The 144,179-nt window shown below is 30.1% G+C and overlaps 1 protein-coding gene and 1 non-coding gene across 2 annotated transcripts; both read right to left on the reverse strand.

Moving 5' to 3' along the window:
* Window positions 1-4,797: 4,797 nt before the first annotated feature.
* LOC116770772 (connectin-like) lies at window positions 4,798-70,285 on the reverse strand. The gene is made up of 3 exons (XM_032662378.2): window positions 70,167-70,285; window positions 6,530-7,568; window positions 4,798-5,871 (listed from the first exon to the last, which is right to left on the reverse strand). Exons 2-3 carry the CDS (start codon window positions 7,557-7,559, stop codon window positions 5,402-5,404), a joined length of 1,500 nt encoding a protein of 499 aa, XP_032518269.1. The 5' UTR covers window positions 7,560-7,568; window positions 70,167-70,285; the 3' UTR covers window positions 4,798-5,401.
* Window positions 70,286-80,194: 9,909 nt separating this feature from the next.
* Trnar-ccu (transfer RNA arginine (anticodon CCU)) lies at window positions 80,195-80,267 on the reverse strand. The gene has a single exon. It is a non-coding gene; the product is annotated as a tRNA-Arg (tRNA).
* Between the last annotated feature and the right edge of the window lie 63,912 nt (window positions 80,268-144,179).

The raw sequence follows: 144,179 nt of genomic DNA on the forward strand, positions 1-144,179 counted from the left end.
CAAAACACATACAGATTTTTCAGATGAGAAGAGCATGAAGAAACAACGAGCAAAAGCAAAACCACACAAATATTTTAATGTATGTAATTGACATTAAGACTAATTAATCTTGATTTCTATTTAATTTCATAGAAACGTTTGATCTACAGAGTTTCACTTCGTGGCCAGTCCTTGATTGAAGAAGTTATTCCCTATTGTAAGTTAAGTTTTACTTCGGCTTTAGTCCCCATACACACAAAATATATTTGACAAAATAATTTAGGAGATAACAAGTTCAATTAATACAAAAAACTTTTAAAATACTTGAATTGAATTGTTTGTATAATATAATAGAGTAAATTTGTTGGTAACGTATATGCTAATTGATCCTTACTGGTCATGTTACATAACATAAATAATTATACCGATATAATTATACTAATAATTATAATATCGGTATAATTATAATTATACCGATATTATACTTATACCGATTAATGTAAAACTTACATAGGTTTTATATTAATCGGTGTTATATTTTTTTTTCATAAGCGGGGTTTAAAAAATCTATTTACATAAAATCTCTCTAATAAAGCTAGTTAAAATTATAATTTTCAATTACAATATCCCCGAAAAAAAAAATGACTTTAATCAAAGCTGAATAAAGAACAGACTACACGGATATGATACATCACGTTGTTTATCAAATGGTTATGCAAACATTATTACTTTTGTGCCCTCGTTTACTTTATTAATTGAAAATATCCTCAGTAACATCATAAAGCTCCCAGTTATATGTTTTATACAAATATAAGTTCATTTAATACTGTTGTATATGGGTCTTGTATTTTAATAACATGTTTAATTATAATTATCACATAAAATTGGTAAAGAGTAAATTCTTAATATTCTGACATTAATATACGCCTACGCCTACCTTTTTAATCTTTTACGTAATAATTTATACTGAGTGATGAACGATTCTTTCTATTTCTATGTTCAGGCTCATCCTTGAAATTAACTAAATATTGGTATTAAAAAAGTTTTCAAGAACCTTCGCAAAAATAGAAAAAATAACTACTATGCAATAATAATAATACCTCTATTAAAAATGATATTGAATATTAACAAAAATATTAAATATATGTGTAAAAAATAAAAAAAAATAATTATAAACAATTAAATGGACATATCACTGAGTAAATTGAAAACGAATGCATAACTCTTCAGTTCATTGAAGGAGTTCACACAAATTGTTTGAGAGAACGACTCAAGAGCCCTCTACATTTCCGCCATCTCTTAGACATGTTCTAAGTGCACTTACAAAACTAGAAATGTAAAGTCTCTTTAAATTCAAATTATTTTTAAACAAGACATCTTTGAAATATTTTTTCGTTTCTAAATATAATACTATATTAATAAACCAATTAATATAAAAATTATTTGTTATTTAATGTCCGTCACCAAAATTATCTTACAATGGTAGCACAATTATAATTTGAGGTTCATATCAAGACGTTTAGATAGTCTCCTTTAGAACTAAAATTAAAATAATTTTATGATAGTCTATCTGATTATATTCAAACACCTGTGTCTAAAGTAAAAAAGCTTCATTTCGAATGAAATAAACTCGTCAGTAAATTTTGCCAATTTTATTTATTGATCGAATATATAAATCTTTGTTACGAGCCAAATTGAGATGGGCTAGGGATAACATATCTAAAGTTCAATTCTATTAAACTTAACTATCTCCGACCTTTCTAGGGTCATTCGATTTGCAGTGCTAAAGGTAAATTCACCGTAACCAATCAAATAAGATCCCTTTGGATATACTAACATTAATCCTTCCTCATGAGAAATTTATAGATACAAAAGGATCAATGTGTCACTAGACACTATACTGTCCACCTGTCCCTACATTTAATTCAATTGTGACTACGGTATACAACACGATTCCGTTAGAATTTAAACTAAGTTTGAAAAAAATACAACATAGTGCTATTAATTAAGTAAATACAGAAATTGTATTCGCAATATTTCTTAATGTAATTTGTGAGGCAGAAAGTAATTTAGTAAGAGTTTTTGTGTCACCATCGCGCTCACGCTCCAGATACGTATACAATGTTGCTCTATGTTTCTGTGAACTACATTTAATATACGGACACATTCTACTTTTTCATTTATTTCTTACGTTCCTGTCTTAGCAATAAAAAAGTGTGAACAACTCGTAATTTCGGTATACACATTTATTTTATTTTTTCTTGACATGTTGGCAAGACCCATTCGCGAAAAATTCCCTTCATTGTTACAAAATTGTAGCTCATTTTGTTTTATCACATTTATTTTTTTATAAATATTTCTAAAACACTCAAAAATTACACATAAGCCTGCATAAGAATTAAGTGGTTGTATAATTTTCTAACGGTTTCAATGTTTAAAAGTTTAATGAAATTAAAGCTTTGACATTGTAAAACTGGTTACTTCTTTACTTACTTTATTTTCATAATACTTTTTATTCAGGTTAAATTTAATAATAGACTTAAATAAATTTTTTTAAGAGCATTCTTCTAACTTGTTTTCTTTTTAAAGTTATATCTCCGTAGTCATTTTTGAAAAAACAAATGTGGCCCTGATTTATTCCCAATGAGTACGATGGAATGACTTACTTCGCACACAGGAAAGTTTTCCCAACTTTTGTTCGGAACTGGTTTTTATTTAAAACAGAAAAAAAATATTAATAGCTATCCAAGTCGTTTTTTAAGTGTATCTTTAATGTTGTACGACCTAAAATATCTAGCTAAGAATATATAATAAATTAATTAATTTTTATTTACTGTGACTTATTAAGTATCAATTATTTTGATAAGGTGGAATTTAAGCCCAACATATCTATGTTGATGAAGATATTGGTTAATATTTCATCTTTATTAATGCCAAGTCGAACTTTAAAGTTTTCGTAAAAAAAATTGTGAACTGAAGCTATTCTTCATAATGTTTTACAATAAAAGGCTTGTTCTTCTTACTGTAATTTCATGACAAAAATAAAGGCACCTAATTACAGAGATGTTAAAGTTCGACCCTTGGGAGCTGTAAAAACTTTCCCAGCCCAGGAAGTGTTTCAAGTTAACTAAGATGCGAGTGACGAAGAATCGATTTAATATGTAAATTGAGCATTATAAACTTTATCAAGATTTTTAATAGTGGGATTACACAAGGAAATGTTTAAAGTTTTCTGCAAGAAATTGAATTTAGTTTAAACTTTAGTTGAAATAACTAAAGAGTAGCAATCTGGTCAGTTACAACGCTGATAAGATTGAAGAACTTTGGTTAAGTAATAAGTAGAGCTAGCTGAGAGATTAAGATAAGCCTTAATTTTACATCCCGTTAGATTCCTAAATTCATTTTTTTAAAGAAAGTGTAAGTTCTTTTATATCCATTGTGTTTTTTGGCTACATCTGTAATAAGCTTTAGGATGAACAAAGGTCCTATTTTCACAAAATAATACGTGACAAGCAGAAAGCCAAAAACTAGTTTTAGATAAAATCTTCACTTTACAACTTGGATGTTAAAATTGGAATTGTACCTCAGGTCGCGCCCTCCATTACCGTTTCAGAACTTTGTTTTACCCTTCATTTAGTCCCTTTATTTTCTGTATGTAGCAAAAGGTTTGAGAATATGAGTTAGCATTAATGTACTTTTGTTGAGATACTTTATATACCGAACACATTAATTTTATTTATAATTTACGACTTAGGACTACTTTTAAGCTTAAGAGGAGAATAATTAGTCGTGTAAACAATTTTATATTATTAAAACAAAGTATATGTATTTACTTTTTAGTTTTCAAATTTTAGATTCTATAGTTCGATATATAATTTTGTTTTGTATTTTTAAGTCAATGTTATTTTTGGCTTCATCTAATAGAAGTTATATATTACACTCAATATTCATAAGCCTACAAAAAGGTTTTTTATATTCTTTTAGCATAGTAAAAAAGATGTTAACACACTACTTAAAAACAAAAATTATTGCTTACACAACACATTATAGTGTTCAGTATGATCGAATTGTAACGATGACGCCTCGATGACTTTAAGGAATAGGATTATAGCTTTGAAAAGTGTAAACGCCGCCTTGGCTTGTAAAATTAGGTTTAATATCGGGTATTTAATTTAATGTTCATATAAATATTCTGTCTTTTATTATATAAAATATTTTAAAAGACAACAATAAGCACTTGTTTTCTAGAGTATTAATACGAAATCACAAAGAGTAAACTTTTCTTTATACTTATGTATATACGTCAGATAGAGAAATCTATAAGTGAACAAAATAAAACTTAAACTATAGAGATAAAAAAAAATATAAAAAAAATAATATTTGTACCATTACAAATACAATCACAATAAACAAAAAAAAAACTAATAAATGAATATTTGTATAGTAAGAGGGTTCGATAGATAAGAGTTAAAATAGAATATATGTGTATATAAAATCTTCTGGTGTCTTGTTTAACATATAGAGCAATTTTTTTCGTCCATGTTGGTGCAATTTTGTTGTTCAAATAACTAAAAAATTTTTCTGAAAATGACTTTATTTTTAGCAACCATTCCACAATTTTTAGTGAATTGAAAAATAAAAGAAGTTAATAATCCTATAATATTTTATTTTGACGTAAACAAACATGTTAAACTATTTATAAACATCTATTTTAAAATATCATAATATTATAATAATTTTTATTTACAAATTTTTTTTTTGTTTACTTAACCAAAAATAAATAAATAATATCTTCAATTAAAACATTCAGATTTCCATAAAAAACAATTAAAACAAAATTGTAAAACGTTCTAACTTATTATTATATCACATTTCTTTACAAATCTTATGTATATGTACAATACTTACAAATATTAATGTTTAAATTTTGTAATTGTGTGACATTTAAATGCACTATCTATTAAATTTTGCGATTATATTTCTACAAATGTTACCTATTGTACATATCAAAGGTGGCTGCGTGATATATTCGAAGTTATGAAATACATTTTAGAAAGTGTATGTAAAATTGTATGTAAAATTTATTAATTACGAATACATGCAAACAAGAAAAAAAATTTTTATTTTGACATATTGTATCACCCTTAAATAAGAAGAGTTTCGAATTATTTTGATTAAATTTCTTTTCATATGATATGAATTTATTTTAAGTATCGGAAAACATCGCATGTTTTCTCGACAATTGCAATAAAAAGGAAAATTAGTATTCAATTTAATTATATATTTGATTAACTATAGCAATGTAAAATAATCATATTAAAATTGTATATAATAATTTTGCAATAAGAATATACATATATGTTTTAATTGTATCTAAACACAGCTTTGATGCAAACAAACAAGCTTAGAACTTCAGATATATTTATTCAAACATCAACAACAACAAAAGTACAACGATTAATACTTTGTTATAAAAACATGTTATTGAAGACGAGAGAATTAAGTTTCTGTAATCTTTGGCTTCGTTTTGCGATGGGTATGTGTATGTCCTATCTGTGACAGTTTTAACTTGCGCAGGGCAAGGAAGTAATTCTACTGGAATCTGAAGTAAAGTCCTCTCGTTATCAGCTTTTACCCTTTTCGGTTCTTCCACATAAACATCATCGGTGTCTTCATTAAATTCGTCATTATTCAAATCGTTTCGTATTTTTTCTTCCTCTACATTACTCTCGATATTCATTCTTTCGTAATAAGTCAAATGTGAACTTATCACTGTATCAGTATTAAATTTACAGACAAAATTTTCTAAAGACGTTCGTACTTTAATACTCTTCGCTTCGTGTCGTAGCTTATGCATCCACGCCAGGTGACAATCGCAGTCAAAGTCGTTCTCTGTAACAGTTGAATTTTTAATTAACACTTATTGAACTATTGTGAAGTGTTCGATTTCTTTAAAAATTAAATAACACTATACAAAAATAAAAAAGTTTTAATATAATAATAACTTTAATTAGCTAATAGAATTGAAATATCTGTTTGTATTTCAAACTAATAGTTTTTTTGACAAAACTCATGTGAAAGTACATAATACCTATAACAAAAATGTCATTCTTTATAATTTTTACAATTCCTGACACAATTTTGTCAAGAATTCGAGTCACAGATAGGTAATGTCATAAAGATTAAATTAATTTACTGTTTAAATTATTTCAAAATTTGGAAACTTCTCAAACCGGCTACATACTTGTTGGACTATTGTTCCTTTGATTAAAGAACGTTATTCGTTTTTTTTATTTGTACAAAACTAGTGTCTTGCAGTATTTCCAACATTAAATTGTCAACAAGTCAAGATCTGTCTGGTAAAGGAGTCCTCGAGAAGTCTAATAATAATACCTCATAAAGTTGATGACGAAATAGCTTAAAGGGGATTTAATATTCGCGAAAATCCGCAGGCAATAGGTAGTAGTTTTAGTATATTATGATAGTAAGTAGGGATTAATATTTGGAACATTATAACTATGATTAACATAACATTACATTAAATTATTACCTTCTAGATAGATAAAACTTTTCTGAGATTTTAGATTATCATAAATTGGACGTAAGTTCTCTAACGTGAATCTCTTTAGTTTGTTATGCCTTAAATCTAAAGCCGATAATCCTCGAACACCTTCAAACAAGCCATCGGTCAGGGTTACCAACTTATTATGACTTAAGCTCAATTTTTTTAATTGCGACAATCCATCAAATGTGCGTTGCTCTAATATATAAATATCATTATAATCCAACATCAACTCTTGAAGATTCCAGAGCTCTATGAATGTAAATGAATTGAGTATGGATATTTTATTTCTTTTTAGATCTAGACGTTTAAGATTGGCAAGTCCATCAAAACATTCTTTCTTCAAATCACTTATATTATTCCTGTCCAGCTCAAGTTCCAGCAAATTGATGAGGTGTCTAAATGCTCCATCTTCTAGGACACTAATATTGTTACTAGTGAGAAACAATTTCTGTAAATTTGGCAATTCATAAAAAGTATCAGTTTCAATCTTTTTCAATCTGTTTTCATCCAAAGTAAGTGATGTTAAGTTAGGCAAGTTGTAAAAGGAATGTTTACTGAGCACAACGATTTGATTTTTGGTCAATGTCATTTCTTGAAGCGACGTCAAATTAACAAAGGTGTTGCTTTCTATTTTTAATATCGAGCTGTACTTTATGCTGAAATGCTTCAACTTTCTCAAATATCTCAGCACCTTTGTTGGCACGAAATTTAATCCTCCGTCAGCTCGAACGTTAAATGCCAACGTTTCTATATTTGATTGCGATGTGAAGCTTGGCCATAAAGGATCCGACTTGTCTATACCACCGTTGAATACCCAGCATTCTGTTTTAATTGCCTCATTTATTTCCTGACTGTTTTCACAGTAACAATGTACTTTGGAATCTCGGTCACTTATGTCACAAATATTTGTTGTCAGTTGAATGATTTTTTCTTTTTGTTTTCTTCGGTTGGCGTGTAACGAGTCTATTGCAAACAGCAACAGTAGCAAGGCAGCGGGTATCTTTTGAGCCCGCATACCTTCTACCTGTAACAAATAGAAATTCGTTAAATTAGTTTTCATTTAAAAGTAATATTTGGACAGACTGCTTATATTTCATAAGCCTAACAAAAATTAATCCTTCAATACTCCAGATAGATTAGAATTTAGAATTTTTTGATTTTCTACTGCTACACAAAATTTCGTTTACATTTTAACAATTTATATTATCTCAAACGTATTTTGTGATATAATTCTAAATTAGTATCTATGCATACAAGTTTATAATGTAAGCTTAGTTTTTAAAATCGTTTACAAAAAATACGATTCATTATTCAATTTGTATTAAATTATGGTCATAAAGATACTTGTATAATATTTCCCCGCAAATTATAAAAATAACTTTGTATTAAATAAAACTAACATGTTACTTATTTTGAATATTTTAAAAAATAAGCTTAATATTATTTTACACATACAAAATGAAAATAAAATGACTAACATTTTTACATTTTTATGTCAATAGATATATTAAAAATATATTTGAATTCACTCACATATATCAAAGGTAGTTAAATTGAGCAAAATTTTTTAATCAATGTTAATAAATCATTTTATAAACTGACACTACTAGAAATAATAAATTCATGGATTTGTCGAAATTCAGAAATTATTTTGCAAAATAAATTGAGGACTGTAAATATTTTTTTGTATTTGAACAAAATATTGTACATATTAATTTAATCAGTGTGAGATTTTTTCTAAGAAGAAGAGCATTCCAAAACACATAAGTTATTTACTTCAATATAATTCTTTACCATGGTCATTAGATTCGTTTGTGAAGCTAACTAGCTAAGTAATTGTGAAGAATTTTCATTGACATTTCATACAGTATTGTCGTTTTGCAGATGAAAAAAATAAAATATTTTTTTTATTTGAATATAGCCTCACGATGCCTTCTCTCTCTTTAACCATAGACAAATGCTTAAAGGAGCTTTTATCCCTCTGGTGCGTAAGGGGATCAAAATCGTGTATTATTTTATAAAGTGCCCTTTGATGAATCTTATTTACTGATTGCAGATACTTAAATTTTTGATGATTTAATTTTTGATTTTTAGATTTTTAATTCATGGTATGGACTTGTTATTTAAAAAAATGTTTTAATCGTAGCTATACATGAATTATATAAAAGTGTTTAACGAGGATTGAACATAAACAAAATATGTAAGTTAAAATTATATTTTACCAAAAAGAATCAAAACTTTCTAAGAAACCCTAAACTATTATTGACAGTCGGGTTATTCTAGCGCCTCCAATAAAATTCCTTTTCATTGTATCATTGTCCTATACAAGCCGTGGGTTTACTCACGTAAGTGAAAATCTCTCAGCCATAATAGATGTCCTTTTAGGTTTAGACCACCGTCTATTTAGTATGTGAATAATAAAATGATAAATTAACAAAGGTATATCAAAGAATATTTTTATATGAAAGAAGAAATAATAAATATAATATTTTGAGTATAGCTGGCATTAGTTTCTGATGAAAGTTAAAGTTCTTTTAATATTTTTTTTTACTAATGCCGGCATTATATATTAGTTATTTAAAGTATAGTTATGTATTGTAAAGTATAGCTTACCAAAATTCTTTTGATAATCAAAGTGCAAGCAGTTTTCAAGAAATGATATTCAATACACACGAAACGAAACATCTATTCAACTGAATTCATTACAAAATTGAGTCAATTTGCACATCAACCAACTATTTAACTTGGAAATAGCCCGTTAATTAACTTTGAAACTACCCCAGTTAAGCGAACAATCAAAGCGGTTATAAGGGAACTGGTTGCCAATCAGCAGTTTGCGGTTTAGGGACATTATTTAACCTCCAAATTTTTTACGGTCATCGCAGTGAGTGTTACTAAGATTTTTTTGCGGTAATTCTTTAAGTTGTAATTTTTTTATTTTTATAAAAATTTTATTATTCATATGATATGAGGTGTTTATTCATTTATATTATTACAGATGACACGATAAATGATTTTGAAAGGGTTAGCATGTATTAATGAGTTATATATGGTAATAGTATTACAATTCTTATCACTTGTTTAAATAGTGCATTTTCCCTGTTCCTACGATTTTCTTCCCATCTCCCTATTCCCTATCCTCCTCCTTCCTCAACAACCATGGCTGGCAACGCATCCGCAACATCTGTTATAATACGGCTGTCTATGAGCGACGATAACTACTGCCCAACAAGTAGGCCGTCTGCTCGTTTGCCACCATTCTCATAAGAAATAAGGTTTTATGATAACATAGATGAAATGAAAGACACATTCTCCTGATCTTCTAAAGAATCATTTAACTAATGAGAATATTGCTTAAAACTGGTTGTAGAATAATAATTACTAAAACCCAAAAAATAAAACATGAAATTTTAAATTTGAATTAAACAACTCTTTTTCTCCTAACCAAAATATTTATTTACTACCTCGAGTAGCTAAAGTTATTTATACAAATGTGGTAACAGTAACTGTAATTATCTATTTATAGTTTTATGGGGAATCTCATCATCATCAAAAACAGAAGTCTTTAGCCAATACCACTATCAGAGCAATTTAAATTGGGCACTACAAAATAAATCAAAAGTGTTTGTTTTTAAATGACATCAAAAATATATATGATATAGAACTTAAGGACGAGCTGAATAAAGTTCTCTATAAACTCCGGATTTATTATGTAAATTTAATATATTTATATCGACATTTCAAACTAACTAACTACATTTGAATTGGGATTAATTAGAGAAGATTCTATTGATATATGTATTGATATTATTGATATTGGTTTAGTTGAGCCTTTCCCTTCCTTCAGGCTATGGCGTTTCAAAGCATGACTCTTGAACTTAAATGTAATCTGATATACATATATAAAAATACCAATAACCCAGCTGTTCCAGTAATTATATTGTTAGCTCACCTCGTCCACCTGGTAGTCCTTTGTCTCTCAGAAAACCTAAACATTTTCACACGATAATATTTTTTAATCAACGAAAAGTTGTACCTAATAAAAATACTGTTTTTATAGAGTTTCATCATATAATAATTTTACATCTTATTGTTTTCATGATTAGTAAATATTATAACACTTTACACACAAATTCAGTGTTGTGTAGAAAACTAATCGTAATAAATGAAAAATATACAAACATTTCATTTAAACACATAGATTAATAGTTTACAACTTCAACCTATATTTTGCTTTAGATTACGATGTCATTTTATTCTTAAATTAGAATATAAAATTACAATGATAATATGAAATAATGTTATTAAGACATCATAATTGTGAATGATGCAAGACATTCATTTTAAATAAATAAGAGCGCACTAAAATCTTTGTTAAAACACTGATGAAAACCTAGAATATAATCGTGAAAGTTTTATAACAATCTACGGGTCAAAATATCATTTTTATGTATTACATCTTTATGTACTTTTGTGTTCTTTTTTATAGCCGTTATTCATTTTAATACAAGTTTGAAACAATAAAATCTGTCACGTTTGAAATGTTTACAGCCTGGATAGCTTTTAAAACAATTGTTTTCGCAGAATTCATTTGTTACAGCTGATGCTTGATGGGTATAAAAGTTGATGTGAAGAGAAATGAAAGAATGTAACAATTGTCATAGATATAATATATATTGTTATACATAATATAGACTTACTACCTACGATGATATTTCACAAAAATAAAAAAGCCCTAACAAACGTATTGATTTATTTTTTACTGTTTAAGTATTTCTTATTGTTAATGTATAACTGCTACTGTTAGCTAGCTCACACTATTATTACAAATAGGTGTACATCACGTTAGATCCGATTGACCCTTGTAACTGCATAAAGCACCAAAATGGCCATATTACCGCCAGGGCATCGTAAAATCGGATGGTTTTAAAGCTGACGAGCAGTTGCGTTCATACAAAATGTACCAATAGACGCATTGCGGCTGCATATCCCTGCTTGTCCGTATTAGGCTATGGAAGACTAGTTTCCTATTTGAACAGCACATTTTGTCTGGTTAAGCTTTGAATACTAGCAGGATTTGAGTTTTGTCTTCTGGTAAAATTATTGTAAGCTGAATTTCAGTCTATCTGTTAAACCGTAACGACGAGAGAACCCTGGGATATCATTTCAGTTTATTTGACACTAATATATAAATTCTTGTTTTTATTTTATTAATTAACAAAAAGGGTAAAAAGGTTTTATTAAAGTCTTTACTCGAACCACTGTCATAAAAGTAAAAACTCCTAAAATCTAAGTAAAACTATTGTGGAATAAAATCAGTCAAAGATATGATATCGTGTAAAATCTCAGGAACGTTGTACGAGTTCTTGCTATTTCTTAAGTATATGAACTTAAAGTAAGTTATCTTTATAATCCTCTTTTGGGATGAAGTTAGTGTAATTAACGGAGTGTGTCAAGAAAACGTGTAAGTACTTTTTGTTACAATAAACAATTTAAGACATTTTCCTAAGCTATTGTTATGTTTTGAAATATCAGTGGTTTTAACATTTGATTAGTTATTAATTACGAGAAATATTTTTAATCTTACGAATCAAAATTATTTTTTAAGGAAGCACGTAGCTTTAATGTAATAAAAAATTACAAAATTTACTAATCTTTTTATAGATTGTACATTTCAATATCCTTTGATTAGGATTTTTTTCAACTGAAATCCTTTGTAGGAAATCCTAATTAAGGGCATAAAAATGCCAAGCATTTATTAAAACTTTGTGGTAGTGATAGGTACAATTGAAGGACTTAATGCCTGTGCACTTTCTACTAGTCAAACGAAACAAGAAATAGGTCAGCGGAGGAAAAAATACTATTACAAAGAATAAAAATGTACATACATGTTAGAAATTTATACAAATATACTAAGTTTTTATGAGGTTTTATATAGTTTTTACTTATTTTATAATTTCAACTTAACTTTAAATTTATAGTAACTGATAAAAAAAACCATTTGTTCTCTTTTGTGATAAGTTCTGTTATTGTATTATATTAAAGAAATGTACAATTTTAATAACACAAAATAAATTGCAAATTGTATATTAAAAATATATTATATATATACATGCATTTATATGGATTTAAAACGAGTTCTTGTAAGATTAAGAAGCACAAGTCACTAAAGGAACATTAACTTTTTAAAGTCCAAATATAAGAATCAATTCAAAGAGAAATGAACGGTCGGTTTAAATTGATGAATGAAAGAACATTGTTACTTTTTCAATTTTCTCTCAGCACAGATGCATGGCGCAACTTAACTCTTGCCCGGTTTTATTGGTTATAAAACGGGATCTACTGAGACGGTAGGACAATAAAATTCAAGTAACGGTATCAAGAACGAAAAACTGCAAAAAATATATCTTACAATATATTGCTTATGTTAAATTCGATTCAAATTGTGAAAGTTTTGAAACTGGAGCAATATGCGATGACCAATAAATCGGTAACTTTTACCATACACTGTTTGAATTGGTTTGGTTGAGACTTTAAATTATTTTTATTTCAGTTTTATGCAAAATAAAACAGTTAAACAATAGTTTTTAAACATACAAGGACAGTCTTCATGACTTATTTCAAGTTTATGGTCTGTTTATATGATTTATGTATTTTATTTCCAATCGAATTTTATTCCTTTAACATAAAAAATATTAAATAAGCTATTATTTTTTGAATTAGAAGCCTAACAATGAAATGGGTGTGAAAGTTCATTATGAGAATCAAATTAGAATTCTGAAAGTTCTCCGTAATATTTACATTAAAAACGTCAATCAAATGTTATTACTTCCCTCATATTTTCTCAAACTGTACGTTTTTTCATAATACGACCCGACTACTAAACAAAATTGGACTGAATTCTCAAAAGTAATGTTAACATATAAATCATCTTTTACTGCTTCAGTCTTAAATGTAGCCTTAAGTTATATAAGTAAAAAAAATTTCTTAAATTTTATATCAAGAATCGTTATTATCTTTAATAGTAAAATTACTCTTTTAATTAATAAAATAAGAATAATCTAATAGTTTTGGTTTCTTATGGACTTTTAAGGAAAATGGTATTACACGTATATATGTATACTATTTTCTATAATATAATATATATTACAGATGTATTGGTTACTTTGATTGTTCTGTGTAATAGTTGTACGTTATCATATCATAGGTGTAAAGTGTTTATTGTACAGTCTTTTTGAATATGATATTACCTTCTGTTATAAAATTAGAAATCAAAAAGGTAACGTACATAAATGTTTATTAGAAAAATACCATCGCAATGAAAACAAATTAATCTATAGAAACGTGGGGAATGTCAACAACGTTTGGCATCCAGCAGGACCTTTGTGCGTCAGCTGTGGTCCCATTTTCCCAGAAATTTAATTTTATAAGGACGAATAAACGGAATATCTATATTGCGGGATTTTGTTTGAAATACATACAAACGAACGCATTTTATTTTAATGTTTCTTATGACTCTAATTTTATTTTGTGGCAAAAAAAAAAAACTACAATTAGTTTTTAGAAGAAAAAAAACTAACTTGCTCTTTTGTGAATATTTCTAAGACTGAATTATTTCATTGAGTTTGTTTATACAATGTAAATCCTTTTAAAAAACTAAATAACCAATGTAATAAAGGCTACAATATGTTCAACGCTTTCAATAAAACTCCGACATATATGAGTGAAAATTGTATGCAAACCGTGGCTTCAATGGAGTGAAGTAAGCAACTACTTTAAAATGTTTCGCAACCACAAATTTTTATTCTAAGCACGTACGCACCGTTGAGAGAGACATTAGTTAAATCGCTGGTAAAATTACAGAGTAAAAATATTCTTTGCATTTCCAGTTAAGTGGTAATAAAAGGCCCAGCTTGTAGCAAGTTCCATAATTATATTTAATCAATTTCAACATTAAGTGTGTAGTAATTTGTACTATACTATTTTTGTTGAATTAAATTTTTAAGTATTCAGTTGATATAAAAGGAAATTGTTAATATGGTTGGTGGAAATTAAATTTTAAGTAATGCAAAATTTGATGAAAGAATTTTGCTATCTTTAAAACAAATGCAATAATAATTTCATAACTCTGGTATATTATAAAAGTTTATATTATAAATATAATATATAACCGAATGTTAACAAGCTTAAATTATTGCTGAAATTTTCCTTATTTTAATAATACTGAACCCAACCCCGTAACATTGAAAATGTGAACTTAGTATTTTCTGTACGAAGCGTAGATCATGAAAGAATCTCTTATCAGCCATTATGATAACTATTTCGAATTTCTTCCTTCATTCGTGCCAGTTTTTGTGTATAAGTATCATATATTTTGAGTCTTAATATAATTTTATAAGGTCTAAGATACATTAAAGCGCTTTTATGTGGAACATGTTTAACATGTGGCGAATAGTGTACTCTCGAATGCTTTCAGAACTTTTACTAAGCCTTGTTGGAATATCAACCCAATGCTGTGATCTTAAAATTCATATTCATGTGTTTGCTAATGAACTTCTACCTTTATATTTGTGGAAAGTGAAATAATTCTTCCGAGAATGTTGCCAGAATTATAACTTCAAGGTACTCGCTATTTACCTTAATGACTCAGTGAAAAGTTTTTAATGACACGTCAGTTATAAATTTAAGTAAAGAGTTTAAATTAATGCCTTCTCACATAAGATTGTAACTAAAAATGTTTAAGGATTTTTCTCCCAATTGACTCATTGATTTTAAAATCATTCACATTATCAAGAGCAATTTCACTATAGAAAAAATTTCCTTAAAAATTATATTTCAATATGTAATATATAGGTATTATGGAAGGTTGCTTGTGTTGAATAATTAGAGTAACTATTGCAAATGAGCAAAATTTAATACAGACAGATTTAGTAAAGTAATTACTTGAAACTTAGAGGGAATGCATAACTTGCAACCAAATATAAACTTTGAAAATTATATTTTAAATATGCAGTCTCGTATTTTAAACAAGAAACATCCATAATAACATATTCAAAGAAAAGACTGAAATATTTTAAATTTAAAATTGTAGACACAATACCAGAGGACACAACATTAACGAGGAAAAAAATGGGAACAAGCCCGGACTAAAGCCTAAGACAGTAGCTGTAAATCGGATACAAGAAATAGTTAAATCTTTTTTCAAACAAAGGAACAGAGGATGAAATAAAAAATATATCCGTCACAAATCCGTTCGGATAAAAGGTCTTCAACATTTTTGTAAAGACGGCTTATTATATATTCCTTGCTCTAGAAGATTTTTCACAAATTAGGTCGAGAATTTTTTATGCATTTTTAATTAAATACTAATTGAAATGGATTTTTTTTGTAACATTTTGGATTATATATCAAATTATTTTAACGTTTACAATTTATTTTGCATTTAATTCATAAAATATTACTTACAATAATCAAGTTTGTTTTATTTCATTACATTATATTACAGTCTTATTACTGGATAATATATATCAACTTGCCGTATCATTTAGATTGGTTTATTTGTGATCAATTACTGATGTATTTTAATATTACTCACTATCTTGTAACTGAATATGCTCCAGTGAACTTTGATAATGTGTCTCCAACTTTACATAAAAATACATAAATAAAATGCTTTGAAAAGACATGAAACATGTTGAATACAAACCGGCAACATTATTCCCAAAATGGCAGCTACATTTACCGTTTCGAATGGACCTGTTACAAGTAGTAACAATACGAGAATGGAAAGAACCAGAGCGGAATGCGAGCTTAGCATTGGTCAAAATCGTATAACCTATTAGCTTATTTCTTCTCAAATAAAAAACGAAAAGCATGAAGATGTGGTAACATTTTGAAGTAAACCGTATCGTAATGACTAAGTATGAGAAGAATGTATTTCTGATATGTGATAGTTATTTAGATATACATTTAGATACATTTTATGTTACAGTAAAATGTAATTAAAGATTTCCCTTCATTCAATATAATGATTATTAAGAGAAGTATAGTTTTTGGATACTATTTTAATAAATTTTGAATAGTGATTTATGAAAACCCGTGCAGATTACATTTTGAGATTTGTATTAAATTATAGTTTTGAATACTCAGCATGAAGGAAATAAGGTCAAAAAGGTACATTACTCATATGTTCTAATTTTTCTTGTGAATAGCTGAAGCGACTGTATTACAAAGTATAATTCTTTAAAAACCTGCACAGCATGAGAACTACATTTGAAATTTAATTTGCGGACGACGTTTATTAAACTTGGCAAAAAAGCTTAGACTTCTGGAATATCTGTGATCTTTACCTTTAATTCTATTTGATGAAAAGGTTTCCTCAAGTAGAGTTCAGATTATTTTCATCGTTTTAAACGGAACATTTAGGTTACCACATGAATTCTCACATAAATTACATTCTTATTTAGACTGAACCAAACTTTTTTGTCTGAATAGTGTCTATTTGTAAATGTATACAAATAATGTAGGAGCAGTATCACGGAAACTAGTCGGTGATGCTCCATCATCGTAAATAAACGTCATTCGGTTTCCATCGCCATTATTCCAATAAAAACGCAAAATATTTGCATTAAAAATAATTATTGAGAAGTACTAGTGGATTCAAAAAAGGCAAGAATTTGGAGTTAGCCATCAAGGGCTCGTTGCGGTTCTCCACAGTTTATATTTTTTTTATGCTTATATATACAAGCCAGTATATGTTTAGAAAGTACTCATGCCCATAAAAAAAAATAACAAGTTTCCGGCCTAGTTACCTTTGGTTTAAGTAAAAATTATAAAATTTGTGATCAGGATACTGGGGACGAAGAAATTATATTTAGTTTTTATAACACTCATTCACATTGACCCATTAATTAATTTCTTTATTATCAAATATAATATATACCTATATGTAGATCTTTATATATTTTTTACTGTTCAGTAGCATTGACTGAAAATTTTCTCCACCTAACATTATGATTATAAATAATTAATATCATTACTAGAAGTTTCAAATCATGGTTTTCGTATTATTTTAATAGCCAATGTATCTTGAAGTCTAATAATCAATCAAAAGAAATAAGGCTCACCTTAGGCTGGGCACCAGTAGCTTGTATACAAAGGGTTGTATATAAAGCGAGCCCAGCGGCCTGTCGCTGCCCTATAGGTCTCAACTTTTCGCATATTGTTATATTTTATGTGCGAGTATTTATTTCCAAGTAAGGTTAACACGTTTTATAAGTTCATCCATACATATAAAAAATGGTAACGAAACGCTGTCTGTTCATGAAAGATATATGAAGCTTCATGTGGTTTTTCTCGTGTTAGCAATCCTTGCCGCCTGTATGTTTTTATTGCAAGTGCCAAATGTTCAATATTGGAGAGAGATCTATTATTTAGAGTATATTTTAATATCAAAACGACGATGTTTATGAAATAAATTTAATCAAAAGGTATATTAAAAATACTGCCTACAGTCACTATTTTACCCGGGCAAAGTTACTGAAAGCCTGCTAGATTACTGATATAATTCTTGTTTTCGTTATAAATTGTCTTAATTGCTAGCAATAAAACTGTTTACACTTCTTTTTTAGCATAATGCCAAATGATAGCAAATAAGTAGCATATCACTAACAAACATAACGTCTTTGGTTAATAATCTTATGCCGTTACGCATCATTTCAAATTCTCTTAAACACTATTACATTTCCAACAAATTAATTCGTCAGATTATTTTATTTTTAATTTATAGATCCTAAAAGCCAAGAAAATTATAACGTTTTTCGAAATGTTATAAAAACCTTTTAGATATTTAAAATAACAATATAAACATAATCTATTGAAGAAACATATAATGTTAACTTAATTTATTTTGATATCCTGCATAAATAACAAAAGTACTTTTACTCAATACCATTCGCAAATTCAAATGGAAAATAATCTTTTTCAAGATAACTTTTATCCAGTCTAAATTACGTTTTATCTTTATATTCATCGTAAATAAAAATAAAACGAATTTTCTGTATTCTTTTTTTTATCTTCTAAACTATAAACTTTGTATAACATTTCAATAAAAATAATTTACATTAAATCACATCCTAAAGCCAACACATAAAACACTCTTTATTAAAGTCATTATTCATATTCTTTTAAAATTATTACAACTTATGGGCGCAGGCACGTCTGGTTGCACGAGAATTCATGAAATCTTCCAAAATAGAATTAACGTTTATCTTTTCAATAAGCATGCAATATTAATTAGAAATGAAACTAGTGTTATTCGGATTAACTACGCGGATTTTATTATTTAAAAACTACATACGTTATCACGGTTGCTGCAAAGTAACCGAAACGTCGGGATTATGTAGTTTTTAAATAATAAAATCCGCGTAGTAAATCCGAATAACATTAGTTTCATTTAAATGAATACTCGCGAAAATCTTAGATCTCATTAATTAGAAATGATCCTAAGTATATTGATCCGATTAAGCACAAACGTTAAACATAGGCCTGACAGGACGTATGCTACGTCACACAGCTTTACAATATTCATTCAATCGCCACACTTGAAATGCTTTTTGGTGCGGATCGGTGATTTGTAAGGAAGGAAGGGATTCGATATGGTTACATAATCTCCAGATACCGTAGACGTTGTAGATGAGTCATATAATATATTATGTATGTGTATACTGAAAGGTTCTCGCTAATATAACATAAATTGATACGTTTTACTAGAATAGATAACTATTTTTAAATGTCTTATGCCAAAGGAATAGTAAATATATTTAATTCATTACTATTTTCATAGCCAATCAAAATGTTTTGATAGCCTAGCCAAAGATATTGTATAAGTGAAAATGTTCTGGTTTTAAAAATCAACCTTTTATTAGTGGAGTTAATTATTTATAACATTAAAGTTTTTGAACCAAAAACCATTGAATTTAAAAAAAATACTGACAAAGAATAAAGGAAAACAAATTACACTGCATGTACAGATTCTGAAACTATGATTATTGCTTTGTTATTTTAATTACTTATGATTATTGAAGCAAATAATAAAAAACCGTTTCGCCTTAGAATAATTTTAATTTCAAAATTGTTGCTTCAAGACTAATTGGTTACATTTAAAGACGCGATCCGTTCGTTGTATTTTAATACTCTAGAAATGAAAATATCAACGTGGGAAATTTATAAAGTGAAGTTTATACATGAAGCCTTTGAGAAGGCAAGGGGCTGTGAAGTGCTTTAGTGTGAGAGTAATGTTAACTTATTGCAGGAAAATTATTGTTGCAAGCAAATTTAGTTAATGGAAATTTATACGATATAAATTTGATCATATTATAATTTTTTGTATGGATTTTGATTTTTGGAAAAAACTCAGTTTTGAGGAGTTACATCCACCTTATACTCGTGTACGTGCGAATGCATAAAGACTTCCTACGTGTGAGAAATTATGTGTTCTGTACAGAGTGCTTTAGTCCTCGTCAGTTTTAAATGATGCCATGGTCGATTAATAAAAATATGAATAGTAAAGAATGACGAATTAACAAAATTTTTTTTATTTTAAATATTAAAAAAAACTACGCAAGTAGCGTGTAAAAATACTAATTGAAACAATCTACTTTAATCTACTACATATTAATTATAATAATGTCATATTGATATTAACACAAGTAGTATTTATATAATGTATTTTAGTTAAATACATATCCATGGGCCTGAAGCTTTATTCTAGCTTAGGGGTTGGAATCTCGTCCGATGAGATCCTTGCTGTGGAATGGCAAATGGTAAAGAAGAGGTTGCCTGGAGCATTTGATGCCGTGTCTCCTGATATCAACTAGCGCTAATAGCAGACCTATGAGCTGTGTTATAAGCTGGCGAACGTTTGGTCTTTTATGTCAAACCATGCTAAGAAGAGACCAGTAAGGATACAACGTAGAAATAGCTAGGGAGCTCAACGCATTTCTAAATTAGAAATATGACCCCTTATATGTTATATAACCGGAAAATAATATACCATGGTCATGATCATACCAACAGCCGAGGAAAACCAGACAAACCTAAACTGTAAATTTCTACATAAAAATCCTCGTTTTTTTTTGCCTTTTGTTCTGTTGAAAAGATATTAAAAATATTTTATATAAATTGTCAGGTTTGAAAACAGAAATAAAAAAAAATATCACTGAACTTATTAGATCAAGAGGTATATAATTCATTGTGACTTATATAATATGAATCAATTTCAAAAATGTAGTTCTAATTAGTTTCAAGAGAAAAAAAAATAATGACTTTGAAGTGAAACGTCTTAACATTGTAATTATTTTCCGTAAAGCTTCAGAAATGAATATTTTAAAATGATAATGGGCAACTGACTCCCACCGGGTCATTTTAAAGTTCAAGTCCTTATTTTACAATTAAGGTAAAGTCATTTTCATATTTGATATAAGGTAAGTCATATTGGTTACATCAAAAAGTATAAAGTAGACAATTATTCATAAACAAATCTTAAAGATATAATATTGGTTACTGTTTTTATATCATTAGTTGAACCATCCATGTATGAATTCCATCAAGTCCATTTCATGAAATGCCAGCTGCATTCCAAATCGTTAGTGATATTGGATCGTAGTTGGTCAACTAGAATTACGTGAGCAAATGTGGTTTTAGCAACAACTTTTCAACTATCTATAAATGTGGTGAACGTAATGAAGGCTTTTATTACATTTTTTTTATTAAATATCTATTTTTATTATTATTTTTTTTCATTAAATATGATATTCACATCTGTAAATGAAAATTTACCCACCGAATTTGAATACTGATTTGAATTGAGTTTTGATTTGAAATGTCTTTTAATTTTTTCATATTGATCGTATGTAATTTCTAAGACAGAATGATTCGGTCGTCTTTCCATGAGATTTTCACTAAAAAGTAATCGAAATAAACTATTTTCACAAAAAAATATTTTATTCACTGACCATCCCTTACACGTGAATCGTTCTTAGACAATTCTTAAACAAGGTTACATTTGTGGAGTGCTCTGCTTTTGTAATATAACAATTTGAATAGCTGATTTAAGTAACTTAATCGGCTTACTCCTGATAATACTGTTACTTGAGAGTCGAGATGGATCAAAGAAAGGAAATACGTCACATTGCTTGTTTATACTTTGTGTAACATAATATATATTAGCAACGCAGCATTATGAAATCATTATTTTTAATATTTTATTTCTTCTTCAGATTCACTAGAAACGTTTTTCTTATATTCATGTTATAAAAATTGTAGTTATGTATTCAATATTTTTCTTTCTCATCAAAATATCGTAGCCAACGCAACTCGGTAATGCAATTTCCTGGCGCTAAAAACAAAGAGAATATCAAAGGTAATTCTCATTATTACAATTTCATATTTCATGCTCCCAACGTGTTTTTGAATTGTTTGTGTAGGGTAGGGAGCAAATATTCACGAACACAGAGGTTCTAATTTTATTTATTCAAATAGTTTAAGATCACTTAACACTGAGTTATTATAATTGCAATGAAAATTAAAATGTTATTACTATTATGTCGGTTAATTTATTATACTGAAATATGAATATTTACATTAGTAGAGTCAGCAAAATAATAAACAAGGTCGTAATATATATTGATAACAACAAAAAATATAGATAGATAAAATTAATTTATATATGTAACACTAACTTGAATATTAAAACCTTGTATTCCCATCACAAAACAAGAAGCTGTTTTCGAGTTTTTCAATCATCATAAAACATGAGATACAATTCTTTTCAACGCGGATCTCTATAAAAACATTTTTTACCTTAACGCTTTCTTTGCTTACAAGTATTTTTTAAAACGCACTCTATCATTTTCCTCTTAATCTCGAATTTCCGACGTTCTCCTTGTCAACTTCAGTTTAAACGAAATATAATTTAGCCTTTAAAATATTACTTATTTCAACCTATAACGACTGCTTTTAGGTAAATTATTAAAATTGATTGTTACATTGAGTAACAATTGTTATAAAAAAAAATGTTTTTTAATATAACGATATTTTCATAGAAAGTGATAATGAAAACCTATTTGTCATTGAATATTGGGTATATTCGTGAAATGTATAAAATAACATTCATTTCTTGTATTTTTAAAATTATGTATTCCTTAACATGTTTCCACATTGTTATCGTATATACTTATTCAAATTAATAAGTGCAAATAAAACGGACATTTTCATATATACTACGCGTTTTTTATTATTTTAAAATACATACTCTCGACGTTTCCGTTCGTTTCAAGCAACTATGTTCACGGACAGACGAGATGAAAATTTTTATTTAATCAATATAAGACGAAACCTCTTATCATTCAATAGAGTCACCGTGCGGGTGCCGGGTTCATCGCGTTGCAGGCTTCAGCTTCAGCAGTGCCTGAGACTTGTGACCCAGGTGTAGGTTTGAGGGGCCCCTATCTAACGCGCGTTAAAACCTCACCTCCACTGTCCAAGCTCCTCTTTCTAACTAACCAAATTTGAAAAGAACTTACTAGAGCTAACTTCGAAGTACGTTCCAAGAGTGAATTGATATTTCAGTAGGTTATAGAGAGATCTAGCCCTTATACCTTTCGCTTCCACTTCTACCGCGTACAAATCCACGATGAACCTATTTATAGTGAGTTCGTTAATGAGCTTGTAATATTTATTGACCATGATGGTATGGTCTTTGGGGATGTTGGTTTCCCGAGGAACCGTAAGCTCTATCATCACAACGCGCTTTAAAATTCGCGAATACATAAATATGTCTGGTCTGGAGGCCGACGCACAAATATCCTCTAGGATTTTGTATTGTTTCTCATATCCATAACGTATCCATTATTATAGTGCAATCCGATGCCGCTTTAAGGATATATTAAGGCTTGACGTTTTATTATAGTCCTGGTGCCTACTCTCACAAAACCTACTGATCGCTCGTTTGTATTTATTTCCCTTTGCTCTCTGGCTATCGAAAGACTAACAGCTTCACGTATGATTTCCAGAACGCTATCGTGCTGACGCGAGTATTGACCGCTATCCCTGATTTCAACAGGATATATCCCTCGGAAACTGAATAAAGCTGATGAATTAGCCGTTAGCGCGAGCCCAAGCCATAACTTCAACATCAAACGTCTTCTTCTTCTTCTTTGATCATGTAATTCCACTAAATATTACAGATTTTTCGTCATCTGACGTCAAGTTTAACTTTGTGTTTTTTTAACACAGTAATATAGCTGAACCATTGTTAAGAAACCGACACTAAGTTAATAGTTAAAAGAAGTTTAGAATATAGGGCACGATATGCTACTCTATATGAGGCATCAGGATCGATCCATGAGAAAAAGTCCTATTTTTTTTATTAAGTTGCACTTATTAAATAATAATATCTAAAATATTCGCGAGTATTCATTTAAATAGAACTCAGATTTTCGGATATACTACGCGTTTTTTACTATTCTAAAAGTACATACTTTCGAAGTTTCGGTTTCTGTGACGAGTTGACAACATTTTCATAAAAACAGTTTTATACAAAACGCGTAGTAAATCCGAAAACCTAAGTAAAATTTTATTTTTAGTGTTTTACGAATGTTACACAAGTAAAGTATTAATATGAGCTAGAATTTTCAAATTGGATTCCAATGAAAAATATATTTGGTTAAAGTACACTTGATGGAACTATACTTCATCATAAGTTCATCGTAATATTGCTTCACTATCAAAAAGTCACAGAAATTTACAATAATTGATTGAATGTATTCTTAAATTTCGAATAAGTATGTCGAAAATTTTAATTGATTAATTGATTTTTTAAAAACATTCACACTATTTATCAATATACATGTATTCTACTATTTAGAGAGATAATTTCTCTAATGGCCGAATAACTGCCAAATACAAGTATATTATCTTGGTACAATAGACTTCGGTAAATAACTTTAATGAGTTATAATAGAAAGTTATAGAAACTCAATAGACTTCGGCGTCGTGTTATTTAATTGTTGCCAAGAAATTCTTATTGTGTGAATAAACATAACCAGGTTTTTTGTGTTTATATTAAATTAACTAAAATAATAAATATTTTTAATCAATATTTTCCTTTGCATTTATAAGTAGGCATTGGTACTCAAAATTTTATACTAGTAATAACTGCTGTATAATTTCTATAGGATCCGTTTTCAAGTTTAAAGAAAAACCTTAATTTGGCAGCAAAAAAAAAAAAAAATCTTGACAGAAAAATAATCACAGCTATGACATAAAGGTTACATGTAGGTTGTTTCAATAATTAAATTTGTTATTATACACTTATATAATTATTTATTTCTTAAATGTAGCTTTTTATTTCTGAACAACATGTTCGAACTCCATATTAAATATTAAAATAAGTAGTATTATTCTTTGAACAATCAGTAAAATTTATTGCTCCCACTATCTCCTGAAAGGCTTAACTTAACGATGTTGCAAAATAAATTTTCAGAATATATATATATATATATATATATATATTTAAGAGGAACGTAGATGACTTAAAATTTACGTTTCTGTGAATTTTCTGAAACGTTAGTGATCTTATAGCGATAGAACAAAGGAATTATAAACAGTAATATGCTTATAGAGTGTAGTCGTTTCTACCGGAACGGATCCAAAAGCCCTAACAATTTACTTTAACATTTTGTCCATTGTAAACTTTAAATAATTTATTTATTTTTATTTTACTTCTAATTATTTTTAGGATGCAAATTTTTTAAACATTTCAGATAAATTTTTCAATGAAACCAAAAACAGCTTTTAATGTATGGATTTTATAGGTATAAACATACGTTTGTTTCTTTCAAACACTGAAAACGTTAGATAAAGAAAAGAACTGGGAACAAGGAATGAGATTGTACTTGAAAATAATTTATGCCCTATAAACAATAACTCATATCGTTCATATCAGCACGTACTGTAGTTATGTCTACATATAATATGGGTTGAGGGTGCTAAGTCCCACGATATATAAAACTTGGCATAAAGTGGAAAGGTCAAACTGAAATCTATTTATGTATGAGACTATATATAGTCTCCATAAAATACTTACAAATTGTTAGGAAGTAATTGAAATAAGCCCATTGTTCGTATATTAAGCGTATAGTTCCACCAAAATATATCGTTATGAGTGATATGTTTATATTTATTTAATAAGTTTTAGTGTTTCATTTGTTAGTAAAATAGTGTTTTTAATATTAAATCAATGTTCTAATAATGCATTGTCGTTTTGATGAAAAAAACACAGTTTTTCAATTGATAAATTTTCTTTTGACCATGTTTAATATAATTTGAGTTATGTCGGTTTAAACCATATGAAAATCATTTAATCTTAGTTTTAGAAGCTGTGACACAAAACCCTGAATTTTTTTTACAGATATGTTGGAAGCAAGCTGGAAAGTTTTTCAACAAGTAGTACAGATCAGTCCAACTCATCCCTAAAGAATAAATTATTGTAGGCAAGTAGTTAAAAAAGATTATTTCGATATTCTAAAAATAATTTCAGAGTGTAAAATTATGCTTATTTATGTTTATCAAATTAAACATGATATCATAATGAAAGCTTGATAGACCAGGTTAAAGGATATGTTACCATTTATGTCTGAGCAATGTAAATAAAAACCAAAACATTTTTCATTTTTCAAGGGGACATAGATTTAAATCCATACCAAATGTACCCAAATCTGTCTAAATGTAAATGGCCAACATACGATGCTAATCCTGAATGATGGCGGGAGACGTATTCTAATAGTGATAGACTCACTCTCAGAGTGTGACTCATATATGGATGGGACACCAGATTTTGTCCGACAAAAAAAAAATCGGTATAAAGTAGAATTAACCTTATCTTTACCTTAATATTGATTTCATTTCTGATAAACTTTAAGCAAAATCTAAGCTGTTTGTTATTTATAAAATACAAAACATCACTGTGTGAATAAAAAATAAAATTAAAAACTAATTGCCCTAACAAATGTTATAAATTTTATATAAAGATGAAAATATTTTTCCGCAATGGAGAAAAATCGACAAACTTAATTACACGTCAGTTCAAGCTATGATTAAGCCTCAAAGGAAAAATATGGTAAATAGGTCAGTACAAGAAACCTTAATAACTACAAAGCGGTCGGTTTTACCGATATTCTTACTAAGACCGTCTAATAGGTAATATTTCAGATTCAAACATTTCATTTTTACCTGAAACAGAAAGAAAAATAAAAAAGGTACATTTTATGAATTATAGTTATATTGGTACGATGAAAGGAGATCATGTCATCTGTGTTTAAAAAACTGTTGATATATTGTTCTTTCCATAGTAATATATCTTGAAAAAAATTTCCATCTTAATAATGTACTGCACTTGAATACCGCTCGCTAGAACAATCATCCATCACAAATAAAATCATTTACGTTGAAAAATACATCTTACATACACCTTCATTCTTCCAACTATAATAACGACATCAAATTAAAATCTCTAGGCAGAAAGTCAATTTTTCAAACAATTTAACCTTTTATACTTTTGTCTTAAAACAAAAACAATGCGAAATAATTGAAAGATCTATAAAGCTCACATATGGTACGTTATTCTTGCCATTCTTTTATTATAGTCCCCTAATGATCACAATTGTTCTGCTTCAATGGAGAATTTGAAAAAAAACCTAATGATTATAATTCTGCTCTCGCATCTCAAACAAAGCTATAAGAGGAAATATTAAGGCTATTCAAGATTACGTTCTCTTTATGACTCTCATCAATATGAAATAAATAAGATTTCGGCGTGACCATCTTCATTAAATATATTCTTGAATAAATAATATACATAAATAAATAAATATAAATGAATAACTGTTAAAAGATAATAATTATTCACCATTTATTTATAAATATATAAGTGTCTTTTTATATCTGCCCGAGTATTAAGTATGGTGTATTAAGATATCGCTTAAAGCTTTATTTAATTCTCAGTTTTAAATAACGTTTTCACTTATATGAATTTTTCGAAAGCTATTAAATCTATAAATTAAAAATATGTCAAAAGCAAAAATTTATTTATATGAAATAATTTTATTAAAAGATGGAACGCGACGACAAAATATTCAGTGTATAATTTAATTCCTGAAAAATGTGATATAGTATGCGAATAAATAAACTAATGAAATTATAAATTCAATAAAATCGGCTTATTCGTCTGAAAAACCTTAGCACTCTACGGAATCGGAAAGAATAGGTGTATATATATAAAACCTCTTAATATTGATCGTTGGAAAACGATTATGCTTCATTTTAATACAAGTTTTGATACAATTTATATTAGATTCAACACACCCTAAAAATATAATGTACTCTTGTAAGTAGCGTATTTTCTTTATGTAAGTGTATACAAGGATTTCTTCTTTTTGTTTTACATTTCCTTCCTAATATTGGTAGTCGTTTCTTTTTTATTGGGCTCGTTGATATTTTGTGAGTTACAGAAATTAGGGTTACAAAGACAGCCAGGAACATTAAAAGCTAAAGCTTTTGTGAGACAATTTTGTTTTATGCATGCCATTTTTGCTGTGTTTATAATATTCATGCTTGTGTACATCGAACTACATCATATATCAATGAAGTTACCGTGTTATTATGATAACAAGATGAAAGCGCTTGTCATGAGATATGTCAAGTCATGAGTAATGTTATGTATCATCTACCGCGAACGACTCCACAATTTGACTGCATTGTTCTGGACGCATGCACTTAATTTAGACGGCCTATTGTGTCTAAAAAAGTGTTTATAGAATTAATAATTTTAATACAAATTGTCGTCTTTATTGAAAATCATATGTCTTAGTTTCAATAGGGTCTTCACGACATTTAAAAGGTCTGTGCATCAATATGCTCGTCTACTTAAATCCACTAAATTAAGTTGTCAAAGTCGTCCTCTTTAATGTAAAATAAACAAAAAATAAATTAAATGAAAAGACTTTTATATCAAATTTAAATAGTTTTAAACGTAATTTTGCGAAGCTATCAAAAAAACTAAATTATACATTAAACAGTTTTCTTTTATATTTTTCTTTTATTCTTTTTTATGTATAAATATCTGCTTGTATCGCTATGTGTTTAGCCTCTTTTTAACAATAATAAGAAATAGAGTATCTGACGTAATTCCCCAAAGAAAGCGACTTTATTCTCTTTTAAAATGATACTTTAAGCAAAATAGATATAATTTCCCTTGGGCATTCTTTTGTTTGTTTCTATCTAATCTTGAATGTTGTGCATGACGTTTTATGAAAGTTTATTGAATTATGAATGAAAATGTCACTTTGTCGTTGTTTTACTTAATTAATTTAAATAAATCTTATTTTAATTTTATCAAAGGAAATGAAAATGTACTCAAAGTTACGTACATGAAACATATTTTTTTTATCGTCTTACGATATTGCATTTCTCCGTTTCATTTATTGCAAACATAAATTGCAACGACAACATTCGGACGTCAATAGGTCGTTAGTGTACAGATACATTTAGATAGAAATTGCAATGTAAATTGTTGGGGGTAATAAATGTCGATTAAGAGTAGCTGCTATTAGAAGACCTAAGTGATTGAAAAGACTCGATTTTATAACTGTACGAAATACGAAGGTCCACACACATCATATAAGACGAAGTAAAAGTTATAAATACTTGATTAATTTTGTTAAAATAACTTTTTTGTCCTTTCATTACAAAGGAAGGTTTCATAATATAAAAACAACTGAACTCCATTTTCCATTTCGATAATTGCTATAGACAAAAAATAATTTCCGTTGACAGCGACAAATTTTTTGGATTCTTTCCTCTTAAATAAATTCAACTTGGATGTAATTTTTTTTAATTTTGTTTTAAAACTTCAATAAAATACTGTTTCGAAATTACCGGTACAACTTGTTGGCTATAGGGTATGTACATAATACGAGTTTGAGGATTAATTTAATTTAACACTTTTAAATCTTATAAGCAGTGTTCATTCTAAGGGAAAGTCAAAGAAAATATTTTAACTCCTTGATGAATTGCTTGTAAATAATTTCATTGAACCGTGAGTGAGTTTGTTTTAATAATAAATGTTAAAAGTATTATTATACTTTATATAATTTTAGAAATGTTTTATAAAATATTCAAGCTTTAATTGCTTTTCTATCCCTTTTAATATATTTTCACAAAACATTATATTTATAATATTGTAAGAACCAACCCCGTATTTTTATATTTTGTTTTCCAGAAACAGTTACTGACTCTTAATGTAGGAAGTTGTACTAAACAACTACTAATTTGGATTTATTTTCATCCAGACAACAAACATGAAATTAGTACAGAAAATTCATATAGAAAATTTAGTTTTTATCCTTTTTTTCTTCAGTAATATACACTGAACTAATTTCAATGACTATAAAAACTCATCTATTGTATAACAATTTGCAAGAATTATTCAACAATTTCGTCTCTGTTTCTATTTTATTATTTTCAAATTCCCTCAAGGCCTTTTAGTAATTGCTCGTATTTGAGACCCAAGGTTTATCAGGAATATTTAATGATTGAATTAAGTGCTTTGGAGAGAGTAGTCAAAATGTAAGTAAAGTAATAATACAATGGAAATAAAATATTTTGAGTAAAATTTATAACATAAATAAAAATCTCAAACATTCAAACCCTTGAAAGCCTTTAGGCTTATCTAAATAGATTCTGAAATTCAAACAAAAAGCTCGATTGTTCGCCTGAAGGAACTGCTTTGTGATGAATTAATCAAAGGAAATAAAACAGAAGCATTCATTTTAACAGCTCCAAGGAAGTAACAAGCTGATAGGCAATTTACAAACAAAATTTAATCGTAAAACAATAATTTATGCTCCTCTGATAACAGTCTAAATACAACATTGTGTTCCGTGTCAAAGTCTTATACGAAGAGAAATTAAATTCGGCAGTGACTCCTATACACTAACTGTTTACAAATTAATTATTTCCTACTTCATTCTCACATTAACATAGAATAACATAGAAATTTACGTGGTTTGTTTATTGACAGTAACAAACTATATGTAATCATGTTGTAATAATACTACAACGGTTCTGTATAGAATAATACGAAGATCGATAATGTAATATTGAGCTCAGTCATTTAACTCAAAGTAAATATAACAAATATATTTTTTATTTGATATCCTCTGTATCAAAATCCATTAAAGTATTATGTAAAATTTTATAGAATCTGATCACTGGATGTAGAATGCATTAAGGATAATAAATAAAAATGTATTTTATAAATATTGCATTGTTACACACCATGTTCATGATATATAGATAACATTACACCTCGCTTTTTGTATCTACTGTCTTTTTCTGTGATTTTTTATTTATTTTACTTTGAGTTGTGTACAAAAAAGCCTATTCTATTCCACACTATTTAATCTCATAGCATATTGAACTAACTTTAATATAAAACCACTTTCAGATCGAACTATATCCGTGTTTAGTTACGATTTACACACTATTAATTAATGATACTAAATTCTAATGTATCCTGATATATTTGTAATTGCTTCTCATTAGTTTAAATACATTAATACAGTACGACCTGTTTATGGATATAATTTACAAGAATTTGAACGTGAGACATCTAAATGAAAATTCGTCAGACAAACTTATTTTAATCATACTATAGAATGACAAAGTGTTAATTAATTACGAGACACTTGTGATTAATTTAACTGAAAATTTATCTGGTAATAACGTAAATAAATTATTACTAAACTTGGCATTAAAATTATATCGTACTTATTCCAATATAAATTCTTTTATCATTATTTCGTTATTATTGTTGGATAAATATCCGATACTATATTGTAATACGGAATATTCAGATAATAAGAAACGACCGAGAATTAAAATTGTAATTTTCAAACAAATTGTCATAGTTTGTTAAACATTATGAATAAAAAACAATTTGGAGTCTCAGAAGACTATATTCTAAAAAATTTATCACATCTGTATTAGTAATTTTTTCAAGGCTGCTTTGTGGCTGCTCGTGGATGCTGTTTGACTCTTTTACTCTTTTCAGTCACTCCAAATAAAACAATTTTTAGGTTTGCTATTGCCCAGATCTGTTACACTTTAACATTTGCTTGTTTGCATAACTGAAGAAGCCTGTGAAAGGAGGACGCTATCTCACACTTGAGAAGATTAAGTCGGCATCGAAGATGGAATTCATTCAGTGCTATCTTTATGGACATAGGCATGGATTAGCACCTATAAAAAATACTTCAGCCGAAGTTAGCTTCACCACTATGCTACTGTTTAGATTTGGACTGTGTCATCGTCTCAATTTGGTCTTCACACAAATTTATTTGCCCATCGTATACCTAGTCCATAAATATGCAATTCATGCATATTTATGCATTCAAACAGAATGTTTTAAAAATTACTTATTATTAAATTTGAAGGATATTGTCGGTTTGATTTAGAAACATAAATCATATGGAAAACATAGAAATAACTTTGCATTACTTATTGAAATTTTTATAACAAAGTATGGAAGTACTGTAATAAAAATAAGGAAAAAAGAAAAGTAAAGAAGTTTTTATCACCTATATGTTCAACTTTTATACTAAGATATTTTTCAGTGATAAATGGATCGATTTGTCCCGAGCTGAATAACGAAATACCATATTTCATAGCGAGAAGTAAACCAAAATATATCTGGTGTATATTAAATTTATACTCTTCACTTATGAATAAAATTTTTATTTTTTATTTAATTAATTTGAATTATTATTATATATACAAATAACACAATTTTTTTTTGCGAACTACAACAACTACAAAACTAAGACAGATAACTAACTAAGCAAAGTTAGAGTAACTTAATACATTAGACGGTATCAGACTCTCTAGAATTTTGAGCCAGCATCGTAACAAGTGACACTAGTTTTATCTTTCGCATTGAAAAGGAGAACACACACGTACCCGTAGTGCGCTAACTTAGATGTGCTGTGAATGCAAGTGTTGAGGAATGTCAAGTGATATTTTATGTTGAAAGGTGTCCATAAACTAAATCACGTTTTGTTTTTTCTTATAATCACATAGAAGTAAACAAAATTATGTTTGTTGCGTTTTTTTTTTATTTGGAAAAATTGTTATGTTTATCATAGTTTTTGAACAGTGGACTTTATATACAGGATCACAGAGAGGCCAATAACGTGAGATTGAAAAATAGACATGACTAATGACAGCGCCATCTATCACATGGGTCATGTGACTTGACACAAAATACAATTACTTATTGTTAAAGAAAAACATAGCATATGCTTTGTCTGACAGATAGACGATGGTTATATCACGGGTAGGAATTGTACAACCAAACTTGCTGTTACAAGTTTACGAGTATATAAAATTAATGTTTATTAGTTTACTATTTTCCTAGAACTCATTCATAGTTGTTACAAAATTGACAATAGTAGTTATAGTAACTTTAAAACTTCGTAACATATTTGGTATTATAATAACTATTTATAGTGATGTCTGATGAATGATAGGAAAACAAGAAAAATGTTTGTTGTTGATTTACGCAGTGTAAATGGTACGTATTAGCATACTATTCTATTGCACGCCTGGAAACAAAGGCTGATGAATCCCACAGCTGGAAACAGAGTGGTTGAAGCCATAAGACCAATCCTGGACGCATGGGTTCTCGGAATCAAAATTTGACGTTTCGAATGGTGCAGGTATTGACCGAACACGAAACCTTTTTCCCACGAAAAAAAAAAAGAATAGTGTTCTATATTTATACAATTTTGATTAAATATACTATTTGTATTTAAATATAATAAATTTATTTATTAAGTAGTTTTTACATATAACAGTTTTATAATAAAACTGATTTAAATATAATGTAGTGTCCTAAACATTCTTTTAACATATTATTGACGACACAACACTATTGCAAGTCTTACCCTCGCAATCCGATAATTTTCTCTTTAAATGTAACAAAATGATAATTTATATTTTTAAATACTAATAGTATATTCAATAAACATTGCATAAATATAGAACAGTATCCTAACAAACGCGCTGATCATAGTAGTCTAAAGATTTTTTAACATAGCATTTTAATTAACTAACTTACTTAACTACTTAAGTAAACCAAATGTGATTTTTTTTTATGTTAAAAAATATAAGTTGATCACGGAGAAGTAGACATAGTTCCTCCTATCATAGTTGGTAGATTGTGGTAGTAGCCAACGATTTCCCTTCAATTCTAGTAAACAATTCGCTAACTTTTCGCAGCTGGACGCCTCTGCTTTCGCAATTTAGTGTCTACCATAAGTTAGACTCTGTCTATCGCTTCCAATGGTTTTATATCTCATGGCATAAATCAAACAATTATTAAAATTTAATTAGAAGGTTCTATTCAAGATTTCTCTTGGCTAGACATAAAAATCTTTGATAATATAAAAATATATATATTTAAAATAATTAAGTAATTTTGTATGCCATAAGTACAATATCATTGAGTTTTTATCAAATAAACTTTAAAGGATTTACTAAAATCTCAAAAATTCTGCGTTTATACTATTACCAACTTTTACCGGCATTGTTCTGTCATAGAACACATCAAAGCAGTTTTTACAGGAAAAATTCCGTTTGATACGTTGCAGGGCCTGAGGCTCTAATGGTTGCTCAATTCCATCAAAATCCTTTTTTATTTATTAAATCATGTTTTTCTTGGTGTGGTTGCGGTACTGCACCTTCCTCTACATCTTACCTTAGGTAAGGTTAAGAACTTACAATAAAGGCTTCCGGTGAATCGAAATATTAAACAAAAAAAAAAACAATTTACATCAAACCCTTTAAAATAGGAGCAATTTAAATAAAAATAGCATTGAAAGCAAAAATAATATAAACTAGTCCTTTTACATGTACCTTTCATATACCTAGATTTTTTTTGGAATTTGGCTTAGCATTTCATAAGAAATTTATAATATAATCAATAAGTTATCTGTTTCAAATTTGTAGCTTATTTGATAAAAAATATATTTTATTTTAGGATTTCAAATGATGGGTAAAACTTACAAGGATATTTCTCTAACAAAGGCATGATAGCTAATTGAGACGGAATACACATAAAACTAGGATATGTAAACTACATAGCTTGTTTAGATAAAATTTGTGTAAACATTGACTTAAATATAAGGCGTATTAAAATAAAGTCTTTATTTCGAAAATCTTAATTAAGAGATAAATATGGGAAACTTTACAGGTAACGCTGATTGGATGTCATCATCAGATCATGTTCTATTTTATAATAGATCTTTGAGATATCCCCTATCTTAAAAAACCTAATGATCAAAACCTGTGTTTAAAAGGCGGAGGTATCCTTGAACACACAAAAAATATGCGGCCGAATTAAGTATCCTACTCCGTTTTTTACGTAAAAAATAATTACTTCTTTTTAAATGGAATCACATATTAGCCATAAAAGCGTGAAAATTAAAATATATTAGTTACCTGAAGGGTAAAGGCCTGCCTCTTATACGTGAGAGTGCGGCTTCGAAACCTGGCAAGTACCAATGTGATCTTTTCCGAGTCATATGTACTTTCTAAGAGTATTTAGACACCACTGACGGACGGTGTAGGAAAACATCGTGAGGAAACCTGGTCTTATAATTTCAAATTATAAGATTGAAATCGCCAACCCGCCTTGAGCAAGCGTGGTGATTAATGCTCTCACCTTCTCCATGTGAGAACATTAGAATTGGTAACACTTTCGAAAGTTGTTAAATTTTTTTATTGATTATTTTTGAAACGAAATTCAAGCTCAATGGATTATGAATTTCTACTGAATTAAAAAAATACATTAAAGAATATTTAAATAACATACAAAATAAAATATTACAAGGAACTATGTAGGTACTTCAAATACCCCTTAAATAATTGAACAGTGAAAACTTGTGTTTAAATGTATTACTGTTTATATTATTTTCATATCAATTAGATCTAGATGAACGACTGAACTTTATTTATTTACCAAAAAACGCCAAATAAACCCAAAATTAAATAGTTAAACTTACACATATTCATAGTACAAATCTCTTGGCCTCGAGAATTGTACACTTCATGAATTAAACAAGATGGCCGAACTGTAAATCTTTCCAGACCAAAGGAGACATTGTCAAACATTTGACCGCCTTAGTGTTAAACTTCATTTCTCACTGTTTCAACTTGCTTCATTTAAACCGGGTTTATGTTGACTTATAACTTGAGACAAAGCCCACACTGTAAAATATCTTATTCACAGTTAAGCAATGCTCATAATATGACGTCACAATGTTTCATATATGTCGATAATAAAATAATATATATAAAATAACAAAATAGACCCAGAAAGGTTTTTATTTTCCATGAATACATTTCTTTTATGTCGTCTATCTTTTGAAACATTCTCTATATCACCATCTTTTTTCTAGAACACGGAAAGTTTAGAGTTAGTATATTTTTCTTTTGAATCTGTATCCACAGTTAGAGAAGATAGTGCAATATTCATAAAATAAAAAATTTGTTTCTTCATTTTAATAATAATATTTATAAATTAATTATGAGATCATTCAATTGATTGTATCGTATTTTCAAAATTAAATAATATTACTTACTTGCTTTATATAAAACATACACAATACACAAATCAATATTTCTAAATTCTCAATTACTACATTTCATTACAAACTTTTATGAATGGAAAAAAAGGAAAAAGAGATAAGGGTTTTCATTTTAATATAATATTTCCAAATACTAAACGAAACTCTTAAAATCTGGGAACCAGGAAATAGAATATGACAAAATATAACATTTTATGGGGCCGTTTTACCGAATAGAAGTGGTCATTTAAAATTATGAAGTTATACAAGGTTTATATGAAACATATATCCGAATATTTACAACCTAATTTTTTCAGTCGGTAGAGATTGTTAAAGCAATTAAACTCCTCGGTTTTGGCAAATTAGTTGCTGAGAATTTTTTGTGTCAAGAGTTCTATGAAGGCAAATACAAAAATAAGTTTCAACCGTAATTGGGTGTAACTTTCTCCCATTTTATAAGAAGACTAGAAGTATGTATTCAATATATCACAATTAGAGATATAAAAAATATAACCCACAGTTAATGTTTTTTATAACGAAAAAACATATTGCCTATAATAAAAAAATTAAGACAAATATTTTACTGAAATGCCAAAGAGGTTTAAAGTAAAATATCAATAGTAGAAACGATCTAGATATTTTAATTAATTAAGTATTTTTGATGAGTACTCCTTGTTCCAATTTTGGAGATTGGGAGACGTAAAATGGTTATTAATATATTTTCTAATAAAATTTTATCAAACGATTTTTCAATTTTACCAATTTATTATAATGAACAAACATCCATATTTTGGTATTTATAATAATAAAAAGAATTTAAATTCAGGAATTTCATTTCAAACAATAGAATATACATTACCTAAAATAAATAGGAAGCAGTAAATGTACTGTGCACATTTCAGTGCGAGAAAGTTTTATTACGAGTACATGAACATTCTTAGGACTTACATTTTTCTGTTCCTTGGCGAGTAAGTTCACATGAGCAATAACTAGCCGTGAGTAAGCGCTTAGATTTATTGTAAGCTTAGTTTTTAGCTATAAGAGATATAAGTGTTATCTTGTAATATGTTATAATCTTAGCCAATCTCAAATAAATCGCTTTAAAATTTGAGGTCCGGTGAAAAAATTTGTAGCAGTGTTCCAAAAAAAATATTTTATCTTAAGTATATTTAATGTTGTTTAAACTTCTTGTATATATATACATATGCGACGTTCAAATTTTTACCAAATGATTTACTTTAAACGGGTTTTTTTACGGCCAAAAACCCATTTCCAATTGGGATTCCAATTCTATATGTGCATAAATTCCTCAAATCAAAACATTTTTTTGTATTTGAAAAGCACTTAATAGTTCTACCATTAAATACTACTACAAATATACATTTCTAAATGTAAATGTAAACTATCATAACATTCAGTAGCACCAATAACTAACCACTATGAATAGCCAGCCCGTTGTTCGTTATAGTTTTGTTTTCTCCTATTTGCTGTTTATTCGTGAACTCGATACATTTGTAAAAAGTTAATATACCTGCAGTAAAAGCTGGGCTAGCCAGTAGGAAATGTGTGGAGTGTCCGTAACTCAACTAGCATGACCTCGGCCTCTCTGATGTGTAATGCTACTTGAATTATTGGAATTCTAAGGCGCTTTAATGGGCTTGAAGCTTAAGTATGCTTTATTTGATAGAAATTGCTTTTAAAGTCTCGCTTTTATATTTAAATTACGTCATAAATGAATATATTTTTAAAATTAATAAAAAAGGTTATAGTTTTTTACATTAGATTCACTTTAGTAGAATCTTAGATAAATCTGTATGCAGAATTTTATAAAGTCTTAAGAGTGTTTGTCCAAAACTTTATATATCAAGAACTGTTAATCATATAACAAAAGACTACTTTTCTTTATGACTCTTTGTTGAATTGATGTAAATATATTTTTTACTTACTGTATTGAGTACTTATAATTTTATAAACCGACTCCTCAACAGGAAAAATTTTCCTATTCAACCATTTACATTTCATGCAATTGCTAACCAATTATGATATATTACAGATATATTATGTAACTTCTGGAAAAAGAAAATTCTAGTGTTGATGTCATTCAAGGGAATATGGAAGGAATTTTTAAATTTTAACTGCAAGGAATTAGGTTTCAGAACTTCGGGCGGTTTTAATCATCGCACAAACAAAGATGTTACAGCTCTTTTAAGACGATCCTCAATCACAAGGTATTAAACCCTTCCATTCTAGAGGGTAAACCCACATGTAAGTTGCAGCTTACCGACTACTAGTACTGGACTGTCCTACAAGAGTATTCTTGAGATTTTCCCACTTTACTTCAAAAGAAATACAGAAATTATATAACTTACTAGTCACTGCCTCTACAAAACAGTATAGTTTAAATAATATTAAATTTATTTTTGAGTAAGATTAAAAAACTGTTTCTTTGTAAATTGATTAATTTTCTTTGGACTAAACCTTAAAATTTGTAAACTATTTCCACTCCGAATTAAATTAAAATTATAAAAAAAATGAATTTAGTTGTTATAACCGCTTGTATTATATATAAGCAAAACCAAGCTTTCATACAACATTCAGAACTAAAGCAAGCTAAATCCGCACGCTCATTAGTACCACCTCATGATACACATTCAAATTCCAGCATCACTTAGCTAAGCTTTGTTGCACAAAACATTTACATTCGTTTACACTAGACTAGTAACTTCCTGTTTACTATTATAATTACTTCACAAAACGTAACGTAAAATAACTAAATAAATTAAAAAGAACGTGAAGCTCAAGTGTTCAAAATTTAATAATATGGGATAATAATATAAGCCAGGTAACTTTAATAATATTTTCAATTATTTTAAAATCATATAAGTGTATTTAAAGCAAAAAGTACAAGAAACATTGAATGAATCTTAAATTGTAATTTTAATTTTCAATAAATGTATGTGTGCAACTAAAATTAAAGAAAAAATATAAAATTGCTAAACTTGATCAGTGTGATGTTAATTTAAAATTTAAAGAAATAGCGAATTAATCAATAGTATTTGTTATCAGAAGCCCCTTACTAGGCGACATGCTCATGGCATGATCTAAAAGATAAAGTAAAAATGTGTTACATTAAGCTGAAAAATGTTAGCACTTTCCTCTTTAATATGGGTTTTACACATTAAGTTATAAAATTGTTATTGTATACAATAGAAAATGTTCGATAATTTTTTATAGGAATAGATTCGTATCGCTCAATTTTAAAAAAGGGCTCAAAAAATGCGAAGTATATGAAGTTGTCGTTTGTATGATAAATCATAACAGCACAATAGTTTACTGGGATTTTTAATCAAATCTCAGTCAATGCTGCACCATTTCGTATATACAAGATAGTTCTTAAATCGTTAGAGCCTATCAAATTAGGTATAATTATTCAAATTAAAATTTACTATAACTTAAAACGTAAAAATTCAGTTCCATTTTGTTCGACGCACTGCGGCTGAAACACATGTTGTAATTCACACTTTTTACAACCAACGGGTACTAGAAATAGGATCTGTAGGAAAAAGGTTTTTTGAATAGACCGTCTTAATACAACGTCGGTATATGCAGAAATATATATAAAACATTTTACAAAGAATATAAAAGATATAAGAATTTGAATAAATTTGCTTTAATGCTACCTTCCTGTATTATATTATTATTATCTACATGCAGAATATTTTGTTTGGTTTCTGAAATAATATTACCGCACTTAAATTTAATACATAGTTTTGAATAATGTTAGAGTATTCTTCTTAACAAACTAAATGTTCTTCGATAATGGCTTTGGTGAAACATTTATTTATATATTTTAAACAAAATATTTTGCAACCAAGATATGCATGAAAAAGCATTTCTGAAATCCGCACGCTTGCAAGCAGATAATATATCAACGCTTATTCAAACATTACTTTGACATATGTAAAAGTTGTTGTAAATAAAAATTTATTTATAATTTAATTATGAAATGTTTTTAAATATATCATTCCTGAACTATGAAGTTAATATAATATATATGTGTATGGAAAGTATTTACAACGAATCTAAAAAAAAACCTTTTTCTGTGATTGAATACTGTTATTTGTTTGTGTTTCGGAGAGGTTGTCATTGTAAATGTTTTTCGGACCCAGAACATAAAGGGAAATCTTCCGATAGGTTGTTGAGTGTGAAACATTTATTTATTCCTTTCATTATTGACCTATATTCGCACAAAAAGCTTTCGTTAAACGTATGTATTTTTATATTTGCATTTCATAATAAAGTTTGGAAATATTTGAAAAAATATCTTAAATAAATAGTTAGCATATTCAATTTCTTTTATTATAAGGCTTTGTCATACTATTCGCTCTTGATAAACAAACTAATAATAAGATGGCAAATCTTACATTTCCTGATACAATTTAAAATGTTATAAATTTTTATAATTTTATATTATTACTTATTTTACATACATTACAAATAACATGCAAACATTTTAAATTATTTTCTTGTTACTGAAGAATAAGTCTAGGTGAAATGTATTATTGTATATTTTATAAGTAAAAACCATCACTTGTTATACTTGAAGAGATACTATGTTACTATCTATTTTTCCTTTTAAACAACAGATAAATCATAATATTCGTCTATAAACATAAAGCATCATTAAGTTCCTTATAGTCAATTGGTACTTAAAATTATATTGATTTCATAAAACATTTACTCACTTTTATATTACAGTTATAAAACTAATCTTATATGAAATAATCACATAAAACTGAGCTTTATGACTATTTTTCCTACTATTTCTAATTTCTTCCAAACAACTTGAATGCCCGTCTAAAGGGACGATTCATTCTAATGGCCCATTATGTACTCATATACCGGCCTACGCAGGTTTTCTTTAGCATAAAAAGTAACAACTACTTCAACGTGTACGAAATTATATATTACAAGAGATATATAAAAAACGTATTAACCCGTTTACGACATATAAAATTTTCCATAATATATTTTTGTGGCGTTCTGTGAAGGATATGAAGGACTGATTTTGTCGGAGAGTTTAATCACCAGGCAACAGAAATGTTGAATGTATTCATTTTATTATTTTTATTTATATAATTATGTAGTATAAAGAGAAATGTTGGCTTGCAATGTATATAGATAATATAATGAAAAATAAATAACAAATACATATAAACATAGTGTAAGTTGACCGTGAAAAATACTCCTTGAAATACGCCCTGAGTCAAGATTTAAAGGAAAGTACACTCGGACAGTCTTGAGAAATGGAAACAGGAAGTGAGTTTCAGGATTGCACTCGTTGAGTTTAAAACAGTTTCGCGGAGAAGTTAGAATTAAAGGATTGTTTTTCGAGAATACTCTGTGTCACATTAGAGTATCTTGGAAAAATCCTAGGGGGGTAAAATTTATGACGTCCTAGTAGGTATTTCGGAGGAGAATGTTAATTTATACAGCATATATGTATTAGGTGAAACATGCATATTCAGTATTATAACAGTAATATATACAAAAGTAGAATATATGATAGGTAAATTCATTCAATATTATCGCAATATCGAGAATGAAATTTGGCTTCAATTGCAAGAAAGTTAAGCAATCTGTTAAGATAATGTATATTTCTAATTACTACATTAATTGATGCAATTAAAAAAATATATGAAAAAAATAATAATTTTTACTTTTGTATAGACAATTAATATAATAGATATTAGAATTTTTATTAGGAGACCGTAATTTTCAAACCATTTATATAAAAAAATTAGGTTCACATTCAATAGTTTGGCATCGATATCATGAACAAATGATATGGAAGATATCAAAGTTATGGGTAGAGTAGTGATTGAGAAAATTTAGTTTTGAATGTGACAATACACTAAGGAAATATATAATCGACTTAAGCTATTAGTTAGGTATAGGAGGTATATTTTTCTGGTCAATCCGAGGAGCTTTCATAGGCTTAAAATGTTTCGACTACAGAAAAGATAAGGTGATAATTAGGAAAGGTGGTAAGTGTTTATAGAACAGATAATAGATAAAGTGACATTTATTTTTTGTTACTAGCGATCAATGTTACTCAATTATTTTTACTAATTCAGTAGTTGTGCAACTAGAAAGTATAAAAAGTTGTTTATGAATATTTTTATCTATAAATTAAAAAAAAAAGGAAGGATCGATAGAGGTTATACTTAAAGAAATTGTAAGATGGGATTTAAGAATTAAAGAGATGGGATAGTATAATCAGTCTTTCAAACTTATGAAAATGTTTTACTTTCAGGTGGACAATAAAACAAATATTGTTTACACCTAAAAAATAATTATTATTAAAGAAATAAGAAAGTCTTATGTATATAATTAAGTCTCACAGTTTAGAATAAATTAATAGAAGATATTTCTTGACATTAAATTCTGCTATTTCGAGAAAAAGATTTAAAAGTGGATTGTGGTGGGTTTTTAATTTTAATATAATAGGTAAAGGTACGAGTATTTAAAATTTGAAGCAGCAACTATTCTGTTTAAGTGGTGTAATACGAATCATCGGATGAGTAGAAAAATGAATTTTCAAAGCATTTAGGTTGAACCCGGGAAAGGTATTTGTGGATCATCACCCAAACCTACGGAATTTTAACTCAAAGTTTTGTAGATACACAAGAACTTGCAACAGAACATGTGCATCGTGTTTAGTACTACAGATTAGTTAGCCAAAGCAGAAGAAATCTTGAAACATTCGTTGGTGAGTTTTTTTTTTGATAAAATTCTTTCAAAACAAATACGTGGAATATTCAAATTATGAGATCTATAAAATTCAATGTTTTAATAAACAAATTTATCCATCCATTTTGAATGTAACATACTTTTTGTTATGTCTTGAAACAAACGTCTTCATGGGGAAAGAGAATGTAGGTTGCCTGTCAGCGAGTCATATCATCTGTTGTCTTCATTGTAAGATTTCTTAGTTTCAGCATAACAATGCCAGTGGGGCACTGAACTAGGTACGTCATGTTATAAAGCATAAACAATAGGTACTTATAGTCATATTTGTAAAATATCTTTTTGTGAATCATAGTCTGTTATATTTCGTAACATATTCACAAATATCAAATTATAAAATAATATTTTTAAATTTTTTAATGTATACATACCTAGGAAATACACAAAAAAACAATTACATAAACAATTTATATAATTACCGAATTGTCTGACAGAATAATACTCTCACTGAATCTTCATTTGAAGTGTAATTGTGTCTAATTTCTGTCAAGTGTCATCGGGGTAATTAAAAAACCAGATTGTTTTTTGGTTGTCATACATTAAAAAAATTTTAAACTGGGACCGGACATTTATCGTTCGTACCACAAAAAAAAATGTGTAATATACTATTTTACGCATAATTAATTTTAATTAAGAACACGTCACATACATTGAATTCATGTAAATGGATATGTTAAATAAAGGCTCGGAAGCAAGAGCATAAAACCAAATAAAATTATTTTAGTTTAATTCTATTCAAATACATGCTGACTGACTTATGTTTTCACTTAAGTAAATTAAAACTCTATACCAAAAAACAACGCATTTATTACAAGCTTAGGAAGGATAAATTTCTTTTAATATCCAACATTTATCTAATATTTTATTCTGACACGCGGAGATTGATTTTTCTGCGTTTATGTTATTATAATTAAATAAAATTTAATTTCTATAATAATTCCTATTACATCATATACCTATTTCTATATTTTCTGTGTATGAATAGTTTAAATGTTATGAGTATAAAAAAAAACTAAACAAGCGCGAGTCGGACTCGCTCATGAAGGGTTCCGTAGCAGCAAGTAGATGACATAATATAAAAGTTATTGTAGTACGTTGCAACTTTGATCGATGTTTTATCAAAAAATAACTTGATTTTGCATAGTGATTGTATGGACGACAAAGTTTTATATGTGTTTTTTGAAAATGTATTATTTCTTAAAAACTAATAATGATATCTCGTTCAAACCAATTTTCGTTGAAAGTTTCCATTGAAATCTACGGCATATATATTTTTGTTTTCTCACTCTCTTATTTTAAAAGTTAGAGGGGAGGACACTCATTTTTCCATTTTGGAAGCGTCTATCTTTTTAAACAATTGATTTTGACGAAAAATAGTTTTGGCCCTATCCATAGACACCCATCACGTATAGCTTAGCTGAAAAAAATTTTTTTTTGAATCAGTTCCATTATGGAATTCCCTTAAATTGTTAAATTTATTAATTTTTATTCAAAATTCATCAACCCACAAAGTTTCAACTATGTAAACTCAACAGTTTCGGAAATAAATACCTGTGACATACGGACGGACGGACAGACAAACATGACTAATCTATAAGTGTTCCGTTTTTTGCCATTTGGCTACGGAACCCTAAAAAGAGACAAACGAAACAAAATTATAAAATTAATTACAGAACACACATATCTATAATGTAAATCTTAGACACTAGTGATTATAGTCTAGTATTTATTTACGAATTGTTTTCCTTCACGTGTAAACTTTAACATAAAAGCGGAAATCAAACAGTAAAACCTTCTTTCGAACGACCACCATACTCCATTAAAATTTGATGGTACCATACGTTATTTTACTGGCATAAATTTCGTGAATTACATTCTAAATGACCTTGGAAATTGGTTATTACAATAATAAAAGAGCGAGGCGTATATTCCTATGTAACGGTTCCATTTTATTTGAACGTCTAAACACGCCAGTTATTACTTGTTTCGGTTCGAAGGTAATGAATCATGTCCTTTACGTTAAGAAATTTAACAGTCGTATGTGGCGACAGTTGGCACTATTGTCCCTATATAACAAAACGGATGTAAAATTGCCATCAAATTAAAATAGGTTTACCGTAATAAAATATTATTAAAACCTTTTTTTTTTGTCTTGCCACACTTAGAGGGAACTGTATGACATAACTTATTTAGATAATTAATTATAACGAACCTGCAATTTTGAAGTCAGAGAAGTTAGTCGCATGTTTTACTAGAATGTTTTAAGTGGAAACAACATTCACAAAATCTGTAGAATCGTTTCATTTTTAGCTGATCTGCAAGTTACAAAAATAAAGATATTTTTGGCTCTGACTCTTGTAAGTTTTTCTAGAAATCTGCTCTTGAATAATGCTTTTTAGTCATGAATTAGTAATGGTAGCAAAAACATATTTTTCTTTAACTGTTCATACAATTTAAATGTATGATGAATAAAATTTGCAATTTAAAATTACAATTATTTGTAAAATTTTGCAATGTTACCTAAATTTAATAAATCGTTTTGGGTAACAAAGCGATTTTAAATTGTGATTTATTTGCACATAAATTGTTAACAATTATGTGATTTAAAGAAAAATTTAACCTACTTTTGAATTTTTTTTATTTACATTGAGTTGGCATGATAATTTGGGTACATATTATCAGTATTTTTGTTAATATTATGACTTTAACTATATATAATAATTGTAAAGAAAATAATATAACGTAATAGCTATATCTGTTGCCTATAATAAATTATTAAGATACATATTCTGTTATTCCCTCGTTACTTCTGAAATTAAATATAAAATGTTATTTAATATCCAACCGATATTATTTGAAATAAATTAAGGATGATGGCAAACCCAGCAAAAAGTTAATGAAAAGGACCTGTTTGGCAGTAGAAAGACAAATTTGCTCTCAAAATACGGGTTTTCTAAAACTTTGTCAATGATATAAGAGCGTCAAATTCAAGATATTTCAAGCATCGTTATAATATTTTGTGAAAAGAATTCGAAGAATTTTATTGTATTTGATTGCATTAATGTTTTCTATAATTTTATCAAGATCTCTCTGTTGAAAGAGTTTATTTTAAATTCTCTTAGTATAAAAAAACAATTTTGAGGTAAAATATGTATAAATGTTTTGAAAATTTATATGGAATGTCCGTTAAAAAGAAATTAAAAGGAGTATGTAATTTTTTTTTTCGCTGACATTGGGATTTTTTTGAAAATAAATATTTCTTGCTATCAATATGTGTGTGTCGTTTATAGATTTTTATGTAGTTAATAGACGTACAAGCTACGTTGAATATATGCAAATAATAATATGTAAAATGTTACGACTATATGTTTATACTAAATTACCGAAGATAATAGTATACTTAGTAACAGATTAAAAGAAACGTGTATTCTTGAACCTATGAGTTCTTATACAACCCTGGAATAGCATTCTTTACTAGAACGATCCACATGAATTATATTGTAACCTGGACTTAGATATGATTAACTCACAGCTGAACCACATATTCCTTTGAGACAAATATTATCCAAAAGAATAACCTTCGTTTGTTAGCCCTTTCATATTTAAAAAATTATCTGAGAAAAAAAAACGTTATAAGTTTTTACATAAACCAGGTTAGTACTGGACATCTTTTATTTATACCATTAAAATGTTGTTCTCGTTTTATTATGTATATTTCGAGATAATAGACGAGATTCTCTAATACATGAATAATATTGTAGGATATTACAGGATAGTAAATGCAGAGGAAAGTATTAGTATTGTTTCTATATCGGTTGATTTTTCTATGGATATCAAATAATGGTTCCTGGAAAAAAAAAAAAACTATCTTCGGACGATATAGTCAACGGACAGTTGCATAATTGTAAATGTATTTGACAGGTACTGACAAGTATTTCTTCTAGACAACTGTCTCTCGTACAATTATTTTTCACAGCGAATTTTCATAGAAATAAATTTCAAATCCGATTTTAAATAGCAATTATATAGGTAACAATATACGAAGCTATTAATTTTTTTCCGACAGACATATTGGATTTCCACATACATATACAAAAACAATGACGATAACCCAATTTATTTAATATGTATGTACAAAATCCTTGTCTAAATGTTATGTATTAAATTACACGGGTCACTTATTTAGCTCAATTCACATTCTCAATGACCAAAGTAATTCCTCCTTTGAAAAGTACCCTCAAACTTAGCTGGAAGTAGAAAACGCAAAGGATATACTCAGAACTAACTGGGATTACTAACCCTATTACATTGAATGTATCCAGTGTCTCTTGCTAACGAAATCCTTTAATGCATTTTGTTCCAAATGAAATGTTGAGACATTTTTATTTCTCCTTTTAGTCTATCTTTCGAGTAAGAATTTTATAATACTTACTACGGGTGCAGAAGATAGGTACAATGTATTTAAGTAAAGTTAATACTATTATTGAAAACAATGTCGCAATCTATTTACTCTAAATAGTCTAAAATACAATCGCATGGAATAATGACTTTTAAATATTGACAAAGATTATTTATTGCTTTTAAACATTATATTAATAGCAGTTTGCGGTTGCTAGATTGTTGTGTAGTGATAAAATCCCTAAACTGTTGATGTCAGAATTATTCATTGTGTTTAACAGACTGTTAAAACAACATAAAACAAGCATTTAATTTTGAAAATATATAACATAGAAACAAATATATTAAAACTTAAGTTCATTGCTATTTAAATGATAAAGTGAGAAAGTTGAAATTACATGATTCATAATATACTAGCAAATTCTACACTTGTAACCACAGAGTTAATTACTTAGTCACACATTAGACTTAGACAGTTTGAGAATCTAGTGAGTACAGTTACACATGGCTAGAATATTTGAGGGGTATACATTTATCCGACGAGATATTAGGTACACTTTTAGGACGTATGTAAATTGTAGGTGGATAAAAAAACCTGTAACATATGAAACACACACAGATGACCCTAGATCAACCATGTGGACACGCCAGCAACCGATAGACTCTGTTAGCCATATTTAAATTTATTCTATAATGTCTCTTTAGTATGGTAACATAATATGAAATAAAGTTTACTTGTCGGTTAATATACTGTATAATATTTTCTCACATATACGCTACCTAAATTTGTCTCAGTGCCTCTCAGATTTCAGTTTAATGAAGAACAAAGACGTGAGTTTTTTCATGTCTCTTTATTTTTCGGTCTGACAAAGCCTACCCTTTTTATTATGATCATAACTTTCATCATTCTTTAGGAATACGGCTGACTACTATATTCAGAAAGAAAAGAACAAAAGTGTTTCTATGTACTTAGCAAAACCATGCTAGGTTGGTCGCATAACTGTTTAATGAAATATTTTATAATAAATAAGCCATTTATTTCGTGTTTACTTTGCTGTTTTCTTTAATATAAGGAAGTATTATTCTAAACGCTGATTTTTTTTTTAAATTTTATAATGTTATACCTCATAAATAGAAATGAAATGTATAATGCACTTACCCGAATACCAAACGTAACTGGCTTCGACTAATATTTTCATACAAAAAGCGAAATGTTATCACATTTATAGCTGCTGCCGACATGTTTGCAAATGAGAAAATGTATCTTGCTGCCTCAATTTTAACTTGCTATTGTTAAGAATCTCTGATAAAATTATTATAAAACCAGTGTGGTTTTTATTTTTGTTTAAATTCTAATTATATTATGTGAAATTTTTTATATTAGCAATAAAAAGAATCCCTACAATTGAAGGTTAAAAAGTGACAAACATGTATATATATATATGTATATATGTATATATAAACATATTATGCTCAAACAAAAAAATTGTGAATCGAGTCCCTCCGCAAGGAAGAATTGAGGCTTCGTAATACGGAAATGAAAATAGGAAGGATTAGAAATCATTTTTTAGTGAACTCATATTGTTTCTTTAAGATAAACTTTATAAACATTGTTTACAATTCCCATTTGACCTCCTCATTTAATCTCGCTCCCTTTCTTTCTATCCGCCCTCCCTACGTGCGTTGAACTTTTTACGCAACATTGTTGAAGATCGCATTACAAGTTTCACTTCAAGAAGCACACACTCAAAATTAGGTAATATTTTATGACAATTTACAATGCCTTTAATAAATAAAATTGATTTTAATATCCCTATTGAGGAGGAGGAGGAGGAGTCTTTTGGGTCTATTGCAATTCTTTTTTGTACATTTAAAGCAACAAGTACCAATTAGACCAAATGACATAGTGAAAAGGTCCTGAATATGAGAGTAATATAAAAATGTGCAACTGAAATGACTGTGAGTATCCTCAGAGATAATTATGTATTCAAATCATGTTTTATATTACCGACCTTAAACTCCACAGAAAGCAACTTCGCATTCGGAATGCATTCGCTAAGTGCGCACAAAGTTTCCGTAACCTATGAGTTTCGAACCTTAAACAAGCATATTGTAAACTACTTAACGTTTAACTTATGTTCTGTTTGTTAAGAACTTTTTTGAAAATACGATATGGTTTCAGATTGTTGGTGTTTTTAAATGGATTTTACTATGTAGTGAGCGAAAATATTTTCAGTAAACTATATTTAATAGGTCTCAAATGAAAGGAAAATAAGAATAAAAAATAACATTAGGAAATACTAGTAATGAAATTATATAAAAACAACTAAAACAATTTCTATACAATCCTCTATATACAAAGATTGCTAGGAAATCACACATGGGATACTTTTTGTACAACCGATCCCTCGAGATTGGTGGGAAAGCCCGGGCAAAACTTTAGTGAATTATGTAATTACAGTTATTTAAAATATAAAATAATAAACCATAGTAAGATAAATATTTAGAAAATTATTCCAACTTTAACGGTTCATTACGAAAGCCATGTTGAAGATACTTCTATTAAATTTGTGATTATTTATACAGTTTCTTATGTAAAATCACAATCCTAAAAATCTGATTTCAATAACAAAAGTATGCAACAAAAAAAGTTTTATCCAATATAACGTTCTGTTCGGGTGAGGTACTGATCGTTCGTTTATACGCTTTCTGGTGGATAAAACTTAATCTAGTGATTCACTAAGTGATTGACTAAAACTTATACGTCGACCCAACAAGAGCTTCTCGGAAATATTGTCATGGAATTTGATTACATTCGACTTTTTCTTGTAGTCCTTTATAAGTCACAAATATTTTGGAATAAACCACAAACCACAGTGAAATGAAGGTCAACCATCGTCAAATCTAGCCTCGTTTTTTTATAATGGTCACCGTTGCGTGTGCGCTGAGTTTCAGAAGCCATGGTGAATACTTTGGAAGACGGTATCTTTTCAACATAATGGCGTTAATAGTCATTTCTTGTATACTTGTATAAAACTTGTATAATATCTTTCATAGACTAGGTTTTGTTTCTATCTGAATATCGGGAGCATTTTATATGAAACTAGTATTCACTTAAACTAACACTGCATCCACTGTTATAAAAATACACATTTAAAAATACAAACAAAGCCGCAGTAGATAAATGGTCACTCATTTACACGTTAGCGCGGTGTAACGAATTGTTTGTTATTAAGTCCACCGGGCAATCTAAAATACGTAATTGTTGAGTTTTTAAAATATGCGGAGTTTTATAATGCACACAAAAAATATAAATAGGTGTATTATTATATCTAATAATTACCTTTATGTTAGGTGCATATATTTTTTGTAAAGTTTGAGCTACATATCTATACTTATAATAAATCTGTAGAGAGGTACATGAAATATATTTTCAAAATACCTATCAGGGGGTGATTAGTGATCGATACTGATGCCAAAAATGTAATCAGTAATAATTTTGTCTGTGTATTTGTATATGAAGGAATATGGAAACAAAAACTAGTCGACGGATTTTAACGAAACTTAAAACAATTATTTTTCATACACCTGGGCAGGTTATATATGTCATAGTATACTTTTCATCATGCTACAATCAATAGGAACAGAGCAGTGAAGAGAAATGTTGGGAAAACGGAAAAAGTTACTTTATTTTTTGCCTCCGTCGCGTGCGCAGCCTTAATAGTAAAAGCTACATAGAAATTAAGTATGACAAAAATATTCTACATAAAATTATATAAAATATATCCCACAACAGCCTATGTCTATCTTTTATGGTTGACTCACAATAATACACGTAATACCCGATAGCTTAGTAATTCGGAGTTTTCTGATTATTTTCATTCCTAGTAAAAAAAAAACATTATTACCTATTCAATAAAAAAAGATTCATAGAAATCGGTGTAGAAACACCAAACTTTTTCATGAAATACGGTAAAAGGTAATAGGCATCTCGAATGAATACTGAATTTTGCTATAAGGATTATTCTCGCGTAACGATTGCCGCGCTCAGCGCAGCTCGCGGCGGAAGTGAATAAAAAGGCGGGAGCCGAGCGCACGCTTCGCTAATTTTGGCTTCACTAATCTCCAAAGGCAAGTGAGAGATGCACTCGCTTCCTTTCGAGAGGACGGCTGGGATAGGTAACTCTTGTCGCCCTCTCAAACGCACCAGGACTTCGGATCGTTGCAGAGAGCGATGAAGAGCGACACTATCTCGGTAATGCCTCCTTTGGTTAGGCCAAACCGACCACCCACTTTCACGACGACAGAGAAAAGGCCGAATGTCTAGCAGACAGTTTAGAGAGCCAATGCTCCCTTAGCCAACCACCGTGTGTCACGGGTCACGTAGATAAAGTCGATGAGTATGTAGCTCATAGACTTACGCAACCACGCCGCGTTAAAAGAAACGTCACTTCCGGAAGTGGCAGACTTTATCCGCGCATTTCACGCTAAAAAAAACATCGGGGCCTGATCGCATCACGAATAAGGCTCTGAAAATCCTTCCATCGCAATTAATTTACCTATTGGTCCTCATTTTAGTAGTAGTAGTGTAGAGTAGGTAAAAGCGTAAGTACTTTTATTAATTTTAGTATTTATAGGTATTTATTTTTAAGTGAAGGTGGTATAGGTAGATAGTATTTTGCACAGGCGTTTCAGCATTATTTTTATTTTTTTCTGTTTTAAGTTATACATCTTTCTACTAAAATATTCTATTAGAATATTTTAGTTTAAATAAGCACTTAGATTTTAAGTGTAAGGTAACTATAGTTAGGACCACTAACTTAGGTTATCCTGTTAGGTAACTGACAGTCTTTCAGTTACGGTCGATTAAAAATAAAATACACAATGCCACCTAAAACACGATATACTTTTTCTCGTACTTCGAGTCAAGCTAAGAGAATGAGAATTACACGTTCTCAAGAATTGATAGAGGATAGAGCACATCGGTTAAACTCTATGAAGGTTAGTGCCTCAACTTCTCGAGCCAATGAAAGCTCTCCAGAGAGAGAGAGAGAAAGAGAGAGAGATGCGATTAGCAGCTGACAAAGCGAGACGAGCATCATCATGGGCGTCTCAAAGCTCATCTCAACGAGAAGTAAGGCGTTCCATTGACCGAGAAGAATATGAATATAAATATATATCCTGAGAAGCTGAATTTGCTTCACATCGAGAATTGCGGCTTACGGCTGACCGCGAACAGCATACATTATCTCGCGAGTCCTAAACCTTAACTGAGAGGGAACTACGGTTGACAGCTGACCGCGAACAGCATACATTATCTCGCGAGTCCTAAACCTTAACTGAGAGGGAATTTATACTTACAGCTGATTGCGAACGTCATATTCTATCTCGAGAATCTGAAACTTTTACTCAATATGAACGTTTGACAAATGATAAGGTGCATAATAACAGTATTCGTTCTCTTGAATATGAACAAGAGCATGAACAACGACTAGAGTCGGGACGCAACTATTAAAATTCTTTGAGAAAAGAACGATTAATAACTTTGTCTAATGAAAGATTTAGAATTAAAAATATTCGGTAACAGACGAACAGCGAGAGGCCCCTCTCACTGCAGACAGGTATAAAAATAGTCTTAATGACTTAGATGTGCACATAGGAGATCAATCTTCAAATTCGGTGGCATGGTCAAACAAATATAAAAGTGGGTTTGCTTATAACCTCTCAATTATTTACAAATTATGTTCTGTAATAGGATATATAAACGTATTACGTTCTTTTTGTAGTGCTTGAAAGTGGAGTAAGGAGTCTGCTGGTTTCTGTTGTTCTGGAGGTAAAATAAATTTGCCTAAGTGCGAAAATCCACCGGAATCTTTGAATTTACTACTTTTAGGGGAACATATGCCATCTAACTGTTCTTAGACAATATTCGCACTTATGGTGCTCAACAAATCTCAGAAGGTCATTTCATGCCTACTTCTAAGATACAAGTTTACCATTTGATAGGGTATCTTTTGCCTATAGACCAACCTAGCTTCTTTCAAATATATTTTGTATCCGACTACAACGAACATTAGAATATAAGAAATTGATATTTTCCAAATTTAAATACCAAACTCATTTCACAACTTCAGAACATGTTGCATCAGGTTAATTCATATGTATGCAGTTTTAAATCGGCATTAGAAGTTTTTCATCAAGTTGCTGATAACAATTATAAAATTATTATAAATGCCGAGAGTCGTCCAACTCAGGAACACCCAGGGCTTTGTAACGTTCCATCCACGAATAAAGTTGCTGTAGGTCGACAACGAATGTGATAGGCGTGATATCGTTATCCGATCTAGGGACAATCGTCTGCTACGTATTTTCAAAACCCGCATGACTAACAACAGATTGCAATATCCCTTGATATACTGTCGAGGAAAAGTTGGATATAATTTCGTTATATACCAAACCGATCCGAGTACAGGCGCACCTAACTATAATAAAAAGGTGTCATGCCTCAATTTTATTGTTACCACTTGTAAGTGAGACGGAATAGATTTTTATACTTTCAACGTTTTCGTGGCTTATTTAATCAGTTTATTGTTGACATGTTCGTAAAAACGGAAGATTAGTTTATATGCGATCTAATCAAAGCCGCGGGCTGAAGAGTACGTGCACCTTCATGACGCCATGCAACAAGATAATGATATGGGCCGTTTAGTTATTTTACCCTCTTCTTTTACTAATGGTCCATGCTACATTCGCGAACATACTCGAGACGCTTTTTGTTACGTAAGAAAATATGGACGTCCCGATGTATTTATTACGGTAACCACCAATCCCAAGTGGGATGAAATCACTCGGGCGCTTCTTGATGGTCAAGCACCAAATGACCGCCATGATATTATTGCAATAAATTTTCATTTAAAATTAAAATCAGTGAACGATCTACTTATCAAAGATAACATTTTTGGAGAAGTATTGTGTTATATGTAAAGTATTGAGTGGCAAAAACGCGGCTTACCTCACGCACATATCTTACTTTGATTAAGAGATAAGGTACGACCTAATGATGTAGACAGTGCAATCAGTCCTGAAATTCCAAATCTGATTGCAGATCCCTTGTTATATGACATTGTTAAAACTCATATGATACATGGTCCATATGGTTCATTTAACGGGAATGCTCCTTGCATGCATGATGGTCGTTGCACTAAAAGATATCCAAAAGCATTAGTGGATAAAACTGTAACAGGACATGATGGATACCCATTATATCATCGCCGTTCAAGAGACAACGGTGGTTTTACTGTTGAAAAGCGAGTGTCTGGATAACAGGTTACTTTAGATAATAGATGGGTCGTACTGTATTCGCCTGTGTTGTTTAGATATGTGTAATAGTGTAGAGTCAAGCTCACATAAATTAAAAAATGTGTAATAGTGTAGAGTCAATAAAATATATTTGTAATTATATTAACAAGGGCAGTGACCAAGCTATATGGTAGAGTGTATACCGTTCATCCTAACAACACCGAGTGTTTCTATTTGAGATTATTATTACATACAGTGCGAGGACCAACATAATTTATAGATTTGAGAAAAGTAGACGATGTCGTTTATACAGGTCATCATGCAGCTTGCCAAGCACATCATTTGCTTGAAAATGATCAGCACTGGGGTGACGCTTTAGCAGAATCCTACGTTAGTGATAATCCATGACGGTTACCCTATTTATTTGTAACATTAGTCACATTTTGTAATTAGTCAGATCCTGTTCAATTATGGGAAAAATATAAAGAAAATGTTGTAACAATAAAATATCTATCAATGATGTAGGAGCAACTAAAGATAATTTCCGTGATCTTGCCAAAAATCAGTGCTTATTAGCTATTCAGGAAGACTTAATAGCTGTAGGCGGTAAATCACCCTGTGAATGTGGTTTGCCAACACCAATCTCAGTCGCAGAGGTTACCAACAGGGAATATTCCGCAGAGATTGGTTACAACTCAATGGAACTGCTGGCAACATTAAAAAACAGTTTCCCAATGATGACTGCAGAACAACGTTTATTCTATGATCGCGTGTGCGAGAGTGCTCAAAATAATTAAGGAACAATATGGTTTTTAGATGCACCAGCAAAACTGGGAAAATCTTTTTGACTAAATTAATATTAGCTTATGTTCGAAATCAGCGTAAAATTGCTCTTGCCGTGATTTCATCAGGTATACTTGCAACTTTGCTACCAAGAGGTAAAACTGCTCACACTATGTTTAAAATACCAATTGATTTAGATAGCTAAGATATTACGTGAGTGTAATTTAATAATATGGGATGAATGATGTAGCAAAGTTTATAGTTCAAGAAATAGATTGGTCGATGAACAAGAAGCCAGTAATTACCCGATAGAATTTTCAAATTTTCTACAAATGTCCGGACTTCCTTCGCATGCAATTTGTTCAAAAATTTTCATTCCGATTATTCTGCTCCGAAATTTAAGATCACCACAACTTTGCAGTAGAACTCGGCTAAAAGTAACCCAGTTTCAATAAAATGTAAGCGAGGCTCAAATTTTGACAAGTTAAGGGGTAGGAGAAGTCTTTATTCCCAGAATTCCCATAATACCAAATAATTTTCCATCCCAATTTAAAATTAGGCAATTTCCAGTATCGCTGTGTTATGCAATGACAATTAATAAGGCTCAAGGGTAGACTTTTCGTGTTGCTGGAGTAGATCTCTATGTTAGTTGTTTCTCACATGGTCAGTTATACGTCGCTCTTTCCCGGGTTAGCAGTTGTTCACATGCCGGACGGGTCAACTTTCAACATAGTTTACCCGGAAGCTTTGCGCTGAAGTATTTTTGTTCCATAGGTAATTAAGCCTCATGTGAAAGTGATCTAAACAATATTAGTAATACATTTACTTAATAAGAAACAAGGAAAAACACGTTGACGGAGTCGCGGGCACAGCTACAATAATATTCTTCGGTTCCTTACATTTTTCAACAGTATTGTGGATTGACATATTATATTGCCCAACTAAAATAAGAAACTTTGTCTATCTGTTACATCAAAACCACTGGACCGTGAGGAAGGACATATGCTACTTTTTTACGAAAAACGACAGAAACGCGGACGAAGTCGCAAAAGCTAATCTGTAAATAAAACTACGGTGAAATTGTTTTATCCTATAAAGCGTTCAGGTGTAAAAGTGAACTCATGCCCCAGTGATAATTAAGGGAAAGAAGCATTAAATAATTAACAGTTATAATTTTAAACTTGATAAAGCTAACACGAAGTGTGTTTTCCAATTTGTATTATACTTTATTAAGACAAGATAAAATAAGAACGTAACTTATTAGATAGACACATGAAGTCTTAGTTATTTATTAAATATTTATATTTCTAATATTGATAAAATCTTAAAGCTAAATGGATAAAATGAATTAATTAATTATGGAACGTCAAACAAGTAATAAAAATAAATTAGAAACGAGAAAATTCTTGCAGAAAACAGGAAGGTATTTGATATAAAGATAACTTGCTTTATCAGAGTCCTTTAAAATTAATTCATTCATTTTGGATATCCAAATATACGTGATGGACCCGGCACCCGCACGGTGAATCCATTGAATGCTAAGACGTTTCATCTCATTTAAAACAACTGCCAGGAGAGTCGGGTGACGCTGGAAAGACAGACCACTGCTGGAAAGACAGCGAAGGGCAACGGCTTTGCAAGCTCAGTTCGATATTTATCAAGCTAAAAGTCCTATAAAAAAAATAAGCCTGGGACAGTCCGCGAGCGGAAAAGAATTATTTGGTCCACCGGTCCATCTAAACGGCGAAAACGGTGCGAATATGGTAGTTATTAGTAGCTAGGGCGTTAAGGTCAATTTTAAAATTAAATCAAGGAATATCGGGATTTCTAGATGTCTAGAACACAACACTTTGCTGTCGGAGAGTTTAAAAGATACCAGGAAAAGCGAGAAGCTAATTACAGATCGTTGGATAGACTTAGAGAACGTGTTCGGGTCAATACTACATGAATTAATGCTATTCGCGCTAAGATGGTACAACTTTCCACTCCTAGTTAATGATATGATTGCGTCATATTACTCCAAATTAAAGTTTTCTATAACAAATAATAAAGCCCTTTAAAAACTTTGAGTTACAATGTAAGACTATTTCAAGGTTGTTTATATCCAGTAATTAATATAATGTAATTAATATCTTAGTAGATAAACTAATCAGCAACGATAAAATGGGAGTATCGTTCCAAGTTTAATAATAAATACACCGATTACAATTTAGCCTTCGCTGACGATCTCGCAATACTGACACGTAGCCCCCAAATACTGTCAAGTACTCTTGGATAAAGTGGATAAATTCTACCAGTTTGACGAATGGATTGGGGACAAAACCAAATAAATGTCACTGTCTGTGTCTCGATGGGCAAAATACGAAATATACTCCCACGATCATACTCATACGATCCGTGATTATCGTTAGGTGGTCAATGCGCTTCTACGGTTACAGAAAACGCACCAGTAAGATTGATAATATAGGTCGTACTCCATCTTTAGAAGGCATAGTAGATAGATTTTAAAACGATCTTAACAAGGTAGACAGCCAACAGATAAGTAACGTCAAAAAGCTTGGATCTACGATAATTACCTAATATCACGTTTAAATTAGCCTTTCTTCGTCTATGATTTTAATAAAACCCTTTTGTCAAAATTAGATGCAGGCGTCATCGGCTGATTTATCAGCTTTATTTAAGGATTACAATAGTTTTGGGATGAGTCTAAAAGGGCCATCGGAGCTCTAAAAACAGTTAAGAGTTTTCAAAAGATATATCCTGAGGAAATCCCATGATGACGTCATTACATTGCTCCCAAAAGACAAAGATGCCCCAGAGCTAGAGTTAAGACTTCAATTCCATAAGCAGTTTATGATAGGAGCACATGGTAACAGAGCAGGGTTAGGATCAAGTATGAAAGCCCAAAATACGTATATATCGAAGTCCTTTGTTCGGCAAGACAAGAATGTTAAATATAAGATCCATGCAATGAGTTTAGAGATGCAGAACGAGTACTTCCACATATGAGATTTTTGCATCTCATTGGCACTAAAAAAACGCACCTTAATGCATGATTGGTCGCCAGCATTGTTAAAATTTTATCTCAATGCGTTCCAAATTACTCTCCCAAATCAGAGTAATTTAGTAAAATGGGGTAAAGGTACCGAAAAAACTTGCTATATCTGTGGGAAGGCAGTTGGATCTGCAATACATTTGCTGGTGGGATGTAAGATACTCCTGGATAGCGGTCATTACTCGCGTCGTTACAATAGGGTTCTGCAAGTCATACTTGAAGCGGTTAGTCTTTCGGTAGCCAGAGCGCAAAGGGAAATAGCCACAAACGAGCTATCAATAAGTTTTGTAAGAGAGGGCACTAGGGCACTAACAAACTCACTATAAATAGGTTCATCGTGGATTTGTACGCGTTAGAAGTGGGAGCAAGTGGTATAACAGGTAAATCTATTAAAAGACTTGGGCCTGTATAGAACTAATATCAATTCATGCTTAGAATGTACTTCAAAAGGCAGCCCTAGTAGATTCTTTTCAAAAATTTTGTAAAGTAGAGACTTGGACGGCGGAGGCGAGCATTTAACGCGCGGAAGATAGGGGCCCCTCAAACGTACACCTGAGTCATAAGTCCCAGGTACTGCTGAAGCTCCTCTCCCTGCAACGAAATGGACCTGGCACCCGCACGGTGAATCCATTGAATGCTAAGAGGTTTCGACTCTTTAGTATTAAGGAGAATCAGATTAATTTGTAATTTTATCACAATATCTTTATTAAAATCCTGATTTTTTTCCATATTATAAACTTATAGCATCATCCAATTAACCGTAAGAAAAGTTTTGAAATCCCCTCGACTCTTATTTATGTATGCATAAAGAATTTAAATGCGAATCCTGTGTTTTGTTCAAATTTGGATTGACTAACATAAGGTTTGTTCCTAATGAGTTTCGAGACATTAACCTAAGTTCCAATAGTAAGTTTATAAGTGTGAGAATTGTCTATGACCTAAAAGCTTCACCAACACCAGAAACCAGGTTGACGGTAAAAAATAATACTAATCACTTTTTGCTTACAGGAAATGTAAATATCATTTTAATCCCAGTTCCGTTATATTTAAATATCAGAAAACCAAAATTAATAAACTCATTTAAAAACAAATTACACAGTTATAAAATCGGTCAAGTAAAGCTCATCGGATTGTAATAAAACGTGATACATTTCGCAGATCCTGCTTTATTTACCCTTTGTTTTATTCTATTTCGCCTTCTGTAGTATTTTGTGATTATGAAATTATTCCTATCAATGTTTAAAGCAATTTTCAGAACTATTGGCATTTTGTTTATCTTTTTGTACATATCTATTAAATAATATTTATACTTTCAAAAATAATATGTTTATTTAACATTCAGCACTTGAGTTACAGATTTCAGACGTTAAGATGCACATGAACTAGGTGAAATACTAAGAGCACTTAACACTTTAACGTCACCATATTAAAATTAAAATAATACATGAGAGCACAAACGAGAATTAATTAAGTTTTTACAATAAAAAGAAATATATATCTCGTATTGTAATTTTGGAACTATGATAGTGTTTTATTTGAGCAATATATACAATGTTTTATGTATTCAAAACAAGTTGAAAGTGATCTCCTTTGTAAGTGCTATTCAAGGAGTTAACTTTAATTACTATTAAAGTGATCGTTTTCAATCTAGTTTAAATCGTAGATTTTATTACAGAAGTTAAAATTTATCTTATTTTTATATTAGTAAATTTGCAGTAAACAATTCCATGAATTTTATAACATTTTTATATGTTACAATTTTATTTATTACATTCGTATTCTTATCTCGTAGATAAATTATTAATTGCTAATTTACCCAGAATTAATTACTTCCTTGATATTTATTAACTGCGAAATCTTTCAAAAATTAAAAAAAACAGAAGAATTTTTGTTTACTATTAAATGGATGTATCATTAGCGGTAAGGTAATGGATGCATTACAGCTTTTATAGTACAGAATCTTCTAATGGGGGAGAATTTCGTTAAAATGGAGGTGATAAACTAAACGTCCCTAGAGACTGAATAGTGGCCACAATTTACCGGTTACCCCATAAAAGAGGTCAGCGTAATAATGCATGGAATCCAGCCAAAACGTGCGTGGCTGGTATATGGGTTATTTACTCCTCATTGGACCAAGTTTTATTAAGTAAGGCTTATCACTATCATAACTCCACACCCATATTATAGTGATCATCACATAATTATAACATTGGATGTAGCTGGAAGTGGAATATAAAACAACGTGAAAACTACCGCGCTTTTCAGGAAGAGGGCATAAAACCCTATGAGTTTTATGATTGGGGTGAAATAGACCACTTTAAACATTCTTTACGTTATTTTTATTTGACCCCATGGTAAGACTCTTATTTATTTTTCACATCGATGTCATAAGATTTTCTAATAACTTGAGGTTTTCCAGGAAAACATACTCGTTACACTCATTTCCTTCGACGGAAGTTTCAGAGCACAGTTATCAATCATTTTCATTATTTCTACGTTAAAGAATAAAATATTAATTACCGATTAAAATTATTATTTATACTTTAAGATAAAAGTTTTGACATAAAAAATAATACAAAAAGATATTATTTTTAAGTTTTCATATAATAAAACAAGTTTGAAAAATATGAAATAGAGGATATATGCCGATTTAGCATACTGAATGAAATATGTTACATAAATGTGTGTTTTTTAGTTTTGTTGAACAAAATAAAATAGAAAAACAATGCATAAAAATAGTTGTTTAAGTTATTTTTTGTGTGATATTTGTAAAGGAAAAAAAAACTTAAAAACATATAACATATAGGTATAATACTGAACAAATTTACCACAAATGCAAAAATTATATGTAGATTCGTTTCTATATTCAACATCTAGCATTTATCTTATTGACGGATCTTTTGTCTTCCGAGCAATGCCCGAATTTCACCTAAGCACTGACGTGTACTATCTCAATTTTCTTACTTAACAACACATACAATTCGATTTACTTTACATTTCCATTATTTCTAAAATGGATATTGATATCCAATCAATTTGCCAATTTGATACAGATGTGAAATTTGGAGACATACAAAACAAATTGAAAACGGAAAGGACCTTCTCAATTTATTCTATTTGGAAATAGAACAAAGGAACGAGAACCGTTAATGGAAGAAAAAATGTTACTGACATGTATAAAAGTAGCTTTAAAGCTGGTTTAAGAATCGTTAGCATTATATAAACTTAATGATGCAATAAAATTCCGATACGAGTTGAATGTATCACATCAAAATAATAAATCAATTATTATGCAAATACACTGATAAAGCAGTGTACGGAAAGAGAAACTATGAATTACTTTGCAAGAATACTGCTACGGTATATGTATTCTAAATTTACAAAACTCTTAGTATGAATTTTGGGATAGCATTTTTGTCTCGGCGGAAAACGAGTGCTTTAGGTTAAATATGTTTCCAATTCACGTGTTTTAAAATTCCTATTTCCTATCTCAGAAGATTTTGTACAGTTGTTTACATGAATATACACTGTACTTACTAGTTTAGCGTAATGAAACCGTGTAATTTTAATTAATTATACAAGATAGGTAAACAATATTAAATCAAATTATAGGGTGACGGGGAAATTTTATAGCTTGTTTGTGTCAAGAATTTTCTCAAGGTTAACATAATAAGATACAAAAGAGTTACTAATTGATACATAAAGGAAAAATCTTCTATTGACTGTGACAAAGGCTTTTATAATGATATTTTAATGGAATCGTGCTACAAAAGTGGTCGGAAGCTAAATTCTGGATTGAAATTTGAAGTTGTCATTCAAAAACGGTATAAAATGTGTTGCTCTTTTTATTTGCAATAATTCAGTAAATTACATTCAATTTCCACACATTAACATGGTCTGCGGTTAGTTTTCCAACAGCAAATAAATTGCAATCATATGACGTCAGAACAGTTATTCTGTGATTTTACTATAAAATTACTATTCTCACATTTCACTTTTACTTATATCATTGCTGTATGCTATATTTTGGTTTAGACTCCTTGTAGGTTTTGTTCAGTCGTGAACTTCAAAGTATAATAATTAACATAAATTATTTTCTTTCTAGTAAAGTAGGTTTTGAATATACGATATTACTTGAAATTGCAGGAAAATGAAAAAATGTAATCTTACTATTTTTATTAAATTACTATTAAAGAATTCTCGCTATGTTCATAGAAAGAAGAACTAGCTGATATAAAATTCTTCTAATAACCTTTTATGTATTCTCACTTTAAGCTTTACTGTTATTTTACTATATTTTTGTTAAAGTTTTAAAATACTATTAAAAAGTTTTCATAGATAGTATTCAACGGATCCATTACTCTTTTCTTGAGGTAAGAACTAATAAAAATTTGTTATAAATAATACATGTATGTATGTATAATATGCTGGCATAAAATCTGCTTTCACATTTATTAAGAATACGACATAACCTTAATTCATTATAACACTGAAAAAGACCTCAATGCAAAAATATGAAATAAAATACTCAGTTTCCATTTATTGTAGTTATAAAAGAGGAAGATTAGAAATATAGCAATACAAAGTTTCATTACTTGCTGCAAATATTTTTTTCCAAAGATTGACTATTCCATCGTCGCTTTCTTTGACTGCATAGAATTAAGGCAGTAACTATTGCAACAATAATTTTACTGCTGACCTATCATCGATATCACTGGATGGAGATTAAATGTTGCAATATATACAAAGTAAAATTCTACAAAACTTATTTCAGATGTTACAGATCGCAAATTGTAGAGTATAAAGGGATATATTGAAGCCATGAAGTAACTTGTATAATATTTGACATCTTAGTAGTTTATAAATTGATTGTCATTACTTACTTCGTATAACATTAATAACATCTATAAGGCCGCATTATACTAGTCTACTTTATGGAAGAAAGAATGAAATCCATTTTTATAAAGAAAATAGATATAAACATTTCAAATCCGTAAAAAGTAATAAATAAAGTGGTATCTATTTTTGTTTAACAAAGACTGACCATTGAGATTTTCGTAATATAAATTTATAACGTTATAAAATATTTTTGAGATAAAAATATTACAAACAATTGTAGATGTAATATCAACATAATATAATATTCAAAATACTTTAAAACTTTACTTCCATGTTTTTACTTCAATTTATATTGGTGGCCATATAAAATATTTGTGACCTCGAAATCGGTCGTATAGTCTAATTGATGTAAAAAGGGAGCGAAATTTTTGCTCCGTCATACGATAATTTGATTCCCGGGTCGTCCTATGATTTTGTAAATTTATTGAATAATTAGGATGGAAATTCGATATTTTTTTAAGAGAAATTTATCAATTTAAGGTTCAGAGTAAAAATGTTTTCAAGCTCAACGTGGGTTTTTCATAACCTTGGATTTAATTATATATTTTACATTGACTTTGTAGAAGGAGTTAGCTTCAAGAATACAAATATTGCACTGAAATATTATAAATTTATTTTCTACAGAGATTACGAGAATCGGAATTTATAAAACATCTTACAATCCTTCAGAGTAACTTAAAGGCTTTTTACCCTATTTTAAGACCCCTCTGAAAATTGCTGACAGGTGACAGCAACAACAATTATATATATTTATCTCACTATAACTATCATAATCTTTTAACAATGCTCATATATGTAACACAAAGTGGCGTTAAATCGTTTGTTTCATGATATTTGACTTGAGTTTTGGCTTAGCTTAAACATTGCGCAGAATAAAGTTGACCCGACACTTAATTTAAAACGTATTCATATAATTTACAATATTTCATGACATTTTCTGTAATAAAGTACTCTACGGAGTCCCAGTACGTGATCTTAAGTAAAGCTTTCACAACGAACTTCTTGTTTTTATCTTTTCAACTCTGTTACCTTTACGACATGAAAGGACTTATTCTTTTTACTTATGTAATTTTTTGCCGTATTTTTGATCTATACATTCATTATATTTTGGGATGTTGGTTTAAAACGTTAAGAGTTTATATGGTAGTATTAGCTTGTTTCACAACGATTCTTTCGACGTCATAGACATACATAAGTAATGAAGAACTAATACATATTATTTACTTTTTTCATTAAAATTAAATAGAGTTTATTTATAGTCTTTATACATGTGTGTATATGGTATATGTGCTAGTATATAGGAACCACGACTAGGAGTTGTAACATATTAATGTTACAATATTTATTATTATAAAATTTTATAATATAAAGTTTTTTTAGACATTTTTATTCCTTCAGTTATAATGTTAATTGAATTAAGTGAATGATGTTTTTCGTGATCGTTGAACAATTTCTGCATTTTTAGGTATTCCTGGAGTTTTTAGTTGATCACACGTTCCATCTTTTGGGGGAAAGTGGAAACTAACCTTATAGTCCTTCAATTGATTGGATCTTGTCTGTTATAGAGTATCCACACCATGGGACAATGGTGCGTATAGTGAAACAGCCGTTGTTCTAAGCCGAGTCAAGAGGCAAAGAGAGTAACTAGTGAATCGATTTCATATTAGCTCTGTGATCTAAGTTACCTTCGGCTTTCCGCAGTGGAAGTAGCAACGGCTCAATAAAACCCTTCTCAACTTACAAGTGAAATCCAAAGTACTGAATATAGAATTAAATAAGAAATAACTTGCAAGACATGAACGTCACGCAAAATCATTCTTAGCTTGGCGCTCTTTTACGGGACCTTGAGGGAGCGTTTAGATAAATTTTTATATTAGAAACTTTTTAACTCCGGTTACAGTCCAAGTCAAGTAACCAGCTTCCTCGACTTTTTAAATTAATTTCTAGATTTATTGAATCAGAACAATTTTTCTGCCCCCACTGTTACTACTCAGTGTAGAATAAAATATTCCATACCCGCAAGAATAGACTCAGTGACCGCAGCTGTACAGAGATCAGGGTTATCGGATTTGAAGAAAATCTGCTGATTTGCGCTGCTACTTGTAACGCATGTCTTCAATTATTAAGCTAGCCGTATGGTAATTGAATTCCTGTCTACTGGGATAGAACACTGTCCAAGCGTACAAGAAGAAGAAGATACAAAAATTCTCTTAAGGCCCTTATTGTTTGGTATCTAGCAGATAGCAGATAGCAGATTTACCCGCGTAGTCAGTGGGCTGAGTACCAAGCGACTCATAGTGGTAGTCTTAGAATTTCTATAAAATTTGTGATATTTATAGCGAGATAGATTCCCCTCTGTTCTAACTCATTCAATCTAAATCTTTTTTGTATCGAAATGGTCGGAAACTAGTTTGTATTATTGTCGCTTGAATAAACTCAAATTTATAGTCTTAAAATGCCTAAAAGTCATCACCACAAGACTCTAACTCTAATAACCTTGCTGTTCACTTATTTTTTACTCCTCTTCTTTCATTAAAAATCATTTTACTTCAGAAATCGCTTTGTTGTGCTGCTTATAAAATTAAGGCAGGCAGAAAATATTGGTGTGTAAAATATGATATTTATTTTTAAACGTTAAAGGTAATTTATGTAAAGGTTAAGAAGGATGGAAATTTTATAAAAGTATATGTAGCTATATACTTTCACAGATCATTATATAAAGTAATAAATAGATTTTGACTGTGGGAATATGACTTGAGATAATTATACTGGTACTGTTAAAAGTTATAATATATTACAGTTACTCCTTTAATGTTTGTGAATCTATTTTTACAATTTTGAATAAAATCGTTCTTCTCTTTTTATGGATAGTGATTTTGGTTTAAGGTATGTACAAATATTAAACTATTATAAATTGGTTAAATTATATTGCAAAGCATCACAGTTAGCCGTGAAAACACAGCCACGTAAGATGATATCATTGCGAGCTACTCTCGCTCTTCATAAAGCTCATTAAAGGAGAAAATTAATCTGATTCACTCTTTTATATGTAAGAATTCTCCTTTACCCTATCAGTTCTCTATAAAATTCTATTTTAGGTGTCGTTATTTTATATTATTTATAATATAACTTATAACTTTAAAAAAAATCATTTATTACCAATAAATCTAATAATGTCAGTTTTGTGGGTCTAAACAGGTTTTAACTTTAACATAGCTAGTACAAAATAAAGACCTCTTATAGAACAAAGTATAAAATTACCTATAATAAGATTGACCTTTCAAAGAAAATTGTTAGAATTATGATAAAATGGTGGAGAAATTTGGGCCAACAATAATTTGGAGTCAAGTAATAAGTAGTTTTCATTATCGCAAACTTGTTTTTTCGAATTATTTTCCTTCAACGACTTTTTCTTAGTCCTCCAAGTAACTTTCGATCAATTCTTTTTTTTGTACTACACTCCCGTGTTTCTTATTTTGTTTTTTTCTTTGCCTCTTGAAAACAATGTTCCGGGAAAGATAATAGCTGTCCTTTCATTTGCCACATTAAGTGCAAAGAAAAAATTAAACAATACCACATAAAGATTATCTTGCATATTATAGTTTTCAATATTTTCTATATAATGGATACTAAACCATTAAATTTATCAACATTTAATGTTAATTCCAAAGTGGAATGTTTGTAGATGTACATATAAATATATGTTTTTAAACTTACATAAGCCGTGTATCAGTAAAGTAGAAAACATAACTTTATAGTAAACGAATAAAAATATGCAAAGATTTTTTATTTCAATATTAAAAAAAGGTCATTAATGGTTTTATGGTTTTTGAAAGAGGTATGAGAATATTGAAACATAAATGTTTGTTCAACTACATAAATGTTTAATCTTTTGATATTTTTTCAGTGAATAAGAAGTGTATGGGTCTATTCAAAGTATATAGTCGATTGAGGAAGCATTGCATTAAATTTGGTGTTTAAAATCTATTTCTCGCTACAGAAATTCCATTTCCGGAAATATTATCGATATGACACACCTATATAATTTTAACGCTTTACTTATTACTTACTTTAAGAATGTTAATTGAATATTCCAAAGATCTAGATTTCTTAGTAATTATTATGTGTATCCTACTTGCTTCATGTGCGTTTGTGTGAACTCAGTTAACTCAAAATATTACAATATAAATATCAAGGAAAGAAAAACAAGAAGTTTAATCACATTACTCAAAAGAAGAATATGTTTATAGTTTTATTCGCTTTTATTCGGAAAAGGTTTTATGAAACTTGCCATGTGAGAGTTTTAAGTGTAGTTTAGATAATATTCTGTCATGATATTGTTATATTGCGTTTGAATATCTTTCATACTTAAGAGTTCTCAAGTTCCTTCTTAACTTTTCAAAATTTCCGTGTCTTAGTTCTCGAAAATTTAAATAAATTTTTTTATATCTCACGCTCACATCTGTGATATGATAACATCACAAAATCACAGAATTTCATATATGTTTTAAAATTATCTAATACACTTAACTTGTCAAACTTTCAGAGAATAAAACAAGTAATGACAAAATAAATAGTAGTAGATTTTTAAAATTACGTACTAAATTATTCGAATATTCCACTTATATGCCATTACGCCTCTTTAAGCGTCTCCAATGAAATGAAATAGTAATACTACTTTTAAAGGCCATTATAATAAGTTGTAGTGTTCTTAGTATTGATGCCAATTAGTGATTGTTTATGAATATACCTCCTACTGAATGTATAACATGTCAAAAGTATTTGTGCTATTCTATTGTATTTCATTTAAAGAAAATGTTATTTTTAACACGTAATACTGGGCCTAAAATGATATGCTCCTTTAACATTATTTCCAATTGAGTGTTAGTTTAGAGACCTCCTAAATTTCTATGAAGAATGTATGCAATAAGTGCTCGTTTTCTTCAAATAACAAAGCAAGGAGCAGGAGGTATAATTTTCTTATCAAATATAATACCTTCTTGTGTTCTATTGTGCAAGAACAAGAAAGGGCAATATTATGGCCATCGTGTTGTAAAGATAGCAACAATCTGTATACTTAGTAGACCAACGTCGTTTCTTCGTATTTTTTATTGCAAGTGCCCATTCTTTATACCTACGTTCTTTGTGCTTTTTATGTTGAGTCAGTAATTTCGACTTGGTATTCTTATGTTTCATTTTTCCTAGATCTCATATTTCGTATATATTTTTTTTAAATCTTACTGTGAAAACAACGGATACGGATACAATTGCTATAAAATTATTTTACCGGATCCTTGAACTACACAATTGCTATGCCACGTTACCCATGTCTGACCGTAGGCATGGACAACGTGTATGTGACCTACATGGGAAGTGATTTGAGCGAAATGAATTATAAAAGGCAGCTAAAACTGTAGGAAACAAAAATATTTCTCGAATAGTTACGGGCAATATTTTTATTACTGTTTTGAAAAAATATGTAGTGATAAAAAAATAACTATAGTTCTTAGTATTATTATTAAAAAGACAATTATTTGCGTACAAAGTAATAATAACATGTTAAATCTTATTAACGATTCTTTTATGAAACTGCTTTAAAATATCCCAAGGATCTACTATCGGTATTGTTTATTTAAATAATATATATTGGTATAATGAATGTAATTTTCATTTTTATTTATTTCAGGTAACCAGAATCACACTTATATCCATTAAAACATTGTTATAAAAAAATCCATAAAGGTATATTAAATTCAACAAAAAACAACCGGTGAAATAAAGACTATATTAATTTCAAAGGTTTTCAAATGAAACAAACAATATATAAAAATAAACTAAAAAGGATTACGAAGAATAAAAAATTATATGATCATGTGATATTTTTAGTGAAAAATGGTTCGAAATATGTTTTATTGAAACCCTATTTAACTTCAAAGAGAGGATTGATTCTGATCATATTCTGACTTAAATCTTTCATACATAATGACGTCTTAACATCAGAACTAGCATAAATGATATTAATACTTTCTTTACTTAGTCATTAAGCCAATTCTTATCACTAATTCAAAAAAGCGATACCGTTTCTTGCCATTTTTAACATTACATGATGTACCGAATAGTTTCATATTTCACTTGTTCGGATATGGGAAATTGCTTTCTTATTGCACTCATTTGATAAATGCTTATTATATAATTTAAATTCTTTCATCAATATATAAAACAAAGTATAATCAATGCAAAGTATTATTTTGTGATAAAGGAACAGAATCGACTGAACCCTGAATGTTTTATAATTCGTTTCTTCTTTCGAATATAATTTGAACATAGAAAGCAAAAGCCATAAACCACATTTATACCAAAAAAAACATGTCGTAAACTGATATTACAATAAAATAATAAGATTAGGACGTGAGGAACACTATAAACATCGTATCGGAGACAATAAATACATTTCGGTATAATAAAATCCTATTATCACTACCGAACTTCCAAACAAGCGCATAAATTTCACCGTCGGCGTTTTCCTTTTAGGATAACACAAACAATTCTCTCATGCGAAAAAATATTAAACTAATCGACCATGAACTTCACTTGTAACACTTAAGGTATAGAAAGAAAAATACACCACACTCACCGTTATTATTTAAATCACATTGGCTGCGCGTCTCCGGTCTTAAGGACGAAGATTTTGATTTAAAAGCACACTTTTTCCCGCGCGTAAACGGTGTCACGTCACGTGCGATCACCCTGAAGGCTAAAACGGAACTGAAATACTAAAACTCGCGCAGGCTCCGAATCATATCACGGTGAGAGTATCTAACCAGAGTAAATAGAAATGAGCCTTATGTAATTCAAAATAAGGTCTTTGGGTCATTGCACGTCACATGAGGAGCGCCAGCAAAAGCTAGGCTGGAGCGAAGCTATGAATCATGATTATTTTTAAAGAATATACATTTATTAATAAGGTTTCTTACCTTAAGTTGTTTTAAAAACTAAACGAGATTTAAAGAATCGCTTATATTTATGTCTATCTCATTTCATTCTAATAATTATTACGAAATGTATTATAACATTCTTTTGACTTATAATAATAGATATCACGACATTTTTAATAGATATTCAAACACTTTTTTTTTCAATTATAGCCAAAAAAAGATCCTACGATTTATGCGTTGCTAAGAGATTACTGTCGAAGAAAAAATATCATTGATGAAGTTTTTTTCCGAATATTCTTTATAGGAAAATATGGGTATCATTTCTTATATATGAAGCTGCTAGTAGATTAATATTGAGTTTTATTTCATTAATTCAAACATTCCATTAAAATAAACAACTTGACCCTGTCATGTTTTGGAATATCTGACATAAGTTCCCGTGATTGTGTTTACTTATTAATTTAATTTGATACGCTAAAGCATATATTAATTTTGCAACTGCTTCTCATTGGTAAATATCATAATAATATTCGATTAAAAGAGCGAGAGGAGGATATCTAGAATACCTCTCGGATATTTAATATATTATCTCCAGACTGTTTCGCTAATTTGTCCATAATACCCTCCTTGCATCTATTTTCCGATATTACCCCATGTATATTACCATATATTTCTTTGACTAAACAACAGAATTTTATTAATAAAATCTAAATCAAAACCGATTTCCCTTTTAAGGTCCAAAAATCCACATAAATACATGAACACAGATACACTTGCAAAATATTTAACAATATAAAACATATGTACCCAAATGTATAATATAAATCCTAATAAGTACTAATAAACTAATTTCCATCAATGTTATTATCAAAATTAGACGGAATTAAATTTTTCCAACTTGAAATAGTAAGTAAGAAGAATAGATTTCTTAGTAATTTAAAATGCACATGACTTTTGATCACATAACATTTATATGAAATTGACCTAATGTTGTTCCAGTTACATATCTCATGTTTCTGACGCTATTTCTATACCCAACCCGCATTTAACCGCTCCTTAAGGGTCCTAGAGGCTTTTAGTTGCTGAAAACGAACCCCGCTACGGTAGGTAAAAGTACCTTTTTACGCTATTGGTTTTTCTAAGATCTTTCACAAACCTATTGGTATTTTCAAATAATATTAAACAAAAATATTTAAACCGAAAAGTAATGAGCATCAAAAATATGGGTAAAATTACGGTACAATCATCTCTTTAAAAAGGCTTTCCCAAATCGAATCATATTTTATCATTTGGGTAAAATCCAACCCAATTATTTGTATCGGAAACGGTGACTTGGAATTAAAGTTTTTAACGACACTTGCATAAATGTATAAAAGATAAAATATGTTATATGAGTTTACATAATAATGTAATAGTATTGTTATTATTTCGAATACACTTAACAAATATATATCAGAGAAGCTAAAACGATTCCTCTCCAATGGCACATGTCCAGATGAAGGTACCATTAACAAGCAGGTGTGCCTTCAGCTTTTTCCGACGAAGAGATAAAAAATGTATCCATCTTTGTCTGTTATTATTCATATATGCAGAGTTATTTTAGTTTTTCTTGATTTCCATCTAATGTTCTTACTTTTTGTAATAGACATTTTTACATAGGAGATCTCTTTATTTGCAAAATATAGATGACATTTGTTTTTTATATTTTATAATAAACTTCTTGTAAGCTGACTTATAGTTTCTGTACATATTAATTTACCTAAAAGCTTAAACCTAAAGTGAAGCCGGGGGCAAAAGTTGAAAACTATGAACAAATATGATAATACTTTTGGTTTAGTATTTTTAGTACACTCACATTAACATAATCCAATTCTTGTAACCGGTAAAAGTCCAACGTATTGTTTGTTGCAAATTTAATATGTATTTAAGGTAACATATACACGACCGAACTCATTAAACCGGCTTTTGACCTCAACAGCTTGAGGGTTAATTCGTATGAGATAAGTTATGTATTAGTTATGCCAGGGTTACAACTTGAGTACGAAATCAAGATGTTCTTGCTCACAAATTTGGGAATAGTTTGGATATTATTGTATATTATTAACATCAGGGTGGATGAAGGTATACGATTTTATGTCTATTATTTACCACAGATTAAGGGCTGGTCTCTAGGATACCACTTTATATACTTATACATTTATTTCTCTCTCTAACATAAATTTTGTACTTACAATATAACAATGTTATTTTGAAACTTAGAATGATTATCGTCTATCGTTATTTATGTTACAGAATGGATCAAGTTGCCTAATCAGCGATGTTGATCGGTAGAAGTATGACGTGTATCTTTTGCTATTTATTTTGTTATTTGATTGGACTATGTCCTAAGGTAGCTGTTTAGATTACAACTGGTTTTAATAATAAAATATCTATGTCTCGATTATATTTACTCAATGTTTTCTTAAAACATTTATAATTTACTGTTTCTAAAAATTTTATTTGATTTTATTTATTTGTTTATTTTTCTGAAAATATTTTATTCCTATTTCTACCGAAAAAGAACTAGGCCGAAAATACATATGTTCATTACTTCTGGAAGACAAATAACCGCTTTTATACATTTTCGTTTCTATTTAAATTAACATAATTGTACTTTTATTCCAAATTTATAATTAAAAAGGCATATTATTGCCATGAGTAGGCAACAATAGGTTTTTTATTCATTCCTGCCTTTAGCAATGTTATACAATATTATTCGCTTTTCATTTTATGCAAAAAACTAAACGTGTAACAATATCCGATTGTCATTACGTAATTTTTATAGAAAGGGCTACTTTTCATTCACACTAATCTGGGTTAAGGTTGTGGCTCAATTGGCATACAAAGATTCATTAGCATATGCTAGCGACTATGTAATGAGTAGATATTTTCATATTCTATAGGAACCTTTGCGTTTTTAGGATTTTTTAACAGAATCAAAAAATAATATTTATTGCTATAATCAAATTGATACATTGATAATAATCATTAAAAAAAAATTCAATTAAATCTGTAAAAAATCGAAGCTTAAACTCACATTCTTTAAAGTATTACTCTACTGTGATTCCATAAATTTTAATCATTCACAAACGCCGCTTCGTACGTTATTGGTGTTAGTAAAATCATTAGAGATAAGGGTGCGAATAGACGAGCCTTTCGGTAGCAGTGGCCGGTAGCGAGCGGTCATGGTAAACCGTCGAAAGCAATAACCAGCCAAATGACTGTCGTCAACTAGTCACTTGATGTCACTCGTAAATTGAATCTTGTCTGTTATCTTCCTTAAATGTCATTGGATTTGAAAAGCGAGAAATAATGACGGTAATAATCCCTTTTCCAGAACGTCGCTGTGATACGAGCCAACTACGGAACAGTCACCGGCAACAATATCGGACCATGGTATCGTTAAACGCTGTTATAAATTTTTGAGCCTTTTTAAATATAGTTTTGAGAATCGTATGAAGTTATATTATCAAAGTGCATAAATATGTATGTCGTTAAACTTGCAATGCTAAGGAAATGAAAACAGGACTATAAAATAAAACAATAGTAAAGAAACAAAGTCATAAATTTTTTAAAATATTTCTGTTGATATAAATACTCTAAGAAAATAGCCACATTTAAGTAAGGAACTAATATATTTCGGATTACTACTCATATTTTATTTTTAAAAAAAAATTACATACTGCTGACATCGCGTCTGCTCTTGATCACGGTTTCTGCAAAGTAACCAAAACGTTGGCATTATCAAGTTATTTAAATTATTTTAAAATATTAAAATACTAAGCGTTGTTATCCGAAAAATACCTATATGTTTCATTTAAATGAATACTCGCGAAAGTCTTAGATCTCATTACAGTTAGGAGTTTATCAATCAATGAAACTATAATTGAATCGTATAAAACAATTTAAATTTACATACATATGATGTATATCCCAGTATTATTTAAGGCGCCATTTTGTCTTAATACTCGTACACAATTATTCACACAATAAACATAATATTTAAACATTCGTGAAAGCGTAACATCTGCTAAATTATCAAGTTGGGATATTACCCAAATTAGGAACATTAGAATACGAATTTCCAACGTCTTGTTCGAAGTTCTACATACGATATAATTAACTAAATAGTCATTATCCAATACTCATTTTAATTTATTTAGTAGTAAACTGAACAGCTATTGGTAGGTTTAATAAAGTAGTGCAAAATAATACATCATTAAATATTTTAGATTGTCATGTATCGCTTGGCAAATCGCCATATAATCTTCAGTACATAACCTTATTCTGCCGAACCATTAGTTTTGAGATCGATAGCAATCTTTTACCATCAATTAAGATAAATTTGAAAGAAAACATCACGCTCACACTTACCACTATCGCCCCAATTCAAATATATATTTATACACTTATATCCAAAATGTTTTCAATAATATTTGTAAAGTAATAGTGAAAAGTTAATGTCTATCAAATAAGGTGAGCAAGTAATCAAGACCATGTCGATGTTCGAATTATTTCAAGATTTTCTTTGACAGAATCTTTAGCTGTTGATAGATCGTAGGAAATGGACCTATTTGTTTGATTCCAAAGACTTTGTTCTTAACGCCTTAAGCAAGTGATTTATGGACTTGTAAAATATTATGGGAATTTTTCATGAGAGTAGCTTTTTGTTTGTCGAATTTCTGGGTTTAACCTACTTAGAGAGATATAAATTAAACTTGTCTCTCTTTTTCTTAAGTGTCATAGTAATCGAAGAAAGTTTTGATACAAGTTATATTCTTTTTGATATTTTTCATCATTTGCACAAGTGTACATTTCCTTTAGATCATCAAATGTTATTAATGCTTACTTATTTCGAAGTAAAATATAACTGTACCTATAAATTCGATTATCGGAAAATTATTCAACTGAACCAAGGCAGCTTATTTTTTCCAATAAATAATAATCGAATTTCTTCAGAAAATCTGTTAAAAGGAAAGCTATTACGTAGTAGTCATCATTTTATAGTAAATTACACTATGCAGCACAACTCTATTTTCGTATTTGTAATTCTGTTTAATAAATGCTTCTAATGGCTTTGGAGGCCAATATTAATTTTAGATTGTGGTTTATTGCAAGCATCTGCATTAAAGTACAATTATTAGTATCTATTTAAAGTGGTTTCGTGGTATAGAATTAATTATTATTTTAATATTATGTAATACCTGGAAGATTGGTTACTCACGAACTCAACACATTTTGTGTGTTTTAAGTTGTAAATTAAAAACTCTTTAGAGTAACACTTTTCAATAAAAGCGTTGACTATTCTTTGTTCCAATGAAGTTTTTGTAAAAATTGCAGTTCAGCAAAGTTGCTTCTTGATAATTTTCGACGCATCGACAAGGAGATATAAATTTTTTGACGCAACTGTGAAAAAAGGGAGTGTTACGTTTTTCGCGTGTATGAATGTATGTATGTACACATATCTATTTGGCATCTTGTAGAGTCGAAACGGATTGAATTTTTTTATGACAGGGGTCAATAGATTCGCTTTAGTCATGAGAGTAAGTAAAAAAAACAAAAGTATGTTGGCTTTCGCAAAAAATTTATATATGCAAACTCTGCGTTTCTATTTTTCATCTATTCGATGCATTAAATAAAGATTTTGATGTAGTTGAAAAGTTTCTTTTTCTTTAATACACGTTACTCTTTATAATGATACTAGTTTTTGCCCGCGACTTCGTCCGCGTAAATTTCAGAATTACTTATATATAGCTTTTACCCGTGACTTCGTCCGCATTGGATAGTTTTTTATATAGTAGTATGAAAAAATCTGAGCTGTACTTTTTTGTACGTATATTTGAATTGTGCCGAGATGGGATGAGGCCATACTAAGTGTCATTGTCATAGGTTAGGTTAATACATTTTAAGAAGAAGATAGATTCCTGCAATACATTTTTATATATGATGTTTTTTGTTTTTCCTTCCTTCGCCAGAAAAGTAATTTTTCCCATGGGATTGCGTTCTTTTCCCGCGGTCAAAAGTAACTCATGTCCTTTCTTAAGTCTCAAACTATCTCCTTATCAAATTTCATTTAAATCTGTTCAGTAGTTTAGGCATAAAAGCGATCCCGCCTGAATTTTCCCATGGGAGTGCGTCATTTTCCCGGGGTAAAAAGTAGCCTATGTCCATTCTCGAGCATCAAAATATCTCCATACCAAATTTCGTGCAAATTGGTTCAGTAGTGTAGGCGTGTTTGAGTAACAGAGAGACAGACAGAGTTACTTTCGCATTTATAATATTAGTATGGATTTATAATTCTCAACTGATAATTCGTGAAAACGTCGAAATTGAATTAATCGTTAAATATTTAATGAATATTTAAAACGTTTGTATTGAAGTGAACTTATAAATCGAACAGTTAATAAAAATAGCTCGAAGCAACATTTTGAAACATTTAATCAAATCATGCCATTATAAATCTTACTGCTCGGTAATATAACTGGAAGCGTATTACAAAGTTTTTCCGCCACATAAAATATCTGTTCCATAAAAGAATCATGAACTAGCAAAAATATAATATCGTTGAAAGCAATCGCCCGGTTAATTAATTTACCGAAAGCGACCACTATATTCGGTCCGTAGCGGGATCGATGCGACCCTAATTAATTTTATACCACTTTTTCAACTTCAATCTCTTAATCGATGCTTGTAACGGGATCGTTATATTTTATTTCTGGAACAGGTTTCAGGATTGATGAAAGTTTTTGTTCACGGTTTTAGTTATATTAAAAAACTTTACAGATTTTTTTTTTTTTTTGCTAAGTAATGGTTATTGATGTGGGTTTCGGGCGAGTGAATATTCAAGAGAAATTTCAGGGTCCCTGGGTTAAATAGAGTAATAAACAAAGACCGGGATGAGGTATATAAAAATGCCTTAATAAATCAATGTCTATGTTTCTTTTTAAATATTTAATTAATCTCATTATTGGCAGAAAATTTCTCGTGTTATCCGAAACAATATGATATCACCCTTGATTGTAAATTCATCCGCCGGTATATCCCCGCAAGTTAATTTGAATTAGGTTAAACTAATTAATTAACTTCTTGGTATGCTAATTAATAACTATTATATATTAATTACTATAACATAATCCCATTGTATACATTATAACATCATTTTTATTCACTTGTGAAATTTGTGACGTAAAAACAGTGCAAATGAACAAATTGTTTATCTATTATACTTTTTCAACAATAACATGCGTAAACTGTATTCACCAATAATAATATTATATAAATGTTAACTGTATAATATTATTATGTTTGTTTTGTTACGACTGATAGTTTGTTAATGAATAAAATGATGAAATTCAATCTGCGTGATAAAACCAACCATAAAATTATACAAAAAAGTATAAACAAACAGCACAGACACTCAATCCCGGGCCAATTTCGTTTCAATTTATAGTTACTGAATTGAATAATGGCAGTTTACACAAAAACCGACAGAATATACGCAAATTGACCACCAAAATAAATTCACTTTTAAATTTCTAGCTTAATTCCAGCACATGAGAGTTTTTTTTCTAACTATTACTTTTATTTTATCTACTAATTAATCATGGATTTAAAAGTCACTTTACATCAGAGAACATGAAGATATTAATATTTTATTACATTGACATTTACTTATTTTTTAATTGAAATTCAAAATTCACATATCGCAAACTATGAATGCATTGCTACTAACTGTTTTGTGCGCTTGCAATTTAAGCTCTTCATCTAGAAAAGAGACGTGACGAATCATTTAGCTTTCCTTTTAAAGCGTTGCTCATAGCAGCATTCATAGTTTTTAATTTCACTTAACACACATAAATTATCGAATATGATTATGAAATATCGGTTTTATTAATCACACCCATCCCCCAAGTACATAAAGAACCTTCTATATAAAAAACTAATTTTATTGTGGTAAATCCGGCATGAATTTACTTATAAATAGTATCGTTTTTATACTAAAAATAACAATGAGAATACGAAAAAACGTATACTTTACAAGCTCTAATGGATTATGGAATATTTGGCAATTGTTAAACGTCTGTAATATTAGAAAAGTAAGAGATTTGAGAAAAACAGAAATAATAATTGAATTTGATACTATGATAATTTTTTCATAACTCAATATCAACGGCTTTCCTTCATGCAATCTTATAAAGAAGACAGCTAGTTTATATTGAAAAACGATTTCTTGAGTTATTTGAATAAAGGTTTTTCAATTTAACAACGTTAAGGTCAGATGTTTTTGTCATTCCGACATTGTTAAGTTCTTATTATTTTTTGTATGACAAGTGATTATTTTTGAAAATAATTTTAAATAGACATATATTTGTATATCGAATCTACTTATTCATTTCATAATTATACTCAAGCACAATAATATAATGTAAAATTATATTTTGCAATAATTTGTTTTAGCGCCATCTGTGTTTGGTGGTTGGAAGTCAAAAGACAGAACATCAACCTATTCAGGCTCTCTGCATTTTTATTTTTGAAGTAACTGTAAAATATAGAATAAAAAATAAAAATATTTTACTATTTCATTAAACATCCTTTCACATATTACACTTTAATTTTTAGAACAATTATTAAAAGTCGCGGGTATTCATTTAAATGAAACTAATATTTTTCGGATTACGACGCGTATTTTACTAAAAAAAAAACTACATACTCGCGAGGTTTCGGATATTTTGCAGCGACGGTTCATTAACGGTTCGTTCAATATTAGTTTCATTTATATGAAAAGCAATTTATTAAAAAAAGGCATTTATTTTAGATCGTAATTATTGAAGAATAACATATTTTCAGTAAGATAAAACTTTTATTAGCTGTGCTTTACGAGATGAAGTACACTTTCAATAGGGGTTTAAATATTCAACAAAGATATTACTAATGTATATTTAATTACGGAACGCCTAAATATAATATACTATATCGCTTCAATTGTTCTCAAGTTATGCTTCGCTATGCGCCTTGCAGTATATGACACAAAAGCATTCCTACTATAACATGAAGCCTAGAAATCTTTCATACAAGCATTTTGTACACAATTCTGAATAAGAGACCAATATTTTATATAAATAATGTTTTATATGTAACAAAATCTTGATTTAAATTATATATATATATATATTTCTAACAAGCTTTTACAATGAAAACACTTTTTTTTAACTGGATATTTTGTTGGCATATATATATTAGACGCATTTTATAGTATGCAAGCTTTTCATATACCAGCAAAAAAAATATATAACAGTTTGAATTTTGCTTACCAAAAATTATGTTTCATACATTTAATATTATAAAAATATTGTTTTATACATTTTCATATCCAATGAATCCTGTGTCGTTGTCAAAAGATGCTTGCGGCTTGATACAACGTTTGGCATGAAAACGGTGACAGTTAGCGGAGGCAGCACTAATGTGTAATGAAACAATTAAGCAACAAGGTATGTACAATGTCGATATCATGTTACAAGACCACTTACAGAATTTCTAATTAATTTGATTGTATATATCTATTTCAAGGATAATAATAAAAACTATAAAATTGTTTAATCTTTTATATCATTAACAAAATAATGTAGTACAATATAGTTTGACAAAATTATTTAAAGAAAATGTTTTTGTGAGTCAAAAACATCGCCTTTACCCCTGATGGGACTCGAACCCACAATCCCCGGCTTAGGAGGCCGATGCCTTATCCATTAGGCCACAGGGGCTTGTGTCATGTCATTCAAAAAAAATTATAAAGTTTAAATCATATATGTGAAGTATCGGCTGCGGAATCGTATTGTATAGGAAACTGTACGCAGATTTTATTGTATTACTGACATTGATATCGCTTTGAAGTTCTCCCCTAAATATAAAAAAAATGACGATTGGAAAAAACTTTAGCTGTGAGTGATAAAGAAAAAAACGGATTTATTCAATTCCAATACATTTTTATCAAGAATTTTAATTTCCCTATTCTACATACTACAACTAAAGAAAATATTAGAAATAGTAAGACAGAAGCAAAGGAAATATCTTATTCAAAATTGTTCATAAACCTTATATAAAGTATAAGTGACAAATGTTCTTTCCGGAGCGTTCTTAACATTCGACACGGAATATGTTTTCCTCACTGATATTGCGGACACGTGCTGGTCACGTGACGATGCTTTTTTCAGCCGCCATGATACGAAAAATATTGCTGTGTAAAATTTATGGCTTTTATTGTTCTCATTTCTATTCATTCTGAATTTTTATCATTCACGTATTTTATTCACATCATCCTGGTTAGTTCTTTGTAACTGTTGAAAACAGAAAACATTTTAAATTTCAATGTACATATATACATTAAGGAGCCTGGTTCTAATTGACGTACATAAATGACATATAAAAACGATAAATTGTTTAAAACAGACAAAAAAAAAATCAAATTTATAATTTGAAAATTTGATTTATAATTTTATTAGAATTTTTTTTTATAAAAAAGAATATCGTTTTCGTACGTTACTTTTTTTCTAGTCCAAAATGCTTATGTTATTAATTTAATTGATATTATCATGTAATCAACAAAATAATTTAATTTCAATTCACTGTACTAGTTTTTATATTTCATGGATAACTGTTGTAATTTATTTTTTATTATAAATATTTTCTAGTATTATATACGTATATTATGTGTAATTAATTTTGTTTTGTTTTATGGCTCTTTATTGTATGTATTATAATCATTGTCGTTGATCTGTTTTTTTTCTGTATTGTGATAATAACAAAAAATGGTATCGTATTATCATCATACAATAATTATCAAATGACTGTTCTTATAAATAGAAATACTATTTCTATAATTCATATAATATATTATTTTAGTGTTTCGAATAATTAATGGCAAGTGCAAACAAGTGAATGGCCTCTTACAGTTTTGGTTTCTCACTTTAACCTATAATTTCAACACATTTTAATATAGTATTTTATACTATAGACTTGTGTCTATCCTTAAAGCGGCTCCGGATTGGACAATAATGATGGATACGCATGAGAAACAATATAAAATCCCAGACGATATTTATGCGTCGGCGTCCAGACTAGACATATTTCTGTATTCGCGAATCTTAAAGCGCTTTGTGTTAATAGAGATAACGGTTCCTTCGGAAACCAACATCCCCAAAGACCATGCCATCAAGGTTGATAAGTATTACGAGTTCACTAACGAACTAACTAATAATAGGTTCCTCGGATCCATGGAATGCTGAGAAGTTTCGACTCTGTGGTTCCTTTTTGTAATCAATCCATGAATAAATTCATGAATGTTGCCGTTTACTACTAAACGTAGGCCTCCCCCAAAGTGTGTCAATTGTTCCGTGTATTGGTAGGCTAATATCAGTTGCTACCTGTCAGTTTTTTCAATCGCCGTAATCATGCTGAGAGTGTCTAATAGTACAAGTCCACATTTGATACATTGCAGCCGAAATTATCTATATGGATTATTGTTAATTATATAATTCAATAGGAAATGATGTTCTTTTTAAATATCACATTTTACAAAACAAATATAATTATAAAATAAATGTAAAAATATCTGAAATTATATTTAACAATATAAGTTCAGCTTTATCGGAAATAATGATCTCTTTCCGGCTATCTTTAGATAGACATGTCACGCGAGAGAAAATATATTAAGGAAAAATTAATGCGTTACGTTCGCACTTTTATTATGATACCATTTCACTTTTATCATCGCATATTTTACTGCCATTTATTTTTATTAGTCCTTAGTCTTCAAATGTAAGTTTCTTCTAGTTTAGTAATAAAATAAATTTGATGCCGAATCCAGTGTAAAAGAATAAAAAATCATACTATTCACCATTAACTATATTTTTGTAAACTCTCTTTACTATAGGTACATAAAGAAAATTTTCAGTTTTAACTTGATTGAGAACAAAATTGTGAATTGATAAATGGGAACAGGATGTAACTCCTGACTACAAAATCTGCCGTACATATACATTGAGTTGATATACCTTGAATCGCATTGTTTGAATAACGATTAAAAATTTTAAGCATACTGCATTAAGTTATCAAAGCAATAATATCAGAATATTGATGAAAGAGCATTCGTGCAGACTGATAACAGCTTTAGTATATGTTAAATTTTTGCTATGTATTACCATGCATAATGTTTTAGGAACAATCCAAACCAACGGATTCGTCGGTTCCCCTACATCGTGTGATCCAGTTGTATGGAGGAAGGGTCTGAACATTTGACTTGATCCTGGAGTTTAACAAAAACTGAAGAACGGTGCTCTGCTTATTTCTCAATAGTGAACTAATCATTCACTAACGGGTCCCCCCCCCCCACTGTGTACAATAGTATGATGACTTTTGTTAGCAGGATAGAAGACCCAGTAGCGATCCCTGGGGTGCTTCGGGCGTCCTCGTAGTCTCCAGATCAAACCCACAGTGGTATTTCGAGTCTGATTATTTTGTTGAATTATAATTTAGATGCCTTGTTATACAACTCTCATCTTTTATTTTAATTTATTTACTCTTACAAAAATAAAAGATTAATTTAAAGACGCAAGTTTTTACAGTGGCAGCACGTGTTCTCACTCAATGTGCACTTCGATGGCATCAAAGGCATGCAATCTGATTTTTACATCACCACCTAGACATTACTAAAATTCAATTTCTACTTTATGCAAAAATATAAATACTTTATCCTATAGACCGTTGCTGTTTATATTTAAGCTGGGGGATTACGATGAGAGAAAATCGCGTAAAAGGTAAATGTGGCTATCAAGTCATCAGAGTGATACTATCCTTGGCAGTCGGTCTTCTGTTATCTTGGATATCCGGTGAGATCTGCTACGCTATATCTTATACATTAGGAAATGGAATTCTTTATTATGTTCACCGATGTATTTACTTGTGACAAAAGCTCCTCCGTAGTAATGATTATGGTTATGCTGAAAATTATAAATATTTGTCGTTTTATTTCTGGGTAGAAGCGAAAAACGGCGAATCTATAGAAAAAATAAAAATTATATTAGTTTCACAATTTCCCCTGGTTGAGTCTAATGGAATATTACACCATATAGCAAAGGAGAAAGAAACATTGTTTGATTCTCTTTCACCCAAAATTCTTGTGTTGATCATACCAATCGCCTACCATCTAGATTATTTGGCTCTTGTTATTCTATGAAACCGATAGAATACACTAGTAAATGTGTACTGAGAACTTGACGTAAACCATGTTAGTGGCCCGAATAAAAATACCAATAATAGCAAATAAAGTACCGAAAATACACACAAGATTTGTTACCTGTTCAGATACAGTTGCACCCCCTTTCGTGAATGATTGGTATAGTGGAATTTTTAAGCTTGCCAACGTAGTATTATATTAAAGAAAAAACCTGGCTGACCGTGGCCAACTATCTCTATACTCTATAAGGTTAACCTTTGTAAGCAAATTGAACTGTCACCACTGGGCACACCTTGAAATAATGATCTTCTCAATTACCAATAATAAGATTTTCCTCCAAAAAAACGTCAAGTGGAGATCTAATGGCGACCAAAGAAGGGGTTTTCTAGGAGTCTATCCCGTCCATAACCTTATTTTTGCAGCACATTAACGACTTGCTATTATCAGGTGTTTTGGTTACGCAAAAAACAACACATGTGTGCAGTGGCATCGATTCAGGTCTCACGCTAGCTGGGATGAGGTCGAAGTGGATAAATGGGCCATGTTAGACGGTGTTAATTTTTAACTTCAAATAGGCAAATTTAACAAATATGTTTGAATCGTTACTACATGTTTAATTCAGAGTCCCTTATCAATTAGGAGATAACATCGGTTCGTAAAGCACTTATATTAAGAAGAACAAAGGAAAATTTGAACATTCGAATAATTAAAAATATTTGAATAGTTTTGATATTTAAAAAATGACTTACAAGTATTATTGTAGACTATTTCTTTTTCATACTGTAAAAAGTTTTGCTCGCTATTATAGGCCTACCCAAGATTTTGTAGGGCTGAACTTGAATTTTATTAGATAAACGGAATCTTACAAAATATTTAAAATACGTATACTCCAGGCAGTAAAGAATTTATTTCTATTCCAATGGCAGAAGCAAATTTTTTCGTTGAAAACAGATATTTACACAACACAGAATAAGAAAAAATATACTATACTATATTTTTAATTAAAGCAGGCAGTTTAATCATTATTATTATATTTTTCGACATCATCTAGATGCATATTTTATTTTAATATTAAACCCAAGATATTTAGGAAATCGTCAAGATAAATATACGAACTTTTAGCTTAAGTAATAAATTAAGAGAACAATCAACTAACTTATCAGACATTGGGCACTGTTTCGTCTATAAGCGAAATCTGAGCATCAATAATGAGATTACTCAGTTGTACCATTTACATAAGTTGACTTATAAGTGTTTTTAAATATTTCTCCTAATATTTCCATATTTTTTACATTGTATGTACTAATAATTATTACTATTATTTAAGATAGACTGACAATAAGCTGATCTTCTGTTAGTAATTACATAGAAATAGAATAAAAAATATTATGGAAATAATTGAAACTGAGGAGCTTGATTAATTGGTTCTCGATTACCCTAAAATAATCTACGTCAACAATATGGATCAATGAAAGACTAAAAGATTTGCTTACACAATTTATGTAGAATTTGGATAATACAACTTCTACATAAATTACACAATTTATGTAGAAGTTACATAATCGTTTTTTCAATCAATTCAGTGTAATAAATATCTTTGTGACCTCTCTTTTTGTGAAACCTAACATATCATCCGATCTCAAAGTAATCTTAGTCTTTAACAACAACTGTAACATATCTTGTGTCCGTTATATGTTATTGATGTACAGAATTTGTCAACAAACTACGACTATCATTTTATGAATTTCAGTAATATTGTAGTAATTCTTTAGATTGGTTAGAATTTTTTTTTGGATCCAAATTGTCTCCTATAGGTATAAATAGAATTGCTTCTCGATATGAGTATATACAGCTCTTCTTCTAAAATTTAAGTTACATTATATATGAAGAGTAAAATAATATGACACGAACAATAAATATAGTAAACAATAAAAAGATATTAGTTCAAATTTATAATAAAATTTAACCCTTTTTTTTCTGATAAGTAATTATAATATTAGGTTAGCATAATACAAGTATTTTTTGTTAAAGTGAATCACTAATTTTTAATATAATCTCGATTACTTCAGTTTAAACTAAAATATATCAAAAGAAAACCATAGAAAAAATTAATCAAAAAAATTAATCGATTAACTTTAAATCATATATGATGCTTTCTTAAAATTTTATCTTATCTTGCTTTTAGTACCACATTTTTTTTCTGTCACTGTATCCTCGACTTACATTATTAAAAATTATATTAATAAGTAATTTATAGCGCTTATTTAATTTTTAAGGAAACACTTTATCATACAATAATTCTATTTCTTTTTCAATAAAGAAAACATAAAAAGTCATAAAATACTAGTTATTTTTACTATTACATATATCAATATTTATACCAACTGCTAAAGCTGATAAATCGTTACATAGTCAAAGCCCGGATGTGTTTTAGTTTCTCAAACGCAATTGATTTGTTGGTAGAATAATCCTTGTCCGGGGTAAAGTAGATATCAAATACTAATTCAATCCAATAACGACTCATTCACTTGGAACATGTTGATCGTATTAATGCATATATTAATGCAAAATAATTGACAAAGCAAAGATATTCAAATGCGAAATTAATCAATTATTGAGAAATCTAAATATTTCAAGTATTTGAGAATATTATCTCATTCCAAAGTTGGGGAGAAGTTGTCATCTACTTTCAATAGGCCTTAAATGTATTATGCAATATATTTTTGTTTTTATATGTATATGTTCTTCGCTATTTATACTATAAACATTAGAGATTTCAATAACGATTAATACATTATGAGATCTAAGATTTTCGCGAGTTTTATTCATTTAAATGAAACTAGTATTATTCGGAAGTACTACGCGGATTTTATTATTTAAAAAACTACATAATCCCGACGTTTCGGTTACTTTGCAGCAACCGTGATCACGAGCAGACGAGATGTGAATACATTATTTTAGTAAACGTAAACTGATATCTATATTCAAAATAAAAAAATCTACTAAACAAGAATTTTTATACAACTATAATACCAATAAAATAATGATAATAATATAATATTCAAGAAGAGCTTCAAAATATCGTGTTTCAAATCTAGAAGTAGTAGTAGTTCCGTCAAACTTCAAACTTGCTTCTGAATCCCTGAGTGGTTATAGCTCTTTAATCACTCTAGAATTGACAATAAGCCCTTCATTATTTGCTTATGCTGAATACGAGATTTTGAAGATAATGTTCAGCGATGATCGATATCATTATTGTATTTTTAGGCTACAAAAAGTAATATTGCTGATTTTTAAAATATAATATGATAGTCGGAATGGGACCTGCCCTTGAAATACAGGCTTAAAACGGTACGCCTCCTCCTCTGTCTCAAAGATGTTGGATCTCGGCTAAGGTTGTCGTTAAAGGAAGAACATACAAGTTACAACGTCTCTCTTCTCAATGATAGAGAGCCAGATGCATTAGAAGCCGATCAACTAGATAGACACTTCAACAGTTAGAGATCGTAACTTTAGCCGTTTATTTGCCATTGGTTTAGAGCGCCCTTACGACATTTAACATACTTTCATCTTAGCGCATTGCCAGCATGTACAGACCTACAGTTGGCATTGGTGGCCTTTATCTTGATGGCAAGGGTCTTCCAGATGGTCAACGTCGCAGTAAAAAACCTTTATTCTTACAGCTGATCTCCGGGCCGAGAGGATCTTGTCTTTGAGTGGACTGGAGATATCGTTCCAGTTATATTTTGATGTTATGTACAAGGGTGATAATTCAGTTTTGCCGGATCAGCGGTGATGGTGACGATGAGTTCCTATGTGGTTCTTACCGTAGGCGCAAATGCAAATACAAGTGAGATCACCATATCGGTGGTCAAGGTTTTTTCTTCGGGGCTGATTTACATAAAACAGAATGAACACAATTGCGTTTCGAACCCATGGGTGAACACTGCATATCTGATGAAGTGCTCGCTTATGTTCAGCCCTTTGAATCTGGGCTGTTCTTGTCGAAAGAGCACTACACGTCTGCACCATGAAAAGGTAGCACTCGAATCAAATTTATTACGAGGTTATTATTTTTAAATGAGGTCAACAATCCAGCCATGACTGTTTACATGCTCACTAAACAATTTATGAACAAAAGAAAACTAAGATTTTCGACATACTACGCGTTTTTCATTATTTTCAACGCTTCTTGATCCCATGATTATGGTTGCTGCAGAGAAACAAAAACAGGACTTGGACAAAGTTGAAATTAATACGTCTGTTTGTTTTGTTTATAAGTAAAGAACTCATAAATTAGAAAAAATCTATTATAATTATATATATTAATTTAAATGTATTTTAAAAACGATATCTTAGTTTTTAATCTCTAAAATGATTGATAGAAGATTTAAAATTCTTACATTTTGATCAATTCCCGTTTTCATTATTGGTGTTTTATATTACATAAGTTAAAGTTAGTAACAATTTAAGGTTTATTTATATTCTTAAAAAGTATGAAAAGTATTATAAAAGTAAGCAATATTTTTTCTCGCAACCTTCACCAGTTCCCGGAATTAATTCAATTTCACTAGTTCTACCTCGTAATATTAGTAAGCATTATCTATTAGGTTATTTCGAAAGGTCGAAAGTGGTAATCTCATTTATCACAATTGGTATTTTTTGATGTATCACGATATGATCAATCAGTAATCCCATAAGAGTAGTATCATGTTTTCGATTCCGCTTATCCATTTGTAATTGATAAGGACATTGACACTAACCATATTGGATGAGTAATCTAATGCAAGATCGGTCAGATTTAATCATCCGGCGAACGACCGAGTGACTCGTATAATAGAGCCAGAAGAAAAGCGTTACTTTATGTATGTCTATGTGAGTATTTATTTAAAAAGAGAATTTAATTTAAAAAAAATTGGGTTTATTATATATGTAGTGGCTGGAATAATTCCTATATAAATTTCTTACATAATTATTATAAGTACTATTTAAAAAGAAGCTCTTCATGGAGAGTAGGATTCAGTTAACCAGGAAAACTGTTGGAGAGTTTTGGTTTGTGTATTGTGGAAAAACTAAATCCAATACGTACGAAAAAAAATAGACCATATGAAATCAACACATTAAGTGCGGGAGAAAAAGTGGATCATTAGGGATTGAGCACAATACGACAGCTGACACAAATATCTAGAAGGTTTCTCTCAAAGACGGATAGTCATTTCAGCTGTGAACGACATGAAGATATATACTCGTTACATTTGTCTTTAATATAACCTAAACAAAAGATGGAAATAAACACATATGATATATAAATATAATTAAGGGCAGGGATAAATTAATATAAAATATCACTTAATATATATTTAGCATTCCCATTACATATGAATTTCATTGAATGACTACGTTACGATAATAGTTGGTATAATTGCTTGAACGTTTGATTTCGCTCAATGTGTGATATGATATGTGCTCAATAAAGTGATTAGTATAAACATCCTATTTAATTGTATTGGTTATTCAACCTTAAATATGGTTAATAACCTACATTTTATGCTTATATTTGATTTGATAAGAAATCTGCTGTGTATTTTATTTCATTCAATATTATTTAAAATATATTTGTTTTTTTTTCATAGTATGTTTTTGACTGCATCAATAAATTTTTACTTATCATTTTTTTTAATTTGAATTATTTCATGGCTCCAAAGGATTCATTCAATTCTAAATACGTTTGCCGACATATGACACTGATAGTGCGAACTGGGTTTACATTGGAGTCTATTTAATGTGTACATAATCAACTGCACTGTCAATACACTGCGTCCAATGTTTGCTTCTACATTCAATTAAAGAACGGTCTTGTATTTGTAGAAACGATATAATATAAACTATATTCGGTTTATCCTAGTTTGATCCTATTAAAAGATTATTGTTAATTTTTGTTGTCGTAGGTTTGTTAACAAGATTATATGATTATCAGAAAATTTCTCATGCTCGATCTTTAAAAAAAGAAATGGAAATATTTGATTTATATAAACAGCTACAACATACATAAAAAGATCTCATAATTGTTATTATGTCCATGTTTATCGAGACAAATTCAAAATCATAATTAGTACTTTTTTATTCCTGAAATATTTTAAATTTATATGTGTAAATATATTATATATTGAAAATGAAAACAGCTTAAAATGGGTTATAAAGTGAAAATACGCGCAAGCATGACGGATTACGTGGTATAAAAAAGTACTCCTATTACGTCAAGAACTTCAAATGTTTACCGAAATGTAGCAATTATTCATAAGAATGACGTATGTGCGAGAGATCGCCTTACTAAATCATATAGATAAATATAACAACCCAACATTGGGAGCCACTACACCAGCGATTAGAGAGAGCGTGATCTATCTAACTCATGATGAAAATAGATCGTTAAAATAAGAAACAATAATATCAAGCAAGAGTTTATATCTACATTTAAAAAGCTGTTGATCTGATCTGTTACGTTTTGGTAATTGATAAGTATAATATTTTTGAACGTATAACTAAGATACTGAACATTATTTAAAAAGTTATAATTACCTTTTTATTAAATTATATAGCAATATATATTCTTAATTTATTTTATAACAAGTTTTGACTTCAGTTTTTTACTATTTTTTTTTTTATATTAAGTATACTTGGTCGCTCATTCACTCACACATCACATACAATATGAAACCGCTCTTAATGTTAAAGGAATAAAGTTACTTTCAGTGTCAAAGTGTATATTGAGTCGACACTAACGGCACTTATGAAGTTATCAAAACTCGTAATATTATAACATCGTAACAGTAGCAAGAATTAAATGAAAATCATTGGAGACTAATCTGAATGCGAAGGCTGATCAGTTTCATTAGATTGTGATAATTAGATTACAGAAGAACTCGTGATATGCATCTGGGATAAACCCACTGTTACAAAGATTCATTAGGTAATCACATTGGTATGGTATGGAATGAAGGGCGGATTCGAAAAGTGATACTTAAGTTACAAGGTTTCTTTCTCGCTTCAGGTTATTAGTATTAATAGCAATGGACATAGAATTACTGTCTGTCAAGTCATATATATATTTGACTTTAAATAGAATTGAGTACTGACACGAACTTGTTTGTTTTTTTGGCACTGAAAAGAAACTCGTAATTTTATCATCCTATGTAATTTTTCGAAAAATGTTTGTTTTATAAATACATAACGTTTATTACTAATATACTATTTGTACTTATTTGAATATTTTTTTTTAATTAAAAGTAGCTGTAACAATTTTACCTTCAGCATTATTACTTTTTCTTTGGCACATTTGCTTTGTTCATAAGTGGGATTAGTTATACTTTTAAAAATATCTCATTATTCGTACTAAACTTTTGTTGTACAAAGAAGATTTACTTGAATGTGTGATCAACTATATCTCGACATTGTGGTTTAGATTTAGCATTATTATTCTTACCTAAGCCATTCTTTGTATGTATATTGAAAATAATCTTTGAAAACTTAGATGGTTATCCAAATATAATTTGTGTGATCTCTGTGTTTGTAGTGCAATTCAACACGTGGCAAACTCTCTTTGTGGTTATAAAGGCTGTTCTTGAAAAGTTTTGTATTTTTCACAGAGTGATCTGAATATTTTTCTCTTGGAACTAGGTCGGCTTATTCTTTTGTAGTATCAATATTTTCAAATGCTTTATTAATAACTTGATATGTTATTATATATATATTGTTTAAAAATTTGTCTTTGCGTACTTGATATGCGTTATACTTGTTTCACCATCAGCGATAAGCAACTAATACTCTAAAGTGTATTTACGCCTCTTATCTACATCAGTGTAGATTTTGCATTTGTTTTGTTTCTTCACCAAGATGGCTTTATAAGTTCACTTGTTTTTTTCGTTCATCTAGTTCCCAAGAGCTCCCTTAAATCTTTTTACCTTTTCTAACAGCCTTTCCAAATTAAGTTAAATTTTCCCTTTCACTTCTATCAAGTCTTTAACTTGGCTTTGTTTTTCTTTGTGCGGGGTTTGTTTGATGAAATTGTGTTGTTTGATATATCTGATATTTGTCTATTTGTTTAAGAAGTTCAGCAGCTAAATTCCTTAGCTGGTAATGACTGTGACAAAATATTTAGTAATGATAAATCTTTTTCATGTGTAATATGGGCAGGAGTTATTATAGCAAACATGGTCCAAATTATTTAAACTTTAAGTAGATGACGAGACTGCTGAACAAATTACCTAGATTAGTCTCATTGCAGTTTATATTGTTTTCATAATATCATAAATGTTTCCATCTAATATTATATCTTCTAACCCATTTATCTGAAACTCATTAAAAGTTACGGGCAAGGGCGACTCTGAAATAACAAATTATTATTACTTTTCCTGCTATCAATTGGACACGAGACTTCAATGAGTCAGAAACTAGGAGTAGAAGATATGGAAAACTGAAAAATAAGAAAGAACTATTTTACTGAGTCATAAAAATGTAAAACCTTACAGACTTGCTGCTGTATGAAAGAAAATAATATAGGGTTAGTAACGTAAAATGTACTATATCACCATACAATATTATTCTATGGAAAAATTTCTCGTGAAATATGTTGTATGTATAACTTAACATATAATTTGTGTCATAATTCTGTAACGACATTTCTTATATATAAGATTATGGACGCTTGAGTAAGTACTGTAGGAGGAAATAAATATTTCGGTTTTCTGTTGATGTTTCGAATTTATTATCTTAAAATCTGTTGCAGGTGTTGCTTATGTATTAATGATAACCATATAAAGGAAATTTGGCTTCTAGTTTTTACCTTCTTTTACATTACATATTCATCTTAAGTTTGTATTTAACATTAAAAACGTATAAAAAATATAACAATGAGCCCAAAACTCGTCCTGATCGCAAGTCCGGCGTGTGCGTCCTCTACGCCCAGCTCCCCAACCTCTTTAAAACAATGTGAAAATCTATACAATAATTTACGTTATTTTCCTAATGCTTATACAACCTCTAGTACTTTACATAAATATGTTTTTTCATTCAAGAAGTAAATTTTATAAAAAAATACAGTATAGTTTGATAAAATTGAAATTGGAATTTTAATAGTTACAACAACTTTCTTGGAAAGTATCATTTCATTAAAAAAAAGAAATTATATGTATTTTCTCTTGTCCTAAGGACGAATAGTTTTTACTGAAGCTGTTACTGCTTTATCACAGTTATTGGAAATTGTTTGATAATATTAATTCATTAGATATTTTAGAGGTATGATTTGATATTAGGTATCTTACAAGACCATGTAAGATTTAAATACATTGAAGTACATATGAGAACGTCAGCTACTTAAAGGTAACCATAATTATGCATTTTTCAAATTTCAATTCTTTTCGTACCCGAACTGACGAAGCCTTTTATATAATTGACTATATATCAAGTTTGAATAAGTAACGACATATTTGTTTACAAAAAGTTTAATACCTTCTCTAGGTATTTAGTTTGTTTGTCAGTACTGCCTTATGCTTTGTACTATTAACCAGTAAATATTATCGTAGCGGGACCGTTTCCCAAATATAAAAACATTTCCGTTGTACCAAGTATAATATATAGAAAGGAATTTAGGAAGCTGTTTGAATCTTATATATAAAATCTTATATATATAGATATGTGAAAAAAATAAATTACTAACAAAATTAACGATTATGGCGTTGAAAAGTTCATAAAAGTATATATGGAATATTGTACTACAATTTAGGACAATTAGTTAAAGGACCCTTTTGTAAGAGCTTTTTAGCAAAAATAATATACTAACATTTTTATGTGTACTTATTGCATAAGTTTTTTCGTTTTTTATTATTTTATAACTTCATTAGTGACGTTTTAATTCCTTTTCAGCAACCGTGATCATGGGATCACGCGTAGTATCCGAAAAACTTAGTTTGTTTAAATAATATACAAGAGCATGTGGTGCGTTCATCTAGAATACTTACAAAAAAATAATATTATATACACTTTTACAAGTTACAGTTACCTTCCCTTTAGCTTAACTTGATATATTTCTGCAATTTTTCAGATGTCGTAAACATTTTCTTATCTACCTTATTAATTCTTATCTATACAAATTTTAATGTTGTAATATTTCTTGGATAAATATTCTTCAGCATGGATCGCCCCCAATTATTTTTAGATAAATGTAATCAATACAATTTTCTGGACGTACAATAAAATTTACACATGTACTAAATTGTGTAATTTCTATTTATATTATATATTTATAAATATATACCTTTTTTTTTATTGAATAAAGGAACCTGATTACGAGAGCTATAGAACACTTTAAACACTTAAACTCTTTTTTGTTTAATGTAAAAAAATGAGACCGAAAAAATAAGTCGAGAATTTTTTTCGAGATGTCAATAAAATTCATTCACAAAGGACTTATCATAATAAAAGTTCAGAATTTCTGGCCGCGAAAAGTAGGTATTAGAGGACAATTCTCGAGCCGTATATTGCAATATGGTGGCTTCTTTGGAAGGATTTAGTGATTACACTGAGCCTCGGTCCCCAGTTATGGCAATAATATCGCCTGGTTGTGAACGGCGTTTTATTAAGATACAGATAATTTTATTAAAAACCCTATAATATTAATGTACATCTTCATTAAATATATACTTGTATTTTTATTACTTTATAAATAGCACAAAGTAGTTTTTAAGTTGTTAAATCTTTAAAAGTAAAATTTTAAGACTACAGTTTTTTTAATAATCAATTAAAAAACATCACTTACACATTTCCATATAATTTCTTATTGTCTTTATATTATTAAAACAATATTATTAGGAAAATCAAAATAACGTTTTTTTTATATTCATTATATGACATAAAAAAATAAAACCTGAAAAAATGTGTAAGCAAATAAAAACTAACATTAATATTGAGTGATAAAAACAACACATAAAAGATAGTTGTTTACGCTTATAGAGGTAATAGTTGCTACACGGTAACTCGACAAATAAGCTTACGGTCCAAGCTAGGAGGGATATCGTTTGTCATACAATTAGATACCTGCGTTGCCTTGTTAGTTGCTAGCGTAGAGATAGACTTTCTAAATGTGAGTGCACCTCTTTTTATATGGAATAACTGTTTTTTTAGAAATACACCCCAACTTATATAATAATATATGTACATACATATACATACACAATTATCTATCAAAAGTAAACACAATGTCATATTTTAGCATATTTATATTCTTTGAAATAATGTTTCTCGAGTAAGACTGTACACCTTATTACCTTAAAACTTAAAATAACTTATAACTATGAATAATTATCATTACAGTCAACAAGATGGTTTTGTCACTTCCATTAATGTATTATCTGTGAAAGTGGTCTCATAAAACTTCTCGCTTTAGTTCCCGCGCTAAAAACCAACTTGTGAAATATTTTCGCTCCTGCGAATGAAGTTGAAAGCGCTGTATTTTTTGCTTTGGTGCAATTTGACATACGTTCATTGATTTATTTATTAGCACACTGGTTATTTAGGTATTATGTATTAATTAAATTAATTTCTTAAGTTTAACATAAAAACTATTATAAAGCGTATTTTGCTGTTTCAGCGCAGTTGTTCATTACGACCTATATTTTCAATTTTATTGTTATAAATATTATGCCAATGTAGGACTTATTGTTGGAGTATTTAACTACCGGCCAACCTTAATTCAAAATATGATTGTAGTTACAATGAATAAACGGTAATATATATGCAGAATATTTACAAAAATCTGAAGCTAACCGACGGCTTTGAAACAATTTGTATCGTAGGTATATCCTTAAACATTTAATAATAAATATTTAATAATAATAATATTGCTCTTAAAAATCAATTTCAATTTTTTTTTCTACAATAAATTTCTAAATATAAAATTAGTTATGAATTTAAACTACAACAAATATTCATTAATGTTAGAAATAACCAGCGGGATTTTGGTCACTCTTTATGGTTTTATTATAAATAAATAATTTATATTATTTTATCTCTATATTCCATATGCTTACAAAATATGAAATAATTCTGTTTGCTTCTAGACCACAACTTACGTGAAGGTTATTGTAAAGCGAGCTTAATACTCAACGAATACGAGGTGTTTTTCTATTTGTTTTTCTTTTTCTGACATATTTATAGTTCCACGCCCTCTCTATAACTCTTCACTGTTATTGCTGGCTTTTCATAAAACTTTTTGCGAAATTATATTTTCATAATTCTTTTAGATTTGTTTAAAATACTAGTTATGGAAATATAGGTAGTAGTAATATAAGGAAATAGAAATACCAGTAGATCTAATCCAGACTCAATACACATATATCTTTTAATTTATATTTTTTTTTAAAGGATATTTCTCGTTACTCTTGGTGTGATAAGTTTATTTATAATCAGATATTCGTCTGTCAACACATAAGAAACTTTTTTTTCTCTAGTAGTAATCAACTACTTTGTTTAATAGTATGTTTTTAAATTTAGATCAAAGACATTCAATTCCATATTATTTCAAATTTGAATATGTTACTTATCAAATAAAAAAAATTGTAAACTATCTAGTTTAGGATCAAAAATACTTCTAAAATAGACCAAGTCAAAAACAAAACGATAATATTTTTAATTATACTAACAATTTTAGCTTTTTAATTTTGATAAAGTTTATTTTCACATTTATTGTAAGAAAAATACTTTTTACCGTTTCTATTTAAGATAATGCCTCAGGGCAAACACTGCTACAATGGAAAGCGCAGATCAGACCTGCTCTCATCACTGGGCTGGTGCCCCAGATACCAACTTTGACATTTTGACTCCGTTCAAAAATGGGTTGTGAGAATCGTCGAAGTTCTATAGTTCGCTTTTGGTATCGATCCATTAAGTTTTAAAAAAATCCTCCTTTTCGGTGTTTATATAATGGCGTATTAAGAGTTTTGCTTGAAATGATACCAATCGCTTCTTTTTACCATCGCACCACTTATCCTCATCAAGGAATCTATCCTCACACCTTTGATTCTCTATTGATACTGTGGTTTTAGAGAAACTTTACGGGATACGATACGCTCTCTTGGGGTTTTTAAGGGACTATAATATGGAATTCATCAAGAGACGTGGTGTGCCTGGTACTGCAGGCAAGAGTGACCACTTATAATCCGATACCGAAGAAGTTAAAATAAATACTTCAGAATTAGTTATTAAACGTGACCGTTGACGTTTGTCTTACCCAAATTAAATTATCTTTTTTTCAAATATTTCAATATGGCTGAAATATCTACAAACCTAAAATTAATTTGCCAATTATTCGATTGTTGAATCTTAAGCCAGACCGATATACAAGTGAAACTTGATGTGGTATCATTTTGCTTGGTCTAGGTATAATAGTCGTATAAATTACTGAGAAAGAATTAAAATTATAAATTTTAAAGAAGACTTTTTTTTACCATTGGCATGGTGATGAAATGGCTCCTATCAATTGAAATAAAATAATTTGTGTGAACTTCAACAAGTGCTATTCATACCAGGTTGGAAATAATGAAGTTATTACCAATGTTAAAGATTCGCTGTCGTACGAAGAACATGAAGAAACCGACTATCGAATAAGATAAAATAGCCCGTATGACCTGACAGAGTGAGAGATATTGCATATCTAAAAACTAGTCTACCTGAAATGCTTGTTTTGCCGACGTTACTAGCTCTCGTACTATTATTTCATTTTAATATATGACCTGTATCAAAGATTGATTATCTTAAATAATTTTCGGATATATTTGACACTCATAATTTTTTTTAAACCTTTTCTTAAAGCCCTTTGTCCTATAACACTGGCAACTTTAATTAATAGCATTAATTACAATTCAGTCGGGCTTGTTGTTTGAATGCTTGCAATTGACTAACATATTGTTATTAAATACCGACCTTATTATCTTGTAATAGAGACGAATATTATTTGTGAGTTGGATGCATACAGACAATTTTGTTTCAATCAGACGTACGTATAAGAAAATCCGCAGACAATAAAACTTAATTACGTTGTCTACTCTTTGACATTTTTTCTTTTTGTCTTTTTTGCATAAAAGTAACACATAATTGCGAATTGGCTTGAACAAAATGTTATGAATATATAACAATAATATATTATTATTATTGTAAATTGTTCAATGAAGTAATTGTTATTTTATTCCTTTTTTAAATATTTATGTGTCTCTAACCCTTTTTATTGAAACAGAATAAAAATATTATAGAGTCGAAAACAAATTAACTGATTTATGTACGTACAAAGTTGTTAATAAATAAATTAAAACATTACACTTCTTTATATTTAAAACATTTAAGTCAATCAGGCCAACTCTACAAGATTCATTACAGCTCTATATATCCTTTACCAAAGAAACCATTATCATATTTAAAACTTTTATGTATGTGTTTATTATTAAATAGATGAATTAAATATAATCTCTCACTTAAAAATGATTAACTAAATTTAAATCGATTTCTTAATTTTCTGGCGTAGCATCCAGAGCGGTACGCCAGAAAATTAAGAAATCGATGGCGGTAGGTGACAAATAACAAGGACCAACTGACAGACATTCACACCTCGTCTGCCCGTGATCACGATTGCTGAAAAGTGACCGAAACGTCGGGAGTATGTAGTTTTTTAAAAAATAAAAATCCGTGTAGTTTATCCGAAAAATATTAGTTTCATTTAAATGAATAAAACTCTCGAAAATCTTAGATCTCATTAGATTAACTAAATTATCACTTCAAATATGAAGTTGAAAATATGTCTTTATATAGCCTATTTTAGATAATGCATTTCCTCAGAGCTTGCGTATGCGAAATCCTTGATTTATATCGGCTGCACCGTTTGATAGACGGCGCAATTTATTACCCGCGCTCTGAAGGAATGTACCTATTACATGACTAAAAGATATTTTATTTAAAAGTCCAATTTTTAAAGATTAAATTTCTATAGTTTTTTTTTATTTATGTTGTATTATTTAAATGGTCGTACAATTTATAGTCTGTTGTTATGTAAGAGTTAATGTTAAGTTATTAGTGATGCATCAATTTATTATTTTTAATCATTAATACTGCCTTAAGAATAAAATAACTTTTCACTGATTTCTATGAATTTTAAGAACAAGTTGCACGCGTAAAAAATATTTTAATGTTTTTTTTTTACTTGTAACTAACGCTTATTATTTTATCTTGTCTAACCTACCAGTCCTAAAAAAATGTAAATCTTTATTTTTTACTGATTCTGTCTTAGTGACAAAGAATCAAGTATTTCAAAATAGTAACCTTTTGATTAAAATAATGTTTTTGTAATTGATTAAATAATGGCTTAACAAACATTAAGTTGAATCTAAATTTCTTCTCTACAGTTTCTTAAAAAGTAGCTCTGTTTACTTCTTATAATATAAGCTACCACCGATTAAAGTTCCAATCAAAATCGATCTCACAATTCCAGAGATTAGTTAAAACTAATCTCTACAACTTCGGAATCAACATCAAACAGACAGATAAAAATTTTCAGTTGTTTTTTTGATTTAGATTTACATATGCGTTTACGGAAAAGCTAAATTAAATAAAATAAAAATAATCTAAATCAGTAGCTAATTTAAAAACTACATACGGCCGGCTCCATATTCATTGTATTCTTTTTAATATTTCAATTGACAAATCCAATGACTTACGAGGTTAATCAGGTCTCGTTTTATTTTAGCCGGGAGCCCTCTAGTCAATCGCATAATCTTGATTAATGTCTGCGATAATCTTTATCGCTGCCTAATGTATAACAGATTGACTGTAATTAATCAAAGCATCTTGGTTTGGGATCCAACTGATTAGATCAAATTTGATATATATACTCATATGTAATAAAACCTATCCTTTCATCCCATATACATTATGAAAGCGAATTTTGGTTTTGTAACATTAAAAAAATTTTGATTTTGTTTGTAGAAAAGAAAATAAGTAGGAGATACACCTTCGCTTATTTTTCTCGCTTTGCTTGAAAAAGCTCTAGGTGAAAGTTGAGTGCAGCGAACTTAGCATTTCGGTACCGAACGGTTTTTTTGGACATGGGTTCCGTTTTACGGGCTTATAACTGAAGTTGGCGGTCCAATCTTTTGTTTTTGTTCTGATAAAAACCACCATAGATAACTGGTCTATCGAAGAAAGAAAACCTTGACTCGATTGGATATTCGGTTGCTGCGATTATCTTCGTGGATGAATGGCCTGAGTCGCCAATATAGCGTTCCACTCGCTTCGTTCTCTTCATTCGAAAAAGTTTTCAAGCTACAAACTAATCAGGTTACATTTTTTTTAAAATTAAATATACATAAATAAAATGTGTTCTAAATTAATGATGAATTCTTCTTATATTTCCAATAGATAAGTAACGACGTCAAGAATAACTTAAAAACAATAGACTGATAGGCTGTATTTAAACCTTTTATAAAAGCGTTATCTTCATAAAAATTGTCACTCATACACAATAGGCTTTTATTGTTTTTGTATTCGAGTAGAATTTTTTTAAAAAATCCTATTACGCTGAAGAATATGGATTGTGTAATCTTCACCACACAAAACGTATTTTTACTAACTTAGCCCTGAGATGATTGCCCAGCCGTTAAAGGGAACTCTGGAAACCCTATAGATGTATCTTTAGCCTCCCTTTGTCATGACTCAGAATGGTACCCGAGAGGTTTCTCATATAATATTGGACGTGTTATCCCGGGGAAACGTCTGTTTCAAGCAAACCTTGCTATGCTCGTGGTGCAGATCTCACATCATACACTCATTACACCGCCTACAGAACTCGATAACCACAGATCATGTCTATAAAAGTCTAAAAATGTATGGTATTGATAAAATATCTAAAAAAAATATGGAATTCATTTGATTTAGTTATATGTATTTCAGCTAAGATGTTTTTATGTGGAACAATTTTATAAAGTGAAAAGAAAAACTTCAATTTTATTACGAAAAAGAAGAACTTTAACGTGGCACACGCTTTTATAAATATCAACCATAAGTTAAGTTCAACTTAAAATAAAAAAAAATACTTGGCTTCGAATATGGTATTTAGGTGACAGGGCGAAAAGCTTTAGAATGTGTTCTAAGTGTTAAAAACACAACATTTCTTTAAAGATTTAGGGGTTGAGCAGTTTTCCAAATTTAAAAGTTCTAGTAGCTATTCTGGAAATAATATATTCATTTGAAATTTATTAATCGTTCGAGTACAGTGCTAGGTGAGACGGATTGATTGTAATAAGGTACACATTTAAATAAAGAACTAAACAAAACATGTTACAAATTTTTTATATACATACATTTTAAACATTTAATCAAAATTAAAACTGTGGAACCAGAATAGAAACAGACAGAACAGACAAAAAGAAACTTTTTCTCTATTATACAAAACCAATTCCAAAATATGAGTGAAAAAAATTAACTAATTTAAAGCTACTGCTTTATAATAATAATAAAAAAACTTGTTAAAAAAAAGTTTCCAATCAGCTTTTACTCGAGAAATTTGATATTGTAATTAAAACTAAAGATATAATATTTAACATTTGGAAATAGGAACTTAAAAACATCCTCAAAGTAACAATAAAAATAGCGGAATTACCATATGAACACGAAAATATCAAAAATGTACGTAATATATAAAATAAATAGTTGTAGCTAGAGAAAGCTAATCAAAACTAAAGTCAGTATGTGGTTGTTCAAGTTCTATCCGGACACCAGTACCAAGAGGTCCTCGAAGAGTTGGAGTGGTTACAAAGTATAGTTGGCTAGCAATAATTAACATAAAGCCCACTTTTCCTCAAGCTAGTGATTTCGGCAATTCTATTCAACTACTACGCCAATAAGTATACTTCTCATTTAAGATTTATACTTAATATATATTTTTTAATTTTATTAATGGTATGTGATGGTTAACTTTCCAATGAAATCTATATATATGTTTCCAATCAAATCTGTTAAGGCTTCAATTTATGGGTATAGTGCAGTGTTGATAAATAAAAATCCCAAAAAAAAAAATACTAAATATAAATATGTAATAATAAATAGTAAATAGTAAATGAGTTAATTCAAATTTAATATTAGCTACATAAATATTATTTTTATCGTATTTAAATAGATTAGCCTTCAATAAAAAACAACACATATATTTACCTAAAAACAAAACAAAGTTTTCTAAATTTAAACAAAAAATGAACTTGTGCAAATTCATGTAACACATATAATAAGAGCCTTATAACTGAGATCAGTGTCGATAATATAGAATGGCATTACCCGATTTCCGAGTTACCTTAGCCAATCTCGAATTCAGGTTATAATGTTAGGCACGTGCTCGATAGGCTGAGATGGGAAGGGTAAGATTTATGGTTACCGAAGTGAGATTTGTGACCGACTTTGCATGTTACTTCGTATGATATTGTTCTTTAAATATGTTTTATTTACATGCAGGCTAGTTAGAATTTTGTAAATATTAAAAGAAACTTTTAAGCTCACTCAAGTGCGATAGAAGAGTTTTGAATGTTACAACTGTAAAGAGTCGTAGCTCAACTGAATTTGTGAAAATTTATAAAAATACCATATAACTTAATTATTTGTAATGAAAAAGGAAGTTAAACGCCGATTTTATATGGAAACAATATACGCGTACCTCACATCAACCACCTGAAAATATATGACATTTATTTTAACTTAATTTTTCTTATAAAGTCATTAGTAAAATATAAAATAGTAGTTATTCATCCTCATATTCTTAAGTTTAGTAATGAAATCATTCAATCGATAAGCAACTTAAACAACTGGTTTAAATTTTGGTAGTTACATAATTCTTTATAAATATTATTCTTAGATACGTATCTAGTTATGATGCAAGAGCAGATTACATTACTGAAATATTTAAAATCTAAAACTCTAATAGCGTACCTATGACGGAAAATTGTAATAAGTATTACGTTACTCCTAAAATTTTTATCTCTGTTACATAACATTTTGATATATTGCTTTAGATCGTATTATGCTTTTAAATTAGATATATCATTTTGATACTCAGTGTTGTCAGGTTGAATATAAAATAAAAACGGTTATAAAAAATATATATTCGAGATTTTACCGATTTCATTAATGGTGTAAAAAAAATTGATACTAATATAATATAACAACGAGCCTAAACTAAAAGTCAATATTTGAAATAAAAACGTTCACAAAGAGTATTTCTTTTTATTATTTCGTTCTTAGAATTGGTATAATAATATAAGAAATTTAAGATACTATTAAATACTTTATAAAATTGTAATAGAAAAATATGTAAACGTAATTTTTATCCTTGTTCACATTAAACAACACGTATTACAAAATTAAGTTAAGTAAGGGCGTAAAAAGAAAACTGGTTGTATAACCCAGTGTGGCACATGGATGTCGTGAAAATAAGCATAATGTGTCGCAGGCGTTGCATTTTGATTTATATCACACTGGGACTTGCTTTGCGTTTTATAATTTATCCTTCGGTGTTATGTTAAATAAAATTGTAATAACTTTTATGTTTTGTATATTTGTGCTAAACATTTATTTTACAAACGTACAAGACTTATAAATTACATTTGGTTTTAGCAATGGTGAGGATTAGACCAAAGGTTGACCCTTTTGACATAAGATATATTGTTGGATCCAATGATTAGGAATTAGTCCTCGTAAATATAATTGAATATAAATAATATATGAAATACTAAACTGTGGTTTCTAACTACGTATGTTCAACTTAAATGTAAGTCCATGCTAGTGCATAACCAAACAAAAACCCATCCGCCCAACAAAGCAACTAAAGTGTGAAAAATAAAATTACACAAAATAACAAGGATTATAGCTACTTTTTATGCAGTTTTTTAATTCATTTACTAATTTTATATCTAGTATTATTTTGATTAAACTTTAAACTGAATGAAAACTTGCAAGATAATTTTTGATTCACGATAATGTAGAAATAAATGAAGTAATATTTTATTCAGAGTTGAAACCTCGAATATTAACATGTCACAGTATATTTTACTTTAAGTAACAATATAAGAATGTAAAAAACATATCAAAACAATATTAATACACCTTGTGCTTCCGGTAACCGTAAATAAAATATATATATATATATATATATATATATAACATGATTTATTTAAAATTTAGTTAAAACGATATTAAGAAAGCTTTATACCAAGATACAATATTGTAGGAAGATGCCAGGGTAGTAGAGGGGCTAACGACATATAAGCAGTTGTCAACGATGAGGGGCCCACTTTTTTTCTCGTCCGTGACGCGCGTTGGTGTGATAGTTTAGTCGTCAGTAGATTTAAGAAGTGTGTTTAAATCTTTCGATTGTGTTATATTCGGATTTCATTTAACGATTAGTTTAAATCAAGATAGTTGAAAGTTATTCATTTAGAATTGTTTTTATTTTTATGTAAATTTAATAAATTTGTAGTGGAATTGTATCGAATGTTATTTTTTTAAAAAAGTCAATTCTCACCGTGTTTCTAAGATCAGAAGTGGGATACGTACCTTGAGAAAGCCGTTTGGTAAGGCCTTGTTATTTCAATTTACCCACACATTATTTTTTTTTTGTGTTTTGTTAAATATTTCATTATAACTTTTTTTTTAGATACTGAGTTAATTTAAATAGCGTGTTACGTTGTTATAGAGAATATTATTTTGTGTTAATTACTTTGATTAAGCGGTGAGTAAACTTTTGTTGCGTTTGTGTGTTGATACGTTAATTTCTTTCGATCATACTTATTTGATTATTTTATTTTGTGTCTAAAATGTCTGAACGTGAACGCAATTGTAGCCGTGGTGGTCGTGGTAGTAACCCTCGTCGTGATCGTAGCGAGAGTCAGGGTAATAGATCCCGCGACCAATCTTTTGATGAGAATAACATGTTGAGACTTGAAATGAAGGCAATGATGTCTCGTCTTAAGACGTTAGAGGAGAAAACAAGGGCTTCACCCATGCCGCGCCGCACGTCTATGAATTCACACAACTGTGAGGAATTGCGTAACAAAGGTTTGACGCCCGGTAGCGTTTGTAATAGGCAGTCATCACGACAGTTGCAGACACCAACGCGCGTCCACGATATATCTCGCATTTCCGATCGTCGCGTACCCTATAGAATGCGTGAATTATCGCCGATGGCTCGACGTGAAGCTATTATACATGAACGTGATCATCATCAGGATCCGAGACCTCGCTCGATCACGCCACCGATACGGTCTGCTGGCGGCCAAGTAAGCGACACGGGTATACCGTTAGAATTAGTACAGGCGAGTGTTACCGATTGCATTGCTACTGCCATCAGATCAATTAGTGCGGCCGGAAAATCTCAGCATTACTATATTTCGAACTTTGACCCAAATTTACACAACTTTGATGATTGGTGCTTAGAAGTTGATCGCGCGAAAGTTTTAAACAATTGGAATGATTTAGAATGCCTTTCGCGGATAGGAAATTGTTTGCTAGGGGATGCGAAAGCTTGGCTCAATGAATGGGTGTCTAGCGACCGTAGTTGGACGAATTTTAAGAAAGAATTTAAACCTTTATGTCCTAGGATACCAGATTTTGCTGGAATATTGTTTGAAGTTATGACTAAGAATTCCGATCACTATCCAACGTACGCGGAATATGTACGCCGGTCGTTACTTCGCTTACGCATAGTGCAAGGTCTCAGTGATGAGCTTATTTCGGCTATAATTATTCGCGGTGTCACTGATTCAAATATTAGGGCTACGGCGACAAATGCTAAACTATTACCGAATGATTTAGTCGAATTTTTTTCAATCTATGTTAAACCAAGCACAACTAGTGTTTCGAGACAACGATATTCGCGTCAGGATTTGCGAAACGTTACGACAGATAGACGATCTTTGGAGTATTCACGTAAACGTAATCTGAGTGATATCAGGTGCTTTTCCTGTGGTCAGTTGGGGCATAGAGAGGCTTTTTGTGGTAAGAGACACAAGATCGAACGGTTATCAGGGAGTTCATCAAACAGTGAAGGAGTTAAGTTATCATCTCCCATATTTGTACCATCTAGGCTCGAACCATGCACGTATTGCAAGAAACCGGGTCATAAGGCTGAAACTTGTTATGCTAAACAGCGTGCGGAAGTCTCGAACAAGGACAATGTAAATTTTTGCAGCGAGTCTGCCCAGCCAGGGACGTCATAGCGGCCGTAATACAAAATGTACCGGTTGACGTTTTGATTGATAGCGGTTCCACAATTTCGTTAATCACATCATCATTATTGGAACAGTTTAAGTGCTCACGTACACCAGCGTTTCGGATATTAAAAGGGTTAGGTAGTCAAGAGATTGAATGCACTTTTTACGTTACGCTACCTATTAAATTTGATGGTCTGACTCTTGAAGTAGATCTATTTGTAGTGTCTACCGAGTATATGAATGTGCCGATAATTATAGGAACAGATGTTCTGAACCGACCGGGCGTTAGATACGTACGTACTAAGGATAGTCAGTTACTTACAAGAGCCATTGACAATTTAGATATGGTGATGAATGTTCAGTTTGATATTTCGACATCAATTAATACACCTCTGGTAGGTAATAATTTAGAGAGGTTACTAAGGATAATTAATGAATTCTCTGGGTACTTTATTACGGGGACTGCTACATCAACTGTAACTACAGGCTGCATGTCAATTAAACTTAAATCCAGCATTCCTGTGCATTATCGGCCATATCAACTCTCACACGCTGAAACGATCCGTGTTCGTGACATAATAACAGATTTGCTTGAAAAGCGAATAATAGAGGAATCTGAGTCAGACTATGCAAGTCCTATTTTACTAGTTAAAAAGAAAGACGGTTCGGATAGGTTGTGTGTAGATTATCGTAGGTTAAACGAGATAACCATCAAAGACAGATTTCCGTTGCCACGTATAGATGACTGTTTAGATCGTTTAGGTAATAATAAATACTTTACATCTTTAGATATGGCAACTGGCTTCCATCAGATTCCTTTAGATCCAGAGTCAATTCCGCTTACAGCATTTATTACGCCGGAGGGACATTATCAGTATCGTAAAATGCCTTATGGTTTGGCAAATGCACCAGTGGTCTATCAGCGAATCATCTCTAAGACCCTCCGCGAGTTCATAAATTCTGGGGACATACTTGTTTACATTGATGATATCCTAATTATGAGCAAAAGCATTGATCAAGGCTTAACTTTGCTTTTTAAGGTACTTGAGACGTTGACAAGGGCCGGGTTTTCAGTAAATTTAAAGAAATGCACTTTTTTAGCTACCACTATAGAATACTTGGGTCGTACGATTAGTGAAGGTCAGGTTAGACCAAGTCGTCAGAAAGTTCGGGCCTTAATTGATTCAGCCGTACCAAAAAATATTAAGCAAGTAAGGCAATTTCTGGGGTTAGCTAGCTATTTTAGGCGGTATATAGCTGGGTTTGCCCAAAGGGTTGCTTGCATAGCGGCACTTACTAAAAAGGGAGTTAATTTTCATTGGGGAGCTGAACAACAAGCCGCACGTGAGTACATTATAGATTGTCTTACAAGTGAGCCAGTACTCGCCATTTATGATCCCACGCTACCAATAGAAATACACACAGATGCGAGTTCTATTGGTTACGGAGCTGTCATGATGCAAGGGCATGAGGGAAATCGTAAACGAGTTGTGTCTTATTTTAGTAGACTCACTCAGGGGGCTGAGAGTAAGTACCACTCGTACGAACTTGAGACGCTGGCAGTGATTAAAGCATTAGAGTATTTCAGGCATTATCTTGTGGGTATACACTTCACCGTGGTTACTGACTGTAATGCGTTAAAACTTACTCAACGTAAGAAAGACTTGTTGCCAAGGGTGGCTCGGTGGTGGGTATACCTCCAAGACTTCGATTTTAACCTGGAATATAGGAAAGGTTGTTTTTTGTCCCATGCAGATTATCTTAGCCGCAATCCAGTTAACTTATGTACCATTAAAAAGCCGCTAAATTGGGCGCAAGTTGCTCAGGCTTCCGACGAGGAAACGCACTCTCTAAAACAAAGACTGGCGGACGGGCAGTTAGACCCCAGTCGTTATGTTGTTAAAAACGACATCCTTTATGTCAAGCTCTCACCTATTGGTGAAAATCCTAAGTTTTGTTGTTATATTCCAAAAGGCCATAGACTTAGCCTTATGCGAATTTTTCACGACGAACATGATCATCAAGGGGTTGATAAGACGATAGACTTGATAACAAAACACTTTTGGTTCCCAGGGTTGAGAACATTTGCAAAAAAATACATTTCCCATTGTTTGATTTGCCTCTCTCATAAAAAGGTAGCTCGTGCTCTTTCACAGCCCATTCATTCATGGGAAAAACCAGACATACCCTTTGAGACAGTCCATATGGACACCTTGGGCCCCCTACCAGAAACTGACGGTTACCGTCATGTACTTATTATTATAGACGCGTTTTCAAAATTTTGTTTATTGTATCCCATGTTTCGACAAGACACTGACGAACTAAAGCAACACTTCACTACCATGGTTTCTCTCTTTGGAACTCCAAAATTAATTGTCACTGATCGGGGACGAATGTTTCAAAGCACTGATTTTCTTAATTGGGTCAAGGACATGGGATGCGACACTCACCTTATAACACCCGAGATGCATCAATCCAACGGACAAGTGGAGCGCTATTGCCGTACTGTTCTCAACATGGTTCGGATTGAGTGCAACCATTTGCAGAGAAGGTGGCCAGCTGTTTTGTGGAAGTTACAGCTTACCCTAAACATAACAAAACACAAGACAACTCAATATTCTCCCTTAAACCTGCTCATAGGTATTGAAGCTGCAACCCCGCTCATACGTAGTTTGATACGAGATGTTACTATTGAAGGCTCAAGTGGTAATCGGGAAGCTCTTCGTCAGATGAGTCGTCAGAGGGCATCTGAACTCCTTCGTGCCAACCAATCTCGTCAAGACGCTTATGTTAACCAGAGACGTAAACCGGCTCGCAATTTTGATCTAAATTCCTTAGTTTTTGTTCGCAAGGAGGCTCAGTCAACAGGGAAGCTAGACTCATGTATGCGGGGACCATACCGGGTTATGAAGATACTCCCACACGGCCGATATGAGCTGCAGCTGTTAGCTGGCTCCTACGGCAAATCGACTCAAGCGGCTGCGGAATATATGGTTCCGTGGCAGGGAGAATGGACTCCTGATGCGTGTTCTGCTTTCTTTGATGGTGAGCGTTTTGCTTTATTTTACTTGAGATTTTGATTAAGACTCCGATTTGGACCCTTTTGAGACTTTAAGCCCATTGATACTTATTGTGTTTTATTTTGTATTATGATAAGAATCCTTTATTGTGATAGGAATCCTTTATTATCTCAGAGTTTGAATTATTTATAACAAATTGAGCGTTTGTCTTGGAGTGCATCGGACACGCTGTATTAGAGGTTGGATCCCTGGGTGTGGGATACTTGTCTTGGAGTGCATCGGACAGGCTATCCCAGAAGTCGCGCTGTGCCTGGGACAACCGTTTGCCTTGGAGTGCATCGGGCCCGGTTGTCCTAGAAGTGGTGCTGTGTCTGTGATAACCGATTGCCTTGGAGTGCATCGGGCCGGTTACCACGGAGGGGACGCTTAGGTTGGGATAACCATTTGCCTTGGAGTGCATCGGGCCGGTTATCCCAAGAGGTACGTTGAGCCTGGGATAGCCGTTTACCTTGGAGTGCATCGGGTTCGGTTATCCCAGGAGGGACCATAGGCCTGGGATAATTGTTTATCTTGGAGTGCATCGGATACGTTATCCTGAGGTTCTGGTCTCTTGGTTAGAAACTGATTGAATATGTTCGGAAACTTGACTTTGATAGTTAGTCGTCCTGAAGTTGTGGTAGTAAAAGATTGTGTTATGAATTGATTTATGCCAAATCAGTTAGTTCATGTATTGCGGTACCTTACACCGTTCTTGTGTTGGTCATGTAGAGTTAACTCACTTGACAGCGGCTTTCGCCACTAGTCTTATCATTGAGCAAAATCAAAAACCGAAAAGAATTCTGCTGTTAAATTTCTTTATTACAGGCGCTGACTACTTAGGGGATGAGTTATCGCACGATGTTAGTTTGTCTCACGGTGATGACCAGACTTTGGAAGACAATGAGCCGCAAACAGGTCCTTCTCGGATACCAAGACATTCAGAGCTGGACACTTCTAGCATGAACAAAGGGAAGCCCTTACCTTCGGTGTCAATCCTAGACACGGATCATTAAAGTTAAGAACAAAGGAGCCCGGGACGTTCTCCTGTCAGGAAAGGCCGTGTAGGAAGATGCGAGGGTAGTAGAGGGGCTAACGACATATAAGCAGTTGTCAACGATGAGGGGCCCACTTTTTTTCTCGTCCGTGACGCGCGTTGGTGTGATAGTTTAGTCGTCAGTAGATTTAAGAAGTGTGTTTAAATCTTTCGATTGTGTTATATTCGGATTTCATTTAACGATTAGTTTAAATCAAGATAGTTGAAAGTTATTCATTTAGAATTGTTTTTATTTTTATGTAAATTTAATAAATTTGTAGTGGAATTGTATCGAATGTTATTTTTTAAAAAAAGTCAATTCTCACCGTGTTTCTAAGAATATATTATGAAAAAGTAAATTAAGAAAAGTCTCCTCTTTAGTAACTAAGAAAATGTACTAACGCTATCAATAGTTGTCTCATATTATGACAGATTTGTCAAAACTCTCCGGATAGCATTTTCTGTTTTTTAACAACGTGAATTGTCGTTTTCGTTCTTACTGGTTCCATTTATGTACGGAATACGTGCAAGGACTAAATCGCTTTATGAAATCCGAAATTACTGGTAAAGCTGAAACTAAATATATGTGACTTAATAAAATATTCTTTGAAGTAAACATTATATGTTGAAAGTATTATAACAGAATTTGTTGTCCTTTTTATGAAGTTATGAAAATCAAGTCTTTAGTAATAATTATTACGAATTCAATTAAATTATAGTCAAGTTAGTTCCACTTCCCTAAACACAAGTATAATACCTTATGAATCTTTGACGTACAACTTTTAGTATATACCACTCTGGTTCACACTAAAAAGAACGTGGATTTCTTAATTGCCATACCAGTCTCATATCACTTCAGTAACAATATTAACTAGAAACGACTACAAAATATAGCAAGTCTCAAGAGTCTAGGCATAAATAATTCAAGGGTAGGAAACCAATAAATTTGTTAGTTTTCAATCTTAAAATACTTTTGACTTAGATAAATAACGGGTGAAGTCAGCAAGTTTCAGTGAATTGCTGTTACTCTCAGCGTTTATTAAACCACTGACTCACTGCAGGCAAGTTGCAGTACAGTTAATTGTTTTCATCAACAGCCAACTAAAAGTTTTAACCGCCAGCACAAATTGGCTAATTTCTGAATGTAAAAAGAGCAACTTGTATAGACTTATTGAAATTTATGTAGTTTGTTTTAAAAATTTTGTAAGCTATCGTTGCTTGAAATAGTGAAGCATTTATATATTATGAAGTTTATTTTCATGTTGGTATATTCAATATATTACTAAAAATTTCATAGTTATAATTTTATCTGTCTTTGTCATTATCTCATCCTTTTTTATATATTTTAAAATATCTCCCTTCCGCTTTTTTGCTCTTTATTCAATGATTTATAAAAAGTGCTAACGAGATCGAATTTAATTCAAATATACGCCATTTTGTTCAATGATTTCTTTCCATCTAGACGGCAATTTCATATTACCCCTCCCGTAGAAGCCCCTCCTTAATTGCGAAGAACTGGGATAGACACTTTTTACGAGCCTCTTTTGAGTTCAACATTACACCACCAAGCTTGGCCACTGTTTGGGACAATTCACCGGCCTTCGACCACGACCGTTTTCACTTCATAGTGTTGTATGTGATTTATTTTTCCTCACCAATCACAATCCACTTTAAAAATAGGTCGAGTTCATTCCATCAGCAGATTATCGCAGGCGTTGATTCGGTCCAAAAGGTTTTTTTGCTTCAAATCATGCGGGCACCCAAACATCAAGCTTTTTTTTGTATTTAGCCTTCTGCAGACGGTTGAAAATGGTCTTCCGTCGGCGGGCTTATCCATAGTGTCGTTTTCACCGGCTCTGAATCATTGAAACCATTCTTCCACGGTTCGAATTGAAAGAGTACCATCCCCTAAAACACCATTAATCCCACGGAAACGTTTTTCTACCGGATATGTCCTTAACGAAGGAAAATTTTAAAATAGCTCGAATATCGGCATTAGTGAACTCCATGTTTCCGTCTATAACTATTGAACACAATATCCAAACTATTCATGCATAGCGTCATTTTATAGGTTCTGTCAGGACCTGTCAGATGATGTATAGTATTGCCAGATAGGAGCTCTGTAGCGCTTTGTACATAGCCGCGAAATTCAAAAGACAAAAAGGCGGAAGGGAGATATTTGACAACCTATTATAAATTTACTTTGTCATCACCTTTTAATAATAAAAAATATAGAATTAAAACAAAATCAACAGCTTACGATAGATCAATTTAAAGTTTTAACAAGATTGGCTTTAGTTTATACAAATTCTTAATAAAGTACTGTTAAATCTGTATCATTACCGATTGCTATGAATGACTTGGAATCAAAAATAATCTTAAAGTTTTTTACATATAATTTTTTTTTCGTCACAAATTCAGATCCAATGAACCGTATTATTGATGATAAAATTAGAAAGTAATTTTAACAAAAAAATATAATATTCATGACACAAATAATTTGAATATATATGAAACTATTATATAACAACATTGGTCGAGACAATATGGCAAAAGTGTTTTATTTTTAGTAACAATTATAACAATCTTTTTACCAATCACAAATTATTTTCGAAACTTTACGGTTTTATGAAACCCACCACAATTTATATTCAAACTTTGCAAATGCTTGTAGTATATTTAAGTTTGGTTGCTGAAGTTATGACAAACTAACTAAAAGTATTAAAACCAAGTTAACAACCAGTAACTGTGAAAATGGAATACAATTTAACATTGTAATGAAAACAACATCCTGAAGGACAATGCGGAGTAAACTTGAAGCATACAAATAAGTCAAGGAATTAAAGTTTAAAACTAAAGTGTTAGATTTGAAATTTATCACGTGCTGTGGTTCGAAACTAACATATGGAATGCGACGTGCCAACTTTTAGAATTTAGGGTAAACTTAAAAATAGTGCTTCTACTAGGAATGTCGTCTGCTTACAACTTAAGTCTCTTTTATTAAATGAGTTTTACTTATTAATTTTGATACAATAAATGACTTAATATAACTATTTGCGCTACATATACAAACATATGTTTTAAAAAAATTGTCTGATACTCGGGTGACTTAATATACCTTAGATATATTTTTATTTTTTTAAAATACTAGTAGATGTACAAGAACGTATTGCTAAGATACTAGTTGTATTTGATAAGAAATCATAAAGGTTAAAAAGTTACTCATCAGACATTATAAGAATTAACATATACACTGCTTTTCCTCTCACATAATTTTTCTGTTATTGTTAATTCAGTGTGATCAGGCTTTTTAATAAAATATTACTTTTTTGGTAACAAACACATGAATATTTACAAGTCACAAGTCTCCTCTACAAGTTGAATGAGGTTGTTTATAAACTAGACACGATTTTAATTAAACAAAGTAAAACCGTTTAAAGCGTCAATCATTTTTTTTTAATTGTTGGGGAAGCGATTTATCGTCCACTTACCATTTATTGTTAAACAATTTTATTAAATTTGGGTACAATTAACTTGTATCTACGTTTTTTAGTTGAAAAGAATATAGAAATAACAAAAAAACTCATCTCACTTCCGACAAATGGTTGCTACATATCACATTTCAATTAGCAAAATGGACACAAAGTAAGATCGCGTATAAAAGGAATAGTCGGTTAGATTAGAAAAATTTACGCGATTTCAACTTAGATAAAACAAACGTTTGGAAGAACTTCGAGCACTTATCTCGAAACCTGACAAGGGTGCTAGATTTATTCTCCGACCTGGACGTCCAAGTCTGCAATTCAATTTTTGATACTGACTTTACTGATCCTTGTTTATCTTTACGACAAACTTTTTTAGTAGCCAACACAAGAAAAATAAAAGTGATAGCTTGTCATAACTTCTATATCTTTAAATATAACATAAAACCTGTAAGTTAAGAAAATATTGAGTAAAAACAATATATGTAATTATAATGAACTAGCCACAAGTATTTACAAAGATAATATTTCACTATATAATATTTTGAAAATAATATGAAAGAGAACGTATTTGAAGTGTACATGCATATTAAAATCCTATCTAATTGCTGTTACACGACTAAAATTACAACAGTATTTTCGCAATTATTCCTATTAATACTTAGAATCAAAACAGATTTAGATCAGAATAAACGTGACCTCCATAAGAAGGACCAATTACTATGTCATATGTTTATTCAACAAGCACTTCCACGTAGTAGCAATAAGAGCTGACCTCTAATAATTTAAACATTAACTAAGTAGGTCTTATTGTTCATTTCATAGCTTAAGAGATTTTCGTAACAAAACAGTATATCTCAAAATTTGTAGGTTAAATGTGAACAAAGATAAAACAATAAGGTAGTGTATATTATCCAATATTTTAACCCTATATATTTTTTTTATATTATGAAATAAAATTTTTATTAAAAATATTACTTATGATGAAAACAATCTTATTGTTAACCCTATTCTTGATTCACCTTTAACAGATTTTGAAATTTATTTATACAATCACAATTATAAAAATATATATTCTTCAAATATATAATCTTTGAGTATTGTGTTTATTATAAAAGTGTGAAATATTTATGCTATTGATAACATATTCGTGGCATCAGATTGTAATCTTGAACGTTCCAATAATGTAGTCTGGAAATAAATATTAAGAGAATTATTATCATATTAAATCAGTCTATAATGAAATAAAAACAACAATATATCGAAAAAATTCAGCAGACTCAAAGCATAAACAATATGTAATCTGTTCCTGGGATCCATTTTAATCCGCAGCAGAGCGGTTTGCAGCGTTTTATGGTATTTTTACGTGTCCACTATTACGTGTTCGGTTTGTTAGTAATCACTAGTCACTGGGTAATCCGTGTAAACTCAATATCACTTGTAATTTAGTAATAATGAATATAAATTTTATTCTTGTAAACAATAATGACTCCTCATTACAATACGAGCAATAATTTCTTTCATATCCAACAATGTGAAGGAAATAGAGATAACGTTGTATTTTGTATTTGAAGTTGGAATGCAAAGAATATTCGTAGAAAAGATCACTACTGGGCTACGGACTTGACGGCTACGGATTGAAAGGTGCATTGCGAATAGGTTTCTGTTGATATGACCGTGACTTGGTTAAAGTTGATGGTACCTTTTGAATTAACATAGCTTTGTTAAAGATTTTTACAAACATAAAATGCTCAACTTTGTCTATAAAGTATGCCTAATGATATCCATAACTTTATATTCTTTAAGATTTCTAAGAAGCAAAAACTTTGTATTAAAGGATTATTAGAAAATAGAAGGAAATATTTAATACATAATTTACGTAATTTTTGTGTAGTGAAAAATTACTGGTAGAATTAAAAGCAAAAAAAACAACACTTTCGAATGTAGTATGTCACTTGTTTATTACAATTTAAGCTGGGTTTCCTTATTTTCGTGACAGCTTATTAAAAAAAATCTCTGATATTAACACGGAGTAGAGCAAACTAGAACCTAATGGATGCATTCGAATTACATAAAGTAATTGTAGAGCTAAATACATTTTTTGAAGTTTTATGTACGCTTGATGTTAATATCTTTTCTTTCGTAGGAGGCTATTTATTGCTAGGAGAATAAATACTACTCTTTCATTTAGAACAATAGATGTTACCATCGATTTAGTTTTAGTATCATCATCATCATCATCATCAGATTATTCGAGCCCACTGCTGAGCAAAGGCCTCTTCTCACATGGAGAAGGTTTGAGCATTAATCACCACGCTTGTTCAAGACGGGTTGGCGATTTCAGTCTTATAATTTGAAATTATAAGACCACGTCTCCTCACGATGTTTTTCCTTCACCGTCCGTCAGTGGTGTCTAAATACTCTTAGTACATATGGCTCAGAAAAGATCACCCTTGCTACTTGCCAGGTTTCGAACCCGCGCCCTCACGTGTGAGAGGCGGGCCTTTAACCTCCAGGCTACCACGACAGTTTTGTTATGAAAGAGAAAAGTAAAAAAAGATTTTATTTCGGAAGATGAATCAAACACTTAGAGCCATGCCATGTACAATACTGCCTATAAGAGACACACTGGCTATTTCCTTTTCATAATTTATTTAAATCAAAATAACTGCTCAAGCAGTAGGTACGCAAAAAGGCAGTCACAGATACAAATTGTTCACGGCTGAGATTTTTTTTTACAATTGAGCAATATTTTATGAAAATAAAATGACCGTATTTATCCTGCAATCTTTTAGTAAGCTCCCCAATTAGTCAACACAGTACAAAGTGGGCATTATCCGACTTTAATCATGCTATTGTAGGGTATTAGCTATGAAGGAGTGACTGATACATTTTTGTGAAATTGTTATTAAAACAGCAGCACAATTTTGGAAATTTTTGAGATAGAAGTTAATTATTCTAGCTATATCTTATCAATAAATAAGACATTTCCTTTCAGCAAGCTCGGACACCGGATCATAAAGCTCTATGTAGAATTTAGAAATGATAGTTCCGCTCTTCATTAGTCCTGATAATTTTGAGTCTCTAGAACATCCCATAGTTTTGGCTGTGAAGTATTTTGCCATAAAGAGAGTTTATTCTGCTATTAATAATTGACCTGAACGTTTAAAAGACTGTATTGCGGCCAGTGCATATCACTTTTTGAATAAGCCTTATATATTTTTAATTCTTCGATATTAATGTATTAAAAACAAACACTACATATATTAGCAATACATGTTCTGTACAATAAAACATTTTGTTTTTCTTTGTCACAATATTTACGGTAAGACTAAAGGATAAGGTATACGAGCTAAGAATAAAGAAAAGCCTTCTTCTCTCCAGTGGTCTGCATAGTGAAAATTTATTTCAAATTAAAGTCACAAAAGCATTTTCCCGACCGTCCATTGGAATATAAGCCGGGAGAATTATGCCATGAAATTCCACTTCGAAGTTTATGTACTCATAAATATAAGTGCTTATCATATTTTATCGATCGCGTACACATAACATAAAAATATGCGTGGTAGTTTTGTATGTTTTAAATTGTTTGTAATTCTAAGCTTAACGTTATTTATATTGTGATAGTAATTGGGAATTATTATAATAGTAACCTAGCAACATCTGTATATTAGTTATACTAGTGTAAATTAATGTTAATAATTATTATTTTTATTTAGTAATTTAAATATCCCAAGACTTTACAATTCTTTTTATAATTTGCTATTAGAACCATAATATGTTTTACATAATGTTTAATCTTTTATTATTTTTGAAAACTATTATGAGGGAAAATAGCGCTCTCTGAAAGATATTGTAACTTACCATCACCTAAATGTTTCATCATTGTATATTATAAATAGAATGTATGTTCTGGACTGGGGATTCAGTTACTAGCTTTGGACTAAAAGATATCGAAGTAGAAATATTGCCTAAACTTATTTCTAACAGTGCTTTACATAAATAAAAATCAAAACAGTCTGTAGTTACACTTATACTTAATGAAATGTCTAAAAATTAACAAAAATATAGATTAGAAAATTCAATGACACTGCCATGATTTATTTTATACTCTCTATTTGAGTCTTAATTAACAAAAGATAATAGAAATGTCATAAAGCTTTATGTTTGTTGCTGAAAAAACTATTTTAAAAACATATCTATAGGCAAAGCAAGCAAGCTATTTTTTTCTTCTCATAAAAGATGAATTGTATAGAAACGAATAATGTCGTCATGGAAAAATTATTCAACCAAAACATGCTGTAAGCCGTCGTGGGACAATTGGCATATGTGAATCATCGAAAAATGTTTGTGAAGACAACATATATTTTATTTTCTTGTATTAAAGCAGAAGTAATGTAAATCATATCAAACAACACTTACATCAGAGTATCAAGGCTTATTGTTTAGACGTATATTTACGTCAAAAATGTATCTCGGTCACCACGCTAAATGTTTAAATCTAACAATGATAAAAATTTTGTGCAGTCGATTTCAATGAATATTTTTAGTTTTGTTGAAATACCAAAGGAATGAATAATAAACAAATAAATTATAATTAAAGCATTCAAATATATAACCCACATAAATTCGGTATGATAAAGTGGTGTTGAAATTACTGTTATAAAATAAATAAGTATATGCCATAATGATTATTAATTATTTCGTTAACATTATGACGAGGGACGTTTTCAAAAAGGTATAATAACTTTTATGCTCAAAATTAGGGGCCACATTATATAATGTTACAACTACCCCCAGATGTATTGTTAATTTACATAGAAGGCAAGTCATGACTGTGAAACTACTTGAATAGGCAGATACTCTATACATGTTTATACAAATCATACATTGAACAATAAAATTGTATGAAACATACTTCGTTAAACGAAATAAGTGATTTGGGCCTTATGTTCATTTTAAGGATATTGTCCAAAGAATTCTTTAAAGCCTTACTTTTTTATAGTACACTAATTGTTGTGACGGTGACGAAGTAAAAATCATTAATTTTTATGCTTTTGCATCAGAAGCTTTTGTGAAGATTTTACTGCCCAAAGTATAGTTCGATCTTTGGAACATACTAAGTTAAAAAATTTAAAGTCTTAATGGACACTTTATTTAATACCCTTAGTGTACTACTCTTTACAACTTATCATTAATATTATTAGTGAACGTGTTTAATTATGTTAATAAGTCTTTTAGTTGGAACAAATTAAATCAGATTTTTACGTACTCTTTAAAGTTACAGTAATGATTTGTTTAATTTGTAATAGGAGGTAGTATTTTTAGTATCATGCAATAAATAAATTACTAGTTTTTATAATATTGAAGTTAAAAATGTTATTGCCTCTTTCATGTTTATATCTCCGAGAGAATTTGAAATTAAGATTAATTTTATGGAGTTATAGAGTTAAAAAAAAATTAAACAATTTAATTAATTTTGACTGGGTGCCAAAATAAGTTTACAAAAAGACATCAGAAGGATTTGATGCCTTATTGCCAATCAAAAAATTGACTTGATTATATAAAATTATGTAAGGCTTGATTAACCCTTTGAAAATTAAACATTAGCAACAGGAAAGATAAGTCTTTATATACTAATCAATATTAAGTTTCAAAGTACTTATAGTAATATCTAAGAATTTCAATTAAATAAAACTAATATTTTTAGATGTTTAAGAGTTTTTTGTTATTATAAGTTTCATACTCCTGACTTTGTTGCAAAGTTCTTCTTCCGCAACAGGAGCGTCATGAACCACCAAGAACCTTTAAGTAAATTCTTGGAAAATAATTTCAACACCTTAACATATTAAATTGGGAGTTATGAAAACTTTTTGAAGGCTCTCAACAAACACATTTGAGCACTTCAATTACTTTGAATGTAAATACTCAAATGAGTACATTGACAGGTACGCATTTGGGTATTTACATTCAAAGTAAAATTCTCCATATGAGAAACTTCAAAATAAAATAAGAAATTACAATAAATTTTATTCTAATTTGAAACTAGAACGATTCTAAAGAGCCAAAACTTTGAAACTTTATCATTAGGTCACGGTTTTTAGATTAACACAGATAACATAATAATTTTGAACTTTAGCACAATCCCTTTCAAGGGTATCAACTTTTAGGTTGCAAAACGTCCCTAAAAATTCATATTATTCATCTGTTTCTTTTGCCTTCTTACTGCTAATTTTAAATGATAAATACCGTTAGAGAAATTCTGCTAAGAATTAATTAGAATACCTCTAATGAGATCTAAGACTTTCGCGGGTCATTTGTATAAAACTAATACCTTTTCGGATTTACTACGCTAATTTTTATTATTTGAAAAAACATAATCTCGACGTTTCGATTACTTTTCAGCAACCGTGATCACGAGCAGACGAGACGTGTCTCGTGTGTGATTGTGTAGTTTAAGATAATTAAAATACCCGTAGTGAATCCGAAAAGGTATTAGTTTTATTTAGAATATCTCTGAAAAAAATTTCAATAGACAATCTACAAAGAAGAGAACATCTAAAAAACTTATAATACTTTGTTTCTACTTAAAATTTCCAATTGTCATTAAGGAAGATACAAAAACAATAAATATATTATTATTATTTTTTACTTTTTCAAAGTTACAAAAATTTTGTACTATTTTCTTCAATAAAGAGTTCATAAAAAGTATGTGATGTGGTATTAATTGAACATAAAGCAATAAAAATTATAGTTAATGTTACATTTTGTACCACAGTGTAAACATAAATTATATTGCAATATTCTGTTCTATAATCTACACTATACGTTTATAATACTAGCAACTGTAAGAGAAAATCGTCGATCAATATTATGCTACCAAAGTTCAAGTACTTTATATATTTTTTGCAATGTTTTTACCTATTTAGTTGCGGATGTGACACGTGCGATGAAAACCCAGACGCTTGAAGTTGTAAAGCTTTGTACAAAGCTCACAGAATGATTCAATTTCCATGTTAATCCGTAAAGTCCTTTATAAACTGAGTAGGTTGCTTTATTTGAATTTAACTTTATGATATGGGAAAAATTCAAAATTTTATTAAATAGAACAAATTTATTACGTTTTTTTTTTCAACATAATTTTAAGTATATTTGAACTTCCTTGTTGTCTTAAACTCTATTTTCTGTATATTTTGCATATAAAATAATGACTCGAAAACAAAATTCTAAGAAAGTTTATAGCAGAAGAAGAGATAGTAGAAGATTTAAAAAAGTTAAATAGAAATGTCTTTCGAAACGGAATTAAAGAAAGCAGCGGAGAATAGAGTATTTTTAAGAATTAATGAAAACTTTTATATAAAAAAAAATAAAAGCTTATTCAATTATATAGTCGTATGATAATAAGAGGCTAGGCTTATACCGAAGTCAATGGCTGTTCTTAAACTGCAGTTTTATATTTGTTTAAGAACCATAGTTGATACGCGGCATCTAAGGGGACTTAATGCGGGATATACTCAACAAGCTGGCACACATAGAATGTACACAGTCGTGTAATAGGAAGTCATGCGTTTTGCTAACGTTGGTTTATTTGCTAACAATCCCACCGCCACGGGTCCAGCCCATGAGCTACAGGGTCAGATTTCCTACACGGTAATGTTTATTATGAGTCGTTTGTCTAAAACAACCAATATATTTCCATAATTTACGTCAGATGTTTTTGTATAGTTCAGTAAATCATTAAGAAAATGTGAGAAAACAATTTAGATTGTCTATGCTACAGATGTTTTCAATATACAGGGTGTCCCAAAATGATCACGTCCCAGTGACACAGGAGTTAGATGAGCTCAAGATCTATCAGAAAATTACAATTTGACCTCCGTAAAAATATCACGGTGTTCGAGATATTTGCACTTTTAAATTTTTTAAACAATCGCTATCTTGTGTCGGATTTTCTGCTATTGTTGCCTGGAATAGCTTCGGATTGTATTTTTTTTTATTGTTCTGACATCTTGAATAGCTTATCCAAATATTAGAATTATTATTTTACCGAGAAATACTTTAATTACAAAAAAAATTGTTTTACTGTTACTCGTGACCTTGTGAAAAGACAAACACTAAATTTGACTAGCTGGTGTGAAAAAAAATTGTATGACACCGAGTTTGCAAAATAATTTTAAAAAGTGGTCTACTTAATGTTGATTCAGGAATGGTAAAACACTAGTGATTTTTTGGCTAAAACTTTGACATTAATTTTTTTTCTCATTAGGGCCCTATCAGTACTAAGTGCAGAATAAAACAATAAAATTGTTAAAAGGAATTATCATAAGAGATTGTTAAAACAATACCAGCAATTTTATTACAGCAAATGTTCGAACTGTCTACCGTGTATTCTAACACACAAACGGCATCTTTTAAGGTATGAAATTCTGAGACGCCTCAAACTTATTTGCGAAATTTCTCGAGCCGCTTTATTTACACGTAGCGGCAGTTCTTCTTGCGTTCTGATAGGTTTGGGATAAACTTAAATGAAACTAGTATTATTCGGATTTACTACGCGGATTTTATTATTTAAAAAACTACATAATCCCGACGTTTCGGTTACTTTGCAGCAACTGTGATCACGGGCAGACGAGGTGTCCGTGATCACGGTTGCTGCAAAGTAACCGAAACGTCGGGATTATGTAGTTTTTAAATAATAAAATCCGCGTAGTAAATCCGAATAATACTAGTTTCATTTAAATGAATACTCGCGAAAATCTTAGATCTCATTATTGGAATAAACTTTATCTTTTAAGCATCCATAATAGAAAAAATCTAGGGGATTTAGATCTGGCGGTCGCGGTGGCCATAAAATTGGTCCCAAACGAGCGATCCATCTTCCTGGGAACGTTAGGTCGAGATATGCTCGGACGTTGTGAGAATAGTGGGCTGGGCACCCATCATTTTGAAACCACATCCTACTTCTTAATGGTAATGACACATCCTCGAGGAGAAGAGGTAGTTCGTCCTCTAAAAATTCCAGGTAACTTTCGCCATTTACGATCGGAGGCAGCACAATTGGACCTATTATTTGGCCATTTAAGATACCAGTCCATAAATTTATCTTAAACTGGTCTTGGGCCCGGTCTTCTCTCATCTCGTGTGGGTTTCCAACTGCCAGCTATGTAGTTTAAATAACCATCTCCACGAGATGCGGATTCGTCGCTCCACAACACCATATTAAAAAGATTTGGATCTTCTCTATGCTTTTGAAGCATTACACAACAAAATTGCACGCGTTTGGCGTAATTGTACAGGCGTACAGGGTGCGGGGTATAAGAGACGACCGATAAACCAATCACGCGCCGGCGCTGGGCTCATATCCTATCGCATCGCATCGTATGCACTAAAAAAACCCAAAGGTTAAGAAGTTTACTACCTGGCGTTCAAAGAATAAAACTAGGGCGAGATAACAAATAAGAGTCATTATCTCCACTTCATTTTTATTAATTGAGTTATTAACAACAAATTGTACTGTGGTAAGTTCAGATAATTGTATCTTTTTTGTTTAAAACGAATTTGGCTAATGGAGCCTTTATGAGGAAAAAAAAAATAAATGTCAAAGTTTTTGCCAAAAATTCACTAGTATTCAACCATTCCTGAATCAGCAGTCAAAGTTAGTGTTTGTCTTTTCACAAGGTCACACGAGTCACAGTAAAATAATATTTTTTTTTGAAATTAAAATATTTCTCGGTAAAATAATAAATCTAATATTTGGATAAGCTATTCAATCTTTTTTTTTAATTAATAAAGTGCGAATATCTCGAAAACCGTGATATTTTTACTGAGGTCAAATTGTGATTTTCTGATAGATCTTGAGCTCATCTAACTCCCGTGTCACTGGGACGTGATCATTTTGGGACACCCTGTATAACATGTGTATTTAAAGATTACAACGTTCACACTTAATATAAAAACTTTAAAAAGGAAAAATGTGTTGGACAAATTTTGTTAAAAAAAATATATTCACTCCGGGTAAAATATTTTTAATTCAACAACTAATTAACAACAAAAAACTTATTATATATCCAAGAAAATTTTGTGTAGTTATTTTAAAGGCAATCGCAATAAACAGTCGGATTATTTAAATTGATCTTTGATTACTAAGAGGGGTTATATAACAAAGGCACCTGATTGAAGTACCTAAAATATTTACTCATAAATCCTTTTTGGAAGTTTTCGTTCTAATAAAAGTACTCTTAATAGACAACAATATTTAGGGAAATTATTTTTTGGTGAAGACATTAGGTAACTTAAAAAAGTCCTTACTTTATTGACGCTTGTATATTATTATACAACAGGACACTTTTACCAAATATAAACATAGAATACTACACATATATACATTAATTACTGAACAATTTAAAATTAATACAAAAATAAAGATAAATTTAAAACATTAAAGCTTATTGAAATCAAACTGAACTTAAATTAATTGAGAATACCACAAATTATGCCCTAACTTATGTACAAAATGTTTAAATTGCAACTTCACTTTATTGGATCAAGAATACTTGGTGTCAAAGCGTATTCACGCATCTTGGAAAGCCTAAACGTAAACACATATTTTTTTTTTATATGAAGTAATAATCAAATAATAACATTTTATTTTACTTAATATAGATAGAAATACAGCATCCCCAACACAAAATTACGTATGCGGAGAATTTGTGATAAATTTTAAGTTAATATTAATAAATCACATAACATAGCACTATATTTAAGAACCTATCATAAAATTGTTGTGAAAAATGTTTAATTTACAATTTTTCATAATATAAACAATTTTATAACGTTATAAGGAGATAGGAGCTTTTTTTAAAGTTTTAACGCTTTTGGACAAAATTTTGTCATTAAAAGGGGTTTTTACTCTAGTTATTTTTTATTTTCATTTATTCTTTGAAAGTCCTTTCGATTGATACTTATATTGGTGGTGTCCATTAAAATAATTAATCCACATCTTGCATATACCGTCATGTTGAAGTGAAAATGACGTCACAAAGTTAATCTTTCTTTTTTTATCAAATCGACAGCGCTAATAATTATCGGGTAAATATTTTTTTCAAATTAATCGGGTAAATATTTACTTCAAATTGTGTTTAAAGCTTTATTTGTGCGCTATATTTATTTTAAACTAAAGACTTTTTTTTTGTCAGCGATCTCCTTTGTTACCTATGCTGTAGAAATGTTTTAAATCCAACCATTCCACCATATTGGATATGTTGCCATGTTCAATTTAAAATGATGTCATAAAATTAATCAAATATTTTCATTTAAAATGTATAGTTTCACTCGAAAAGGTATATATACCGGTATATTGATTTAATTTTAAATTAGAGCTTCTAAACGTATTTTAATTTGCTCGCTTATAAAGTGTTGAATTTATTGTCCCAAATTAATTTCCGTTTTGTTTTCACCGGTCGCTGCTGTAAACAGGATATTTGATTTTTTTCATTGTTATACCAATGTTTATGCATTTGACTATTCATGTGTAGTTTCATGATGACTATTGGAGATGTTACAATAAAGTTTTGACATGATTATAATATTATTGACATCATCATTTTGAACACAAGGTTAAGATTGTAAATAAAATTATTCTTGTAAAATACTGCTTAAACCCACTTTCCCCTTTTTATTTTTAAAAATATTTAGAGACGTACTTATTTAGAGAAACCTTTTGAACTAATGTATCGGTGTTAATTTCAATGAAAGCAAGAGCTACTCTTTTAATCACCATTTTTTTTTTTTGTTAACACGGTAAAAGGTTTTATACCTACCCCTCCGTCTAGGGGAGACAGAGGATCTTATGTGGGATTCACGGGCCAGAAGGGCCCATGGTACCCACTAAAACACCAGCGGTCACTCTCCACACCGCCTGGTGGATCGACGCGGGAATCGCTCAAGGCATGCATCCGCGACGATCCGGCGGCAGGCCGCGAACGGCCACCTCCCCCCGAGGGCTCACCCCACGTGACAAGAAGCGTCCCCCCGCCTGGCGAGCTTGCTTAATCGCGAGAGGGTTAACCCCTTACCCCTCCCACCCAAGCCCACGCGGCCAGTCTCCAACCACCCACCGCCGAGCGCAAGCGTCCAACGGCAGACAGAGCGGAGACCAGCCATCAAGCGACCCGGACCTCCGAAGAGGCCTGAGTTTCCGTTCACCGCATTCAGCGGCGAACCCCCCCTCCTCGTAACTGATTGCACCGGTTACCCGGTGGGCGATGGGGTCGTCACGTCCCGACGCCAAACGCGGACACCGCGGACGGCCGCCTCCTCCATGGGCTGACCCCCAGCCCTGGACCAAGACCCCACACGGAGATCAAGGTCCTCCCCTCCCGTGACTGATTGCACCGGTTAGCCAGTGGGCAATGGGGTCGTCACGTCCCGACGCCAAACTCTTTTAATCACCTGTCATATATGTTTTTAACCTACCACTGGTGACGTCTGTTCGACTTACATCATTAGTAACGCTGATCTCACGCACCGGGATTTACCAATTAATATTTTTCAAGATTTAACTATTAAAATTTAAAAAATTACTAAAATTTAATTGAAGTTGGAATTAAAGTTTCTTAAAATATTGATAATGTCGTCACTTAATTATTGCTCTAATCAAAACCAAAGTACATAAATACATTTGAACCTAAAAGCCTTTCACATATATTTTTTTATTTTAAGAAGTAACTTATTATTACAAACAATTACGAAAGTACATTTTTTGGATTAAGTTAATTCTTTCTAATTTATTGACTTTATTATTCCGGCTAAAAATTAATTTATAAATATAATTTCGACTGTAGCTGTCGTTGAAATTTAAACTTAAAATTTCATTTTGGATATAAAATTATATTATACATATGTTTGTTCCAATTACAAAGGATTAAAACAACAAAATAAAAAAATATAGAACGAAAAAATATTAAATATGAGTGATGATACGTGCCAAAATAAAACACGTTCACATTCATTTTAGTTTAACACCCCAAGCTTTTCTTAATTCTAATTTCATTAGTCGAGTTCATAAATCCTTCCGAAATAATAAGAGGTCAATATGTACAGAAGACTATACATCTTACAAGAGGGTTTACGGCTAAGATTTATGTAGATGTACTAATTGTTTTAATGTGCTTGCTTAGGCAAGTATATGTATTGTTTAAATATTGATGGTTTAAGACTTTAGTTGTTAAATAATTATAAAATTATTAAATATATTCACTATAAAAATTTTTGTAATGAGTGTTTCTTACATGGTAATATGTTATATTTAGACTTAGGATTTGCATTCGCCTGATGGGTCTGACTTTTGAATATATTTTTTTAATGTTGGTTAAAAAATATACAAAAGCTCTAGACGAATATATATATATATATATATATATATATATATTATTTCAATAATTTAAAATATGAAAAGTAAATAAGAATAATAAATTGGACCATGACTTTGGAAAGTTTGTTGAAATAAATAATGAAGTAAAATTTTCCTCGTAAATGAAGAATAAATGTTTTAATTGGTATTCCAAATTACTTTACTTTTATAAACTTTTTACTCATACTAAGTAATTTTAGTGTATTTGTGCTCAATTACTTTTTGCCTCTATGATTGGTATACTTACTTCCCAAAGCGTCAGTTCTCCATGATTCTTTGTCCAATATTTATGAACAACATTCAAAGAACTTGGTCTGTAGATTACACATAGTTATACTGGTACATAAATCTTTGAGATTGACAAAATTTTTAAAAGCTTTTCATTCATATTTTTATTTGTATTGTTGTTGTAGCTATAATACCTAACTACAACCTTAAAAAAACAGACATAAAATGACTTTTAGTAAAACAGATTATGTACTCAATAAGATGCATAGAAAAATACACTCATATTATATTTTAGATTTCGTATAATTTTTTACGGAAATCTTATGTGTAATTTCATTAAATTATATATTTAGGAGGGTTTATTAAGCATATAAAAAGATATTTGTCTTATGATTCCTATACAACTTTTTTCTTATTTATCCATTCCTTCAATTATATGTACTTGTACAAAGTTAAAAAAAATATTCTAATTATTACTATCATTTTAAATACGTTTAATTACTTATTGAAAAAAAATAAATATAATAGGAAAAACAAAAATAATAGGTTATTTATAAACTATTAACAATCCAAAGAAAATAGCAAGTGATATTAAAAGTCTGTAACAAACTGTTGAATCGAAAGAAGAAAATTAATGAATACTGTTCACATACTTAAAATCTGTATTTTTTTTAGGTTTTAGAAACTTTTTTATCTTTCTTTTAAAAATATGATTTTATATCCATATCATGTACACAAAACGAGAATTTTGATATTGTTGTATCAGTATTAAAGTTAAGCAAATGTTTAGTTGATATTTCAACAATCAAATGTTATAACAGCTTTAGATAATATTATTTCTCTTCTATATTTAATTAACTTTAAGTAAAAATCTTTACGTCGATTTCATTCGGTTCAAAAAAAAAGTAAATAGGTCTGACATTAGAGGTAGATTTGGAGCAGAAAGTGGTAAAGAGGGTATACGCTCGAAATATATGTGATTTTAAAAATTTCTTGCCATTTAGTATAAAGTAACTTACGTAAATCTTTATGAAAGACAAGAAAAATGGACTATTGTATTTGTTGGTCCGATAAAAGTACTTTGAGTACCCCCTGATATAAGCATGTTACCAGTGCGCAGCATCTGAAATTCTCTATTCTCTTTGATCTGTAATATCAAATATATAGTTCCGTTATCATGGGTGATATGAATGCTTTCTCTACAAAGTATTACAAGATACAGTTAGAAATCTTCGCTACATTGTTACAATTCTAATGTTAGTTCATAACTTTTGTGCCAAGATGACACTTAGTGAGTATATAGTTTTTGTCATACCCAAAGCTGTAGTAATTTTTATAATTAACAAATCTTATGAGAGAATTCAGCAATATAAGAAAGGCGTTAATAGTTAGAGTTACTATGTGAAAGCTTCTCGAATGGATTGATCAAAGACTGTTTGTACAGAAGTTATCATTTTCCGTATAAATCATTTACAACGTTTATCATAGAAATGACATGTGTTAACCAAAAAGTTCGTAAAAGAATTAAAAACATTACGTTGATAGAATTTTATTGAAACATTTGCGTTTGTCTCATTTTAATATTTTATTTTCACATAAGAGTAATTTGTATATCAAAGACTTTATCAAATCAAAACTATTTTTTCTAAATTTCACATTGTGATTTTGTATTTTATTTTTACGAAATAATGTTTACTCCTTTAATAGAAATATGTATACATAGAGAATATTTATTTTAGAAAAAGTTCTATAAGGCTTATATAAATTAACACAAATATTTCAATAGTAAACGTTACAATTACCATAAGAGTCTCTACCGTAGGATTAATCAATCAGATTATTAATTTACTGAGTTTATTTTATAATTTAATAATTAAATAGATAAAGCGTAAATGAACAGAATAACTTACAAATTAAGACAAACCAAAATAATTAGAAAAACAAAATCAGCTTTGCTTATATGTTTTTTTGAGATGTACTTTATTATACACTCATAATTCCTCTTATTTCTCTAAGCATGTATCTGAATTAAACAGATTCAGTACAAAAATTGCACTAAAGCTAAGTAAGCTAAGCACTTAATCCACATTTAAGCCATACCTTACATTACTGACTTACCTTTTTTATCGACTTCGAATATTTAAAGAGCATTTGCTTGTGTTTTACTAAATAGTTTCTTAAGATTTTAATCTCTGTATACTCATGTGACTATAATTTATGTTACTGTTGTATGGAAATTAATCGTAACACCTCGTAGGGTTTCTTCAATTAGGTACTCATTCATGAATGTAAATTGTCTTATATTTTATTTTATCACAATATTTTTGTTAACGATAAGAAAATCATCAAAAGATTCAAGAACTTTCTTATCCTCATTATGACTTTGAAAATGAAGGTTATATACACAATATGAAATACATGATTTTTTTAACATTTATTTTTCAATTTTATTTTAACATTTCCTTTAAGTATGGAACACATAATAATATAATGAGCGAGTGATTTATTAACAAAATAATGTACACAGTTTCTATTTAATTCTGTAATGAGCTTTTTGTTGTAATTTCTTAAACATATTTTTTTAAAGATTACATAATTGTTGAAATGAGTTTCTCTAATCTAGATCAATACCACTGAAAGTTCCAATATGCAATTTCCCTGAATTTTCTTGTTAACCTCGATATAAAGTCGTTTTGTTATGTACGTGCTCGAGGAATCTCATGGGAAAAATAAAGTACTCTAGATTTGAAAGTAAGATTTAAAAACAAATCTATTTTGATATTATATATTTTTAAGTATATTCATATGTATACGTTTATATTTAACTTGTACGTAACCGATAGATAAGTGATGTTTTTACAAATTTTTAGGCATATCAGGCGTGTGCTCTCTCATTTGAATAAGAAGAATAGAATCAATTGAAGAAGCTTAGTGCGCTGTTTTTGACCAAATAATTTAGAGATCTAGTTGAGCCTTATTATTATTCCTAACTTTTTCCTTAACGTTAATTTATGTCCTACTGTTGTGATCATCATAGAGCCGATTAGGATCATTTGCCGCTTCTTGTCTTATAATTGTATCAATTTATTAAAGAATTGACATATAATTGGAACTTTTCTACTAATGGGTTAGGCTAAATCTAGCTGAACATAACGAAATGAAGATACTTTGTCCTAGAATGTTCATCACTAAATAATTTCCATTTAAGTAACGCCTATTTTCCAGAACGGTTTAGACAGTTAGTATAAGGAACTTGAGTATCCACATACAGATAGTAGTGCAGTCGGCATATCATTCTAAATCTGAACGTCTTACCAAACATTATTTTGCGATACATTTTACGTCATTTACTTTTGCGGAAATAATTTTATTATAAAATTGTACCCGCGTCGATTTTCAACTTACCGCTGACTTATACATCGGTATAACCCTTTTCAATAAAATCTAAGACTGGAATGATTGTTAGTTAATCATTATATGGTATTGGATCCAATATTTTGTAAACCTGATACGTAACAACTTAATGTAGCAGTCATGCATATACATATATATCAATATGTTTATAATTGCAAAATTAATCGATCCTCCGACGTCTTTGAAATAACATGTATTACAAATAATATATATAGGTTACACATACATACATGAACAGCCTCATATCCTTGTAATTTGTACAGAAAATTTTATTTACGCTGGCGATGTTAATCAAATCCATTTAAAAGCATATTTTAGTTCTGTAGATGAAGTCACATACACCATTTAACGTGCTAAAACAAAACAAACCAAATTACAGGTTTGAGAAAAAGTCAAAGGTGTGAAGTTGCAAAGCTTTGTGCAAAATTCACTTTTCATGTTAATCCGCGAAGTAAAAATCTTTTGTCGGGACAGAGTTTATTACAGTTTTTAGAGGGTACTAGGAATTTAATGAACCTATAGTTATTTTCCAATTAAAAAAGCTTTTATCCTCATGCTTAAATACATAGAAGCAATATACATTAAAATAATACAAATTCGGTAAACAAAAGCTCAGTACAATTACATATTGATCCTAAAATATTGTATTGTATAGTTTATTTTTATTATTTGTATCATATTTTTAAATTATACATAAAAAACAAGGGTAAAGTTTAATATCTATTCACTATCAAATAGTTCAGAAAGCGAAAAATGGAGTGAAGGTTAGGCAAAAGTAGGAATCCTAAACTCATTCAAAGCATATTTTGCTTTTGGTGAGAAATCTATGAGAAGACAGTTTAAGTGAGAAAATATTGCAACCAGTACTGAACGTTGTATTCATCTTTGTCTTCGTGTTTTAAAAGTATTGTAAGTAATTACATTTTATATATTAAAATGGAAATGTGCATGGAATGAATGAACATTATTATTCTTTTTCTATATCTATTTGTTTTCTTACCCATACATATCAACAATTCGATAAATTGTCCACATAAGAAAATATCAACTATTTCTAACATTTTTGCGTGTATTTTTATTGAAATAATCGTTTACTTTGAAACAATCGTGATCACAGTGATCAAAGTCTGTTATAGTCTAAAATTATTACAATAATAAAATAAAAATAAAAATCTATACAAGGAATTAAATTATATTTCGTGGTAAAAAATATATTTTTTTTACCTCACCAAACAACAATTTACAAAAAGTAGCTAAATAATTTTATATACTAGGAACATTTCTTGCATTATGGCATTCAATTAAAGTAAGAACTTCATAAAAAAAAATAGTTTGTGAATATATTAATAGTTTTGTTTAATAATCGCAATGTATTATAGACGCGACAGCTGTAAGATTTAGTGGACAGCGAAAAGTTTCTGTCTGACAAAAATGGCCAATAAGATTCACCATCACTAACCAGAAGCGAAACGATGAAAACGGACACAAAGTTACTTTCATCTTGGCTCTCGAATTTGGATAGGAATTGTGCACTCTCATCACAGGTCTGGCAACAATGGCAGCAATCAGTTTCTTACTATCTGAATAAGCGAAAACTAGAATTCAAAATCAATTTTTAATTTAATAATTTAATTGTAGTATTTATAAAATTTGGTCTGTTGAATATTTTTATTCTTATAAACATAACTGAAATGATGATTTTAAAAGGTAGGATTAGCGCCAACATTAAAACCAAAACGTTATTATTTAACACAAAAGATAAAAATTGTTGCTATGCTGAAATTTTTTTGTCGGTTGAAAAATTCTAGAAGTCTAGTTTATGGACTATAAGTTTTTCGTGATGATTACATAAAAAAAACATTCATGAAATAATTCTAATTTATAAATATATATTTTTATATGAATTCATTGACCCCCATGGGTTTCCTATGAACAGGTTATCCTAGAGTATTGTCGGCATTTCTAAAAAAAGTCAAGCATAGAAACAAGGTGATTTAAAGTTAAATGTTTTATTTTTAGGTAATATTATAAAACTGTTAACTAACAACATTTGTATGTCACGGGTTAAGCTGGAGCTGAGCAAAGGACTCCTTGAATATACCGCTGACACATGGAGTCTGGGGAGCTAATTGCAATCCTTGTATGTAAGTATTCATCCTTCCATATAAGGTGACCAGATATTAGGCAATATCTCTATGGCTTTGCGTATTCTATTGGCATATTTTTATCATTCAACCTTCTTGTTCTCATCTCGATGTAATCAACAACACGACACCAATCTTTCCGTGATCACGGTCCCTGTAAAGTAATCGAACGGTCCAGTTAAATGTATTGTAGCAAATCCGAAAAAAAAAAGTTTTATTTAAACCTGTTGTCGCAAAGTCTTTATAAGACGTTATCACGTCAAAAATATTATTTTATTTGAATTTTTTTAATACTTTAATAGGAGATAATGCAACATTTATCTCTGTATGAAAAAAGTATTACTTTGTGAAAAATGAACTCATAAGCGACATCCTAAATTTAAAAGAAATATTCCTTTTACAGTTTAACAATTATTTTATCGTAGAAAATAATTGCTACAACTTTATCAAATAAAACAACTAAAACAATAAGTACATTTTGCTCTAATTGCAACTACAGGTACCTGTTTTCTTGAATGTAGATACTATTATTTTTTCTAAATTATTTAAATAATATTGTCACTTTGTACTTGTGTATTTAACCATCTAATTTTTTTTACTCAGTTGTCCATTCAGACGTTTGAAGGCCCTTTTGGGGCTAACCTAAAATTGTCAATAGCTGGTGTTGTGTTTGAACCAAGAACATAAAAATTTATCATTAATTCGTAATTAAAATAGATGCAATCAAATTTGATATTCTTACATATTTCGATCAATATGTAAGTTTTTAATATTTTTATATAATTGCATGAGTAATTATAATTAAATTAATATACAAGTTAATTGTTCTTGTTTTCTAACTTTGGTATATTTTATATTATCGAAGGTAGTTACGAAAGTAGTTTTTCTAAGAGCTCCGAACAGATAAAGATGTAAGGGAATGCTGTTACTGATAATTCCTTGTCGAGTTTTTGAACATTGAACTAAATTTTGTTTTTCACACATTATGGTACTTTATCCTTCCTGTAAAATGTATATTTAAAATTATTAGTGTCAGTTTCAATGAAGGTATATTTCAATATAAATAACAACTCATGTTTATTAGGACAATTACAACTTTTTTGAATCATTATATCTCAAAAACAATGGCTCGTAGGAATAAAGTATTAGAATATTTTTTTGAAGGTAATTACATAATCTTAAATTTTTAGATAATTACATAATCTAGAACTGTTTTCGGAGGTATTTGTATGAAAAAAAATAACCATGTCGCCGACAATCACAAATATCTTTTTTGTTGAGCTTCGCCCTTGAATACATTTATTCCCTACAGGGGAATGATGGGTAACTTTTAGATTTTTCTTTTAATTATATTTAAAAAACTCCTACCGATTTCAGCATGCTGAGAAAAGGTAGCTTTACTCTTATTTTTTGGCCTTATTTAACCAGAGTAGGTACTATTACATATTCTCTGATTGTTTTTTTTTGCTTAAAGCTACTGAACGTAAATAAAATATTAAACTACCCTGCAAGTGAATCATACAGCCTACCCAGTTTAATAAGATATGTGTACATAAATTTTATAATAAATTTAGCGTCGAAATAATATCGTATCACACCCAAAACTATGGATATACACTTCCGTATACAAAGGATTTAAACAGTTTGTTGCGTGTGTGTTTCTATCCACTTTAAATTTATTATATTCTATTCTATTCTAATCAAAAGTGAACAGGCTACTACTGTTATGGTAACTTTGGCTTCATATGCGTCAGTGCTCGTGTTCTATAAAACCAAAAATATTTACAAATAAGCAAAATTACATTAGTGTGAGTATGAATTATTTTTCATTATCATATTTTTATTGTACTTAAGTCGAGAAAATTTACCATAATTGTTATGTATTATTACAACTACAATAAAACAATAGATAAATAGAGAAAATAATAACTTTTCTTTAATTTTATTGGTCCCAACTAACATTTGCAAGGTATAAAACGTGCCAAGTATGCCAAGAATGTCGAAGAAAATAAAATCATTTATTTAATGAAAATGTTTTTCACTTGTCTTCTCAATAAAATCTTAAAAAATAAAAAGATATCAATGTATATTACAAAATTTTAGTAACCATCGTTTGTTTTCCCATTTATTTTGGTTTTGTTTTATTCTTGATCCGCTGCAATAAATAATTAAATCTTATTTTAGCCAGTTATGGAAATTTACACACGTCATAATTTTAACTACCAAGTCTTTTGTCATACTTTAATATGATTATTCAAGACGAATAAGCAAGTAAAGTAAGAAATAAAGAAATAGTCGGTGAGATTAGAAAAATTTACGCGATTTAAAGTAAGATAAAACAAGCGTTTCGTAGAACTTCGGGCACTTATCTCAAAACCTGACAAGGGTTCTGGATTTATTCCACCGGTTGTACTTTCCAAGTCTGCATTTCAAATTTTATTACAGTCTGTTTTATCTTCTATTTTCTCGTACATCTATTTTCTTTACTTGTTCTATACCATCAAAAATCTAATTCCTCACAATGGCAAACCTTTACTCACAGTCTTATAATTTTGATTAAACCATTGAATACTAGCGAATTTATTATGAAAAGCTCAGACGGATATTCTTACATTTACTAAATAGTTTTTAAGTCCATAAAACTTTTCATCGAGAGTAGGTGATAATTCCTGTGACACATATAAATAATTCGTTCAAAAATGCTGCAAGGCTTAGTTTGGTCTCTGTGATAAAAAGAATCTTGTGAAATAGCTGCTAACTTTTTGTGTTTTAAATGTGAAACACAGCGATATTGCACACAAATATTGGTGTTATCTTACTAATACTGAATAAAATATTTACATAAATGATTTTTAACGACACCAAATCCATTTCATAAAGGCTACATGAGAGGGTAAATAAGATTCACTTCAATTAAGAGCCTTCATTTTTTTCCTTCGTTGTGTCTATCAAATATTTTTGACTGTGCTGTGCATAATTTATAAGTACATTGAAAATTCCAGCCCGACTGTAAGAGATTGGATAGGTTGCGGTTATAATAATTAAATCACTAATACAGAATATCTCTTCCACAGACACTGCTTGAATTTTGCTTTCATTAATTAATATTTCTTTGTCAAAGCAGCACTTAATATCAAAGCTATAAATATGCTATATCTTGAAAGAAAGGCAAAGCAAGAAATATATATTTAAATTTATACAAATGTACCGTTTTACTTTTTTTAATATTCATATTATTGCGATCCTTTTAGTTACTCGCAATTTTTATAAATATTTTTATCAGAACGTCTGTCTTTTGTTAATCTATGATATAGAAATACACTAGCGAAACCAAGCTCTCTAGTCTCTGTTAAGTGAATTAAAACATTAATAACCAAAAATATTTACAAGTATAGTTTAAGGTTTTATTATTTTTGTACAACACCAAACCGTCCCACTGTACATATAGTCCATTTAATTCAATCTAAATTTATAAAAGCGCCAGTGCACTATCTGTAATTTTATACCCGTATACAAAACTGTAAACAATTTTTATGTATATATTTTATTATAAAATAGCTTGAATGTAAGTAATTTTTATCACAATTTGGACAACTGCCAGTGTTATTTTCTTTGAAAAGAAAATGATTGAGTTCATAATAAAATATCGACAAATGTTTGTAAATCTTCAATCACGTTGTGTATCATTTACTATTATTTAACAATATCATTTCTATAACTATCTCTCTTGAAAAAAACAAACAGTTTTCTAATTAAAATTTATGTAATGTCTTTTAGTTTTAAATATATCTTACAAAAAAAAAAAATCTTATTACTTCGCTATTACTACAACAATAGTATTCCTCGTTTCGATTTCCACGGCATCCCTCCAACGCTAGATGAGATAAGTATTCAGATAAAGAAAAAATCGTCTAAATCTGCGCCGGGACCCGATGGTATCCCATATATAGTCTTTAAAAAATGTCCATCGGTTCGTAAACATCTCACATATATATACGATAAAATCTGGTCAAGGAAGCAAATCCCGGAGTGCTTCGGGAAAGCAATTTTTGTCCTCATTCCCAAAAAAGATCGAGTCACAGATCCGAAAGATACTAGACCGATAGCCTTAACAAATACTATATCCAAAATCTTTTTCTCAGTTCTACAAACGAGAATGACGCGATTCATGCTCAGCAACAGGTATTTTAGGCCAAATCACCAGAAAGGGTTTTTACCCGGAATTTCTGGCTGCCTAGAACACAACACTTTGCTGTCGGAGAGTTTAAAAGATGCTAGGAAAAGCGAGAGGCAAATTACAGTTTGTTGGATAGACTTAGAGAACGCGTTCGGGTCGATACAACACGAATTGATGCTATTCGCGCTAAGATGGTACAACTTTCCGCCCCTAGTTACCAATATGATCGCGTCGTACTACTCAAAATTAAAGTTTTCTATAACAACTAAAGAAGGCCATTCAAAAACTTTTAGTTACAATGTAGGACTATTTCAAGGTTGCTGTTTGTCTCCAATTGTATTTAATATTGTAATTAACATCTTAGTAGATAAATTAACCAGCAACGAGAAAAAATGGGGGTATCGGTTCAAGTTTAATAATAAATACACGGAATCCATTTTAGCCTTCGCTGACGATCTCGCAATACTGACACGTAACCCCAAACACTGTCAAGTACTATTAGATGAAGTGGATAGATTCTGTGAGTGGACCGATGGATTGAGGACAAAACCAAGTAAATGTCACTGTCTGTGTCTCGGTAGGCGGAGTACAAGATACACCTCATACGATCCGGGATTATCGTTAGGCGGTCAATGCATTTCTACGGTTACAGAAAATGCACCATTTAAATTTCTCGGTCGGAAGATTGATAATATAGGTCGTACTCCATCTTTAGAAGGTATAGTAGATAGCTTTTTAAACGATCTCAACAAGGTAGATAGCCAACAGATCAGTAACGTTAAAAAAGCTTGGATCTACGATAATTATCTGACTTCACGTTTAAATTGGCCTTTCCTCGTTTATGATTTCAATAAAACCCTTTTGTCAAAGTTAGATGCAGGCGTCATAAAGATGTTGAAGTTGTGGCTCGGGCTCGCGCTAACGGCTGATTCATCGGCTTTATTTAGGGATCGCAATAGTTTTGGGATGAGTCTAAAAAGGCCATCGGAGCTCTACAAACACCTGAGAGTTTCCAAGAGATACATCCTGGGGAAATCCCAGGATGACGTCGTTACATCGCTCCCAAAAGACAAAGATGCCCCAGAGCTAGAGTCAAGGCTTCAATTCCACAAGCAGTTTATGATAGGAGCGCAAAGTAACAGAGTAGGGTTAGGATCAAGTAGGAAGGTCCAAGATACGGATATATTGAAGTCTTTTATTCGGCAAGACGAGAATGATAAATATAAGATCCATGCAATAAGTTTAGAAATGCAGAACGAGTGGTTAGACATAGGAGATTTTTGCATCCCATTAGCACTAAAATGGCGCACCTTAATCCATGATTGGTCGCCAGCATTGCTAAAATTCTATCTCAATGCGTTCCAGATGACTCTCCCAGATCAAAGTAATTTAGTAAGATGGGGTAAAGGTACCGAAAAGACTTGCTATATCTGTGGGAAGGCAGTTGGAACTGCTAGGCACTTGTTAGTGGGATGTAAGGTACTCCTCGATAGCGGTCAATACTCGCGTCGTCACGATAGGGTTCTAGAAATCATACGTGAAGCGGTTAGTCTTTCGGTAGCCAGAGCGCAAAAGGAAATAACCACAAACGAGCGATCAGTAGGTTTTGTGAGAGAGGGCACTAGGGCTATAAAAACAAATGTCAAGCCTTACTCCATCCTTAAAGCGGCTACGGATTGGACTATAATGATGGATACGTATGAAAAACAATACAAAATCCCCGAGGATATTTGTGCGTCGGCCTCCAGACCAGACATATTTATGTATTCGCGAATCTTAAAGCGCGTTGTGATGATAGAGCTTACGGTTCCTTGGGAAACCAACATCCCCAAAGACCATACCATCAAGGTCAACAAATATTACGAGCTCACAAACGAACTCACTCGAAATAGGTTCGTCGTGGATTTATACGCGGTAGAAGTGGGAGCGAGAGGTATAACGGCTAAATCTCTCTACAACCTGCTAAAAGACTTGGGCCTGTCCAGAACTCACATCAATTCGTTCTTGGAACGTACTTCGAAGGCAGCCCTAGCAGGTTCTTTTCAAATATGGTTAGGTAGGGAGAGGAGCTTGGACAGTGGAGGTGAGCGTTTAACGCGCGTTAGTTAGGGGCCCCTTAAACCTACACCTGGGTCGCAAGTCCCAGGCACTGTTGAAGCTCCACTCCCTGCAACGCAATGGACCCGGCACCCGCACGGTGAATCCATTGAATGCTAAGAGGTTTCGTCTCATGAGAAAGTCATAACTAAGATATTCCAACTCGACTTTTACCATTCAAACAACCATCATCAAATTTAATTATATGAAATATATTTTCTATATTAAGACATAAAGCTAAATCCTAAAATCCTATATATAGACATAAACAAATTGTTAATGAATTAGAAAATAGAAAAGAAAATGTTATTCAAGTCTGTCTTCTATAATTTCCACTTAACTTCAGACAAGCTTTGCTCTTCTCAAGTTTTTTAAAGTGAACTTGGTTCGGTTTTTATGAATATGTTTTGATGGCTTGATTAATAATAATCATATTAAGGTGATGTCATTAGTTGTTATAAAATAGCGGTTATTCCTATACGGATGCTTTTTAATGAAAGACAGAAAATTCATCATCATCATCATCATCAGCCTATAGGAGCCCACTGCTGAGCAAAGGCCTCTTCTCAAATGGAGAAAGTTAGAGCATTAATCACCACGCTTGCTCAAGACGGATTGGCGATTTCAATCTTATAATTTGAAATTATAAGACTAGGTTTCCTTACGAAGTTTTCCTTCACCGTCCGTCAGTGGTGTATAAATTTGACAGAAAATTAATACGTTAATATCAAACAGAAAAGTTTGTCACTTGATTCCTCGGCAAAGACAAAAGATAGTGGATATGTTAAAATATTTAGAAAAACTGGGCGTAAAAATACTTCTTTTGTTTTTTTTTTTTTTTATATTCTTAATAATAAGAATTTATTTAATATTCCAGTATGAACCTACACTTTGTTTTCTGTTTCCCATTTTCCGTTTTAATTAAATGTCTTACAATACATTATTAATAAGACATAATAATAAATGGCTCTTAAAGTTGCCATCTCGCATATCTTTACAATACACAGCTTTTCAATTCCCCCAGCCTCGGCATGAAAATGTGTAAATCATTTATAATTTTTTACATTCATAATATAATATACAATATTAAACACCAAGTAAGGTATTAATCACAAAATAAGTAATTTAAGGCGAATGAAATATTCAACAGAATTGAAATTTAATATAACTTTTAATATGACATAGTGCTATCATTAAGAAACCCAGTTAGGATTTCATAAACTTTATAATATTTATTCAGGACATAAATATAAAATGTAAATAATAGTAAAACGGTTTAAGTATATATATGAAACGTCAACTTATTTTGTTGATCTATGACATTAACAATGGCGTTCTCGCTTACAACAGTCGGATGTGTCTAATTAAGTGGCAACAGTAATTGTCTGTGGGATTTATTGTTAGTCTGTGACCAGTATACATATGGATGATTCGTGGTTTTGATGTCAACATGTCGGAATACTATTATGCTAGTGCTGTGTTGTTTGAGTCAGTATTGATATAGTTAATAGTTTGCTAACCGTAATGCAAATTGGCTATTAGGTAACATCATTTTCAGTTGGATTACAGTAGTCCATGATTATGGTTCACAAACTAAAACTATGGACAAAGCCGGGTAGTGTTTTAATTTTATCTTTAACATAAATAAAAAGAGATAAATTAGTATACACTAAACTTAATGTATACAGTTATAACACTATGAAATTGAGTGAATGTATTTCTCAGGAAAGGTAATCACGGGTAGACGAGATAAAAAATGCAAGATTTTCTTATACAGACTACTGACCTCTTATAACAACAGGTCATGAAGGTCACAGATAGATTAAATTTATATTTTCTCGACGAACACAGGTAATTTATTTCTCTAGGAAAACGCGTATTACTTATCTTTTATTTGATAAAAATTATCCACATTTATTTCCCCCCGTCGATGTGGTTTTAAAATTAAAATTACTTCACACTTGAAACTGTAAGAACAGATCTTATAACTCTCACTACAAATATTGTATTGATCACCGCTACGCAATGATACCACACAGTATGCTTTCGGTCGGTCTTATTGGCGCCTGTTCGGTTCTCAATATTCAAACTCACCGTAACATCTATTAAAATGTAAACATATAATGTAGAGGTACATAATACGTAAAAGCTTTATTTAAATATTTGTGAAATGCTTGGAAATAATTAAATAATATATACATATATGCTTAAACAACATAGAGTTCTTGTCTCGATTAGTATATATTTCAATGAGATATATTTTTATAACTTGTACCAATATGTTCTGATGGAAACCATATGGTAGGCATTAGGGTAAAACCATTAACTGTAATTATGTTGCGTAAGAATGAAACTATTGAATCCAGATAACTACAAATAAATTCCTTTTTATGACATAATATCTACCTCATGTCCTATGCGTGATTCAGATGATCCCGATTTAATCTGTTTAAATATCACATAAAGTTCTTTTCCGATTGCTATTTGTTAACTTTGATATATTTGCTCAGTACTTATACATAAATTAATATACATTTCTAAAATAAAGAAAGGTGAACAACTTCTATCTTAAACAAATCTTGTTAGGTAAATATCACATGCTATATACCTAACAAGATTAGAAATACCACAATAAAAGTCATAATTTAATGTTGCGAAAATCATTTAAGAAGTCATTACACATGTAGTATAATATAAGTACTAAATTATGTATTAATCATACAACATCTGCTGTTACATAAAATCTGATTATCACTTTGATTTACTGGAGCTCCAAGCATACAGAGCAAATTACTCTGTTTATTAAATTAAAATGCATATAAAAGAATAGCGTTTCTCATAACTCTATAATTTTGTGCTAGTTTTATAATGAATTTTATAATATGTTTAGCATTTTAAGTAATATATTTTAATTTGGTAGACACGTTCGTAAATGCTAAAGGGGTCGCTGAGCCCGAGGCAAGGTTTAATGACTTTACTGAATTAGATTTCAAATTTCATACCCGGTTTTTAATCTAATAAAGGGATCTAACTTAATAAATGTAATTTAAAGCCTAACTTGTGTCTAATATGTTTAGTGAAACCCCTTGCATATAAATTTTTAAATATTTAGAAGTGTAGAGTCTAAATATAGGATCCTCACCGCGCGTTGCTGCATTTCATGCATATACATATATAATATATAATTGCATCGAAACAATTGCAAAAACATTTAAGGATAAACTTTATATTGTTCACCATAATAAACACGTGCGCTGTTAATTTACCCCTAACAATCTTAGAGAATGCAACAAAAGAAATAAATTGTCGTATGCGTTTTTAATAACGTATTTTTTATTACAAATCTCAGACATAACTTCTCAAATCTCAAATAAACTCAAATCGTAATTATAATTAGATTTCAATAATTATTTTTCATAACTATTATTGCGCACCGGTCAACTATGTCGTTGATTGAGCCGATACTTGGAAATAAAGTTCCTTTTTGGTTTTACGACGTTCCCTGCTTAGGAAAACAAATGCGGTTTCTTTATACTTATTTATACAAAACTATATATTTCATTTTGAGTTTTAAAAAGTTCCCTCAGGAAGTATATTTTAACGTTCATTTGTAGACTGTAAAAGAGAATATATATATACTTGCGGAGAGACATTAAAAGTTCCCAGCTTTTAATTTTGGGAAAACGGGCTCATAAATTAGGCGAATGTTGTTTGTTGTAAGTTTCCAGTGCTGTTGTTACTTGTTAAAATTAATAAAGCAAAGTAGAGGAAATATACAATTATAAAAAATAATAAATAAATGGACAGTATGTTGAACAAACAATTTCAAGGACAGTTTATAGGAATGACAGTCATTTTCTGACTTTCTTTTGTAGGGTTTTTAAATTGTTTAATAGAATTCAACAACGATTAAATATTTCAACAAATTATCTTCATATTTTCTGTAGAGGAAGATCAGTATGTTTAAAAAAATATTCACTGCCTTCCTATCCACCGCCTATTAGGACCCTTTTTTTCAAGAATGCATGAAAATTAGAAACTAAACTAATTATAATATAAAATCTGTTTTCCTTGGAATAGATTTTTTTAAGAAAACGGAGTATAGGGAATATCTAGTAAGACGATCTGCTGATTTTTTTCGCAAATATTCTCAAGGGAAATTTATTATATTGTAATCCTTAAATTGGCAAATACATTGTCATGTAGCAGAAGTAAAATATGATGGAACAATAACCTCTTTCAGTTTCAATATCAATGATTTGAAACGTCAGTATCTATACGGCAAAGTTAAATTTCTTACCAAACTCAGTCTGGCAATTCATTAAAGATATCTTACTTGAATTTTTAATGTTTTTGAGATTCATAATTCAACATTGATATTCTTCGAGTACAATTGCTGGACGCATCTCTCAAATGTAATGATAATTCTAACGAATACTTCTCGAAGATTTTATGTGTATGGGTACATATATCAACTTTCACAGAACACTGTTCTTATATAATATTAATAAATTAAAATACAACGTAAATTTTTCAAATACTCGTTGATGATGTGAAACGGATACCTGCCTTCATTTATATGTCAGATGTAATTTTTCACCCACCACCCTATTTATCTTAAACCGGATCCTATAAAGAGTAACTTGACCGCATCAATATAATGACGACCACTCAAAGGTTAAAGATACTTTTACGGACAGGGATAATAGGGATGAGAACGGTCTAGATTCGCTTAACGATTGGCATCCATCATTCGAGATGTGATCCTCAGAATTGGGTCCGATAGAGGATTGCGAGTGGAGGTTTTTTGTTGCGTGATGACCATCATGAATAGTAAATTTTGGATTTTATATCAGAATACCATAAAACTTTTTTCCTTCGCATATATGGTTACCACAATTGCTCAGTAAATTTTGATTAAATTTATAACACAAAAATTTTCCGCGACTAAGTTAACTTTTATTTCTTTTTATTTATATATACTTAGGGCTGGCTCTACTATTTTTAAAATTCTACGTTTATTTTTCATAAATATAAGCACTGTCACGACCGGGGAATGGATTTTTATACAGAATGTAGCATTGTACCACAGCACAAAGCTTTATTAT

Source organism: Danaus plexippus, chromosome 7 (assembly GCF_018135715.1).
Source record: "Danaus plexippus chromosome 7, MEX_DaPlex, whole genome shotgun sequence".
Lineage (NCBI taxonomy): Eukaryota > Metazoa > Arthropoda > Insecta > Lepidoptera > Nymphalidae > Danaus > Danaus plexippus.

What these genes read in the sequence shown, in the direction of transcription:
- LOC116770772 (XM_032662378.2), bottom strand. Translation starts at nt 7,559, where the DNA reads ATGCGGGCTCAAAAGATACCCGCTGCCTTGCTACTGTTGCTGTTTGCA. An exon ending in AAGTTTTATCTATCTAGAAG is followed by an intron (nt 5,872 to 6,529) that starts GTAATAATTTAA and finishes CAACTGTTACAG; the next exon opens with AGAACGACTTTGACTGCGAT.